Source organism: Uloborus diversus, chromosome 9, assembly GCF_026930045.1.
Source record: "Uloborus diversus isolate 005 chromosome 9, Udiv.v.3.1, whole genome shotgun sequence".
Lineage (NCBI taxonomy): Eukaryota > Metazoa > Arthropoda > Arachnida > Araneae > Uloboridae > Uloborus > Uloborus diversus.
In genome coordinates this window covers 92,862,504-93,006,682 of record NC_072739.1, presented here as the reverse complement: position 1 = coordinate 93,006,682, position 144,179 = coordinate 92,862,504, and the positions used below count along the sequence as shown (strand labels likewise).

General features: G+C 33.8%; 2 protein-coding genes across 2 annotated transcripts; both read left to right on the top strand.

Annotated features, from left to right (window-relative positions):
- Positions 1–34,358: 34,358 nt before the first annotated feature.
- Positions 34,359–92,316, top strand: LOC129230376 (uncharacterized). The gene is made up of 3 exons (XM_054864774.1): positions 34,359–35,375; positions 91,526–91,749; positions 92,272–92,316. The coding sequence occupies exons 1-3, from the start codon at positions 35,057–35,059 to the stop codon at positions 92,314–92,316; spliced, it is 588 nt and encodes a 195-aa protein (XP_054720749.1). The 5' UTR covers positions 34,359–35,056.
- Positions 92,317–103,216: 10,900 nt separating this feature from the next.
- On the top strand, positions 103,217–142,872 carry LOC129229247 (nose resistant to fluoxetine protein 6-like). Its single transcript, XM_054863513.1, has 13 exons — positions 103,217–103,326; positions 104,614–104,707; positions 108,286–108,380; positions 111,222–111,392; positions 114,678–114,771; positions 120,421–120,504; positions 122,198–122,363; positions 125,091–125,170; positions 128,674–128,796; positions 131,111–131,231; positions 133,599–133,785; positions 138,045–138,187; positions 139,874–142,872. The coding sequence occupies exons 3-13, from the start codon at positions 108,293–108,295 to the stop codon at positions 140,111–140,113; spliced, it is 1,497 nt and encodes a 498-aa protein (XP_054719488.1). The 5' UTR covers positions 103,217–103,326; positions 104,614–104,707; positions 108,286–108,292; the 3' UTR covers positions 140,114–142,872.
- Positions 142,873–144,179: the final 1,307 nt, after the last annotated feature.

Sequence of the window (144,179 nt, the reverse complement as noted above, 5' to 3'; positions counted from 1 at the left end):
TTGAGATCAGACCCCCCCCCCCTCCCATAAGTTCAATAAAAGTAGCACAATCAAAATATGGGAATTCGAAACTGAAACTAGCTCGGTTTGTGAATGTATAGGCAAGTTACACAAACTTTACTGTTTGTTTTTCTAATTTGTTAATCTACATATAACTTTATCTATTAAAACATATTATTAGAACACACATAATCAGAGGACTAAATACAAATTGAGTCGAGGTAATCTAGGATTTAGGTGAAGTTAGCATGTAATACTAGTCACTTTCACAGCAATGGTAGGGCTGCTACTGCTTTTCATTGATAATTTTTACTTCCTTTTACAAAGAAGGAAGTATTGTATTCGCGAAAAAAATTTCACCCAAAAATCGGCCTTAATTTCCATTTTGCTCATCCCCAAATGAATGTTGGGGTTTTTTTTTTCAACCCGACCACACGTGGATATGTGCCTAGGAACGTACAGACACCCGAAATATCCATTTTGACGATCCCCGAGTTTTCTCGGATCGTCAAAATGGACAGACGTGACGTCTGTATGTACGTATGTATGTGCGTATGTGCGTATGTGTGTATGTATGTCGCATAACTCAAGAACGGAATGTCCTAGAAAGTTGAAATTTGATACGTAGACTTCTAGTGGGGTCTAGTTGTGCATCTTCTTTTTTTGGTTGCATTCGGATGCTATAAAGATGGTCTTTTGCCCCTTTTTGAGGGGAAATCATTGTCAATTTCGATGCAAACTCAAGTGTTGTTATAATTTGGCGGACACTTGGCAATATATCACCAGTCTTTTGGCCAGTATTTTTTTAAAAATCTAGTTTCAATTTGGCCACTGTTGGTGATATTTAGAGAGTAAACAATTGAATCATTTTAAAACTGCCAATAATGAGAAAATGACATTAAATTAGAGTAAAAGGAAGTCATGTGTCACACATCAGCTCGTTTTAATAACTGGTTGTAACTCTGGCAGAGCGACCACTGGTTACTTTCAGTGTCTTGCTTGATGTTTTAACCTTCTTTATGACAATGAGGTCGTTTCCGAAATTTAAGTATTTTTTTCTGAAAGGGCATGCTTAAAAATGTAGGATTTTACCATTTTTTGATGAATTTGACAAAGTTTACTCTTAAAAAAAAATATATTTAAATCGGTGCGCAGACTCAATTTCATTTTTTATGCTTCTGCGCATGACATCACAAATAATGAACTGCCATTCATTGTTGCCATTAGTGCAAATCGCAATAGTTAATTCACTTCTTTACTCATATGTAGTGGCAACGATATGGTTGATAGCAAACGTAGAGCGCAATATTTAATTCGCTTCCGAATTATCATAACCTGGAAATGCGGTAGACAGTAAGCGTAAACATTCAGCGCACCAGTGGAATGTCCAAAGTGCATTACCTGTGACATTAAAAAGACCACGCCTTATTTGAAAGACCGGATATTTAAAAAAATTCATGAAAAATAATTATGAAAATGAAAGTATTTTCAGGGTCAATGTTTGTTTTTTGCTCATTCTATCAACTTCAATGGCTAAAAGTTGTACTTTTGACTGAAGGAAGCAGCCCCATTCTGAGAATCCAGCTTTTCCGAGATGTGTGGAGGAAAACTGCACTAAACATCTCAAAATAAATAAATAAATAAAATAAATAAGTAAAAAGAGAAAGAGAGGGAAAAAAGGTTAAAAAGAGAGAGAGGGAGAGAAAAAAAAAGTAAAAATAAAATAAGTAAAGAGAGAAAAGTTTTTTCAAAAAAGTTAAAAAAAAAGTTAAAAAAAAAGAGAGAATGGGGGGTGGGGGGATAAAAAGACAAATCGATATCATAGAAAATAGTTACCCGTGATCACGAAACAGGAATTTTCAGTTCACTTTTTCGTTTTGCTTTTTAAAAACATTCACGCCTCCTCTGAAATTTTCCTACGTCCCTCAAATTGAGAACTACTGACTAGAGCTTCAATGAGTACTTTCAGAACTTTTAAAGCTTACGTTTTTCCTGAATCTTTTTTTTTTTACACTGTATGTTGTCCTTTGTGTTTTGTTCCAATATTTTAAATATCAATGCGAAATTCAGAAGGTTTTAGTCTAATTACACTAATTCAAATACGTCTTGTCGTTTAAATTTTGCACAAAATACTTCATGTTAAATCGCTGTAAAACTGTATTTTTTAAGAGCAATGAAAAGTTGCTGTGGTGGTAAAAGTAGCAGAAAGCACAAATTGAAAAAAATAAGAGGGTATTCGCTAAAACTATAGAAGGAAGATGATGAGTAACTTAGTTTAAGAGGAAGAACATAGCTGCTACAAGAATTTTTATACAGCTGAAAATCTTTCCCCATAGTTGCACAAGATGCATATTCGTCCATAAACTATGATAGGGATAGGCTAATAATTCGAAACGAAAAATATATTATTAGAATTTAATTAGAACAATTGAGGAATATGTCAATCAGCTATTGCTACGTCGTATTTTTCCCGCTATTTTTTAAAAATCACTTGAATATAATATAAGCAACAATGTTATTTATTTTGCAGTTTAATCGACTATGTTATTTTATCGACTAAATAAATTTAACGAACTCCGTCATCGTCAATTTAACCGTCTCAGTCATTGTCTGATAGAAGTATGTGAAATAGAGTGGAACCTTTCAAACACACAATACTAAAAAGCAGAAAATAATTAATTAAATAAAAAAGTTTTAAAGTACAATGTTTTTTTAATGAACTAAAAAGTATTAAAATAATTTCTTTAACCTTTAATGTAAATTTAAAGCCCTATACACTTTCAGAATTTCTTACAGCTTGTTTGGAAAATATTTGTGATTATGAGTTTTTATTAGCTATCAAAATACTTGTGAGCTTTAAAATAAAAAACATGGGGCGCATGCAAGTGTAAAGAAAGGTTATTAACGAAATAACTCACTGAAAAACAATGAAACCTCAGTTTATTCTATTTGTAGAGCCAAAAAATTATAATTAAATTATAAATGCATCAATTTTCTGTTGCCTGCGCCCCATATTTTTCCTTTCAAAACTCATAAGTATTTTGATAGATGTTAAAAACTCATATTCACAAATTTTCCAGATAATCTGTAAGAAATTCTGAAACTTTATATAGGGCTTTAAATCTACATGAAGCTTTGAGAAATTATTTTATACTTTTCAGTTCATTTTGAAAATACATGGTACTTTAAAACGTAGATCCGAGCCTGAATATAAAATACCAAATTCAATAAAAATGTGAGAGTACACTATTACTCAAAGGTAAGCTTGCCAGATTTCTGAAATGTTCAACCGGGACCACCAGAATGTCCCCCCCCCCCCCCTTCTTCTCAGCGTTTCGAGTATTTAAAAGGGTACACAGAGTACACATCCTTAGTTGAGTTTTAATAGTTTCTGAGGATAGTTCATTCTCAATGCTGTAAATAAAAGGGTACTAGTTATGAATCAATACGAGGGGTAGTAATAAATGACACAAGTAGATAAATTTTAACATTTTATTTCCTACCCGTAAATATTTATAATTTACTTTACTAACTTATTATCATTTGTGATAATAAGTTACTAAAGTAAAGTTTAGTAAGAAGAAATGCTTTGAATGAGGAATAAAAATTTTAATTAAATCTACATGAACTTTTTATTGGCTAGAACTTCCTTTGGCCTTTTTTTTTTTTTTAAATCTTATTGTAAATACCATCAAAAGCTAATCTGATATTAATTTTACAAGTCAATGTTTACAAATGATAAATTTATTATTTTAAATAATTCTTCACAGCTAATTTTTTTTAGACTGTTTCTTCATCTGTAATCAAATTTATATTTTACCGGGACGTGAAGTGAACCGGCCGGGACACCGGGATTTTGTCTGAAAACCGAGACTGTCTCGGTCAAACTGGGACGTTTGCCAAGCCTACGTCATAGGAAATTAGAAGGTACACGTTTAATACCACCATAGAATACCCTCCAATACGACACTGACAATGAACTAATAAAAATAATTTCGTTCGCATAATCATTTTTATAAATGTAAAAAATGACTTTTTACAGTTCAAAATAACGAAAATACTTGATTTCACGAAATGTGTTAATCATGTCATAACCGAAAATCATTGGATGGAAAATGATTGAAAGACAAGTAAAAATCTACATTTAAGTTGCGACACCAAACCTTTTTCTCTTTGGAAATTTTATATTATACATATTTCGTTTTCGATATTTTCAATTGTCTTAAACAACTTCCAATGTGGATCAGAGAAATTACCTTGCAGCTCTTCGCATGAAACTGGCAGTTTCTTTCTTTTTAATCAAGAAAAAACTTTGAACCTGATATGTGCACGGTAAACAACGCTGCACTTCAACGTTGCAATGTGTTATGCGTTTTAAGAAATTTCTTACATGAAACGCGCGCTTCCCAACATTTTCGTGTGCTTGAAGTTTTGGCATTTAAAAATAATTATGATATTCCGGCAACGTTTTTTAAAAACGTTCGCATTAAAATATTACGTAAAAAATCAAGAGCATTCGATATAAGGTCTTGAAGCAATTGCTACTCTATTGAAATATTAACAGTGGATTGAAAATCGCTGTTCAGTTATAGTACAAGAACAAACGAAGGTTGAAAAAAATATTAAGGACACAGCCGTACTATATTTTTAAGCAACTAATTTATTTATATGTAAGGAAGGCAAATATGTTACATCGATTTCATACAAAAATCGGAATGAATAATTGCTGAAGGTAAAAAACCGCCCGTCAAATAAGCCTTGCAAAAGAATTAGTCTTTTGTAATTTCAAACAACACCACCGCATTAGCAATTATAGTAAAGGCTGTTTCGTTCAATGTCAACAAGAGGGACTCTGTTTTCTCGTGTCGCTGCAATTTAAAGAACACCTAATTATAAAAAAAAATTAAAAAAACCCGCCAATCTAATTGCATATTTACTGATGTTTGTCTGATGATGTTTTGACTAATGATTTGAAAAACATGGGGAAAACTTGTATGTACCAAGAAACCGAATAATAAACCAGCTGCACAACTTTGCAATTACACTTCTTAAAATGAAAAAGAAAGAAAAATCATATGCTTAGTATTCATTTAATAATTGAGCTATGCTATATTTGGGATAAATATTATCCAAAGCTAAAAGAGGGGCCTTTAAAATACTAAAAGAGACAATTGCCTTAAGCCCGTGGGGATTTTCGCCATTACATTAGGAGAAAGTAGGGGAATGACGCTCACTTGATAGAAAATATGAATAGCTAGTCAAATTCACACACACACACACACACACACACACACACAAATGAAGTATAACTCCAAAGCTGAACAGTTTGCAATCAGCTAATTTGCACAAAAGTGTTAGGATTTTTTAAAATCATTTATTTAATTAAGCCATCGGAGTAAGGTTATGTAACTCATGGTAGGGTAATTTAGGGTGGTTCAAAAAAACTTTTTTTTTTCAGCTACAGTCCAGGACACCCCCTAATTTTTTTAGACTTACTAATAGTAGTGTGCTGTAAAAGTTTTAGCTTCTTACTGAAATTTTAAGACGGTGCTCAATGACCCTTCAATTTAACATTAGCTGTAGCATAGAAAATGTCACCAATTTAGAAACACTTGATTTCCCCAGCTTTTTTTTTTTTTTTTTGTAAATGATTATTTTATTGCAATGCATATACATATTACTCGTGTATATTATAATATGTAGCATTGTTTTTTTCAGTTCAATGTATTTTTAACCCCCCTCCCCATACTGAAGAAGTTTGGGGGAGAGGGGTTGAGTACCCTCTTTCAGTTGAAATAGTAAGCTAAAATTCCTCCAATATATTGCTATCCACAAGTCTAAAAATATTGAGGGGTGTCCTGGTATCTAGGAGAAACTTTTTTTACATGTATTTTTGAACCACCCTAGGGTAATTGTGCTGAAACTTTGAATACAGTATTCAAATACCACAAAAGTCCCATACGTAGTAATGTGGGTTGTTCACACTAAAGCCCTGAATCCTTCTTTCAGAGAAGGATTTAGGGCTTTAGTTCACACCACCTCATACGTGTGCAACCACTACTTGAGGCTTTATGCAACTACTGTCCAGTGTCCAGGTCCACATATTGTGGTAACAAAACCACGTTTCGTTATCTATCCCGAAAAACAGATTCCGGTCTCCATATTCTGCCTGATTCAATGGAAATTATCTGGATGATCATCTTCATCTTTCTTATCAACAACACACAGTTACTTCTCGTCTATGTCTACCTTTGGCTGGTGTCATATACTCATCAGCACGCTTGAACTCCATTTGCCTTCAGCGCCTTGTTCGATTTCAATACGTTATAGTTGGCGCAACAAAGCACTTCAAAAAGCAATATAAGCGTGATGAACGAACAATTAAATGTGCTTCATTGTGACCCAATGGGAAAATTTATATTTGAAAATAATAATAATTCACACTTGTATTCAAGTAAAATGTTGTAGAATTTTACAAAAAAAAAAAAAAAAAACTTTCAAATTTAAAAATTAATTTGAATTTTGAAATTTGGAATTCAGATTCTGTTTTTCGCAATCACGAGTTGCGATAGGACCCTACTCATTGTTTACTAGTCCACTCGCTTGTTTCTAGAAACGGTTCCTGTCGCTCCTCTTGGGCGGTTACGTGTATATAGTTGTATGTGTGTAGGCTTGTGTGTGTGCGTAGACATGTGTGTATGCACGCTGGCGTGTGTGTATGTATGTGTGTGTGTGTGTGTGTGTGTGTATGAGCGTGCGTGTCTGAGGACATGAACACCACCGACCAGGAGCAGTGGCTACCGGGGTACAGTGCTCAGGACCAGAGGAGTCGCGCCGGAGTCGCACCTGCAGAGGGCGATGGGGTTGAAAAAGGAACCGGACATCAAGGTCGGTCACGTGAAAACAATTAGCAATCGTGATTGCTAAAAATAATAATAATAATAATAAAAATAAATAAATAAATAAATAATAAATAAATAAATATATAAAACAAATAAATAAAATAAAAATAGATAAATAAATAAATGAAAGAAAATAATAATTGGAAAATTGTTTGAAAGAAGAAGGTCACCATCAGGGTCAGATTCACCTATAATGTAAGCAAGTCATAGCTTAGCGCCCTCCTTTGTTGGGGGCCCCAAACTCCTGAAAAATTGAAGAAAAAAATTTCATTTTCAAGTGCTGCTTGAAAACTTTGAAAATTTGGAAAAGTAGGCTTACAAGTCTTGAACTGTAAAATTTCTAACCAATGGGAGGGCTTATCGGAATAAGATGCAAACTATTCCTAGTTACTATCGAAAGCGGCTGCTTAAACCTCTTTTTCTCAGAAGTCTGTTTTTCGTTTTGCGCGTATATCTCAGAAGTTTTTTATATTTTAAAAGAAAGTAAAAAAAAAAAAAGTGTGTATAAACACAGCCTATCTTTAGCCTTATCACAGCCTTATCTAAAACCAACCTATCTTTATAACTTAAACCCAAATCTTACTTAAAAACCAAACTTAATTTTAAAAAAAATCTTCCAAAATTTTGGTAAATTTCGATATTTATTTTTAAAATTTCCAAAACAAAGCACTTCAAAAAGCAATATAAGCGTGATGAATGAACAATTAAATGTGCTTCATTGTGATCCAATGGGAAAATTTATATTTGAAAATAATAATAATTCACACTTGTATTCAAGTAAAATGTTGTAGAATTTTACAAAAAAAAAAAAAAAAAAAACTTTCAAATTTAAAAATTAATTTGAATTTAAAAATTAATTTGAATTTATATTAAACAAAAAATTATGTTTAGGTCTTGACGGAAGTGCATGGCAATGCTTTAAAATTAATATTAGACTGATACATGCATTTTACAGTAAGAAAGAGAGCACGCTGCTACATGTTATTTTTCGAACTTGAGAAAAAAGTAAATCTTATTACAATTTTTTCCTACGTTAAAATTGTAGTGTTTAAATTTGTTTCATATCTTGTATTTTTCTCAGATTTTTAACTTTCATTCAAAACTAAAATTTCAATCAAAGCTTGAATAGAAATTCAATTGCAAGCTCTTATATAATGGGTATTTGTTGTATGGCGTTAACATTTCAAGAGGCCCCTTAAAGATTTCAAAGAGTCACTATTGATTGTACCGTTTATACACCACCAAGCACCATGGCCATTTTACAGTATATTTTGTCTAAATGTAGAGTCCGCAACATGACATTTTTTTGCCATAACTATTTATATTACTGTTTCATTAGCACATTGTTTTATGTTGAGTTTATATGTTAACTTAGAATAAAATGTTGTGCTAATCTAACGGCAAATTAAATAGTTATGTTAAAAAAAGTGTCATGTTGTGGACTCTACACTTGGATAAAATATTGCGAAATGGTCCATCAGCAATAAAACTTACTCGTATAAACCAGCTTTTTGCCCGAGTTGAGGCAAGAAAGAGCATTAAATTCAGATTTTAAATCAATAACTTTTTAAGTTAAAAAAGTATGATGTGTATCACTATTGTTGCTAGTGAGTGATATGAGTCCTTGATGTTTCTTTTTGTTTATTTATTTTTTTTTCCAGTATCACTCAACAAAGTTAGCCGTATGACAAAAATAACATGTTTGATTGATACTAAACTTTTGGACGCTTGATACAAGTCGAAATCTAGTTCAAGGTGAAGATTTTATAGACCATTACCCTTCAGAGTTTTGAAAGAGTGTTAAAAGATTATTTCTTTAAACCAAGGGGTTGACGTCAAGAGAATACAAAAGGAATTTCATTGTTACACGCGGTAGAAGATTCTAGTTTTTCAGACAATAAACCTTTGTTCGCTTGTCAGAAAGCTAACTTTTTATCGCAATACGTAACTGCTTAATTCGACAAAACCTCAATGATTACCTTTCCCCAAGTCCAAGTAAATAAAAGCTTGTTCTTGTTGGTTATATTGGTCGTTTATTGTTTGAAGCTCGTTTTTGTGGCTGATTGTGGCGTTTTCGCAAGATCATAGAGAACAGGATATTCTTAAAGAAATTCCTTTTTTTAAAGTGCAGCAATGAAATTGTTTTCCAATGTGGCTACAACTTGAAATTTGTTTCACGGTAATGAATGTAGGAAACATGGTTATGAAATTATGGTACAAAATTAATGTCCCTAGGAGGGAAAAACAAACAAACTAACTAACAACGCAAAAATCTTTTATACGAATGAAAACAATCATAAAAAAAAAAAAAAAATAGCAAAACAGGAAAAAAGAAAAACACGAATGGTGTGGTTTCCTTCAGTCAAAAGCACTACTTTTAGTCACTAAAATGGATAGAATGAGCAGAGAAAATAACATGGACCCAGAAAATACTTTCATTTTCCAAACAGTTTTTTTTTTAATTAATTTTTTAAAATGTCCGATTTTTCAAACAAGGCGTGGTCTTGATGACGTCAAAAATGATGCACTTTGCCGCATCTTTCTACTACGTTTCCACGTTATGATAAAGCAGCGAATTAAAATTACGCTCTACGCTTGCTATCAACCATATCGTTGCCAATGCACGTGAGTAAAGATGCAAATTAAATATTTTGCTCTGTGGATGGCAACATTGAATGACATTTCATCATTTGTGATGTTACACGACAGAAGTGTAAACAATGAAAGCGCACCGATTTAAGTAATTTTTTAAAAATATTAAACTTAAATAAATTATTTAAAAAATGTTCAGATCCTATGTTTTTAAACATGCTCTTTTAGAAAAATATACTTTTAAAAGTTTGGAAACAACCCCATTAAAATCATAAAATCTCTTAAAATTGCACAAATACATGAACCAGAATTACGTAATTTGTATTACAATTCAAAAGAACTGCTGGCTGTGAAATTTAAACATTATTTTGACGTTTAAATTTAATGTTTGTCACAAAAGTAAACATTTTATTTATGGACGATAAAGATTAAGTTGGAATGGAGCAAACAAGCAGTCATATTTTGTACAAATAAAAAGCAATCTTCACAAAAAAATGAATAAACAAAATAAAATTAGAGTTGAAGAAGAAGGAAGGGTAAAAAGAAAAGAAAGGAAATTGAACTCACGAATTAAAATCATGAAAAATTAAATCGATGTTAAAATTGTACAAATAGCAGTAAGAACTTGTCTTACGCGTTATATTTTGTAATTATTATTACTATTTGTGCAGTTTTATTATTTTAACTAAACGGCTACAGAGAAATATTTTATTTGTACACGTAAACTGGCTCTTGCAATATCCCTTTAAACGACAATTTAAGCAATTCGCTGTTCTAGAGCTGGAACACACCACCTTGCGGTGATTTAAGAAATTATCCAAAGATATAAAACATTTCAATTTTGCTTGGGGAAGACAGATGCCTCATTGGACAGGCTATGTCCTACGTCAATGAGTCGGTCCTGGTCTTACCTCTTTCAACCGCCAATTGCCAGACTGTAGCGCCGCTTATAGTCTATTTGAATATCGAATTCTGTGATGGCTGTGTGTTAACAGTTTTTCCTTATTTTATTGATTTGATTTAATAATGAATTCCTACGTGTTTTTTGAGGCTGAATCCGAAATTGCCTTACCCACTTATTTTACTCACTATGTCATATTTTTGGAATGAAAAAATGTTCAATATTTGCAAAAATAAATAAATAAGTAAATAACATAAAATAAAATAATAAATAAATAAAAAAAAAACTTATCTTTTCCCCCTAAAGTTTATTTATTTTTTGGCATATACCATCCTAAATTTATTCTTCAATGAAATATTAAAGTGACATATTGAACTAATTTTTATGAAGTAAGTCACGCCTTCAAAAAATTGCCTGTCTTGATGACCAGGAATTAACATGTAAGTTATCACTGATTGTGTTTTATCTATGCAAAGCTAGTGCAGATCTCCTTATAGGAATTATCACTAGACATTTTCCCAACATATTTAGTGCATGACAGAAATTTCTTCAGGTCAGCATTAACAAAATTCTCAGGGGACGCTCTTGCCCCGTGGACGTTTTTACCAGAACTCACATTGCATAAACAGCAGAATAAAATGGTTAAAGAAGTGTGGTGAATGGTTTGTGATTCTGCTACCTCAACATACAAGTAACCTTATGTTATGTGCAAGAAGATTCTTGGATACCAGGTGCTAGAAAGCTTTTACAAATAACAGGGGTGCCCACCTCCCTTATGAACAAAGGCGTCCCTTTTCCCAAGTCCTACGAAGACCCTTCAGAACATAAACGCCCCCCAAAAGAGTAAAATTTGTCTGGAAACACCCTTAAAATTTTCAATGTCACTCAGTGTAAGAACTGAAATAAGAGAATAGGCATAGAACATCTACATTCTGCAATATCCATAGAAAAAAAGAATTATATCCTACCATTCAGCTGAAAAAACAATTGCAAGAAAAATGCTTTGACTTGTCAGTTCTGGGAGTGGGTCCGGTCAATACCACCCTGTCGGTGGTATTGATCCGGCCCCCTCTTAATAGTTGAGAACATACTGCTAAAATACAAAAATTTTAAATGAACTATGACTTTGAAGGTTCACTTTCTGAATGAATATTTGGACTTTTCTCAATGAAAGTTTTCGTCCGGACATCAAAGAAATGGAGATCAGGTAACAAAGGAAAAGAACAATAGCGATGCTGATTTACTCTTGCTGGATGGTACCCGGAGATGAGCTTCATTGAGATACGATAAAACGTTAAGTCAGAAGCAGATAATAAGCGATCAAAAAGAGCTTAGACGCATGGAATAAAATTGTGAACATTTTACGCAAATGTAGTCATTTAACCCAACTTCCTCAGATTTTTGACTCAACACAAACTTTTAGTTGACTTCGAAATGTTAATGGAACTTTTCAATATAAGCAAAAAGTCAAGAAAATTTTATGAATCAAAAATTATTGCTCTTTTAAGTGGAGTTAATTCTATAAAAGCGAATGGGGTTGTTTCCGAAGTTTAAAATGGATTTTTTCCAAAAGAGCATGCTTAAAAACATAGGGTTTAACCATTCTTTAAATAATTTGACAAAGTTTAATGTTTTTTAACGATCATTTTAATCGGTGCGCAGACTGAAGTCCATTTTTTACGCTACCGCATATGATATTACAAATGATAAATGACTTTCAATGATTCCATTAGCGCAAAGCGCAAATTATCATAACCTGGCAACGCGCTTGATAGCAAAGCGTAAACATTTAGCGCGGCTATAGAGTAGAACGCCAAAGTTTATCACTTGTGACGTCATAAAGACCACGCCTTATTTCCAAGGCCAGACATTAAAAAAAAAAAAAAAAAAGAAAGAAATAAAAAAAAAACTGTTGGGAAAATAAAAGTTTTTTCTGGCTCCATGCTATTTGTTTTTTCGCTTATTCTATCAATTTCAGTGACTAAAAGTAGTACTTTTGACTGAAGGAAACAACCCCATTATGATCTCTTAGACTTAACATTGCGCCATCCAAGAACGAGAATTTCTGTTTTCCTCCTTAAATCCGGGTTCTCGTTATATCAGTCCTCGTTATAATCAAATCCAACAGTACTTTCTATTTCACTGCACAAGTTTCCGCATTTGCTTCGCAGCATTTTCCCTTTGTAGATCTTACATTCCTGTGTCGCAATATCCTTGCTTTTAATTCTGTTGCAAATTCGTGAGCAAACAGATAAGTTACCTTCCTCCAGATTTTAAAACTTTCACTATGTGTATTTGCTATTTTTTCCCTTGCAGGCGTTAAAAATACTGCTGACCAGTGTAATTACAATGCCGCCATTTACTCAGACAGCGTGTAGCAATAAAACACGAACAATTAGCTTCGCAAACGGGAAAATCCTTTTCGAAAGTAAGTTGCACAATAACGGGTGTTAAACAATTCACAAAAAAAAAAAAAAAAAAGAATGAAAATATATCTTCATTCCAAATTCTCCAAAAAGTGTTTTACATTTTGGTGTAAAAGTCATTGTTGAACAATCAGTGATTGCTTATTGTTTTTGATTGATCGAGATTGATGTAAACAGGACTTAAATTCTAACAAAAGAAGTGATGGAAGTTAATAGTCTACAGAATTTATTTTCATACTTAACTTGCCTGAATTTCATTTATATTGTAAAAAAACACATAAGATATTAAAAAGAAGTACATGAGCTGAGTTCCGATGTTAAATATCACGTAAGATATTGAAAAGAAGTGCAGGAGCTAAACTCCGATGTTAAATATCGCGTAAGATATTGAAAAAAAGTACATGAGCTGAGCTCCGATATGAAATATCACGTAAGGTATTGAAAAGAAGTACATGAGCTGAGCTTTGATGTAAAATATCACGTGAGTTATTGAAAAGAAGTACAGGAGCTGAGCTCCGAGGAGCTCCCATGCAGATCAACTCTTGGTTGTATAAGTATCGGGGGGCACGGCAGTGCCCCCGCCAAGTCGAGCGCGAAGCAAACACTGCCGTACCATCCTTTACTGGAACCATTTCGCCGCATTTTCAGGCCCCTATTTGAGAACCTTCTGATGAGTTCAGAACGCAGAAATTTTTGTCATCCATTAAGCTATAATCACATACTTAAAATCCGAAATTTCAAGTCTGTAGGTCATTTAGTTCCGAAGTTAAGCGAAAGCAAAGTTTCGCATTTATGACACTCACTCACTCACTCACGATCATCAAAATAGAACTAGTACTTCCCATAAACTCAGAGAGGTGAAATTTGGTACAGAGTTAGGGTTTAATGGCCACATAAAGGGATAACTATAAAAACTAGGCTAATCGAAGATCTGGAGTGACCCTGATTAGAAAACACAAGAGCCCAATCAAACTATTAGAGACATACCGCCTTTACAAAAAATATTCAACTTGGTGGGCCGCTTCATTTGATGTTAATAATCGAAAGTCTGAAGTATCTAATGAAGAACCCTCAGCTGATCTCAGCTGTATTAGAGCATGGCCCCACTGAATACTTAACGGCCGTGGCAATCGCTGAAACTCATGGCAACAAAGAGGGCGCCACTGGCTACCCCTGTTTTTGTTTCCACTTGGCGTGATTGTGAGCGTTGGCGCTTTGGCATCTGCGAATACGTGATTTCTCGACTTATTATCGGGCGTACGTCATTTGACGAAAATTTTAATTTCAAAAGAAGGAATGAAGAGAAAAAGTGCTGAATAAACATTGTATTACAAAGGTGAAGAGCATTTCTTATTGCTATTTTAATATCATATCAAAAATTACGTGTAATAAAAAATTTTAACTAAACACAGAAAACATATGATTTTTTTTTTAAATATTAATGCGTAATTCTTAATATATTTTTTCAAACTTTTTTTTTTTTTTGAAAGCTTTGCAAATAATTTTCAAATTTTTTATTGAAAATCCCCTGGGGTTTCCTTTTTGGATACAACAGTTCTAAGATTGATGATATATGGCAGGCAGCCCTCATTTCTAATTTTACATGCTCATTTACATGCGATTTTTTTCTGCTCAATAAATTACATCGAAAAAAAAAAAAGAAAAAAACACGCTCCGCAATCTAAATACATTCATTTTTCAAAACTTGAGAGGGTCATTCATTGCCCCTTTTGACCCTGATGGGGATTAGAGAGGGGGGGGGGGGGGTATAGGAATTTACTTTAACAATTGCCATTCTTTTCGCTCGTAATGTAGTGTATATTTTACAACGAATAGAATCTAATTAAAAACGTACGAGCGGGTCCGACATTTAAAAATTCGCGGGGAGGGTGGGGGCAAAGGTTTTGTGTAGGGGAAAAAACAACAAAATACGAGCAAAATGAATAATTTTAGTATGTTTGTAAAATTTAGGGGTGTCATAATTGCCTCCTCCCCACCGTGATATCCCCACTTGACAGGCCTGGTTAGGAATATTCTTTTTCAAATGAAGAAGAACAATAGAAAAGTAAAAAATATAATGGCAATTTTAGAAAATGAACCATTAATATAATTTTAAAAACATTTAAAATCAGAGTGTGACTAATACATGGTCCTACGACGGGTCCGTGGTTCTCGCACCAATATTGTACGGACACCACAATAATGTCATTTATCTATTTCCCCTTCCATTTTTAGCACATCTTATGTTGTAATAACTTTAATGTAGATTTTAGTAGTATATTAGTACACAATACGCATAGAGATGCACAAACGCTTAGTGCACAAGAGCTATTTCGAAAAAGTGCAGATTTTTTTCTTACAAAAGGAAATTCATAGCATAATCAAAAAATAAATAAAAATAACATGGAGCTAGAAAAAACTTTCATTTTCCCGAAGCTTAGTTTTTAATTAATTTTTTTAAATGTCCGATTTTGAAAATAAGGCGTGGTCTTTATGACGTCACAAATGATGTACTTTGGCGCATCTGTCTACCGCGTTTCTACGTTATGATGATCAAGAAGCGAATTACATATTGCACTCTACGCTTACTATCAATCATATAGTTGCCAACACTTGTGAGTAAAGAAACTAATTGATTCATCATTTGTGATGTCATCGGCAGAAGCGTAAACATTGAAAGCGCACCGATTAATGCATTTTTTTTTAAATATTAAACTTAGTCAAGTTACTTTAAAAAATGATCAGATCCTATGATTTTAAAAATGTTCTTTCAAAAAAAAAAAAAAAAAAACCTTAAAACTTCGGAAACGACCCTGTTGCTTCACACGCTTTGAGCATTAAAAAAATGTATATATATACACCCAATCCTCTTTTTATGCGGTGAATAGGGACCGCATAAAAAATCGTGTAAAAAAAATGCTTGAAACTTCACCAGTAGCTTTAAAAAGTTTTCGCGACTGAGTTACAAAATATTTTTTTATGCGGTGGATAGGGATTGCATAAAAAAAGTCTCACGTAGAAAATACCCAAAATATTATATTTAAACGAAATCAAAATAAACCAAGCGATGATAATTTTGCCGACTCCCGAAAAATTTCCCGAATTAAGAAATTTTTGGAAAGTCACAGTGACTTCCCATCGGATGCCCCTGTCGACCCTTGATGATACTACCAAGCACTCGTTTGATAAATAATTTTCGCTCGTTTTATAAACAATTTTTATAAACTACACAAAAAAAAGTCCGCACAAAAACAGGTTTGGGTGTACACACACACATCGGAAGGCGCACAGACCGGAGAGCGTTCACTTTAGCTCAGGTTCTATCCCCACCCCCAGGCTCCCACCTTACCTATAGCATCCCAGGTGCTATTACTTCAATATATTTTTCAATTGTTATAAAGTGTTCACGCAGTAAATAATTTTTATGATAAAGGTCAGATTCGGCTATAAAATATTTACCTTTCTTACGGCGTCGTATTACCTATTCTAAAAAATCAACAGTCATATTATGACGGGTGCAAATTTCTTGGTCATTTCCATTTCATTCCATTTGTAGAAACAAGAAACCCAACGAGTAGGATCCTATCGCAATTCATGATCGTGAATAATTTAATTCGAACTCATCAAGCAGCCAAAATTCAAATTATTATTATTTTTTAAAATTTATTTTTAACATTTAACAAATACATGCAATAGGGAAAGAAACTCCTCAAATATCTACACATGAATTTGTGAAACTAATTTTTTTAAAAAAATGGGGAACAGATTATTTTACAAAATATCAACACTGTTGATATTTTGTAAAATCCTAGCAGGGGAGAGTTCCGTACAAAATTTATTTTGTCTTTGCAAAAGCAAAACAATATGATTTTTTTTACTTGCCATTTCTATGATATTTTTAAACATACATTCGATTTGCGATAGCTCGAATGTAAAAAGAACGACGGAAAACTTCGACTTATCGAAAGTTCGACTTAACGATAGTTTTGGTTTTTGATATTTTAATATTAAAAACTATCGAATACTTTAATTAATATGTACATATAACAGACAAAATTACAGAACTTAAGTTTTTTAGCACAATACGCACAGTTTAATCAAATGTATTGATAGAAAAAAATCAAAAGCATGCTGGAACCGCTTGAATAGAGCTGATTCTACTTCAGGAAATGTGCACATCTTCATTCGTTTCTAATTCGGATTGCAAGTGAAGGTGAAATAATTATTCTCCCATAGTCTTTTTTTTTTCTTTTTCTTTTTCTTTTTTTCGTTCTTTCGAAATAATTTCGAGTAATTTTGGAAAAAACTTCGAGTTGAAAGAAGTTAACTTCGAGTTATTCAGACTAATTAGAATGGAATTAAAGACTAAGTTGTCAAGACTTAGTAATATATAGAGTTATAGTAATATTCGATTTATCGGACTTCGAAGTATCGCAAATTTACTGTATACTTTTAAGAAAATTAAAATATTTAGCGATGTAAAATCCTGTAAACATTGAATTCGTCATAAAAAACTATTTTCTACACTTTAAGCATGAATGAGAAAGGAGCTTTGAACTAGAAACTTTGCAGGAAATTTGATCGCCAAGTTTGGCGAAAATTAGGATATGAATTTTCTGTTGGAAAAATAAAATACACACACACAGTAGACCGTCAAGTATCCGCAGGAATCTAAGATCTGCTTACAAATTTTTGTAATCTTGTTCTAATAGTATAGCATTAGGAGCAGCTCTAAATATCTAGCATTTCTTAAAATAAAAAAAAGTGTGGGGGGGGGGGGGGGTAATTTTCCGTGATAGGTACGTAGCGGAGCATTTTTTAATCTGGCGATTAGTTTCAATTTTATTTATTGTCGGGGACTATTTCAAGTTACATATGAAGTATTTATTTGGCGATACCATAAACTATTTTGTCTTTTTCAAAGACTTGTAAGCGAAGCGATAAGCCCTAGAAACAAGATCTAAAAGTCCATTAAAATAAAAAATAATCCTCTGAATAATTATGTTTCTCCATTAAGCGTAAAATAATCCATCAAATGATACACAAGCTATAAATGAACATGTAAAATTAAATTGAAAGAAATTGCCTAACCAACTTTAGATCCACCATTTACGCATTAAATAATCAGCTAAATAACTTTACTAATTCGATTCGAATTGGTTTTTACGGTATATTTCTGAGCATCTTGCAAAATATTGATGTTTGTTACATGTTCCATTTATTAATTAAAATAAACAAGCTTTGAAACTTGTCGTTGATTGGTGGATGCAACCGTGGCTTGTGGCGCCTCCTTGCGGTCAGAATGGGCAAATATGAAGTTTTGAAGTTTTTCCATCTAGTGTGGCCATGTTCAAGTGCAGAAATAGTTGCCCCGGTTTAACACAAGAAAGTCAAAAATTGTCAAGGCCTGGTAAGCGGCAGCGCATTCAGTGGGGCCATGATTAGAGATATGGTAATGCCCCCTTCTACTATTGGTACATAAAAAAATCGACTGTCATTGCAAAAGTCCAGCGTAGTGGGACACATCTTCTAATTTAATCTAACCTAACTTTAGTCTACTCGAATATTACACAAATTAATTGTTTCTACAAAAAGAAGTGAAATCCCACCAAAAACATTCTGTAAAAAAACTAGCCAAGTCTCGCTGGAGCTGCTTGTTTATCTCTAAAAAGTAATGAAATCTAGACAAAGTCATGACAAGTCGAAGGTTTCTTACTGCGATTTCTTTATTGTTGTAGTTAATGTTGTGTGACTTGGCCGTTAAAGGGTACACAAGTGTACAAAACCAGGTGCTCCATGACACGATTGCACCAATCTGTCGCCAGAACCGCTCTCATTGACGATGGAAAATTGCCACTTGGAAAACGTGTAAACAAAATTGACTTGTACCCCCTAACGTATAAAGAATGTTTAACGGCCAAGTCACACAATATTAACTAGAACAATAAAGAAATCGCAGTAAGGAACCTTCGATTTGTCATGACTTTGTCTAGATTTCATTACTTTTTAGAGATAAACAAACAGCTCCATCGAGACTTGGCTAGTTTTTTTACAGAATGTTTTTGGTGGGATAACTTTTACAGTGTTTATTTTAGCCTTTCTGTTTGAAAAAAAGAGGAAATTTTTGAACTTCAAGTGCAATTCGATTATATTCAGAAATGCAGTTCTTTAATTGAAAAAAAAAAAAAAAAAAAAGAACGGTGGACTTAGTATATAAGTTAATTATTGAAGTCTTTAAAGAGGACACTGAATACTTATTCAAATACATTAATCCATAAATTGGTTGGTCCCAAGATGTGTAAATTTGAGAAAGTGGACTGTGTAATATACATATGGTGGGGCACCGGAAAAATTTGGTGCTCATAAAGGGGCCACGAGCCTACAGAGGTTAAGAACAACTTATCTAGGCAATGTTTGGAAGTTCCAGTTCTATAATCATGAAACTGTGTTCAATGATGTATTGCTACTGGTGGAGAACTGGGTAAATTTAGCTTCTATTCCCTCATCATACAACTGTTTTGCATGTATTAATGCTATTGGTGATGAACTGGACATTGGACAATGTTTGAAATTTCAATTCTACGTAACTAGGAATTTGTTCCATGGAGAGCCGATGATTCAAACGTATATTCAAATTATCGAGCTACTCACACATATGCAATTTGAGCAGCAAAAAAAATAAATAAATAAATAAAAATAAATAAATAAATAAATAAATAAATAAATAAATAAATAAAAAATAAATAAATAAATAAACAAATAAATAAATAAAACAATTAAGGAACAAATTTGAGTTCTAAATTTTTTTTCTTCTTTTTTGTCTCTTTACATTTTGCCATAGTGAAATTTGCCACCTAGGCGGTGGCACAGGTCGCCTACATTAGTCTCATAGTACACATCAGAGTTTCTTCTTACGATTCATTCCGTGCTCAAGGAATTCAACCTGTAGCGGACCTCGTACGTCGAAAAGGACGGTCAATTGGACGGCGCTCTTTGTAAGAACCTCTGATCTCTCTTGCGCATGCGAGCGTCCGCGCATGCTCCGATCCACGCTGAATGCTCCAAATTGCATCTCTAGATGTCTTGCTACGTTCTCTTTATTGCGGCGTATGCAAATATGTTGACAAATTATGTTGTGACGTTTGGTACCTTTTTCATCTGAACACCCCAAATAGTTTTACGTTCCTTAAATCAGCGTTTCTCAACCTTCCTTGACCCATGAACCGACATGAGCTTTTGGAAAAACGGTGATGTTTTTTTTTTCCTCCTTTTCTTTTGTTTATTTATTTATTTATTTTTTGTTCTCTAAAAAATCTCCTTCGCATTTGCGAACCGTATTTTTTTTTTAAACGAAGTAGCGAAATATTTTGTTTTTTCTTTTTCCCTTTTTTTTTCTTTAAAAAAAAAAAAAAAATCGACCCGAAGACCGTTAAAAATGTGTGAAATTTTTCTTCGAACGACAGAGGTTTTTTCTTCTCTTTTTAGCCTACTTTCCCAGTAAAAGTCGAAGAAGGAAGGAAAAAGCACGAAAGAAGGATTAATGCATCTCAAAAAATCACTAAAAAAAAAAAAAAAGTCAAAAGTAAAAAAAATAGTTAAATAAATATCGAAAAATTAAAAATTGAAAAGTAGGGTTGAAAGTGCGGGAAAATATCTGTCGGTCTGTCTGTCCCCCCCCCCCACCCCCCAAATAACGTATGAGTGAGTAGTCCGATTTGAACAGACTTTTTTTTTTGTCCAAAAGATGTCTGGGAGGACACATCATTCCCATATTTCAGTTTTTGATTTGAACAATTTTTTCGTTCAATTTTGCACGGATAAAAAAAACTTCATATTAGTGCCTACAGGGAAATTCAAGGCAAACATAAATCCGAACTTAGAGGCGAATTTGCTTCAAACAAATGTTGTTGAAAAAAGTTCTTAATGAAAAACATGTGCCGAAAATATTTTTTTGATTTTGAACAATTTTTCGTTTAATTTTGAACAGCTGAAACCCTTCAACATTTAGCGCCTAAGGAGAAACTAAAAACATATTTATTCATTTTTAAATTATTTTTTAGCAGCAGGGAAAAATAAATGATTTCTTATTTTTTATTTTTTATATAATGTATTTATTTTAGTGAGCTTATTATTTTCAATTTTTTTTTGAAAGCGATTAAAGATTTTTTTTTTTTTTTTTTTTGATGCGAAAAATATGCTAACTGCTTTGTTTAAAAGGTGCTACACTTTTATGTGTTCGTTTTTTTCATTTTTTTATGTATCTCTTTCTTTAGGTGAGTGAGACATTTTGTTTCTGGAAATCAGCTCAAAATGTTAAAAAGGTATGTTTGACAAAATATGCAGTGTCAGCTAATTTAGGGAATATTGATTAGATACTAGAAAGTCGATGTTGGTTTACGGGAAAGAAGACTCGTTTAGTTCTAGCAGCTTTTTGTTACAAAATATAATTTAAACGGCAAATTAATAAACAAATATCTAAATATAACATAAATTGGTTTTAAAAAACTGCTACAAAAAATATTTAAATGTTAAGAATAACAAAAGTAACTAATTTAATAATTATACAGAAGTAATAAAAATTGCTGTAAAATCATAGAAAATTACGAAAATTACAAAAAAAAAAAAAAAAAAATCAATTAAACGATGAATAGGATATTATGTATATTAGTATGGCGTTTTCTCTTTTGGGAGTAAAAACATTTTTCAACGTGAAATAGCAAAACTCTCTGCGGCCCGGCCAAATTTTTCTGCGAACCGGTGCCGATCCGCTGGACCACCGGTTGGGCATCGCCGCCTGAAATCATTTTCACAAAGCAAAGTTTCATTCTTCTAATTTTGTTTTCTGCTTAAAACTTTTTTCTACAAAAGTTAAATGCTGAGCACGTTTGTTATGACGTCAAACCTGTGTCAGCACCGAAGAATTTCTAGAATAGTGAGATAACATAAAAACCTTCCTAATGTCATTTCTCTAAAGGATGGTTTAAATGATTATAACGTAACATTGTTGTGACAGGTCACTTTTCTCTTCAATAGTTGTTTTTCTTTAACTTCTCTCCATTCCTTTGTATTCTTGAAAAATGGAGTAAACAAACTTTGATGTCATTTTATTAAGTGAGCGGAAATATTTAATCTTAACTTTTAACAACTTCGAGGAGATTTAGATGGAAGAATGTCGAGTAGGTCAATTTTTTTGACCTGCCTTAACGATTGTAAAAATATTTTCTGGAAAAGGTTAAAACTTGTTGCGGTGGAAAATTTCGCATTTCTAATGTTTGAACAGATGCCAGATTCCAAAATCTTGATTTTCCCTTAAAATGTCACGAAATTAAGAGATATTCTTTATGACTCGTCAGGTTTACCGATCGTATATTCCATAAATATTTATGCATATATCTATATTTGGGAAGAACAAAATTAAATTCATATTGAGATTACATATGGAGAAAAATGCTATAATAAATCCAGTTTAACAGATTCAGATTCTAGAGTCGATTACAAAGTGAGCATTTCGGAAGTTTTTTACTGTCATCTATTTAAATGATTAGTTATTCTGGTGCCATAACAATCCTTATATGTCTAGTTATCCTTACGCTATCAATACACAGGGGAGAAACATGGCTCAAGTTTTGTGAAAGTTTTAACTGCTATTGTAGTGACTTGGACAATGATATGTCTTACATTAATTTTAAAACTAGATGTTTACTTTTCTGAGTTTGATCTGCTTTTTACTTTGATTTGTATTCTTATTTTAGTCTTGCCATTGATTGCAACAGGTTTTTCTTTATTTTGCAGTGTTTGAAAAATCAACCAAATAAAAATGGTATAAAGTAATAATAATATGGTTACCAAAATCAGCATCAGAGGGTGAAGAGTTTTTTTTTTTGGATAAAGGTAACAACAAATAGTTATAAGATTGAATTAAATACTTGCGAAAAGGAATGTGATAAATACTTTGGAAGGAACATTTTTGAGAAATCAATATCATGAACAAATGTTTTCTCAGAGAAAAAGTTGAAACTTACATGATTATGCTTGTTGAAGAAATATTTACGCAGAGAAAAAGTTTAAACTTACATGATCATGCTCGCTGGGGTCAGGTTATACACGCTGTGGATCCAGTACGAGGCAAATTACTCATGCCAAGACAATGAAGCTGAAAAAATATAAAAAGTGAATATGATTCTGAAGTTGTTTCTATACCTTCGGAGTAGACAAAGTAAACTTATAAGTTATCCACTCGTTCCTTCTACAACAAGAAGATGCTTCCGGCAATTCTTACGAAAAAAAGTTCTTAGAAATACACAATAAACTCTCCATAACTTGCCGGGCCTGATTATCACACAGGCCAACTAGGCCTGGGACTGGAGTCCCACCTTCCCAGCAGGATGTCCCAAAGGGGGGGGGGGGGAGGGGAGCGGGCAATCGCCACGAAATGAGGGGGCGCCGCAAGGCTCCCCTCCTTTCATGCAACATAGTAGTTTCCTGCGTATGTTCCGCGGATTACGTGTTAAAAAAGTGAAGTTAATAAGGTGCGGATTATCTGTAACTTTTTTTTCAACACTAACGCACTGAAAATCAATATTTACAGTAGGATTCACCGATAGAGACCGTAATTCTTTGACCGTACGCTGGCTGAATGTTGTTTTTTTTACATTACTTGAATGTCCTTTCGCTGCCTGTATGTTGCTTATTTTGCATTGCTTGAATCTTCCTCTTACAAGATTCAGGCCATGTAAAACAAAAAACAATACAGTGAAGGAGGAATTCTTCATTTGCACAAGATTAGACCGTTTGCTCCTTTGTCTTGACTCTATCTTGTTTTTCTAGTAATTAGCGTACTATAATCATGATTTCAAGAAAAAAATAATTTTTTAGACTATAATTCAGATTAACTTTGATTATACGTTAAATCTAAACTTTTTTTTTACATCGTATCATCCGCGGATTACACACCACCGCGGATTATACGAAGTTTGTTTTCTTCAGGCCGATTTTAGGATCTGCGGCCGCCCTCGGATAATACGCAGGAAAATAAGTAAATGCACAGTCATACAGATACACAATATAGAAGATCACTGCCACGATTCTCAACTTTTTCCTAGTGTACGAAGATATTCCTATCTCCCAGTCTTCAAAACATCGTTTCTTTTGTATCATTGAATCAGATTCAAATTCTGAGAATATAGCTGTTTAGAATCAAACAACAGACCCTTCTCCTTTGTTTAGTTCCCACCAAATTTCATGGAATTCTTCCCCTGCTTGCAGTGACGTAGACAGAAAAAAGTTTTAGAGGGGCACATTAAACAAAAAAAAAGAAAAGAAAATATTTTATTTGATAGGAAAGGGATCCGGTCAAAATTTTAAAACTTTTAGTTTTAAAAACGCAATTTTAGACTTTCTTTGCAGATTTGCAGATGCTACGGCAAAAAAAAAAAAAAAAAAAAAAGGTAAGGGGTCTACCAATGATCGCTTAAAAAAAAGATTGAAATCAATTCCTCCTCTCCCCCCTGCAAGTTTTCGAAATTGAGGTTTCAAAAACGCAATTTTAGACAAACTACTTAAGAAAATTTAAGGGGAAAGAAGATTTAAGGAAAGGAGGATCTGAAGCCCTTCCCTGGAAAATCTTACAAAATTATGGTCCAAAAAACTAAAATGTTTCATATTCAGAGGCTATTCCACTTAGAATTTTTTAAGTGCTGTTTAATAAACCCATTGCTTGTGGTATTAAATAGAGGCGGTATTTAGGTAATAGTTTGCCCGAGTATTTTCTGTCTTACTAAAGTCTTAAAAATACAATTTTAAGGCCATATTTTGTTATATTAGGGACAGTAATTTCTCGAAATTAAAGCTTCAAAAACGCAAATTTAAGCGATTTTCGATGTTGTTTAGCATTTGTGTGGTTTTCCTATGAAACGTAACAAAAATTTGATGCAAAAAATGAAATCTTTATTTTTAACATGTATGAAAGATGGTACTAGTAAAACTAAAAACCTCTTTAAAAGAATCATTGGATAAGTCCTGATCGAAATTTAATTTTAGAGTAATGTATTTCGATAAAAACATTTGCGATTTATAATCACAAAATTATTTATTCGTGTTCTTATTTTGATTAATATGAGTAACTAATTCAGTTTTAATTGTTTTTTATGATGTAGGGTAACATTTTATAAGTTAAATATTTGGATTTTTAACATTTTCATTTTTCGAAAAGTTTTTGGAGTATTAATGTTCCTAAATATTAAGAACATTGTTTTTTTTTTTTAATTTGTACTATTCTTAGTCTTTTGAATGTTTTGTTCATTAAGATTTAAAAAATGCAAGTATGACGCGTTCACACGTATGATTCACTAATGTTATTATTAACTTAATTTTTCTGTGTGTAGGGGGGGGAGGAAACTTTTGCCCCGGGCTCCGCGACGTCATCTCTTCGAACGGTCCTGCTTCCCAGGGGGTCCCAAATTACCAAAAGAAATATGTGTAACATGACAACTATAGAAAAATACATATACTTTTAAAAAAATGCCTTGTTGATTGAAAAAAAAACTTCCTTAAAGAGAATTTTTATTCATTCTGCCTGTAAAAAGTTTACCCTGTCACAATTATGAGGTGCACCGAATGGGATTGATAAATGCACGCACATGATAAATGATTGACGTAGTTCTGTGATAGAAAAGAAGCCCACGAAATGCATTTCCGACGGGCCCCAAACCTCTAAATCAACCGCTGCATTCTGCTAGAGTCTTCAGGGGGCCTCCAAGTTATTGCTGGTCTAGGGCAGTGGCGGATCCAGACCATCCTATTGTAGGGGGGATTGAGTGATACATTATAGGGGGGGATTAGGAGGGGTTACTGAAAAAAAAAGGAGTTGAAGCATGTTTTTTTTTTCTTTCGAATAATGTGTATTGTTCAAAGAGTTTGAATGAAAAGTGTTTCAAGTACCAAGAATAAAAAATTGAAAAAAAAAAAAAAAAAGAAAAGAAAAAAAAAAGAATTTCTACTAATATTCTGGATCCATTATCTTAATAAACTCTTCAACTTTTGATTCGTTTGAGGACTCGTGAAGTATTTTCAATAGCCATTCAGGTCCTCAATTGAAGTTTTTTCCTTATAAAAGGAAGGTTGCAGAAAGAAAGGTACCGAACAATATAATGAAGAGAAAGGTACCGAACATTATGAAATTCTAAAATTGCATTTTAACATAAATTTGAAGATAGTTATGGATTTCTTTGTTGACTGAGTTGTTTAATAGCGCATAAGTAAGAGTGTTTGCAGGCTCTCAACCGATTCTTTTTTTTTCAGAAACGCATTTTTAGACTACTTGGTGGTTAATAAGAGGAAGGGAGGTTTGGAAGTCCCTCTTCGGAAATGTTTTGAAATTTAAGGGTATATTTTCGAAAACAATTGTTTGCAATCTCTTTTCTTTCTTGAAGGGAAAGAATGAGATTCAGGATTTCTCCCTAGTCGCTTTTTGATATTAGGGCTTCAAAAATAACATTTTAGATTAGAACCAGGGGGTTCTGGGGTTTTCCCCCCGGGAAAATTTAATGAAATTGAAGTCCTGAAAACGCAATTGTAGGCCATCTTTGATGACGGAGCAAAAGACATGAGGTTCAGAACTTTTCTCCAGAAACTTTTCGATGTAGGAGTTCTAGAAACGTTGTTTTAGACGATCTTTGAATGATGTTGTTGAAAGATGAGGAAAGAAGGACATGGGGGCTCCGCTCCGGAACATTTTCGAAATTGTAGTCCTGAAAACGCAGTTGTAAGCTATCTTTTAGGACTTAGGGGGGAAGGAACGGGGTGTGAAACTTTCCATCGGAAAATGTTCGAATGGAGCTTTGAAATGCGACGGCTGGTCATCTTCGGCAGCGTGAAGGGAAGTGATGGGTTCAGGAGCTATCCCTCAACTTTTCAATATTGAAGTTTCAAAAACTTAATGTTAGTGAGTCTTTATTGATGTTAGGAGAAGGACTTGAAATCGGGTGCACTCCCCCGGATTTTTTTCGGAATTGACGGCATTTTCGTAAAAGTTTTCGATTACGCGATTTTTTCAAAATTGAAGCTCCAAAAATTCAAAATTTTGACGATCTTCGATGACATTGGAGAAAGGGGGTTGAGGGACTCTCCCCTGGAAAATTTTTAGAATTAAAGTCGTAAAACTACGGTTGTAGCGATTTTTTGTGATGTGTTTTGGGGGGGGGGGGGGAGAGTTTTGGTTACCTTTTCCCTAAAATTCTTCGAATTTAAACTTTGGGGGGGGGGCGATCATCACTGGTCTAGTTCCTCACTTTCAGTTAGCGGGCCCTGATAATTTGAAGTCCCAATTGATCGGCTAAAATCTTCAAACTATTGTTTAGTTTGAGTTATAGGGCGAGAACACACTAGGCTTGACCTACCCCCATCGAGTTTTCAAAAATTGTTACCATAGATGAAGAGTCAAAGTTGTGAATAAAACGTGAAAGAAAGAATTTCTACCTCTTTCACGTCAACTAATCAGGGTTGCTAGGGGTTGAAAGGAGCCTAAAAATAAGTAATTTACCCTCATCGAGTTTCCTAAAATCGCTATCATAAATGAAGAGCAAAAGATGGAAATAAAATGCTTAAGTAAGGTTGTCTACCTTTTTCGGGTTGCTAATCAGGGTTGTCAGGGGATAAAAGGTCTTCAATTAGGGAAATAATTTACCCCTCATCGAGTTTCCGGAAATTGTTGTCATAAATGAAGAGCAAAAGCTGTGAAGAAAACGTTAAAGCCAGGTTGCCTACCTGCTGCATGTGAACTAATCAGGTTTGCCAGGGGCTAAAAGGTGCCCAAAAATGAGTAATTTACCCTCATCGAGTTTCCAAAAATTGCTGTCACAAATGAAGAGTAAAAGCTTTAAAGAAAACGTTAAAATAAGAGTGCTTACCTTTTCTCAGTCCCTAACCAGGGTTGCTACTATGATTAGAAGTTTCCACAGCTTTATAAAGAGTTTAGGATCCAATGAAAACTTCGAGGTAAAGGAATATTCGAGTGATAAGGTTTCGTCATTCAAGTCATTGTGAGTTGTCTGTAATAAGAACTTTCAAATGGAAAATTCAACACAATCATCATAAAACCATTAATTAATTACTCTCAACATTTAAACAATTGTTATCGATTTTAACCAATCAATCATTTATAAAATTTTGTATAGTTTTAAATTATTTTTTTATCCAATAATTAGATTAATTTTTTTTTTAATTTGAATCCTTTACTTCTTTCCAATTCTACTGCTACTTTAATCTAGAAAAGACTTGGAAGATACAGGTAGTTATCAAAATAATGGAAACACCTGTGAATAAAAGGGGCATTTTTGAATGCGCTTCGAAAGTAATAAAGAATAAAACTAGATATCTGGTTTTGTTATAAATAGTAATTTTTATATTCTGGTAGTATATGGTGGTTTAACGGAAGTTTTGAATGTCTCGAAATTTTTTCAAGCGCGTGAAATGTCGGACCTCTCAAATTTTTAAAGAGACCAAATTGTTGGGGCGCGTCAAGCTGGAGTAAGTGTAACTGAAACATCTCAACTTTTTGGCGTTTCTAGAGGTACAGTATCTAAAGTCATGACAGCATACGAACAGCGCGGTAAGACAAGCTCTGCAAAGCAGAATAGTGGGCGGAAAGAGAAGCTCAGTGAAAGAGGTCGACGGGTATTGAAGCAGACTGTTAAGTCCAAAAAGCGATCAATAGCAGTAAAAGTGACCACAGAACTCAATCACCATCTGAATTCACCAGTGTGAGTGATTAGAGTAAGAAGGGCATCTTTATAAACAGAACATTTACGGCAGAATAGTGATTCCCAAAAAATTTTCCAAGTGTTTCCATTATTTTCATAATTACCTGTATATCATTGACATTCAAACAAATGTCGTTTAAATTGTTTAATCATTTGAAATCATGAAATACCTACTTTATTGTAAATTTTTATCGTTATAGTCCACCACTGTTTTAAAACTGATGATATGAAAAAGGTTTGCGCGTAGTTGGAACTCAAAGGTTGGACGATATTTGAAACTTTGATTGCAAATAAAAAATAGTTGTTCCACATGAACTCTATCAAAGTCTGATAACTAAACGTACAATTGCATGTCTTTTTTTTATACGCTAAAAAATAGTTTTGGCAACACGATTTTGATAGAGGTATTTGACAAAATCCTTCATTGAAACACGCAAAGTTTCTTAAATTGGTTAAAATATGAAGTAATATCTGGAACACAAATAGCAATGTTTAAAACTGAATCACAACGTTAGTAGTGTATTAACATCATTAACACGCATTCAATTACATTATGTTTCGGTTAGAGTTGGTCAATTATTGGAATGGAAAATTAATTCGACAAGACATTTCAATACTAATTGATGTTCGAATGATGTTCTTTGAAAAGAAAGCACTTAGAAAGGAAATCTTTCTCCGTGAAAAGATTTAAATTTCAATAGGAAAGCTAATTAACCGACCTTGAAGTGTCATTGATATCACTCTGCTCTTATTTATATATTTCATCCTTTTTCTTTAAAAAGACTGAACTTATCTTTTAAAACTCGACTCGCGCCTGGAGAAATGATTTAGTTTCTTCTTAAAAAAATAGTGCAACAAATAATAATAATAGTAATAACAACTTAAGATGTGGGCTGTTTGAATTCAGCTTATATTGTATCTGTTTATTTACATAAAAACAAAGAGAGAGAGAGAGAAACAATAATAATAATATAAAACCAATAAAATAAAAAAACAACAACAAGAAATTTTAAAAATATTAAAAATTAAAACTAGAAATAAATAAAATTAAATCGAATAAATAAAAATAAACCCCATTTTTTGAACTACATTTTCATAATTTTGTCTAAAATTGCAAACGAAAAAAGCTTTATTATTCTTATCAAATATTACTTTTAGAATTTAAAAAAAAGAAATCATGATAAAATTTCTGGCATAAGCACGTTTGATTTTAAAAATTAATTCAGAAACATTTCACGTTACCTAATTATAGATATTACTGATAAAATATATGACAGATGTTACTGCTTTATTGAATATGAAAAAAACAAACTTATGGCTAAACTTGGTTAAATTTTGTATTTTCGTAAACTAGATGTTAAATGAGACTAATTTTTATAAATAGTCGTTTGGATTTCCAACAGGAACTTTTTTTCTAGTATCTAGTGCTTTTTACCATTTTAGATATATTTAAAGAAACGCGTTTTGGATTCCATATTAACAATAGGGAAACATTGGAATTTTTGGGACGCTTTTTTCGTGTTTTATTTACTGCAGAAAGCAAACAGGCAAGTTTTTACAATAAAGCTAAAGTACAACAGATGACGAAAATAAATAAAATGAAAAATTTGCAGTAACTGAGCTTTTCTTTCCCAAGGCAAAGATTTTCTTGCAATACTCCGAGGCAAAATTGTAAAAAAAAAAACGTAGTTAATGCTTTAAAAAAATATAGATAGTTTTATTGGAGTGGCCGCCGCTCATTTGAATCATGTTTGTTTCAAGCAATTTTGATTCAATAAAGTGACTGAGTCAATAAAACAAAAATGTGTAACTTTTTTTCAATGTGCAATTCTACATAAAATTTAAGAAAACTTTATTTTAGTCAAACAAGATAAAGTGTTATTAAAGGATTGTCGTATAAAAATATTGATTTCTTGAATATTTAAAGAATTTTATCCTAAAGCAGTATCAAAAAGCAATTAAAAATTCAAATTTAACTTTATCATCTTCTAAAACAGTATCTGCTTTTGATTGCTAAAAATAGATAGCAATTAATTTGGGAATTCTTTGTTCATCGTCACAAAACTACGTGTAGGTCACAGAATGGGGTCGTTTCCTGAAAGAGCATGCTTAAAAACATAGGATCTGACCATTTTTAAAATAATTTGTTTAAGTTTAATATTTTTAAAAAAATACTTAAATCGGTGCGCTTTCATAGTTTATGTCTTCTGCCGATGACATCACAAAAGATGAAATGCCATTCAGTGTTGCCATTTACAGAACAAAATATTTAATTCGCATCTTTACTTACTTGTATTGGCAACGATATGGTTGATAGCAAGCGTAGAGCGCAATTTTAATTCGATTCTTGATTATCATAACGTGAAAACGTGATAGAAAGATGCGCCAAAGAGTATCATTTGTGACGTCATAAAGACCACTCCTTGTTTGAAAATTCGGACATTTAAAAAAATTAATTAAAAAATAACTGTTGGGAAAACGAAAGTATTTTCTGGGTCCATGTTACTTTTTTTGCTTATTCTAGCATTTTCAGTGACAAAAAGTACTACTTTTAACTGAAGGAAACAACCCCATTGCCACCTCGTTGTTCTCATGTTCACGCTAACGGTGATAAAGCCTGGAACGCAGAGGTCACGTCGACACCATGTCTCTTTTTATCTGAGTAATTTTGTTTAATTTTCCCGAGAAAACCGTTAGAAGTGTGAAACACTCTGCCTTCCCCTATTTTCACTATTTGCAAAGAGAAAAACTTATTTTACTAAAAAAAGGCAAAGAAAAAGACAACGCTGATGCATCACATGTTTTTGGGAAATGTTTATTCGCATATTTCCCAAAAACATGAACAATGAATTCATTAAAACGGTGTGCTTGATTCAAATATCCGGCAGTTTTTTGATGTTGAAGTTGGATTTCGTTCTGTTTTTGACGATTTGATTCAATAAAGCTACTGATTCAATTAACCTCTGATTCAAATATCGGGCTCTCACTGTATTTTTTTAATTAGAACAACTTTCACAGTTTGTCTCAGAAAATGTGGCGCACTCCATTCTAAAACGGATAAATTGCGAAGTATTTTTCCCCCCTTCTTTCGCTGAATTGTTTTGTAGACACTTAAAACAGCTTCCTTGTGCTAATAAACTCCAGCTTCTTAATTAAAGAGCGAGTTTCGAAATTTAAATAAAATTTATGACAATAATAAAAGATTGGTGTGCGAAAAAAATACCTATCGGATGCAAACATGAGACAGTTTGAAATGTACTCCGGGCTATCAATTACCAGACAAAGACCGATGACAAAAAAACCGATTGAAAATGTGAGAAGTTTCCGCTTGTTTTTGGGTCTTCTGCTTAATTTCTTTCATTGTAAAAAGAAAAGAAAAAGTTCTGAAAATATCAAGATATTCAATGCGTTCTAAAAGGAAGAGTGCTTTTGCTGTTTTGATGTATAATGAACTTCTGAAATGTCACCCAGCGTAATTATAGAAGACATGTATGTACTTTTCAAACTTGTCTTTTGACCTTTCATTCAGTTGATTCTTTAATTTCATGGCAAACAATTATCTATATTATTTATTTATTTATTTGTATCGAGTAAAATGAGTGAATGAAAAAAAACATGTTTTATGTAATGCTGATTAAAATTCCCGAGTGTTAAGACTGATGATCATAATTATTAAAATGCAGTAGTTTTGTGATGTAATTGGCGGAGGATTATTTATTGTTTCACTAGCTGCGTCGCCTGGCTTCGCACGGTCTACCTTGCAAATGAAAGTTACGTCTAGTGAACGCGTGCAACAATCATTCTTATTCGTTCGAATTATTATACGTGAAATTGTTCAGCTTTTTTATTGGCAGATAAAGGTCGGGAAATGTCCCTGGTTGCCTTGTGGCGATTAGAGGCAACTTTATTAGTATCCACTCTTTTTTTTTTTTTTTTGTAGATGATGCTTTTTTTTTTTTTTTTTTTTGTAGATGATTTTTTTTTTTTTTTGAAAATCAGAAAGAAAGTAACTAAACAAAAAATTAACTTTTAGATTGCTACTAAAACACACAAAAAATACCAGTTTAAACAAAGGTTAATATAAAACTAATTAATCGCACTTAAATAAATTGATAACACTGGCAGGGAACATGAACTGGTGCAATATGGCAGTTTTACATTAAGATTGAGGATGCTGACACACGTTTACAGCTCAGTCACATAGTCACAAGCCTGTTTTGAAAACATAAAAAATTTAAAAACAAAAATCCACCTTACATTATTTAACACACACATTTTGCTCATGTAAATATTTTTTTTCTACAGGAAATAATAATTGTGACAGTAGAGGGTTAAGTATCCTTTTTTTTTTCGCTCCAAGTATGATAAGCTTTATCATTACACGTTTATCTTTGTTAGAAAACTAAGCGTGTGAGAGTACATGTTGTAACGCATAAAATAATAAAATAAATTGTTTAAGCTATATTTTTATGCAAAATAAAGCTTTGTCTCTAATAAAGTTACTTTTAAACAAATGAAACAATATGTTTCCTGAAAAACTCTTTATATAATTAATGTCTTATGAAAAATGTGCAGTAGAAATTTTCCAAAGGATTTTTTCAATTGAATAATATTTTGTGTACGACTTCATTTTGTTTGCATTTTTAAACCAGGAGCTGTCAATTAAATATATAATGTCACTTTTCTTTTCAACATTTTTGACCACCTTATTTTGTCACAAAATGTCACACTAAACCATAACTTGATTTAAACATGAATTCAGAGTTTTAGCAATCTCTTAAACTGAAGATTTAAAAATTTTTTATTGGCTATTAAAACAATAGTTACAATAGTAATTATTTAAAGAGCGATTACAATAGTAATTATTCAAAGAGTGATTAAAATAGTAATTATTTAAAAACAATTACAATAGTAATTATTTAAAAACAGTTACAATAGTAATTATTTAAAAAAGAATTACAATAGTAATTATTTAAAAGATAATTACAATAGTAATTATTTTTAAAAAATACTATTGAAAAATACTTGGCTTTGCATGCGTACAGTATTCAAAAAAAAAAAAAAAAAGAGGTTTAAAAAAAACATCTTTTCTACTGCAACATTTCTATTCAAAAATGCCGTTTTAGTCGAATTAAAATACTTTTTCATCTGGAAGCACCATGCTTCTATTTTGGTCTGGAGGAAGCAGTAATAACATAGTCAAAAGAGTATCAAATTATGAATGAAAAACGGTTTTGAAAATTCATGAATTGAACTTTTTTTCATACTAACCATCTCAAGTATGCCTCTCATACAAAGCGAAACTGATTTTCTCTAAGGGATAGCTTGCATATTATCGTGCAACATGTAATTTCACCAAAGAAACGATAAATCATTAGAAGTGGTGGGGATTTCTTTCTCCAACTAAAAAAAAAGTTAGCAATTTAAAATTCTTTTATGTAAGAATCGACGACCCTTCAGAAAATCCTGTTTTAAGCATGATTGATAAGATTACTTTAAAACGCAGTTTCACTTTCCATTTTCCTATGCAAAACGATGGACTGGAGATGAAGAAGATGCTCGAGAAGAAGGAAAAGTAGAAAAAATTCTCTAGATGCAGCCCCGACGCAAGGTTAAAATATTTATCCCTCTTTTTTTTTTCTTGTTCTTGCCGAATGACCTTGAGTACGATCATCGCCAGAAGCTATAAGAGTGGCTGGATAAGCGAGCGCAGTAAAATGCAACAGGTAGAAAAGATCCTCAACTGGTCCATCGTTCTCACACCGGTGGACCTGGCTTAACCCTTTGCTCTGTTCCTTTCAGGAGCTGATTACTTCTCTTTCGTCCTGTCCCCATTCCATCCCTTTCACTATTTCAAGTTCGGACTGTTGCTTTTCAAGAGCGAAGATTGACGGCTGACATCTGCCGCGCGTATTTATTTGGGTTGTTCAAGAGAAAGTGAATTGATTGGAGAGTACATCGAACTTTTATGCTCTTTCCATTGGCAAAAGGAACGAGATATTATTGAAGAATCTCGTTATCGATTGGAAGTCGTGTTTATTTTTTTACCGAAGTGATTGGTGATTGCATATTAGTGGAATCTTCGAAAAATTTGCGGGTGCCATCTTTGCCAACGATTTGCTTGAATCCCTTCTTTTGCCATCCATAAAGAAACCCAAATTCTGTAAGTTCATCAAATTATTTGTTTTGATATACTGGAACAATTCTTGAACGAAATATTAATAGTTTTCTTTAGGAAAACGAAGTTTACTAGTTGGATATTAAAAAAGTTTTTGACTGTTGGGTAAATTGAAGAAAGTGATCTTCGAAGTTTTATATCAAAACTTGATGGTACAGGAAGAAAAATTACCATTTTCTGAGTTTATCTTCCCATCTAGGTAAGAATAAATTGCCATAAACTAATAATTTGAGTGCTCAGACATTTTTTCCCCATCAACAATATCATAACCAAAATCGTGCCATCATAATCCATTCATAATGGCCAACTGGAGCATACAGTTCATTTTTATTTTATCTTGTCTTTGTACTTTTCATTGCCAAACCCCTGGTGCTAAACCTCATCTGCCTTCGGACCAAACAGCAACAACAGAAAGCAATGAAGTCAAGAAAGTTCATGTGCGACAGGCTTGGATACAAATGGATAAAGACTTGAAATCTGGCGTGGGGAAGATAATACGCAGAGCCATGCCATACTTAATGAAAGAAATTTACAAAAAGGATGTAACTGCCAGTTGCCTTGGAGCCCTGATGCAGCTATCTACAGCGTTGAGGCAGTCAAAACTATGGGCTTATAAAAGTAAGCAATTTCCTTGCAATTTGCTCAAAATATTAGATTGATGAATAGAATTTTTCTGTGTTTACGTCATTTTCATTTTATTTCTTTCACCATTTAAATGCGATGTTTGTTTTGCGAAATTAGAATTTTTGCGAAAATTACACATTGATGAATTGAAAACTATTAAGCATAACTATTCTGCCAGGAAAGCGCAGTATCAGCAATTTTTTAAAGCTTTTCTTTCTTTCTTTCTTTCTTTCTTTTTTTTTTTTTTTTGATATTTTTGTTATCTGTTGTTCTTTAGCTTTATTGTACAAGCTTGCTTACTGCTTTCCAATGAAAATAAAGAACGAAAAAAAAAAAAAAACTTCAAATTCTGACTCAAAATATGTTTTTTCAAATATCGAAGGAACTCATTTCTGCAGATACTGCTCTTTACCTTCCCACGGCAGTATTAACCTTATGGTTGAAAAAAAAAGCAATGCAATAAAGTATTTTAGACATTTGAAGATATTGCTTTTTGAGCCACGTTACGTGAGAGGTCATTTTTTGTGATTACTAATTTTTGTTGATGATCTGACTTTTGTGCATGTAAGTTTCGTGGAGAGTCCGTCTTTCAGACAAATATTTTTGCAATATCAAATTTTGAAAAGGGTTAGTTTTGGCAATTTGTTTTTATATGCTCATTGCTCTTCAATTGAATCAAAAAACTGCCATGTAAATATCTAATATTTTTCTGGTTTCGCTGAAAGTTAAGGCGAAAAAAAAATTACATTATGATTATTTATATATTATTATTAATATTATTTATATATTATTATTAATATTATTTATATATTATTATTATCATTATTTATGTATTATTCCTTATATATCATTATTTATATATTAGTATTATTATTTATATATTATTACTATTATTTACTTATTATTACTATTATATCCTTCTAATTTAAATTTATAAATGTAGAAATAGTTGAACGAAATTGAATAATTCATGATTTTTTTTAATCAATTGTTTTCAAGCAAATAGTTTACTAAGACTAGTTATTCTCTAAGTTTTTTTTTTTTTTTGAGAACATCACAATGTTTTTTTCTTTCGTATTATTTCCCACTAAAATTCTTTTTTTTTCTTTCATCTGTTTAAACCAATCAAAACAAGAGTAATTATGGATTTATATATTATTATTATTCATATGTTATTATTATTTATATATTATTACTATTATATCCTTCTACTTTAAATTTATAAATGTAGAAGTAGTGGAACGAAATTGAATAATTCATAAAAAAAATTTTTGTCAATTGTTTTTGATTAAATAGTTTACTAAAATTAATTATTCTCCAAGTTTTTTTTTTTTTTTTTTGAGAAAATCACAATATTTTTTCTGTCCCACTAAATTTTTTTTTTCCATCTGTTTAAACCAATCAAAACAAGAGTTATTATGGATGCTAATAAATAGCGTTATTGTTATAAATAGAAAACTTTCGAAATATTTTAAACGAGAATATCAGTAAAATAAATTTAAAGCATTTCTGGCTAAGAAATATTTATTTTATTTCAATGAGCAGTTTAAAAGTTTGTATGAAAAGCTGTAACACGAAAGAACGCGTGTCCGAAACATTGATGTAAAACAATATCCACAAGTTTGACCCAAAAAGAAAAATAAATTCTATTCAAATAAATGACGAAAGTGTAGAAAAGTGGTGTAGGACAAAGGTATTGTTTTCGCTGAGTCGTGAACGCTATTAGGAAGACGACGGTGACAATACAATGATAAAAAAAAAAAAAAAAAAAAAAACAGAAGCATGTAAGAAAACTTTGAAGTTTAGTGTATTTACTGCTGTTCCACACTTTCACGCATTTTTGCTTTTTCTTTACACTTATTATTCAAGAAAAAAAACAAAAAAAAAAAACTAACATTTATGCTGATTCAGGCTATGCCAACAAGTGGCCGTCTTAGGTAATCTGTTCTGCTCTTAACCAATAGAATTAGTTCAAGGCAGTATGACGAAGTGCATATATAGATATTAGAAAGTAATATTTTGGTGCAGTAATTAAGATTCCAATTGTATATATTTCGTTATGTCGGTATTTTATTTGTTTATTTTTTATGGCGTAAAGTTTTTGTAGCTAAATTAGTATTTTGTTGCGGAATATGCTTTGAGAAAGAATTGTGAATGAATGCGATAAAAATTATGTTTTATCACACAGAGTTTATATGATTTGTCTTTTTACATAAAAAAGTAAATTTGAATGCGTTTAGATTTTAGTGAGGAAAACTGAATGTAACAGATGAACAGACAATCATAACTACTTAAGTAACTGCTTAATTTAGTTGAAGTGACAGGTTTTGCTTTGATTTGATGTAAATAAAACTAACGCTTCCCTTTTGCTTTTGATTTGACAGAAATGAAATTAATGCTTCTCTTTGCTTTTGATTTGACTGGAATGAAATTAATGCTTCTCTTTGCTTTTGATTTGACTGGAATGAAATTAATGCTTCTCTTTGCTTTTGATTTGACAGAAATGAAACTAGTGCTTCCCTTTTGCTTTCGATTTGATACGAATGGAATTCTTTTCTGTCAAATCAAAAGCAAAGGAAGCAACTGCTTCCCTTTGCTTTGACAGAAATGTACATAAAGCTTCCCTTTTGCTTTTGATTTGACTGAAATAAAACTAATGCTTCCCTTTTGCTTTTAACTTGTCTAAAATGAAACTAACGATTCTCTTTGCTTTTGATTTTACAGAAATGAAACTAATGGCTTCCCTTTTGCTTCTAATTTGGCAGGAATGAAACTAATGCTTCCATTTTCTTTTTGATTAACATGAAACTTAAGTAAACTGACATTGATGTTTTTTTATTTCAACACAACGAACTCTTTACTTCTCTTGAAACATATGTCTTTTAACTGATACTAATATATTTCCATTTTCTGATTGATTTGGAAAAAAAAAAAGAAAATAAAAAGAAAAAAGATGAATGCTTTTTTAAACGTAAAATCCGTGCCTATTTTTTTAAAAACAATAGTGTGGCTGACTCCCTACCTCGCTACTGATATAATTTATGGAACTGAAACTTCGAAGAATAATACCGCTTTTCCTAATAAATTAACTAAACTGTAGCTTTGTAAAAATAATGAATAGTAATTGCAGTAGACATTGCTTTAAAAATAATTTTTCTACACTTAGGCACTTACATATTGTTGAATTCAGTTCTGAAATACTAAGCTTTCAAAACTTATAGTCCTTAAAAAACTGTGATGAAACTTTTAAATCCAAATACTGATATAACCACTAGCAACAAATAAACAAATAAATAAAGAGATGATTAAAATTTAATCACAACTGTTCATGTAATCTGCGTATTGAGAACAGGCCCGTCGTAAGAACCATTTTGCTACATCTTGTTAAAAATACTCAACTCTCGATAACTCGAAGTCCCAAGGGACCGGCTAAAACGGTCGAATTATTAGTAGTTCGAGTTAAGGGAAGATTCCACAAGTCTCAAGAGTTTGGGACCCGATGAAAACTTCAAGATAAAGGAATGTTCGAGTTATAAGATTCAAGTTATCGAGATTCGACTGCACGCTCATTTTTAAATTATTTAGTAAGTTTCCTGACTTAAATCATTCGTTTAAGAAACTTTCAGTTTTGAATGACGCTTTCAACTAATAATGCAATTATAAGTTGAAAACGTAATATTTTTAACCTACTGTTTTGGAATTACAAGCTAAAATTGAAAGAAAAGTTACTGAAATCTTGGTTAAGAAATAAAAATGATTCGGAGCTAAAATATATCATGAGACTGAACCAAAGGAAATAAAGTGAAATAAAATTTAAAATTGTTAAAACAGACTAATAATTTAAAAATTTTGGTCTTCAAAACGCAAATGAAAAGTATCAATGTTTTTGCTTATTTAAAAAATCATATTCGAAACATTCATTGCATAAACAAATAGCCACAGATGATTCTTTAACATATTCCATTAAAACACGTCGCATGTAGAGCCTGATTTAACGTAGGCTTATGAAGCCTGCCTCAGGCTTAGGGATGCATGTAAGCAACCTTTACTTTGCTAGAGCCCATTTAAAAATTTAGAAACTGCTGATTTGCTTTCACTTCAAAACGTTGTCCATCTCCTTAACAGCTTCTTTGCATGTATTTATTGTTTCATTTCGGAACAAGATCTTCTAGTTTTATTCGAAGGGGGAAGGGGGTTGAAAACATTCAAACGAACACTGAGAACGTCTGAGGGATGCATTTTTTTACATGTGTTGGGTGAAGGGGAAAAGAAAAAAAAAATGACCGTCGCATTTACTTCGGCTTGCCAATCATTCGTATATTCTAATGATTCTTGTTACAATAGTTTATTTTTATGAGGAGAGGCTGCTTTAAGAGCATCAGCAAATCTAAAAGCTTCAATTTAATGCATAAGACGTATCTATTAACTGAGAAAAAAATGTGATGCACTGCATTACCCTTGCAAAGTATTTGATGTATTTTTTTAACTCAAAATAATAGATGCGTGTACTCATGCATGCACATTCGAATATATGCACCTGTTAAATGAATATTTTTTGACACCTTAAAAATACATTATATAAGAGTTTGGTACTTCCAAATTCAAAGAATTTGGATGTTTCTGTTATCGGAATTAAAAATCGTAAGATACTGTATTGTTGTACTGTATTGTTTTGTAAGAAATGGTGTTCGCTACTACTACAATAAATATAAATGCTGCAGATAAAGCACTGAGGTTGTACAATTCTTCAACAATAATAATTTCATTTTTCAGCAAAAAGAAAATGTGTAAGGAGAAGCAATTTAAAAATTTCGTAGAGGGTTTGAACGCTAAAATCCCACCCCTTAAATACGGCTCTGATCCCTCGTACTGCAGTTGATAGCCATGCATATGCAATGAGAAAAAATGTGTGATTGTACCTCTACAGCCCCTTATTCGATTGTACAATTCAAGGGAAGCCCCAGCAAAAGTGTCGGGCCTACAGTCGCAAAATTTCTAAATCGGACTCTGGTCACGTAACTTAAAATTTTAAATTAAGAAACTCCAAAGCAAATTCAATACCTTCATGCAAATGAAAAGAAACAAAGCGTGTATTTAAGTGAAATTGTCTTCACGGAATGGCAGCGATAATTTTATTTTAAAACGCAATTCACTTGACCTGTTCGATAAAGAGTGAAGGGGCAAGAATAACGAGGTAAGAAGGAATAAATTGTCTTCTAATTTCAGGTCAAGATCGGTATAGGTAAATGTGAGTCAAGATCACGCGGAAATTGAATCTCGAGTCCTACAACTTCGTTTCGACCAGACGGAATCTTCATTGTTTGTTTTCTCAGATTAACTACGGAAATTTCGAGGAAGGGAATGTTTTTTGGACTTCATCACGCGATACTGGACGACTTAATTCAGCAGGAGACATACAACTCGGCCCTGAATTCAGAAGAGTTGGAGATTTATTGCAATTTAGGATTGTCTTGAGACGACGGGGAAATGGATGAAAAAATATGCGAATTCAAGGGAAATGTAAAATGTGAAGGAAGTTGGGTTCAGTCTTCGTGAACGGAGATTCTGTTGGGACTCTTTCAGAGGAAGAATAACTTCTTCAAATTAAAATTGCAAATAGTTCTGAATTTGCCTCGATAACATTTTTTCAAAACAGAAATCGGAAAAAGAAGTTTTTGGTGATTTATTATTATTATTTTTTTTAAATTTGCAATGTTAAAAATCAAAGTACAAGTAAATGCTCCGATAGAACTCAAAAATGAACAAAATGTGATCTAGGCCGTTGCCAAAGACATTTTCTGGCACGCCAGTACCGGGGCGGTTGGTGATTTAAATCAGTTTATTGTTTTTATTGTTCCATATTTCATAATACATGCAGTCATAACTGCTGTATAATGTGGGTTAACAAAATTATTACGATTCGCAACTCAAAAAAACTGTAACTGGCGCTGCAGTCTCTGGTTAATGGCTGCCGAAAGAGGTAAAACTAAGACCGATCCGCTTACGTCAGATATTATCTGTCCAATGAGACATCTGCCTTGTTCGCTCAAAGCTGAAATGTTTTATCGCTTACGCTAGTTTCTTAAATCACCACAAGGTAGCGTATTCAAGCTCTAGGACTGCGAATTACATGCTCCTATCGAAAACTTAGGTAGTCGCAGAGGCTCACGTGACACACTAGTGCAATCAAAATGTATTGTATGTTGGTTCAGCTTGTACGAAAAATACGCATAACGTTATAGTAAAAAACTTGATATCAGTGCACGTGAAAACGAAAATATAAGGGCAATGCATAAAATGTAATAACATAAAGTAAAATACTATAACAACAAATGAAACTTAATAACAATGCATTAATATTAATAACAAAGCATAACACTTAATAACAATGAACAAACTAATATAACGACAAATAAAATCCAATAGCAAAGGATAAAAATTATGATTCAAAAAAAAAAAAAAAAAAAATTAAAAAAAAAAACCCCTATATTGCAGAAAAAATACGTATATTTTTTTAGAAACATAACATCTTAATATATAAAAATCAATGTCCTGAGATAACATATATATATATATATATATATCAACGCACAGCCAATACCACTGAAGCCTCAGACTTGAAATTTGGCAGGCATGTCCACATGATTACGAAAGTATCCACTAAGAAAGGATTTTTCGAAATATCAATTAGTTCAAGAGAAATTAATTAAAACCCCTTAATTTCTTTGAAATAAAAACCTATCATTGAAATTAAAATCCCTTATTTTCTCAGAGGCTTTCCTCCATTCAAATCATTATTCAGTACTTCATCTCAACTTTTGGTCGATAGCGAATTTTAAATTTGTTATTGTATTTGTTTCTCACGTGATTCTTCGAGGCTTTTCTCAAGTCAAATAATAATCTTTCTGTCTTTTGCTTTCATTTTTTCAAAACTAGAAACGAAGTTTTTAAGAACATCATCACAGGTGGACTATCCTTTTGAATTTAAAAGAGTGCAGTTTCCTGTAAAAGTTTGCTTTGCAATAACCGTTAATAAGTCACAAGGACAGACATTAAAAGTAGCAGAGATCAATTTAAGAGAAGACTTTTTTTCACACGGCCAATTTTATGTAGCTTGCTCCAAAGTCAGTTCATCAAGCAGCTTAATAATTTTAGCACCAGAAAAAAATATAGAATAAAAATGTTGTATACAAAGAAGTTCTTGCTTAAACATAGGTATAACAATAAAATGTGGATGGCCTGTGTTTGCAAAGATAATCAATACTTTAAAAGGATCGTTAATAACAGTTAAAGATCGGTTAAGGACAAGGGCATATATGTAAGGAGTCCAGGGGCCCCGGGATCCTCACAAAATTAGAAAAAAATATATAGGTAATAAGTAATTATTATAGGGGATTTTCGAAACTAGGTGTACCAAGCACAGTTAACCCCTGCTAATTCCATTACCCGAGCAATACCGGGTACGGTAATGCTAGTAATCTATATTAACGTGAGCGAAGCCGCGGGTAAAAGCTAGTTAATTATAAGAATAATGCTGAATAAAGTATTTTAAATCTTATTTACTTGCTTCAGCAATTTTTAAAAAATGATGGTTAACTTTTTTCTTTTTTTGGCGGAGTTTTTCGAGCAGATTTCAGCTTCTTACATTGTACAAGTCATTCTTCAAAAAGTGTAACCTTTCTGTCACACGCCTTTTACAGAAAAAACTTTAAGAAACAATTCAATTAACAATGCTTTTTAATTTTATAAAAAAATATATCTATTTAAACCTGCCAACACTTTTTTAATAATAATTTTTATTTTAGTACATTTTTGATTCACAACATGGGATGTCACACCTCCGTGGCATGTCACACACCTTGTGTGACTGTTTATGTTGCTTAATAACTAGTTTAATTAAAAGTATATACTTATTTATTTATTATTCCACTCACAAGTGTCTTAAATACTAATTGTCTAAGTATATTTAATTTTTTAGTATTGTGTTTTAGTTCGTTTCAGAAGGACAAGGAGCCATGTCACACAATAAATTCTCACCTCCGTTACCTAAACAGGAAATGCCATTCCTCATTACCACGTGGCAGTAATGACATCAAATTTTATTTTCCATGATGCAAGGAGAACCCCCCTTGTTTATTTTCAGCCATAGTTGAAGTTGTGATATTTTTGTCGAAAAACAAGAAGAGAGATTTTGCTTTAAAAACTTAGTGTGGTTACTCTGACTTCTCACCTCCGTGAACTTAGAATTTCAGGGATGTAAATTAATGTAAAAAAAGAAGCGAGCATGTTTTCATATGCTTAACATGTGCAGATTGTAGCAACGAAGAAAAACAAATTTCCATGAAAAATGTATCTATTAGGCCTATATTAATGGAAAGATCCTCACCTCCGTGACAAACCTTATTAATGTCTATATTTCTGAGGTGAAAATAACTGATGAAGGGGAAATACATCAACAATAGGCATTCTACCAAAATTAAAAATTGCCAGTATATCCTCAAATTTACTAAATACTATTTTTTAACCTACATTTGAAACTACTAATCAAGCCGTACTTTAATTAAGGGAGCTTAATATTAGATTCCCACTAATCATTAAAATATCTCATTATTTGCACAATTAACAAAATTACTACTTTGATATTAAATTGGCCTCGATTTTTAAACATTAAAACTGTTTTTCTACGTTTTATTTCCGTGCACAAGGCATTATTTTTTTTATTTATAAGTAAAATGGGCCTATATTAATGGAAAACTGGACCTATATTAATGGAACTTAGCTGGGCCATTGTGAATAATTTCTTCTAGTAGGTAGCACTTTCATTTAAGAATGAAAAAAAAAGAAGAAAACAAAAGGATTCGAAATTGAAAAATATTTGCGTTCAAAAGTTACGTTTTCTGGAGAATGACCCGTATTCATTCTAATGATCTTTCGAAAAACAATTTGAGAATCCTTGCACTTCTTACGAAGAGAAAAAGCAGGATAAATAATACAATGAAGATCGTCTTTTAATTACAAAAATTTCCAAGTAATTGCGTTACCTAAATATAGATCCTTGATATTATTTGACATTGAACTTGTCATTTTGAACATAATCGAGAAAATCAGAAAGAACAATTTAGAAAGCGGGAAAAAAATTGGCAGATTAAAATCTGACATTAAAAGGAAACACGAATCTTTTGAATAGCGGAAACAAAAAAATCGTCCCGAATCATTCAATTCATTTGATCTCAAATATTTGTCTCCTCAAGAGAATAAGACCAATTTGATGCATCTTTATATATTAATAGGCAAGCCGTTTTCTTTCGGTACCGATTCCTCCTCTGTTTGTGAACCGATTTCCTTCATTCTTTTTTTGTTTAGTAGCTATTGCCGAGTTTTAGTGTCATCAATAAAAATTTTTGAAATCGAACGCTAATTAACGGAGATATTAATAAAAAAGGCATTTTTGTCTTAAATGTCTCTTTCTACGCGAACGGATGGTCCAATTTTTTCGAATTTGATATGGCTGGAAAGGTTTTTAAAAAATGCTCCTAACGAAGAAAGGGTCAGGGCGCCCAAGGTTCAATAACCTAAATCCACTAGAAAAAAAGTTATAAGCGTTTTTTAGTTAGCGAAACTCAAAAATTTTAATTTTATCTCTTTTCCATTGTTGAAATTCATTGTTGGAAGCGTGAAACATTAAGTTTTAATTAATTTTTTAACCGCTTTTTCTACACGAAAAATGTATTTTAATGCTTCGAGCTTGGTATGGTTGGAAAGCTCGTGAAAAATACTTCAAAAAACGTTTACCCCCCGTTACGGAAAAAAAAAAATCCCGCTACGATGACTAGAAAATAAGCTAGAAGCAATTATAAGTTAGGGAAAATTCATTTTTATTCAATTTTTCACGCGACTTAGTTAGCGTGAAGAAATTTCTCGATAATATTGTCTCGCCATTTTTAGCTTGAGCGTGACGAACTGAAATTCGTGCATTTATTTTTATTCTTGAGGCTTTGCAACATTTTCAAAATTGCTATTTTTGGACTGTTGATACTGTTAAGGATTTTGCAGCTAATGTATTTCGGCGTTGCTCATAGTTTCAGAACTAAACGACTGTTGTCTAAAATTTGGCAATCAAACCAAAATACCAGTTTAAATTAAACGTTCTCTAAACTTTTCTTCAAAAATTTCACTATATTGTTTTTCTTACTTTTACACAGCGAGGTTTTCTCACTTATTTCCACTAACCCTCAAAATAGAGTATTTACGTAGCAAACTTTTATCAATACCTACTCTATGTTAGGTATGTAATTGCTCAAAAATCTTATATCTTTTATTTTAAAAAATGCCTTAATTTATATTTCTATTCTATGAACATTGACTGTCATTACTTCCATTATGCTTCGATGTAGAACATTAACAGGTCGAAGTACGAGACAAAGAAGCAGGAATAATTACTCACGTAATAGTATAAATGATACAGAAAATAATGAAATTAGTTTGCGAGCTACATTTGAATGCGCACTGAACGCCATTCCAAGAACTTTCAATAGTTATGACTGCGGAATGATGGATTTACAATGCAGGTTTTGCAATGCAAAACATTTCGAGTCTGAAGTGACTTTAGGTAATAGGAACGCATTTGCTTCCTGTTGCCATAAGGGTAAAGTGCTATTACCGCCTCTAAGTCAAAACGATTATTTCAAATCATTGTACCACAGATTAACTTCAAGTTAAACTTCAATAAAAACAAAGTCAAAAAATTATTTTAAAAATATTCGTAAATTTAATTCGTTAATTTAGTATGACATCAGTTATGCAGCGCCCTTAACAATAAACGAATCTCAAAGACGACCTCTTTTTAAAAATTGTACTACTATTGCCGGTCCAGTGTTTTCGAATGGACAATTATATGTTGCCACTAGTCGAGTTCGTTTATTTGGTACTTGGAAATTTATATTTCTAATGACGAAGAAGCAACTTACTCAGTAATAGTAGACGTTTTATAAGTAATATTGTTCACACAGAAGTTTTACGTATAAACTGAGTTTTGATACTTCATTTTATACAGGAAGATTTCGAAAATGAGATAATTGGCGGTTTTTATCCATTGGCGTCACATTTTTTGTTTCGAATGCCAGCGCGAAGAATTTATTTCTTTTGCATACGTAAACAAAGAGTAGGGAAATATCTATTTGCATAGTGTTAGCACAAAGCAACATGATATCCAAAATAAAATTATTCAAGCCAAGAATTTGACGACCACACCAATTTCTCAATGGTGTTGTTTTCTTCAGTCAAAAATACTACTTTTAGTCACTGAAATGATAGAATAAGCAAATGAAATAACGTTATTTTATATTATTTTTTTAAATGTTTGATTTTGGAAATAAAGTGTGATCGTCGTTACAAGTACTGTACTTTGGCGCGCTACTCTATATTCGCGCTATATGTTTATGATTTGCTGTCAATTGCGTTTCCAGGTTATGATATTTTTCGCTGTGCGCTAACGGCATCAGTGAATGGCATTTCATCGCTTTTAACATGTGCAAAAGCGTAAAAAATGAATTTCAATCTGTGCACCAATTAAAATAATTTTTAAAAAATATAACATTTTTTCAAATTATTTAAAATATAGTTAAAACCTATGTTTTTAAGCATGTTCTTTCAGAAAAAAAATACTTTTAAAATTTCAAAAATTACCCCATTACCGAAATATCCCTTTTCATCCATTTATTTTGAGATTAACAGACAAAAATCAAAACTGAAATAAATTATTACTGTCTGTTATTGCGTGCACATATAAAAATTGCATGTTTCCAGACGTACAGTGAACATGAGTAAGAGTAGAAATAAAAACGTTGGAAATAGTTAAAATCATACAAGTTTTATCAAATATTCATTTATGAATATGGTCGAGTTTCGACCACTGGACGAACACTAGTCATTATAAATGGTGCTTTTTGGATGAAATACGATTAGCTTTTGTGGAAGGTTTTGAAGAATGGGGTCGTTTCCAAAATTTCAAAAGTATTTTTTTCTGAAAGAGCATGCTTAAAAAAAAAAGATCATTATATATAAAATATATAATGATCTGACCATTTTTTAAATAATTTGTTTAAGTTTAATATTTTTAAAAAATTACTTAAATCGGTGCGCTTTCATTGTTTAGGCTTCTGTCGTGTGACGCCGCAAATGATGAAATGCCATTTAGTGTTGCCACTCACGGAGCAAAATATTTAATTCGCATCTTTACTGACGTGTATTGGCAACGATATGGTTGATAGCAAGCGTAGAGCGTAATTTTAATTCACTTCTTGATTATCATAACGTGGAAACGCGGTACAAAGATGCGCCAAAAAACATCATTTGTGACGTCAACAAGACCACGCCTTGCTTGAAAAATTGGACAGTTTAAAAAATTTATTAAAAAATAACTGTTGGGAAAATGAAAGTATTTTCTAAGTCCATGTTATTTTTTTTTACTCATTCTATCAATTTCAGTGACTAAAAGTAGTACTTTTGCCTGAAGGAAACAACCTCATAATGAAGTATCAAATAATTAATGATAGCACATTCCCAATAATATATTTTTCTTCAAGAGGTAACACAATTTGTATTAGTTATTGCTTTAACTGTATTTTTAACGCATCATTCTAAATGGTGCTTTTTGAATGAAACACGATTAGTTTTTGCAGTAGATTAAGAATAATGGAGTGTCAAATAATGGGGTCGTTTCCAAAATTTTAAAAGTATTTTTTTCTGAGAGCATGCTTAAAAACATAGGATCTGACCATTTTTTAAATAATTTATTTAAGTTTAATATTAAAAAAAAAATACTTAAAGTGGTGCGCTTTCATTGTTTACCCTTCTGTCGTGTGACGTCACGAATGATGAAATGCCATTCAATGTTGCCATTCACAGAGCAAAATATTTAATTCGCATCTTTACTCATGTATATTGGTAACGATATGGTTGATAGCAAGCGTAGAGCGCAATTTTTCATTCGCTTCTTGATTATCATAACGTGGAAACGCTATAGAAAGATGCGCCAAATTGCATCATTTCTGACGGCATAAAGACCACTTCTTGTTTTCGAAATCGGACATTAAAAAAAATTTAATTAAAAAAAATCAGTTGGGAAAATGAAAGTATTTTCTGGGTCCATGTTATTTTTTTACTCATTCTATCAATTTCAGCGACTTAAAGTAGTACTTTTGACTGAAGGAAACAACCCCATTAGTAAAAGCTTCTTCTCAATAATAAATATATTTTTAAGAGGCAGAACAATTTGCATTAGCTATTGTTTTACCTATGTTTTTACTGCATCACTCTAAATGGTGCTTTTTGAATGAAATACGATTAGTTTTTGTAGCAGATCAGAAAGAATAATGGAGCATCACTCAATTAATGATTTTTGATTCCCAATAATATACTTTTCTTTAAGAGGTAAAAAAAAATTGTATTAGTAATTGCTTTAACTATGTTTTTAATGTATCATTCTAAATGGTGCTTTTTGAATGAATTACGATTAGTTTTACAATGGATTAAGAATCATGGAGTGTCAAACAACTAATGATAGCTCCTTCTCAATAATGTATATTTTCTAAGAGGCAGCACACAATTTGCCTTAGGAAATATTTTAACTATGTTTTTAATGCATCATTCTAAACGGCCTTTTTTTGAATGAAATACGATTAATTTTTACAGTAGATTAAGAACGATGGAGTATCAAACAGTTAATGGTAGCTCCGTCTAAATAATATATATATTTTAAGGAGGCAGCATAATTTGCATTAGTTATTGTGAAATATATGTTTTTAATCATCATTCTAAATGGTGCTTTTGAATGAGATACGATTAGCTTTTGCAGCAGATTAAAAAGAATAATGGAATATTAAACAATTAATGATAGCTGCTTCCCAATAATGAGGTAACACAATCTGTATTAGTTATTGCTTCAACTGTGTTCTAAAATGTAATGATTGAAACAGCTGACAGGAAAAAAAAATCTTGTAAAATTGTGATTCATTATTCAGTGGCTTAACCCCTACAATTTGGCAACTGTGCTTCCTGCAGGATTTTCTTGTTGACGCAAGAATTGATAACTCCAGTTTAGTTCAGGTTCAATATCTTCTCATAACTTTACAAAACACCCAGCTCAAAAAAATTAAAACGAAATAAAAATTTAAACATTTACCTCCAAAAAACATTAATTTGAATTTTGACGTCTGGAATTCTAATTATGTTTTTCGAAATCACGGATTGTAATAAGACCCTACTCCTTGGATTTCTTGTTTTTACAAATGGACTGAAATGGAAATGGAGAAGAAATTTCCACCCGTCATGTTATGATCGGCGGTTTTCTAGATTAGGTTATACGAGGCATCTCCATAAAAGAAAGAAATGTTTATACGAATGCGGCAATAAAGATCTGATTGTAATGGCGAACTGGCTTCCGTATGCTTGTCATAAAAATTTAATTTACAATGTATATCTTAATGGTATTTTTATTTCTTATCAATCTTAAATGATAGGGATTAACAATCTGGAAATTTTGCATTTAGATGCAGTTTTGCTTTTCAAGTTCATCTAACATATGCCTTCTTTATAAATATTAAAACAATGAGTTAAACAACGATTATCTTTGGATATGATTTTGTAAATAACTATTTTCACGACAAAAAAAAAAAAAAAAAAAAAAATCCTCTGATTTTTTATTTTTTGACTTTTATTTAAAAGTATAAGAATATGTTGACCAAGCTTATACTACATTAGTGATTTTTTAACTTTTTAGTAAAAATTTCTAAACGTTTCCTTTAACCTTTACTTGAAAGACATTTACATTCCCAGCTTGATATTTATTTTTATGAGTTTTCAACTTCTGTGGCAACAGCGGTTGAAGATTCACGTGGAATTCCTTCCAGAATTTTCAACAACCTGTCTGTTTGTTTCCCGCTGACACCACGAGTTTGTTTACCTTCCGAAAACTTTTCTTTCTTTTTCTCCTTTTTATTTCTAAGATTGACTGACTTTTATCACATGCGCCAAGCCGGCTGATTTCGCCTTCGGTATTTTTAAAGCTTTGGGCTGTCAGCATGCTTTCCGGACGCTTCTAGAATTTTGTTTATCGCAATAAAACGTGGCAATTTACATTTATTGTAAAATGCATGACGACAGAGGGAGGTGTTTTGAAGAGTGAAGAGGTTAATTTCCTCTTTAACTGACAATCAGGAATAAATATAATTCATCGTACATTCTGGAACATCAATTCAGAATGTAGATGATTACTTAACAAAATTAAACTTTCTATGGTATCCTTGATGTAAGAACAAGTTTTAAAACTGCATGCATTAGTATGAGGTCAATTCTCCTGTAATGGAAACTTCCAAGTCCTTTGATGTTTCTCCAAAAGTAGTGTTTTCATAATTCTTTTAACAGTTTGTTATTTCGGCCTGTTTATCAAAATTCAATACTTCGTTCTTGTTTCTTTCAAAACATTTCTTCTAAATTCCAGAAGTTTTGTGTCCTTTATAGTTGAAGTAATTTTTCACCTTTGTTTCTTTTCCCCCCACTCTCTTGTATCTTCAAAACTATTGTTTGGCGCAGTATAGCCTATTTAGGCTCTTGCGCCATTAAAATCAATAGAACCAACCAAACAACGAAAAGTATTGTTGAGAAAACTCCCTGTTTCAATTTACATTATTTGATATTTAAAACCAAATTATTACAAATGTGAAAAATGTTGGTGTTGAGAATATCTTATTTTTCTTACCGTCTCCTCTCTGTAAGACAATTTTTCAACTGTAGAAAAATCGCAAAATTAAACGGATAATAAAAAACTTTTTGTTGAACTAATTTATTGAATTGATAATTATTCAGACTTTTATACATCATAAAAATATTTTCAAATGTTGTATTTCACTGAAGAAATGAAGTTTGAGTTTTATCCCTCAGATTTCAGTCATTACCAACCCTTTAGGATTTTAGTGATGAAATGCATCCCTATAAGGTACTTCCCAGCTGCATAATTTTCTTCTGCGCAAGTATAGTTGCTATTGTTTACTCGAGCTTGCATTTTTAAAATTGATAAAATATTTTTTAAATACTCCTTATCGTCCCTTCTTCAAGTACTCATGAAGTTAGAAAGTACTTTGAGGGAGTGAAGGGCAATCAAAGAGTACTGTAGGCAGCTGTGAGCCACTTTGGCCGCGGAATGAGGCCCGGATTCTTGTCTTGATAGTCTGGAGGGCAGTCCTATCGATATAACTGTACAAATATCAAGCAGATACTTCTTATCGGTGCTTAAAATTTCAGCAATTTCACATCCTGTTGTAACGATTCCATTAACGTGATAGGAGTTGATCACAAGGACGGATTCAGAGAGCATTCAAGGAGGGGGCGATTGATTTCAGATTTTTATATTCCCAAACCTTCGCCCAATAACACCATGGAAGAGAGTCTCAAATTAAGAAGTTTTATTTATTTATTTATTTATTTTTTTTTGGAATTTTCATTTCTAAAAAATTCCTGAGAAGTGTACTGAACCCTATCCTTTACCTTAACGTCATCAAAAGTGTCCTAAAATTGGCTTTTTCAGACTTCAATTTAAGAAACATTCCGGGAGAGAGCTATGTCGTCTAAGATTGGTTAAAATTGTTTTAGAACTTCGAAAAACTTCCAGTGGAAAGTTCCGAACCGATCCTTATTTCTAAAGCTAAATTGCGCTTTCAAGACTGCAATTTAAAAAAAATTCCGAGAGCTCCCCGGAAAATCCCTCTGTTTCGTAATACTGTTGAAGACCGTCTAAAACTCGAAGCTTTTGGAACTCCGGTATCAGAAATATGCCGAAGGAGAGTTCCTTCATCTCGGCTCAAGGAGGAGGTATCCGCAAAGATATTCTTTGGCATCCGTCCTTTGGTCGGCCCTTGTATCCGTCCTTGGTTGATTAGAATGACAGCTCAAGTAGGTTTTTATACGCCATCCGCTTGACTTAGATTGGTTCGGAAAGTCCAATAGCTTCTCCGTCTATATAGTTTAGTCAATATTCGTCATATGTTAGATTGAGAGCTCGTTCGTATGAAATGCGTGCACCAGCGCACCAAAGTGTAGCAGTTCCTTTTTAAATTAGTTTTTGTGACCGGCATTGTCACCGTTTTCTTCTGTTTTAACATGCGTTCTGTCGCATCCGCGGCAACTGTTAAGTAAGAATTGTAGTAGCTTTGTTCTGCACCAAAAGATCTATCAGAGAGTTACAGGTTGTTATTTGTTAGCTTTGAACCAAAACAATCTCAGAACTCAGATATTCCAGATAGCTTGTCTAAAATCTTAAATTTAATAACAAAAAATGTCGAATTTATATCACACTAAGCACCTAAAAACTTCATGTTACTCGACAAACTCTACCATTATGTCCGGCAAACCTGGCGAAAACAAGTACTAGGATTAACAATGTGGCAAAAAAAAAAAAAAAAAAAGGTTCTGGATTTTTAGCATCTTTTCACGCTGTTCCCTTTTAAATGATCTTGTTCCAAAAGCAATTTAATATTTTCTTTGTTACCAACATCCGTGTGTTAACCATTAAAATTAAATACATTTGCGTTTGTCAATTACATATATTCAAACAGCTTTCAGTCATTTCATTTTCCGTAGTCTCATGAACAACAAGAAGTTCCGTCTAGAACTAAACGAGCCTGCTTTCCCGTATATCCATAGCTACTTTCTAGTATCTGATCAATATTCTCAAAAATAGCTAAAATTGCAAATTGTTTCAAACATTATTTTTTAATATTTTAAAACTTTCAAAAATAAATAAAAACAATAAAATGTCACCTTAAAAAAATAATTTTCATTGTCAAAAAAAAAAAAAGTTTGCGCATATCTTTATGTAGAAACATAAAGGACTCAGAGTTTATCCGCCGAAAACTGTGTACAGTGAAACCTGTGTAAGTTGACCACTTGCGGTGCACTACTTTAGTTGTCAACTTAAACAGGTTGAAATATATAATTAGATCTAATTCTGTGTCTGAAAATAGCGGTCAACTTAGACAGGTGGTCAACTTACAAGGGTGGTCAACTTTACAGGTTTTACTGTACCATAAAATGGAGCTACTTGGACCCGAAATTTCATATATTTTGCTAGTTTTACTCTGAATTTTTGGTTAAACCCATAACGTGAACTGGTAACCCTGTTTTTACCACTTTTCAGACGTTCTGCTACCACCTTAAGCTTGTTTTAAACAACAATTTTGACTCTTTATATTTTTTTTCTATTTTTAAAAATTGGGTTCAAGTAGCCCCGCGCAGAGGCCACTTGGTCCCACTCAACAACTCCATTAGAAAAAGTTATAAAACATGTGGGTGTATCAAGAAGGAAAAATGATTTTGAAAAAAACTCAAAATGTTCATTCTATTGAGCAAACTATTTATATAAATTGCAAAGTATTTATATAAATTAATATAAAATCAATGTATACATAAAAACATATTTTTAGGCAAACATAATTTCTCAAATAGAAATACAATCTAAATACAGCTAAAAACCAATTGAAATGCTCATTATTTAAACATTAGAAAGAATGAAAATTCATCAATTTAATAGCTTGGGTGGATTTATTTTCTCTGATATTATTTAATACCTGTTCTTCCTCGCTACTAAATACTACAGGGTTCCCAGGCTTGTTTTGTGATCGATATCGTTTCCTTTTTAGAGTTGATATACTACTTAAGTCAAAATGGGCTGATGCCACACTCTAAGGCATTTCACCGTAATTAGTTGAATCTGGACACAATTGTAATTTTTCCTCTTAATATTCCGCATGATTTCCTACTTCAAGGGGTTCTCTTTTACTTTCGGACCCTTCTTATCCCCAGATCTGCAAATAAACGGGTATAAATAGTAACTAACCTCTTTGTTTTAAAAGATTACAAACCTTACTTAATATAATTTAGTGATGAAATGTGGTCTGGAGTTTCTTGAACGCTATGTTCAAGTAGCCCCATTTTAAGGCAACAGTGCACTTTTACTAACTTATATTAATAACTGTTTTAATTATTTAGCTATAACCTTAAAACACTGTTATTTTATTAAGAAATAGAATTCAAACATAAAAATATCTTTACCTTGATGATATCAGATGTTTCCATGAACTTACATGCGAAATTTTGCAGACACTAAAAACAACTGTTTAGACAACTTGCATTCATAACCTCAATAAGAAAGGGCGGGAATAGCAGAAACTTTGTTTCATACTCCAGCCATTACCTAGTACTGCTACCTGTCGTGGAGAAAGTTTTTTAAGTCTATACATTGAGTTTTATAGCACCAGGACGGATATTAAACATTTTTTTCTCGTGGTTTCAAGTACCCCCTGGAGGCTCAAGTAGCCCCACTTTAAGGTACATAAATTAAAACTTTAGTGTGAAAATAAAAACAAGTCATATTTAAAATAATTTTTTCCGTTAAAACCATGCCTGCGCATTCGGAGTCGGATTCAATCTCATTTTGGGATAAAAGAGTCAGATTCTGGATTCAAAGGTATTTAAATCAAATACTCGGAGTTGGAATCGGTCATTTCCCTTAGAGTCCGCAACTCTGCCAATGTTTGCGGAGTCAGAGTCGGACTTTTTTTAGATAAAGGAGTCGGAGTCGAATATCAAAAAGTCGGAGTCAGTCATTTTTCCTCCGTGTATAAATTTTTGCCAAAGCTACGAAGTCAGAGTCGAAGTCGGAGAGTCGGAGTAAGGTGCCCCAAATTTCTTGGAGTCGGAGTCGGAAGTTTGTCGTCAAGAGCTATTTCTAACAAAATTTGTCTGAAGTAAATCCGCCTTCAAGTGCGGAATCTACATTGACTTTCAGTTTCCCCGTAGTTAATGTTAAGGGATTCGAACTGTTCAAAATTGAACGGAAAATTTTTCAAATCAAAAAAATATTTTATATACATGTTTTTCACCAAAAGCTTTTTCCTATAAAGTTTGTTTGAAGCAAATTCGCCTCTAAGTTCGGAATTGCTTTAAATTTCCCCGTAGGCACTAATGTTAAGATTTTTTTGAACTGTTCAAAATTGAACGAAAAATAGTTCAAATCAAAAAGTGAAATATAGGAATGAGGTGTCCTCGCCGATATCTTTCGAACAAAAAAAAAAAAAAAAAAATTTGTTCGAATCGTACTATTCACTCAAAAGTTATTGGGGGGCGGGGGGGGGACAGACAGACAGACCGACAGACATTTTCCCCATCTCAATACCCTAATTTCCAATTTTAAATTTTTCGAAATTTATTCAATTGTTTTTTTTTTTATTTTTTAATTTTGTTTTTTGCGATATTTCCAAGATGCTTTAAGACTTTTTTCAATGTTTTCTTCTTCTTTCTCTGACTTTTACTGGGAAAGTAGGCTAAACAAATACATAAATCTTTACTAGTAATAAAGCTGAAAGTCTCTCTGTCTGTCAGGATCTCTGTGAAGCGCAAATATAAATAAATAAAACAAAGTCGCTATGGGGTCGTTTCTGAAAGAGCACGGTTAAAAACATAGGATTCGACCATTTTCTAAATATTTTGACAAAGTTTAATACTTAAAAAATATATAGTTTAATTGGTGCGCAGATTCAATTTCATTTTTTACGCTTCTGCATATGACATCACAAGTGATGAAATGCCATTCAGATGCCATTAGCGCAGAGTGCAATATTTAATTCGCTTCTGAATTATCCCAACCTGAAAACGCGGCAGACAGCACGCGTCAGCATTTAGCACGCTAGTGGATAACACGCCAAAGTAGATCAACTGTGACGTCGTAAAGATCACGCCTTGTTTAAAAACTCGGATGTTTTAAAAAATTAATTAAAAATTAAACGTTTTGAAATTAAAAGATTTTCCTCGCTCCATGTCATTTTATTCATTCATTTATTTATTTTTTGCTCATTCTGACAACTTTAGTGACTAAAAGTAGTACTTATGACTGATGGAAACAACCCCATTGTCATTCATAGATTTGACAAATTCACTGTTGATAAATCATTTGAGTTTTCATAAGACACGACAGCAAGAAATTGTTGTTGCTGTTTCATTCCAGTGCAGGTTGTGGATAACTATATCCAACCCTTTTTGTTGTTCTGTCTGGAAAACTTCTACACCAATGGAAGCAATGGAAGTCTTTCATTTATCATGAATACACGGAGGTAATTGAACCAGCTTATCTGTCAGAAATGCTTTGCTTACAAACTGCACCTCAGTTTTCAGTGACTTCTGGCGCTTCTGGCAGGGGCCAAGGTTATTGCCATGGTAACGTTTACCCTGCAGGGAATATTTTAACTATACTCATTCGTTTTGTCTTGAAAATGTACTTTCGTTTTCGAAGGAGCAGTTACATTATATGGGAAAAAACTACCTAAACATCCTGCACCTCTTAGGCTCTTCAATTATTGATGATCTCAATTTGTATGCTCCACCAATAGCTATTTTTACGTGTTTATTACTTAGTTACGTTTTTTGCCGTAACGTTTGTCATTACGTGACCCGAGGCTGATAAATTGAAAACAACTACGTAAATAGAGGCTGTGAGTTTTTTTCTTTTTTTTGGGGGGGGGGGAAAGAAAATTATTACCTTCCAGTTGGCTTCTTTTGAACGTATGCCGTAGAACCCGGTTCTATTTCGATCTTTTTTTAACGCATTTCTTCTAAACTGAAAAAACAGAACATAAAAAAAATCGTCAATTATAGTTATATCATTTGTATTCATTATTTTAGACGATAAATTAATTTTTTTGAAGCTTTAAAAAACGCCAATAAAAACTAAAATTTATTTCCTTAATTTTTTGTTGAAGTAACATTTTGTTGAAGTTTGTAAATTTCTTTTCTGCTATAAACTTTGATCCAACCACACATATATATTTCACAAAGATCCCATTTTTACCTATATTGGATTAAACGTAACCCCTATTACAGATTTACAATATTTCAATGGAATGAAACTAAAACAAGTTTTACTGTCATGATTAATGAATGTACCACCCTACCAATCATATTCCAAAAAATAAAACTTTAAGTGTTTCACTTGTTGATAAAAATAAGCAAAATAAATTAAACAAAGCCCCATTAAGAATAATTTCTAAAGTAAAAAACTGAGATAACTTGTATCTATAAATGAAGAACAATGTTAAAGAGCCAGTATAACAAGGACGGATACAAGGGAGGGACCGTGGGGTCGATCGCCCCCTCCTTGAGCCAAGGTACAGGAACTTTCTTACGGTATATATTTACGATATTAAATTCTAAAAACGCAATTTTTACACAACCTTCGATGGCGTAAGGAGAAAGGAAGCTCTTTTTCGAAATTCAAGTCTTGAAAATGAAATCGTTGTCCATCTCTTATTACTCTAGTCTAGGGATAGGAACTTTCTAAAGGATTATTTTCGAAATTGAAGTTCCAGAATCTCAATTTTAGACGATCTTAGATGATATTAGAGATAGGTTCGAGGGCTCTCAGTTAATATTTTTTGAAAGAAAAACATCTGTAAGACACACCTTTGAAAACGTAAGGGTAAGCAATAGGGTTTAGTACACTCCTCCGAAAATTTTTAGAAATTGAAGTTCCAAAGAGCAAAAAGTAAAAAATAATCACCCCTTCCTTGAAAATTTTCTGGATCCGTCCTTGCAGTATAATTAGCCCAGTATAGAATTTGACCTTAGAAACCCTCAAAAAGTGGCAACATTAAATCTAATTCTACACACATATTCTTTTACTAACAATTAAAAATATTATTAAAAAAAATTAAATGTTACATTTTATTATAAATCGAATAAAAAGTATATATTTTTCTACATTTACTTGTAAATTCACTTTTTGGACTAGCTCTGGAATAATATTTTAAGTTTCAAAGTTTGCAAGATTATTTATTTATTTATTTTTTTTTTCACATTTGCACTTCTCCCCCATAACAAATACATTTTTTTAATATTCCTTATTTCCCGAAAAAGATTAATTTTCTGCTACATTCTTGAAATGACGTGGCTAGATCTGAAACATCGTTATGCAAATATAAATTGTTCTTCTGAATTAACAACTGATTTTTAGTAAAATTATGGAATTTTATTACATTATCTGTGACAAGTCGGGGATTATATAAATAAACCGGGTTTTTTTATTATAAATATTTAATAAATATTACATTTACCAATTTTGGTTAATTTATCATATTTACCGATTTTAGTGGTGATTATGCAAAATCACTGGATTTATCACATTTACCGTAACATACAGTGGCTCCCAAAAGTGTTCGTACACCTACTACTTTCAATGAAATAGGACACTGTCCATTGGTTAGAACTAATATTTCGGAATAGGTATTTAATTATAAGATCTATGATCAGTTTTCAACAAAACTTCGTGAAAATTGTTTTAACAATGTTAAAACTTCATTTTTAAAAATAAAAACCAATAAGTGTCGGAAACTTTATCTCACAAAAATCTTCGTACACTTTGGAAAATGTCTATATATTATTGAATTAATCGAACTTTTTACTAAGGTATTATTTAGTAGAATGTCATGCAGTATCAACAACACCTTTTGAAGTCTGGGAATAGATTTCATTCCCTTTTTTTTTTCTTTTTTTTGCGTAATTTCTGAGTAAGTGTTCAACCACACTTTGAGTCTTGCTGTTTCTAGCTCTATTCTCGTTCAAAGCCGTATTTTCGTAATCTAGCCTCCAGATATATATCTAAATATGTTACATTAAGTTCAAATCTAGAGATTCAAGGGGTATTTTCTAAACTTCAGGACAATTTTTGAGGCACTAGACGCAAACGTTGAAAACCGTGTGCTTCTTATCGTTATCTTGATAAAAAATAAAGTTGTTTCCGATTACCAAATTTCTGGCTAAGAGTTTAGAATTGGTTTTTAAAATATTTAAATGAACAGCATGATTCATTATTTCATCAAGAATTTCCAAAGTGCCTAGTCCTCATACTCACACAAAAACACCTTCACCGTCCTGATCAACTGGTTCAACTAAGTTCCTAAGATTAAGTTCCTATTTTTTTCTTCTATTCACAATTATACAAAAATTTAACCAAAAATGTTGGATTCATTTTTATCTGGAAGTAAGATGTAATTTCAAAACGTTTTGAGCTTATTTATCATTGATTTTGCGACGAAAAACGTAAGCTTTCTGTTTTTCGCACGGCTAAGAAAATTTCTGCGTGAAGAGGTCCCATTTAATCCAGCTAATCAGAGAACTTGGCGAACAATTTTAGGTGAAAGTTAAAAGTAAAAATTTTTATTTAACTATGCAGAAACTTTTAAAGTAGTCAAATGTGTATTTTTCATAATTTTTGTAACTGTAAATCTCCGATCACGCTTTGTCAACTTTGCCGCTTGACCTTTTCTTACCTTGTTTTCGGCCCGATTCTTTTCTTTAGAGCATTTTATCAAGCACTTTACTATGGAATGGAATAAATTAACTAATTTAGAGATATTTCAAACGAATTTACCGTTACTGTGAGGAAAAAAAATTCAAATTTCGAATGGTGTTTGTGTTTTTTACGAATACCAGCCATTTTAAAGTAATAAGCACAATATTAAGGAATAAATAAACAAAAAATTAAAGCTAAATGACTTTTAAGAGCCAACAAAATGCAAAAATAATAAAGAAGAAACGACATATGATAATTGTACTCATGAATTTATTCGAAAATATTTGAGTGTAGTATGACTTTTATGACGTATTATTTCTCTGTCTCTCCGTTTTTTGACCCATTTCAAAAAGAAGATTTGTCAATATTTTGAAGAAACTATTGGGTTTAATTTAGAATGACATAGGAATGATGTGAAAAAATACTGGACTTCATATTCGAATTCAGTTTTGCGTTATTTTGGTTTTACGAAAAAATTTCAAAGTGTATGAACACTTTTGAGAGGCACTGTATACATTTTTATAAAATTTTAAATAATGCGTCTCCTCTCCAACTATGCTTTAGTTTATAATTTAATGGTCAATCATTTTGTGTCTCATAATGGATGCATCTCAAGAGATTTTTCCCATACTTCTTATCATGTCAGATATATCCTTCAAGACAAAAACAGAATAACATTTAATGTCATTACAAAATTGAACATATATTTCTATTACATACTTCCATTTATTAATTTCTCAATTTATGACAATAAAATACCACGAGCTGTTGCAAAACTTCCTTGAAAATCTTTATTAAGGCTATTAGGTCACCAATACCTGAATTAGATAGAACTTAATGTCGCATTTAATCATGCATGCAAAAACAGTTTTATTGGCTCAGATGTCGGGTCTAGCAACAAGGACGCAAATGTTCAAGGTTGAATTCACGATTTGCTTAATTTGAATACACTTAGTTGAATCTCTATTTAATAGTACTGAAACGTCCCCACGCAAAACTACGTAAAACTAGAAATAAATAAACACCTTTGTGCGGAGAAGTAAATGGCGAATAACAACGTTTTGACGCACAAAATTAGCAGACACGTGTTTGGAGGTTACAGGGAATAGGGCTCGACCGATGGCATTTTTTGGCCGATGGGCCGATGCCGATTGTTGGCCGATTGTTCAAAGATAGCCGATGGCCGATTGTTTTCCTCCAAATGGCCGATGCCTTTGGCCGATGGCAAAAAAAAAAAAAAAAAAAAAAAAAAATCTAACGGACATAAATTAATAAAATTGTTAGGGATTTAAAGGATCATTTATTCATTTCACTTTACTTCCTTTCTACGAATAAGGACTTGTAATCAAAAAAAAAAAAAAAAAATCAAACTTCGACTAATTTTTATTTTACGATCACCCAATTTAAACTTCACAAGTATTTTCGGCACATCTGTACACGCATATGTACCAAAGAACATATAGATGACCAAAATATCCATTTTGAACACCTCCTCAGTTAATTATCGCCAGTTCTCTTGTGATGTCTTCATACGCGTAAACTTGCGTCCCTCAGAAGTAAGTTGAAAACTCATACATACGTAGTATGATCTAAAAGTTCGAGGACAAGCAATATAAAACCTTACCCTGAATAGTTCACATTACCGAAGCACATCTATCTACAAAATAATCACCTTGAACGACTATGCACTTCTGCCATCGTTCGTATAGCTTTTAGAAGCACTCATGGAAGACATTTTTCGCAACCTCCTGTAAGGCCTCTTGCGCTGCTGCTTTAAATTCATCGTGGGGAAGAAGGCGACTTTCATGTTGAGGATGCACGGTTCGATTGGTCAATACTCTGATATGACAAACAAGTATCATAACGTTTCGTCGGACTTAGCTCCGTATGACTTTTACCTGTTCCCAGCAAAAAAAAAAAAAAAAAAAAAACATTTGCATGGACGCCGCTTCCTTCCGTCAAGAGAAGATAAAGCTGTATCATAGTAGGTTGCGAAAAAGGCTTCCAGGAGTGCTTCCAAAAGTTATATGAACACTGGCAGAAGTACATAGTCCCTCAAGGTGACCCTTTGAAGGTGGATGTGCTTCGGTAATGTGAACTATTCTGGGTAAAGTTTTATACAGCTTGTCCCCGAAATTTTGGATCGTACTACGTACAATCTATATAGGATGTAGTTATGCTTCCCTTTTCTGACTGTTGTATGATGATAGATAAAGAACAACAGCCAAAAAAAAAGGGAAAAAAACAAAGACACTGTTTAATAACCAACTGATTTGTTTTTTTTAGTTTTTTAATTGAACATATAACTAAGATTTCAGCAATATTTTAATAATGTATGGATTATGTACAATACATAGTTAAAAAAACTTTAAATTATGTTGCTTAATCATTCAAAAAAAAAAAAAAATAAGAATAAAAATATGAAACCGTCAACAAATTACGCAATTAAAGCGGAAAGATTGCACGTAGACATTTTTTAGTCATGAAATTAAATAAAAAAGGCAACAGATAAATTACAATATTAAATCATAATAGGAATATATTTTGATACTTATTTAAAATTTATGAATAGAAAAATTTGCATTTTTCGTAAAAGCTATAACAGTGACATAAAGTTTTCTGAAAAAAGAAATAGCCATGAAAATGAGGTTCTTAAAACGCAGCTACAATAAACGAACTCGATATTTACTTCAAGTTAATAATAACTGAATACATATACTACTTGATCTGATGTTTGCACACATAATATTGAACAATTTGATTGTTTAAAATCTTTTATGATGCACTACAAACAAATTCAAATTAAATTTTTCAATTTAACAATAATTTGCTGAAATTTAAAAAAATTGCTTAATAGAAAATCCTTGAAACTTTTCTATAACATATTATTAAAAATATGATGAAACAAAAATAACTCGTTCATTGATTTTATAAAAATACATGAAAATAATTACTTACAATAGAAAAAAATCGATCGCTATAAATGATGCAAAAAAGATGGCGCATTACGATATAAAGATGAGAATGAGGAAACAAGAATGAGAAATACCCAAAATGACATTTCTTGAGCAAAATAAATAACCGCTAAATATGTAAGAAATGCTTGAAACGACGAGGGAGGGGCGAGGGGGGGGGGGGCACCCACTGAGTTTGAACTAACTCACAACATTAAACTTCGTTATCAACTTCGGCCTCATTTGTTTAGTACAGAACCGCTACCACCAACGATTCGGAAGAGTTTCTGAGTCGACTTCAGCACTTCCGAAGAAAAAAATCAGAAGTCCCTTTGATTTCCGAGTTATGTCACCATTCAAAGCGTCTTTAATCAATTTCTTACAGTAATGCTGTAAATTCTTCCTAAACAATAGATTAAGTTTGAAAAAAAATAAAAATATCTAATTTTATGAATGGTGTTGGTTTTAAACAACTCGGAAGTGCAACTAGAGTTTAATTTCATAAATACAGGAAGGGGGGCACGCAAGTATTCTAAAAATTACCGGCGGTTCAAAGGGAATCTAACAAAATGACACAAGAGCCGGTTTTGCCATCTCATATTTGTTTCCATGGTCTCCAATTCGGCAATATACACTCTATAACAAAAAAAAAAAAAAAAAAAAATCAACGCATCAAGAAGCAATCATCCGATTGCTTTGAAATTTTGTATGCGTGATTGTTTTGACCAGATGTGCAAATGATTAAAATTTCGTGTCCAATGAATGAATAGTTTGATCTCCAGCGCAGCGAAACTGCGCATCCAGCAGATGTTTATAAAGAGCAGTTCTTCAACAGTTGTTAAAACTTTCGGTTTGATTGCGTTTCAGATTACCTTTCAACAACTTAAAAATGCCTCGCCGCATGGTTCGTGCTCATTACCAGAAACTGTCAGGGTTTAAACGAGGTCATATCATTGTATTGAAAGAGGCCGGTTGGTCAAATCGGAGAAGCACTCGTCATTTGAGTCGAAACGATGCGGCGATTCGAAGATGCTGGCAAGAACGGAAGGAAAATGGCAGAGTTCAGCGTCAGGATGTTAGCGGTCGACCTATGGTCAAAACAGATCGTGATGACAGAGTGATTGTCCGATCACCTGTCACAGCGCTTTCTTCATCTCTATGAACAGACATTCAATCCAAACACCAGTGTCCATCATGACCATTAACAGACGGTTGGGACAACGAAATCTGCGCTCGCACCGACCGTTACGCCACCTGCCACTGACGCCTACACACTGCCGAGCCAGATTACGGTGGTGCATGGCTCGATCAGGTTGGAATGGTGCCGAATGGGGATGTATAGTCTTTAGCGACGAATCCCGCTTCCAACTGTGTCATGAAGATCATCGAAGACGTGTTTGGAGACACCCAGGGCAGAGGAGGGATCCTGGTTTCACTTTTGCACGCTACACTGGCCCTCAACAAGGCATTATGATCTGGGGTGCCATTTCCTTTGTTAACTGGACCCCTTTGGTCGTAATTAGAGGTACACTTACTGCACAGTGGTACGTTGACGACATCCTACGTCCTGTTTTGTTGCCGTTCCTTTTGTAGTACCCTCGGCTGGTTTTCAGCAGGACAATGACAGATAACATACGGCATGTGTTGCTATGAACTGTCTGCAAGCTTGTCAAACTCTTCCGTGGCCTGCCAGATCGTCACATCTCTCTCCCATCGAGCATGTCTGGGATATGATGGGATGGCGATTGCATCTGGCAAGGAATGTTGATAACCTCGTCTGACAATTGGAGCGAATTTGGCCGGAAATACCGCAGGACAACCTCCGGGAGCTTTATTGGTGTTTCCCACGCCGTACTTCAGCTTGTATGTAGGCTAGAGGCGGGTGAATACCTTATTGAATTTGTTACTGTAACTCTGACATAAATTATTCAATTGTTCTGAGAACTTAATCATTTACTATTCAGTGCATTGTCTTCCTATCCACCAATTTTCGTCTCAATCGGATGACTCCTTCTTGGTGCGTCAATTTTTTTGTTATAGAGTATATCACCAAATGATCGTCAGTCTGAGACGCTATATTAGTTTTGTGTTCAAATAAGTAATTAATAGTCACAAAAAAATGAGTAAATAGGCTTTTTAGAGCACCCGATCGAAAACTAAAAGGGAAGTGCACAGCTGGAACGTACGCACACCCCCACATGCGAAATTTTAACCTTTCTACAGCTTACCATTTTTGAGTTTTGACTTATAAGAGATACATATGTACATCCAGCCGCAAGAAACAACGCAATAATTAACTTGTTTGGTACCTAAATGCAGTATTAAAAACTCTTTCAGGGGTGACTAAAATAGAAATTCATACTGATGTTTAAGTAAACAATTTTATATGAAAACAATAACTCCCTTTACTTTGCATTAAAAAGTAAAACAGTAAAGGTCTTTTTTTTTTTCGAAAACATCGGCCAATTCCATCGGCTTTTCGATCTTTTTAAGGCCGATGGGCCGATGTTTCCTGCAAGTTAGCATCGGCTGCCGATGCCAATGCCGATGGCTAAATTGTTGAACCATCGGCGCCGATGCAGGCCGATGCATCGGTCGAGTCCTAACAGGGAACCCCTTTTTGATGCAAGGAAATATTTTGTTACTAGTGGTACCCGCACGGCTTTGCCCGTAATAGAAAAATTAAAAGATCTTTTGGTTCGCCTGTATATTTACAAATAATGTATGGTGAATTTTCTCGCCAGTTGGCTTGTACCCATGTTACGGTTCCACGTTATGATAATTTCGTATCTCGACAATTGGCTTGTGCCCATGGTACGGTTCCACGTTATGATAATTTCGTAATTTACTCGTCCATATTATGATATTTTTGTTCTTAAAATACAAAAGATACAAAAGATTCTTAAGATACAAAAAGAACTACATCTAATTTTTGAAAAATCGCTTCGAGGTGCACACCTTCATGCTACAAACTAACTTTGCCAAATTTCATGAAAATCGGCCGAACGGTCTAATCGCTATGCGCGTCACAGAGATCCAGACATCCAGACATCCTCCGGTCAGAGAGACTTTCAGCTTTATTATTAGTTAAGATAAAGATTATCAAATGATAAAATTCTTGTTAATAACAATTTAAGCATTAATTCAGACCATCTAATATTCGGTGAAGTATTTATTTAATTGATATTAAGCATATTTGTACTTTAAATATTTTGCTCAATTTTTCAAGTCTAGGCGGGGCAAAGTGGATGGGGGCAAAGTGAAAAAGTTCTTTTCCTTTACTCATTATATCATTTACTAAATCACTTACGTATTTCTCCATTAAATTGTTTGTAACATTCCTTCATTTCATAATTCACCTATTTATTCATTTATTCATTTTTTTCTTATTCATTGCTACTTTATTCACTGAAATTTTCTTCCTATATATCAATTAATTAATTAATTTATTTATTAGTTTATGGTTTCCTTATTTTTTATTTATTCACTTATCCTTTTATTTATTCATTCATTTGATCAAAAATATTTTTTGCAATCAAATAGAAAATATTTTCCTTTTCCCTTTGCCCATTGAAAAAAAAAAGTGAAAAAGTTCCACTTTTTTTTTAAGCCACAAATTTACGGCCAAAAATAAAAAATATTGTTTTAATCTAAGTTTTATACAAAAAAAATTGCATTGTTCTTTTTTTATGTACTGTGATTTTAAAAACAAATTCCCGATTCGTTCATTTAGAAAAAGCTCAGTCATCTTAACTATTTCACTTTGCCCCCACATTCCCCCACAGTTGTTAGAAATTTCGAAACAGCGTGCACAAAACAGATTCGAAGTTTCTCTGCCCAGTTTTTCACCATGTTTAGTTTGAAAATTTATTAGAAAAATGCCTTCAGAAGAAAATTTCTATCACGTAAAATAGCAAATACAGTGAAACCTGTGTAAGTTGACCACTTGCGGTGCAGTACTTTGGTGGTCAACTTAGACAGGTGGTCAACTTATAAAGGGGGTAATGATTTTTTTTTTTTTTTTGGAATTCTTGCACCATGACACCTTTTGTAATTCTTGCAATTGACACCTACTCTTTCTGTTTAACTCACTTTCATTGTTTAGCATTACTTTGAAACAATAATTTAAGATGTTATTCAAATATTTTTAGAGATTATTTTCCCAGAATGACGTATAATGTGTCGTGCAAATTTAAAATTTCAGTAAATTGATCAAAAAAAAAAAAAAGCCTTATTGTTTATGAAAAGTTACTTATTTTATATAAATAATTCCTAAAAATTTGTAGCTAATCAAAAATTACGAATTTTTTCGCTTAACAACAGAAGAAAAACAAGTTTGGAGAATAAAAGGGTTCTTAGTAGTTTTCCCATGTGGTTAAACTAAAAAGGAGGTTTAGTTATGCTGCTGTTTCATTTAGTTGGTAAAATGCTGGTCTGGCATCAGAAATATTTTTGGAAAGCTTAAAAAAAAAAAAAATAATAAAAAAATAATTTGCTAAATAAAATTTTTAAAAATAAACCAATTGGTCAACTTACAAAGGGTTTTTTACAATACTCCAATCCAAACTTGGTGTTCATTAGTGGTCAAGATAGACAGGTGGTCAAGATAGAGAGGTGATCAAGTTACAGAGGTTTTCCTTCATTATATAAGATAGGACTAATTCCGTTCCTGACAAAAGCGGTCAACATAGACAGGTGGTCAACTTACAAAGGTGGTCAACTTTACAGGTTTTACTGTACTGGAAAAGAACGCAAATGTAGTTTTTTTTCAGTAGATCAATTTAAAAAAAAAGAATGCATTCCGATTTCCCCAGTTCATGGAGTCACTCCAAAGGCATTCGGTTTAAGTAGTCGCACATTGATGAATATCTAGATTAGCGGTTGCTAATCGCCATACCAACAGGCGACCAGTTCATTAAAAATTTCCACCAAAAAATCATGTCTTCGTCGCCAAAAGTGCAACTACGTGTTTCTTTATTTGTTAAAAGTCATGTCGTATAAAGTACTATGATAATACGCTTAATATCCTGAGATGTTCCGTGCTTCACTCGAATCCACCTCGCCAACATAATTCAGAGAAAACAAGGTTATTTATTTTTTTGCGCCGAATATATTTTTACTTCCTTTTACAAAAAAGGAAGTAAACTCGCGACAAAAATTTTCATTCAAAAATCGACCTTAATTTTCATTTTGCTCATCCCCGAATGAATGTTGAGTTTTTTTTTCGACTCCACTACACGTGGATAAGTGCCTAAGAACGCATAGACACGCGAAATATCCATTTTGACGATTTCCGAGTTAGTTACAACGAGTTTTATCGTGACGTCTGTACATCACGAGAAAACTCGTTGTAACTATGTCTGTAACTATGTATGTACGTGTGTAGGTATGTATGTGCGTATGTATGTCGCATAACTCAAGAACGGTATGTCCTAGAAAGTTGAAATTTGGAACGTAGACTCATAGTGGGGTTTACTTGTGCACCTCCCCTTTTGGTTGCATTTGGTTGTTTTTAAGGGGGTCTTTTGCCCCTTTTTGGGGGAACATCATTGTTAATTTCGAGGTAAACTCAAGTGGTATTACAATTTGGCGGACACTTGGCAATATATTGCCAGTCTTTTGGTCGCCTAGTTTTGTCGCCAACTTGGCGACAAACTTGGCGATTTTTTTAAAAAAAAATCTGGTTTCAATTTGGCTACTGTTGGTGATATTTAGAGAGTAAACTATTGAATCACATTAAAATTACCAATAATGGGAAAATGACATTAAATTGGAGTAAAAGGAAGTCATGTGAGGCACACATCAGCTCATGGCCACCAAAAATCAATATTGGCAACTTTTTTTCAAATATCACTAAAATATAAAAGAAACATACTAAAATCAATAGAAACTACTATCCAGAATTCCAAGTCTAGAACTTTATATATTGCTTACCACCTTCCGTTGCTTGTTGAAATAACTCACATAACGCCTAAAAAAGTGTGACTTCATAAATTATCTAGCGTGAGACCTTCTCGTCAGAAACTGGCTTTTTAAAACCATATTTTCCTGTATGTTTTGATCGAAAACAGGACATCCATTGTATTAAAAGTCCCTACTACATCATAACGGGATGTAATTCACAACTTCAGAATTTTTCTCTTCACCTTTCCATCAACTATGAATGAGTTACTCGTATTGTTCTCGTGCCAAAAGCCGTAGTTATGCTCATAACTTTATCTAGACGCTTCGCCCATGTTTACATTAGTTCCATAATGTTCTGCTGCTAGTAACACATCATTGTTTGCGATTTTCTACCGTGCTGTGCAAGAAATAAAGAACGAAAAATTGCAAATATTGTTTCTGACAACCAGTTGTAAGCACAAAAGAATGGATTTTTTTTTTTTTTTTTTTTTGAAGCTTATCATAATGTTTTGCAATCTTTCATAAATACATATTTATGCAGAATGATGTTTTTCTAACACTTAAATGTAGAGTTGGAAATATTAGAGCCATTCCATCGTCACGTGCGGGACAAAAAAACGCTTAAATTTAATTAACATTTTGGCATATTTCTTAATATTTTAATTAAACAAGGGTAAGCAGGTTTTTTAATCTTTACATTTGATACAAAGATACTCCTGACAGTTATATTGTTTGAACAATTTTGTTCTTTAAAATTAAATTAATTTGCGTGCGTCACGTGCGGGACATCCTATGTCAAGTGTCAACCTCTTGCATCTTGCTTATGAATTAGTTAATATTTTTGCTCTAATATGTACTATATTAATGTTAAAATAAATTGTAAATTGTGAGAGCAATGGTTCCAATGAAAATAAACGCATCTCATTTGTTGAAAAACAGTAGTTTAAACCACTGTTTCTTGATTTCTTTTGTTCGTGGAACCCTTTTTAATGCTCACTTTTTTCGTAGAACCCCTGGTTCTTCGTCACTAGTTTGAAGAGGCGTAGCCAGGATTTTGTTTCGGAGGGAAACCAGGTTCTTACCTAAAATAAACTATTAACTATTTGTCATTAAATCGCTACTTAAATAGACTTCATCAGCGATCTTACTATTCATTGATAACGGCTAGTTATTATTTGCTATTGTAAAATATCAATATACACTCCCATTGGTAACCGAGTATTTTTAAAAGATACAAATAACCTCAGAATTTATGAACGAGTTATATATGATAAAAATATTTTTGTTTACTTAGGAAAAGAAATACTAATGTGATTTACCTACAATAGTATTAATAATTCACTTAAACTTACACAGAAAAAGTTTTAACCTTAAAAAATAAAATGTCTTCAAGTTTTCAACATTTTTTTAGTTATTTATCAATAGATGTTACTATGATACTTAGATGTTAATATGACGTTAGACAGAGTAAGAACATTCAGACTCCCTTAGCCAGTACTCCTCCTTAATTGGCCTCACTCGTTAAATGTTGAAATTGTCCTTTAAACTGCTGCCACAGATACTGGGAGGGTGGCTAGTATCACGGGCAGAATATATGAAAATGACGTCAAAAATCGAAATTTTAAGAAATACTTGGCAATGTTGTAAGAAAAGGGGTTTGTTGCGACTCCCAAAACGTTTTCAATATTGAAACCACTTTCAAAATATCTTTGGTGATATTAGGGGGGGGGGGGGGGGGTTAAAGGCTTCTTCCGGAAATTTTTCGAAGGAGAAGTTTTTAAAACACAATTTTAGGCTATCTTTGAAGACAATAGGTGAGAAGGAGGTGTTTTGGGATTGATCTAGGAAAAATTATGAAGTTTAAATCTTAAAGGTACAATTTCAGGCTATTTTTGATGGTCTAAAATTTGCATTATTTAAGGCAACAAATAAAATTATTCTCATTGTGACTAACCCTGACGGGTAATAACGCTCAGATTACTTTTCGAAATTAAATTTATTTTAAATTTTGGAAAAGCGTTAGTTTTAGCGATTTTTTAAAGAACAAATTTGAAAGGTGTGAAAAGCAAGCATGCAAGCCTCATGGAACCCCTGAGAGAGCTCCATGGAACCTTTGTGTTCCGCGGAACACAACTTATGAAACGAAGGTTTAAACTATTGAAAACAATATGTATTGGTCCATTCTACGAAAAGTAGTCACTTTGCCCCGCTCGTTACGGTTCATATTTTTCATTAAAAAGTAATTATTTAAAACGGCAATGACGAAATCTTTTGCTGAAAGAATCACACATTCGTTTGTAATTTGTTAATCAGCAAAATTTTTACCATTACCCTTTCAAATTATTATTTTTAATGAAATATACAGTTGGCTCTCTGTTTAACGACTTTCAAGGGACCACAAAAAATCGTCCTTAAATAGAAAGCGTCCTTAAATAGAATGCTTTTAACACTGTAGTGGACCATCTGGGACCGTGAAAAGCCGTCGTTAAATAGAGCGTCGTTAAACAGAGAGCCAACTGTATGAGGCACCACACGTGTGGGACAGAACTACCTTTTTCCGTGGAATGGCCCTTCACCAAAAGATTTTATTTCAAGTACTGATTCCTGTAGATTGTAAATGTAACATTTAATTACATTACAGATTCATAAAGCAGCTATGGCCCACTAAACATAATTTTTCTGGAGGTATACAGCAACGACTTCTGCGTAAACGAATCACGTCTGTGTGGCAGTGACGATTTTCGATTTTTCTGAGTCGGGGTAAAAACTTGAAACTGCCGCCCTTACCCACCTTCCTTCATGTTTTATATCAAAATTCAACGAAAGTAACCCACTGAAATAGGGAGAATTTGCCCCTTCCGTCTCCCCTCAAGTCACCTGCAATATCTGTGTGATAAATCGTCAGCAGCCACTTTGATTTGTTAAGAATAATACTTTAAGAAATGGTTGCATGTATTAACGTCAAAGTGCACAAATCAGTTCGTCTACAGTTTATCGTCCAGTTAATATACAGATTTACAAGGGCCATCCGTTTGTCAAAAATAGTTTTGTTTCTCAAACTACTAAACAATCTGCAAATTAACTACCGACAATCCGCACATTACCTACTAGGCTCTCGTTAAAGTGAAAATAAGATATTTGCTGGAACAATATCAACGTTTCTGTAAGTTTAAAAAACCAATGTATTGTTAGATGTTTCGACAAAAAAGAAACAAGTCAATACAATCAAATAATCAAAAAATTAGTTGGTAGAAACAAACATAAGCCAACTTAAAAAACTATAACACATAGAATAAAACGGTTTAAAACACTTTTGAACTTGTGTGACGTAAAACCCGCAAATTTGCACATTATCTAAGTGCAGTTAAAAAAACTTTTGACTCCTTACATTATCGGAGCAAATCAGTTACTTCTGAGGGTAGCTAGGCAGTGTGCACATCAATAATGCGCAAACACAATGCAGTTCTATTCTTGGAATCAAGCAAATCCTGAATGATAACAAAACATTTCAACTAACTACAATACCAAAGAAAAATTGTGGGGAGCTAGAAAGTAAAAAAATCTTATGCCTGAGAAAGATACCCTTATGTTTCAGCAAATCACGAAACCAGAAGAGAAAGCTTAAAAGTTCGGAAAACATATTTTAAAACCAAAAACATCATCCTAGTAGGGTAAGGAACAATCTTTTGGTGGAAGGCTCAGGGCTTCACCCCCCTCCAATATTTCGACATTGAAGTTCAAAAAACTCAATTTTAGACCACCTTCGACGGTATTAGGGAAAGAGGTAAAACTTTTTGTAGTGGACACTCAGAAAAGTGTTAATATCCTTGTCCTTACTCATCTGTAGTACACTTTTCATCACGAAAGAAATCCTACAGGCAACACTAATTGGCAGTGTCCTCCTTGCTGTCATTTTATCGTAAGAAAGTTTCAAAAGTTATTTTTAAACTACCAATCTCGAAAAGTTCATGAAATTTAAGAAAGTGTATTTGTATTTGGCGCTGCTCATCTAATGGTTACCAATTCCACATTATAGATTCACGAACACTACTTGGCTCTGAACTCTGATATTTGCATAGAGGCTGAGAAGGATGCCATTTTTCGTGAAAAAATTCCATCCATTTATCCGGTTGGAACTGGTACCGGGTAGTTTTCCACGCATGTCTGTGATGGCAAATTGAGAAGATGACCTTGCCAATCTTTAATGGACAACGAAAAGTCATTGGATATCCACAACGAATATAGTTGTCGAAAAAAGCAGTTTCCTTTTCTTCACACTTTTTTTATTCGGTCTTAGCAGATTACCATCTTATTGCTCACTACAGTGAACACATTAGAAGGAAGTATTTCCAGACTGTACAAAATCCCATTGCTCAATGGTAAAAAAAGAGTTTCTATTTGAGACTTTCACTTTATTGCAACCAGATTGAGTGCCAAGGAAGAAAAAGTTTCCGTAGCAGTCAACCACACCTATTGATAATTTTATGTTTTATTGATTGATCGGTGCTATCAATTTCTGCGATTGCCAGTATTTTCACATCACTAATCCATCTTAAGTTACAATTTTTGCAGGTTCGATTTCTATTTTGTCTAGAGCTTCACTTCACAACTTAAACAATTTATTTGTTTCATAATTGACCTCAAGTGTTGAGATTACAGTTAAATTGGTTAAGGAAATTTCATCACATAATGCGTAAGATTGCGACACGTCTCAAAATACTTAAGTTAAATTTATCAGGCGCCATAAATCAAGAGATATATTTTCCAATCTATTCTAAGTGCAAATTATGCATAAAAAGCCGATGGAAGACCAAGCACACAATGGTAAATCATTGTTTCAAAAGTCAGTTATTTCATGCTATTTAGATAAATCTAAATAGTTTCCTGCATAGTTTAGAATCATAATTTTCCAATCCTATCTTTTATGGATTTTGTTACAGAAAATGGCAACGATTTAGGCTTAAAGTAGTCACATCATGCATCACATTCATGCGTGAAGCCAATTAAGAAAATAGTTTTGAATAAAATAAAAAAGTGAGGGAAGTTGTAATTTCATTTTTTGACTTTTTTCTTATCATCGACATCTGATATTGTTTTAATACTCTTAAGGGAAAATTGAAGAACAATCGCATCGTGTTAAGGACAAAACTATCAGTGCTTGTGGTACAGCTTATTTTCATTTTCTAAAGCAATAATACTTTAACTTAACTAAACGCATAAATAGCTTTTCTGAACAATTTTTTGAGGAATTTCAAAACACATATTCAATCTCCCCTCATTTTCTGAGTTCTCCTGAAATTCTAAAAAACCTTCCCTTATGGCTATCGGAACACATGGTAATTTTTTTTGTTAATCGGGCTACAGCTTAAATGCTTCAGTAGGTTTGTGTTGATCCTCATATCATTTAAAAATGGCATTGCAGTTAGCAGTTCAATGGAAACTTTTATGTCTGCAGGGACTTCAGTCATAAACTCAGTCACACTGTTTTCAGTCCTGCCACTAGCAGTTAGCGAGCAGTAAATCAGTTATGATTGTTAGGACACAAAGTTCGGCTGCATTTTTTTTTTCTTTTGCTCATTCTGTTCGGATCAATTTTTAAGTGCTAACCTATTTTCAAGTCGTCCTTCAGTTGTAGTATATCTTTTACCATTTCTAACAAAAGTGTTTTTTGCATGCAGATGATTTTGGACAAAAATTGCACTTGCATGAAATAAAAGGCCCCCAATAACTCCGATAGCAACCTGATTGGAGCTCATCTATAATATAATTAAAAATTATTTTCACCTACTTATCGAAGCTTAGTAAAGGAACCACAAGTTGAGAACCTCCCAATGTAGTTCCCTCTTCCGTACTATCGAAATGTAATGTATTTTTCTTACCTTTGCCCTACCATTTAGTGTCAACTGTAATGTACTGCCACTGTTTCCCACCTGGAATAACGATGGATTATTGAGAAGTTCCTACTTGGTGAGCCCCAAGCATGTAAAAATAATGACAGGTGAAAATCTGCAATTTTTGAAAATTTCGAAGCATTTGTGTCCTTCTCATAAAAACAGTTAATCTGAGCTTATGAAGCTAAGAAAAATTAAAGTGTGCGGAATCAGATGAAACCTTTTACAATGATGTATAGATATATGCTAAAGCTTTTTAAAAAATATTGGTCCTGAAAAATAAAAATGTTTTTTGAATAGTTAGCACTATACCCTCCACTTAAGCGTCGTTCCTTCACTGAATTCATTAAAATTCGATTCTAATAGTTACGCCCAACTGATATTTGAGTTTATTCGCATACGAATATTCTCGGACGAGGAGGATTCAATTTCATTCATTATTTTATTTTATTTAACTGTAAAAACAGATGTGAGGGAATGACAGATGCAAAAATCTATACCTGATTTTATGCTTTCATACAGATTCCAAAAACAAATTTCCATAGATTTAAAGACGCAAATATGCTGCCATATTTTTTCTGGGTTGCCAGCTGTAAATTACTTTACTTTTTGTTAAAAAAAAAGAAAAAAAATGAGTTCGCTGTGACTCTGGGAAGGAAATTGACTGTTGTGAGGGCATAACATTACCCGCTGGGGACAAATTTAAAAACAATTGCGTGAGCAAATTTTAAATGAAAATTGAATTTTAAATGATTTTTTAAATAAAATCTTAGTCAACATTTTGAAATCAAAAATGTGAACATATTGTTTGTTTGCTAAGAAATAATTTTTTCTTTCTTTCTTTTTTTTTCTTTACTAGCAGTCGGGACAATGAGGAAATGCCATTTGAGAATTTAAACTTACATTAAAGATATTTAAAATACAATATAGCAATTTTACTTTAATTATTTTGCAAAACTCTGTTCTGAAAAGATTGAAACCTCAGAGCATTAATTTGTTACTGGAGAGAGCAAGTACAATCATTGGCTCAGGAAATGCTGAGGCAAAGACTCAAGTCACATGGTTCAACTTCGACGAATGGGAGGCATGTTTTATGTGAAACGAGAGCAAGAAACCCAGTTTCTGCCAAAACTTTACTTTCAAATACATCACGTGACTTGGGATCCTTGGATTGAAGGCTTCTCCCACGCCATCCTTTAATCCTTCTCAATGATTGAAACCCCTAAAAATGTAAATGAGTCATAAGGCAATCGTGAATTACAACAAGGAGGTGAAAATGCGGTTTTTGTGAGAAGGACCCATTTGAAAAATGTCAGAGATCTCAGATACCCACCAAAGAAGCGACTGAGGGTGATCTGATTCTAGCTGCCATGATTTTACAACACTACAGGTTAATGGCAGAAGTGACAGACAAGGGTCCAGTAACAGACAGCCATAAGTTTGGATTTAAATAATAAGGATTTTAAACGGGTAAAACGGATGTTGCTGTTGCCCATGAATACGGTGTGCAAACCCTCTAGTGCAGCGGTTCCCAAGCCATGGCCCGCGGCCCGCAAGTTTGCCACGAACTGAGTGTTACTGTGCCGTGGAAACTGGTCAAGAATCTGAAACATCAAGATAAATTTTGGGGTCCCCCAAGATTAGTGGATTTCCGTTTTTTTGCGAAAATTCACTTATTAGATGTATCGTCACTCAAAAGTTTTCCCTTGATTTTAGCCTATGAAGAACTTTAAAGTTAAGATTTTAAAATATTTCTTAAGAATTTTTTCCTATTATTGAGGATGAAATCTAATGAATCAGAAACTCTTTAAAGATAATTGGTTAAAAAAAGAAAAAAAAAACTAGCATTAGCTTCAAGCTTCAAGTTAAAAATGTTCCTCCTTTGTTGAATATGATGACTAACCAGTGAATTAAGACACTTTAGGGGCTTTTCGACAACCTACCTATTAGAATGAGGCTTTTACTCACATTAAAAAAAAAAAATAAATAAATAAAAAGATTGTGCAGAAATGCATCGAGTGTTGCGAGTTATTTGAGACTAAACCCAACCATTTTTAATCCAGATATCAAATCCCTAGTAGAGGAAGAACAGAAAATCCCATGCAGCTTTTAAGTAGCAGGGGTAGCAGCAGCCCCCCAGAAAGTAAATTTTGGCTGTGCAAGTAATATATAGTAGTTAGTGGGGCTCAATGGTGTTTTCTGCAAAACTGGTGGGCCGCACAAGTAAAAAGGTTGGGAACCGCTGCTCTAGTGTTATCGGAGTGAATTTTATGAGTCAGTTGATATTTACAAAGCAGTGGTGGAAGGTTATATGAACAGACACCACGAGGTCAGCTGGTGTTTCACGTTCATTTAAATTTAATTAGGCTTTAGTTCTAAAAATAAAGGACTTTTGCACATTTTGAAAAGAAAAAGCGGAATTCTGTCCATTACCCGTCCTTTCCTCATCCTATCTGTTACTGAGTGTCATCAGAATTGTCGGTGTCTGTTTTTGGGGGGTCGGAATTTCTTTCGAAATTGAGCAAATAAAAATAAATTTAACTAATTCAGAGGATCCAGAAGCAGCCAAACGTTAGATCAGATGTAGTTGCATGAGAGAAAATTAGTTTTGAAAGTCTAAAATACATCAAAAGGTTCAGAAAATTGAGTTAACCTGAAAGCGATGTCTTAAGCATGTCTGTTACTGGTGCCGTTATCATATGTGTAATTCAGTCTTAAAATATATTGTAAAATAAGCATTTGTTATTCATAATCATCTGTATCAGGAATATTTTCCCTTCCCGGAATGCTTATTATTTATTCTAATCATGAAAGAATGAAAAATAAAAGCGGAAATTTTCGCTAACTTTTTCCGAGGACATCTTGATTCTAAAATCCTTGAAGGAATACGTAATTGCTCGCACATAAAATAATAATAACTTTCTTTTTTATTCATATTTTCTTACAACTTTGCTTCAACGTTTAAATATATAAAATGCGGCTGTATTTAGTTTTCTGAGAAATATATTTGCAGAGATTCCTCTATTTTAATCATCGAATGGTTATAGACAAATTTGTTTAGGCACGCAAAGGCTATTTTCTGTTGACTGATTATTTTTTTCAGATTGATGAATTTTATTCAATAACATTTACTTCCCTTCATCAATGGAAAAAAATAAGTAAATAAACAAAGAACTAAATAAAATTATAATAATTATTACAAAAAAGAACATCCAGCATTCACTTGACTTTTGACGTCTTGTTTTCAAATTATGTTTTTTGCAATCATCAATTTCGATAGGACTCGATTCGTTGAGTTTCTTGTTTCTATGAATGGAATGGAAACGGCGAAAAAATTAGCACCCGTCATAGTATGACTGGTGATTTTCTAGAATAAGTAATATGAGGCATATCCATAAAAAAAGAAATGATCATTAGGATGTGGTAATCAAGAGACCATAAAATAATAACTAAAATGAATAGATAAAATGAAGTTTTAATGGAAATGGGAAGGGAAATTTAGTTTTGTTTATTTATTTGTAAATGACTTTTCATCCAGATGCTCACACTTCTTTGCATTGAAAAAGGTGTTCCTTGTTACACCAAAACACGTGTCTGCAATAATTTGCATTTTTTTGTGCTTCAAAAAGTTGGATAACAGATTATTTTAATTTTCAGCACAAAGTATTTATTCGCTATTCTGGCTTGTTTAGGCTGAAATGATTTTCAATATACTCTTCTTATTAAAACAATAATATTAAATAATGATTATCAAAATTCTTTTGGGAAATTTTGTGATTTTTTAAGGTGAATGCGTGCCCACTGCGTGGCTTCTGATGGGCATTTTTCTTTCCCGATCTTCCCTATCGAAAATCTACACCAATTTAAGAGCAAACGCTTGTTTAGAGCAAAAGCTTAAAACAAATAAACAGATTACTTAATCTACCATTCATTAATTGGTAACTAATTAATTCATAAATTCGCAAAGAAGAATTGAACAGGTCTTGAATATTTTTAGGAAATTTTGCATCTATCCATGGCAAACACCCGGACGGCAAACCATTCACTTTGTAATTCTTTTTTGCCCGAAAATGATTTAGACTTTCAGCATTTTACAATAAAAGTGTTGTGTACATAAAATACACCACCAGCTCAGTCAATTGCAGCCGAGAATTGCAGTTTCGTGCTTATTAGCACTCATCATCCCGGCATAGGAGTGACTGAGCTGGAGGTGGAAAACCTCTTAAGGAAGCCTAGAAGGCCAAACAAACTGGTAGCTAATACAGAATTAGCACTGACCAGACGTGTGACCGAAACAATGGTTCGGTTCAGCTCGAATATTGAAGGCAAGGCAGGTATATTCAGTAAGTTACCGCCCTATAGCCAGGGCTATGGCAGAAATACATGAAATAGGGCTGTAACTTACTTGCCTTCAATATTCGAGTTGAACCGAACCATTGTTTCGGTCACACGTCTGGTCAGTGCTAATTCTGTATTAGCTACCAGTTTGTTTGGTACTCTTGGCTTCCTTAAGAGGTTTTTCCACCTCCAGCTCAGTCACTGCTATGCCGGGATGATGAGTGCTAATAAGCACGAAACTGCAATCCTCGACTGCAGTTGACTGAGCTGGCGGTGAATTTCATGTATTTCTGCCTTAGCCCTGGCTATAGGGCGGTAACTTACTGAATAAAAGTGTGTATTATAAAATATATAGTATTTCCGTTTTTATTAATTTCAGTTGTATTATGATCACTGTTAGATGTAGGGAGGAGCAAGCTGCCACCCTTGCCCCGCGCAGAAATTTCTGGGGACGGTAAATTAACTTAGTGTGTGTGTGTGTTCTTTCCGTTGGAGGTCGATATAAAAGCTTCAATGATTGGTAAGGACCTCGGAAATTCCTTGAAATTAAAGCCTTCTCTCCCTCTAACAAAACATTTTATGTTATTTTTGGTCTGATGAGGGCAGAAAAAGCGGTTATGCAGCTTTTCTTCGAAAATTTCGGAAATGTGGGTATTGGCTGCAGTTTCAAGTTTTTGCCTCGGCTCAGAAAAATCATAAATCTGGCTCTGATCAGGATATGATCTCCAATTATATTTTATGCACATTGAGTTTTCTTACCACTTCTGTCGACATTACAACAAGGTTGGTACCCTAAAGCCTTTAAAAAATCAGTTTTTAAACATTAAAAATATTCAAAGCAAGAGTTTTCAAACGACACTGAATTCATGTTTCAATGCAAATTAAAAGCAACTAAGTTAATTTTTTTTAAAAAAATGTATCAGATATGCGATCAACTGATTCACAACAACATTTCAAACGTGATTTTCTCAAAACGTCAATGTATAAAATTCATGTTCATTTTCTAAAAAACTGCGTTACACATTGCTCTGATATTTTCACCGCATTTCATTTGTAAGCTCATAATTATACTGAAGTGAAATTTTTGTTTTAGGGCTTTTCTTTTCCTGAAACAACTGTTTTTAAGGTCGAAAAGTTTTTTTTTCATTAAGAATTTAATATTGGTTGAAAATGAATAAATTGTGAAATAAACAAAATTGCCTAAAAATTTCACTTTAGTAGGCTGTCTTGAAGACTTTTAAGACTAAGTTTCTATCATAAGACTTTTTCTGAAAAGAGTACATAAAGTTAAGCAGTTTAACATTACGCATTTTCAGGGTACCAACTTGGGCTACGGATTCGGAGTGAAAATGACCGACTCCGGGAATTTTAGAACCTTTAACTCCGACTGTTTTATCTCAAAATCAGTCCGACTCCGGCTTTGACTCCGATTTCGCAAGCACTGGCAGAGTTGCGGACTTGGGGGGAAAATGGCCGACTCTCTGGGAATTTTAGGGCCTTCGACTCTTTTATCCCAAAATGAGTCAGACTCTCGTTCTGCGACTCCGACTCTGCAGCCCTGGTTCCGACGCCCGTTTAAGAGATATAATTTTTTTTTTCGTTAGTCAAGGCCTACTTCCGGGAAGATGACCTCTTTCAAATGATGCAACTTCTGCGTTTGCGCGTGCTCAGATTAATAAGAAAAGTCCAATTTTTAAGGATTTTCAGGTGTGTTAACTCGGCCGGATCTATGGACTTGAAATAGCCGGACCACAGTCGATGGCGGATCAATTTAAAATGTGTTCAACATTGCTTGGCCGGGCAGGGAGTTTCAAAATTTTATATTTGGCAGGAAAGTATTTCTCAACTTACCGAATTTCAGCGAATGTTACAATAAGCGCATGCACTCACACCAGGTCTAATAAGAAGAGATATTGGGCATTAATGCAAAGGAAGAAAACAATTGCAATAATGTCACCAAATTAGCCAAATCGACAGACAATTATTCCGGAATAAGAAATTTTTTAGGAAGCCACAGTGATCTCCCGTGACTTTCCATATGGGCGTCCCTCATCATAGCGTCCTTGTGTGTGTGTCAAAACAACGGTGATCTTGTAATTGAGTGTAGATAATTATTATTAATATAATAATAATTATTATTATTATTGCAATAATAATAAAAAAGAATATGTATTAATAATAATAAATAATATTAATAATAATAAAAAACCTTAATGAAAACAAATAAGATAATAATAATAATAGTAACGTTATATATACATGTTTAAAGTTATGCCACAACTTTAGGCTTTTGCCATCGCCCTCAACACAGCCCAGTACAGATCAAAGTCAGTTCAGCCTCTTCTGCACAATAATAATAACAATGATAAAAATAATACTAACAATAATAATATTATTAATAAAATGATGAAACTATTCAAGATATCTTTAAAAGAGTTGTTTTGAAAGCTATTTTTACTCTTGTAAATGTTTTGAAATTTTTCTGAGATTATGTGTTTTAATATCAAGTTGTGTCTCGGAACTTTTCCGTATATGGCCAACTTCAAGACAAAGCTCAGTAAAAGACTTCTCTTTCTTCACAGTTGCTTTTAAGAAAAGAAAAAACCCTGTTCACGATATTACTACGTTAATATACCTCTGCACTAATTGCACGATGAATGATGTAGTAATGAACATATACTTATCAGCATAAAAAATGCTCTAAATATTTGCTGCCACTAGAAATTATGATTGATCTCTGAAGTAATTTCCGAAATGATGTGGAAAAACTGAGAAGTATTCCGAAACAAAACGATCTCCTCAACGAAAAAGGTTGGTGACCCCTGCACTAGATGATACTCTTTTTAACATGGGAATTTCAGACACGGAAGTGATATTTAGCAGTACGAATATTCGAAGTATTAGAATTCTCTAAAGTTCAAGAATTATGTAACAAAATAATTGATGTTATACAAGCCTGAGCTATTTCAAGAAAGTTATAATTCGTGGAACATTCCATTCATGATACCATTCTTCGGTAATTCCCAGATCTGCGTCACATAAGTTTATTGACCTTGGGTGAACTGAACTGGACACCCCAAACGGAGCCTCGTCAAAAATTGGTCCGTAATTTTGCTTCCTATTTTCCTCCAGTGATTGATGTAATAAATTCAGATTTGTTTTATGTGAACGGAAGAATCAGAAACCTTTCCAAAAGGTCTCTCTTGAAGTATGTCCTGTAAAATAAAAAAGGAACTATAAAGTAAAAATTTCCAGAGATAAGATCAATATTTTGTGAACATTTGTGTTGCTAGAAGCGTGTGGATAAGCATAACCTGTAAAAAAATGTTCAGCTGAAAAGTTTTTAAGGATTTTTTTCTGATCACGATGTCATTTGTCATAATTCACGCATCAAATTTCATCGTCTGCACATTTTAACATTTTTGGGGGTAGCAAGGGGGGGGGGGGGGGGGGGGAGAGGACGCGCAGAGTTTCTTTTGCCCTTTAGTTTGTATTATTTAATGAAATTAAAAACAATCAAATTTTGTTTCTTGAAAAAATCAAGTTGAAAAAACTAAAATCAGACTACGGCAGGAAAAAAAAAACACTTGCAGGTAGGTGCTGCTTGATATCCTCATCTTATTCAGTAAAGTAAATCATTTGATATGTTAGATAGTGGCATGCATAGCAATACCGCAACCCTCGTGGCGCGGGGCGCATGCTCTGTAAACATACTATGTTAAAAAAAATTCTGTTAAGGGGGTTAGGTGCACCGAAGTCTATGTATGCTACTGATGTTAGATTATTTAGTTCTATTGAAATCCTGTGTCTCTTCCACAATAATATCATTATAATTCAATTCAAATGCCGATATTATACGTTGTCAACAAGTATTTTAATATCAAGCAAGTATTTTAGTTTGACACAAAGAATTTCTTTTCTGCAGTTGAAAACGCATTATGCGGCATTTGACTTGAATTATAATGTTATTAATGTGAAAGAGACACAGGATTTCAATAGAACTAAATAAATAGGAACATCTAACCTATCAAATCACTTGTTTTACTCAATTAGACGATGATATCAAACAACGTCTGCCTTGTTTCTTACCTTTTAGTGTTTTTTTTTTTTTTTTTTTTTTTTTTTTGCCGTAGTCGTTTTAAAGTTTTTCAAACTTCATTTTTATTTTAATATTTCCCATTTTAACCTGTGATGCGACAAGAAAAGAGAAACTAGTGACAAGTGTGAGTAATACTCGTACATTCAACAAGCGAGCATTTTAATTTGATGTACACGAATGGTAAATTAAATTATAATCGTATTGTATCAACCTGAGAGAAAATTTTGATCATAAATATTGATCTTATTTTATAAGACCGTTATAGTAATCAGCACCTAGCTTGTTTCTTACCTTTCTGTGTTTTTCCCGTAAATTGGTAATTTAATCAGGACTATTAATTCATTTTGCTGAAACGGATATTTAGTTCCATTGGTATTCGTTGTAACGAGATTTCAGTTTTATTTTCCTTCCCTTTCTTTCTTTCTTTCTTTCTTTTTTTTTTTTTTTTTTTTTTGTAAGAAAGTTTATTTTGGGGGAGAGCAGCTGAAAAATCTCTGAGGATCAGTCAACCTTTTCCATGGATTGGTGCCTGTCCAGCGGTTGAAAATCTTTGCGCTAGTAGCTATTAATAAAGAGTAATTTTTTTTCCGTTTAAATAACGAAAAAAAATGAATCATCGAAAAATATTAAAGAAAGATAAAATAAAACATTCTACTCAAGTTAAACAATACTTGCCATTTCGAAAATTAAGCTAAGATAACATTCAACGATTGAGACTGATCGAGTCTAATTTCTAAAAGCATTGTCTAGCTTGAGATAAGTTCGTCTTTATGTTCCTAAATTTGCGGTTTGAGACATGTCATTTGATGACATTTCCTTTTTCATCGGACATTGAAATCATTTTTCGTGTTTAATGATACGAAATCTCTCCTTCTTTAGAGGAAAAATTCTCACAAAAAGACTTCTGATGATCTGATGGAATTAATAATCAAATAACCTTGGGATTGTACTGTAACATGGACATCATTGAATTAATGTCCCTCCCTGCATAAATATCCTTTAAAGTCCTTAATGTTCATTTGTTTTTATAAAATTTTGCCGCTTTTAAGAAGCATGGTTAAATTTCTTTCTCCTTGGTCTCATACACACGGTTAGTTAAATCATCGTTTCGAAAAAGTTGCCTGTTAACTAGTTGATTGGCGTTTTCGTTGACTTCACACGAGTTGAATCAACTTTTCTTCTAATCAGCGGATTTTTTTTTTGAGCAATTACGATTTCTTATTGTTCTCACTTGACAGTTTTGAATTCCTATGGTTTTATTTTCCCCCCGCCTCCCTCTGCAGCACCACCGTCGGCCGGCTGCCTCACGATGCTGCTCCTCAAGCGAAACCCGTCTCCAGGTTGCGTCACTTACTTTCCTGCACTTACACATACACCTACACACACACCTACATACACACACACACCTACATACACACACACACCTACATGCACACACACCTACATACACACACACCTACATACACACACACCTACATACACACATACACCTACACACACAAACACATATACACACGCATACATACAGACACCTACACATACACACAATTACCTACACATACCCTCCACACAAACACACATACACTTAACTACCCACACACACACATACCCCACATACACCTACATACACAAACACATACACACACGCATACATAAAGACACCTACACACACACACAAACACATACACACAACTACCTACACATACCCCCCCCCACACATACACACAACTACCCACCCACACATAGCCCCTCCCCCCACACAAACACAGACGCCTACATACACACACGCATTCGTGACTGCGAAAAACATAATTTGAATTCAAGATGTCCAAGTTCAAATTAATTATTTTTTCTTTAACTTCAAACACACTTCACTCAGTATTTGACATGTTTGCCAATAGTTATGGCAATCCTTAGCGGGCAGCATTTGTATGGTGCGATTAGAATCTGCGAAGCCTTCACAATGCTGCCTGGTTAGGTTTGTCAACTATAGGTCGGTAGTAAGTGACTAACTACCAAAAAATACGAAAAATTGTATCGATAATGCTAGAAGTTTAAAAAAAGTTTGAGTAACAGCTAGAGTTTAATTGTAAAAAAAGTTTGGTCAATAGCTAGAATTTAATTGTAAAAAAAGTTTGAGTAAAAAAATTTAAGAATACTAAAGAGTAGAACTACTGCAATAGAAACTATCAATTGTCTGCCAAACATGTGTTAACAATTCTGTAAGGAAACAACGGGATTGAAAATGACTGTTCATTAGCTTCAAAATTTATGAACTGGATTGCACCAGAGCCCACCATTCATGAGGTTTACTGCTTATCAAACTGGTTGGTAAAAATTCATTTCAAAAAAAAGTGTAGGAGCTGCGTTCCCTTGAACTCTCATGCAAATTTAAGCTCTATGAATCATACATACTGCGCATTCGGGAGACTGGGGTACAAATGAAAACAACTGATCTTGTTATTCTTCTTATCTCTTCAGAAGAGCGTTTCTTAATTTCTTTTATAAGTAGAAACCTTTTTAATATTCACTTTTTCACGAAACCCCTAGTTTATCTTGAATGGTATGGTTTGAATGTGGGTGAATTTTATAAATTTATCGTAAGACTTAATTTTGTGTGATATTTTCAATTAAAATGACTTCAACTTTCATTTGGAGAATAAACCAGGTTGCATGAGATCAGCTTACGTATTTTACATGAAATACACCATCAGCTCAGTCATTCCAGCCGAGGACTGCAGTTTCGTGCTTATTAGCACTCATCAGCCCGGCATAGGAAGTGAACAAGCTGGAGGTGGAAACCTCTTAAGGAAGCCAAGAGTGTCAAACAAACTGGTAGCTAACATAGAATTAGCACTCAGACCAGCAATAGTTATTTTGCATTGAAAAAAAGGTTCCTTGTAACCCTTGCATCCCTTTTGTGCAATTATGCGTAGTCCTTGCTTATTTTTACAACCCTAACCACCCAATTGCTTTTGTCAATCTTTTACCAGCAGACAAGTTAAACTTAAACTTCAGGAACTGAATTTCCTCATTGAAAACATAGTAAATTAGAACTTCTACTAAAACGCATTGTTTTGACAGTTTACAGATCCCTTAAAACTTCCATTAGTCTTTTTTTCCCACAAAAAGACGCTTTGTTTGTCTCTGACGTCACCATCAGGACGTACGCAAGGATATCACGTCGATGACGTCGTAAAACAGTAAGGGACTGGTTTTCCAGATTATGGTCGCCCGTCTTCCCTTGTAACTCATGAAATTTACGACGACCTTGAAAATAGTGACAGAATTAATCGAAATTTTATGCATGAAGGAAAACAATTTCAAAGACGTTTTACGTTTCGAGTATAATTAACGTACACGACCATTCCGTTGTATAACTGACTTTCGACAACTCATTTTTCTCCCACAGCAGCTCCTTCGCCTGCAGCTCGAAAATGTTGATCTCGAACCTTCCTACCTTGAAAACCTCCCTATGTCGAAGCTTTTCAATTTGACTGTAGAGTAGAATCTCGTTTATCCGGCCCCTGTTTTTTCGAATCTTTGGTTTATCCAAATCAAATTTGTAGTCGACAAAAAAAAAAAAAAAAAAAAAAAAAAAAAAAAAAATGAATAAGAAGACATTTCGGCAAGTTGATCTTTTTATGACTACAAATATATATATGAATGTATAATGAAGAACCTTCAAATTGATTTTTCATTCAAAATAATTAAGACTATGACGCAATCTATCTATTACATATAATAAAATAAGATGTTTGTGTGTGTGTGTGTGTGTGTGGCGCGCATCCCGGGAAAACGGTAAGGCCTAGAAAGATGAAAATTGGTATACAGGTGCAGTTTTTGCTGAAGTTGTGCACCTCGGGCTTCGATTTTTGATATTTTTAATAGAAAAAAAGTTATTTAATGTTTTATGCGTTTTTTTGCACTTTTTAGTACTTTTTACCTCACAGACCCCGAACCAATCGCACCACACAAATATTTTTGTACTATAGTGTAGGAAATTTAATTTTAAATATGATGAATGAAAAAATTTTGAAGATAGAGCAATTTTTGTATTTTTTATAAATTTTTGAAAAAACCTTTATTTTGCATTTTTTTCTGGGTTTAGTTTTTTACGAAACCCATCCTCCAAAAATTATTCAGCCCTCAATTCTAAAATTTTAGTTGGTGATAGTAAAAACATTTCGCCCCCTTCAGAAGAAAAAAGTTTTTAAAAATACCCAAAAGTTTTTTCTTTACAATTTTTTAAATGCAGAACACGACACGACCTGTAAGCATTGCCGGCTGAGTTCCGCACTTCCTCATCATGTGATCTAACTGAAATCGTTTGCTTTCTCTTCACTTTTTTTCTTTTTAACGTTCAGAGAATTTCATATCTTTATTTTTCCAACTTTTTTTTTTCTGGACTGTTTGCTATATTTATTATTGGTCAAATATTTTTGCGCATTTTAATTCAATAAAAGCGGTGATTTTTTTTTTTATCTTTTTCAAGCGCTGCTTTTTGCACACTACAGGGAACATAGAGCCTTTTTTTTTGCGTGTAATGTTAAGTAAATAAATAAAGCCCGCGGTTTTTTGCATGATTTTTGTAGGGATTGGTGGTTATGTTTGATAGATAGAGAGATGATATTAAGTGGGCAAAATTTTTTTTTTTTTTTTACATAGAAAGGATTAATTACTATCAGAGGTAGATATGCATGGATCGTATAGATAGATAGTTAGAGAGAACGAAAGGTGGACAAATATAGAGGTGGATACAGTAGATGGACAGTAAGAAATAGAGGAACTTCAACGGGGGATCAATAGCCCCCCCTCCACACCCACCTCCCCCAACCCACGCACAAACACACACCATGACTTTGAAAAAACAATGTTTCACATAAAAGTGGAAATGCTTTTTGTTATTTTCCGACAAAATTTGCATGAAGAGTATGATGCCTTTGGGCCTCCCCTCCCCCCCCCCCACTTAAAAATATGCCAAAGGACATAACGGGAGGTAGATCTAGAAAATACTTTATTCAACACAAAATTTATTTAAGCAGCCGCCGATCAACCTTGGCGTAAAAAGGCGAATGATAATATTGATGTATAGAGAAAAAGAATGATTAATACCATCGACAATTTTTTTTTAAGCAACCGTCGAAAAAGTCAACATTGGCGTAAAAAGGCGAATGATAATATTGATATATAGAGAAAAACATTGATTAATACCGTCGCTAAATTGTGTAAGCAGCCGCCGAAGGCGGCAACCCTGGCGCAAAAGGCGAATTGCGTAAAAAGGCGGACCAGCTGGTCGCCGAAGGCGGCTAGTACGTAATATGATTTTCCTCCAAATCATGAAAAGTTAATATTTTGTTTCGTGCAGGATTCTAAATTAAATAATGGGCTTATATTTTGCAAAATTGACTTAATCTACAGCCAAGTGCCCCAGTAAGATGCTATATTTCTTTTTATTTAGCTCATAAAGTAGTAAATATTTTTATAGCAATAAATAATTATAGCAACAACATTTTGTGTAAGGGTCATTCTTTAAAAGAGGTAACTTTTCTGTCACACGCATTTTACTGTAAAAACTTTAAGGAACAATTCATTTAACAATGCTTTTTAATTTAATCAAAAATATACCTATTTAAACCTGCCAACAATTTTACAATAATAATTTTTATTTCAATATGTTTTTGGTTCACAACATGTGAATTCTCACCTCCGTGGCATCTTACACACCTGGTGTAACTGTTTATGTTGCTTTATAACTTGTTTGGTTAAAAGTATATACTTATTTATTTAATATTTCTTTCACAAGTGTCTCAAATACTAATCGTTTAAGTACATTTAGTTTTTTAATATTGTCCTTTAGTTTGTTTTAGTAGGATAAGGAATCATGACACACAATAAATTCTCACCTCCGTTACCTAAACACAAAATGCTATTTCTCATTAACACGTGGCAGTAATGAGATCACATTTTATTTCTCATGAACAGGCTAGCCCTCTTGTTTATTTTCAGTCATAAAGAAGTTGTGAGGTTTTTGTCGAGAAGCAAGAAGATTTTGTTGGAAAAACTAAGTGTGGTTACTGTGAACTTTCACCTCCGTGAACTTGAATTTCAGGGATGTAAATTAATATAAAAAAAGAAGTGAACATGTTTTCATATGTTTAACATGTGCAGATTATTGCAACGAAGGAAAAAAAATATTTCCCTGAAAAATGTATCCATTACGCCTACATTAATGGAAAATTTCTCACCTCCGTGACAGACCTTATTAATGTCATTATTTCTGAGGTGAAAATAAATGATGGTGGGGAAATACATCGATATTAGACATTCTACCAAAATTGTCAGCATATTGTCAAATTTACTAAGTACTATTTTTAACACACATTTGAACTGAAAGGATAACTAAAAATTAAGCCGCAGTTTAATTAAGAGAGCTTAATATTAGATTCCCTTTAATCAGTAAAATAGCTCGTTGTTTGTTTGCACAAATTATAAAATTACTACTTTGATATTAAATTGGCCTCGATTTTTAAACATTAAAAGTTTTTTTTTATTTTATTTTTGTGAACAAGGCATGTTTTATTTATTTTTTTTAAATTTATTAGTAAAATAATTGGAACTCAGCTCGGAAATTGTTCATGGTTACTTCTAGTAGGTAGCACATGTAAGAATATAAAAAAAGAATAAAAAAGGTTTCGAAATTGAATCATATTTGCGTTCAAAAGTTACGTTTTTTGGATGATCCATAAAAACTATATTTGTGATGTAAAACCTGCCCTTAATTTTTTTTTCTCTACTAGTTTTACTTAAATTGAAGTCATGAAAAAGGTCCCACAAAATATGTATACAAAATTTCAGAACAATAGAATAATTATCAGAAGTTTTACGTCTTGAGAAAAACGCGTTTAAAGTTAAATCTCACAACGGTCTCAAATGTAAACAGCCCCAACTATTTTATTAATGACTTCGGAAGTATTTTGATGATCATTAAAAGTTTAGTACCAAACTGTTCAGAAACTTAGGGGCAATAACATATATTGTTTTTCAAAACATCGGATTTTTTGTGGTTAAAAAGTCCTGAGACCCCCTTAATTACAATTGTCCAACAGACATCACATCTTACTTTGGAGAGTCAGTCCGACATCACAGCAGTTGAACTGTTTTTGATTAAGTGCTAGCGCGAAACGATCCTCGGTAATTTTGTTAAAACGAAACTGTTTTTCCTGTAATAAAAGATATGTTAGCTTTTCTAGGATTTGTTTTGCACATCCTCCATATTACCCAGATTTTCGTTTATCCGAATTGCCTTTTGTCCCAATTAGTTTGAATAAACAAGGTGTATTGTATTTGTAACTTAAATTCAACGGTTTTTTTTTTTTTCCAGACTTGAAAGATTTCTCCCAAACATATCTTGAATTTTGGGCACATTGACCCTTTTGGATTTGAGACTTAACGACCTTTATCAACAGCAGAATTAGGGACAAAGAGCGTTCTATCTAAATATCAAGTTATAGTTAGGGCCGTTTTATTGTGCTCTGCTGTTCCCATTCCAATAGCATTCAAATATCATTGAACAGTTCTAATTACAATTTTATCGTGTGCATGACGTTAAAATTAATATTTCGTTTAAATTTCTCCGAAAACGGAAAATCTTTAATGGCAATAAAATTGAATTAGGCTTTAATATATAATGTAAAATGATTTTTTTTATTTGCAAAACTACAGCACGGATAAACAACATGATACGTCAAAGGACAACAAGAATAGATCTCCATAATAAAATTTTAAATTACTTTTGCCATAACAAGCACTTAAGAACCATAGAACAATGGAAGCTTGAAAAATCGAATAAAATTAAATTTTATTTGCATTATTATACTTTTTGAGCAAGTATATGTACAAGAACTTGCGGCACGAAAAAATGAATTTTTTCGGCGCAAGTCCGACGCATCGGTTTTTCGCCAAATTTGGGACTGAGGTCCGAACGTAAACTGTCGTCCTGACCTAAACTGTGGATTTGTATGACGAACATTCACACACACACACACACACACACACAAACAAACAAATACACTTCCCTTTATATTCTCATATATATATAATAAAGAATTCATTCATGGACTAACGCTCTAACGTGATCAACAATGAAACTCGCGCCATAGCATGATAATTTGATAATACTTTCTGGCAATGTTTAACATGCAGAGGAAAGCTTTATTGTGACAAGGCTGATTTGTATCCGGTAATTAACTCTTTTAATGGTAAGATTGTCATTTCAAGGGAATGAAGAAACGAAAAAGTGGTCAACAATGAGCGCTATCTACTGGAGTTTCGAGTTAATCCACTGGAGTTAGGGTTTACAATTTCAACTATCAAAATATCACCAAACAGGCAATTGCTTCGTTCGAATATAGAAGCGATTTTAACCCGTCATACTTGATGGGCGATTTTCTAGAATTTATAAAATTGTGATATACCTTTTCGCTTTTAAGGTTGTTCAGTTTTGACTGCATAAAAAGTATGTTCCACTCTGAGAAATACAAAAGTAATCTTTCTTTTTGCAGTGCTGGACTCTTCGGGCAGGTTCCCAGAAGGTTTTCTGTCCGGCACGCTGACGTCATTGGGCAACTACGAGGAATGCGTCAATATCCACGTGAATGAAACCAAACTCAAACTGCAAGGCCAGTACTGCACCATCAGCCTCAACCCACCTATTCCATCATGGAAGCCGTTCACCACCGTCCACTTCCCCATGCCAGAACTAGTCAATGTCTCTGGTCCAGACACGGTAAGCTAAAAGTTTTTTATTTTCAGACCCAATCTGTTTTTCCGACTAAAGTGAAACCCCGTTGCAACGAACTTCAAGGGACCGCAATTTTTTATTCGTTGTATCGAGTATTGCGTTCTGATGGAATTCGAGCAATGAAAGGGAAATGAAATCGGAGCTAGAAATTTATTTTGCTGAAACCGATATTTCGTCACATTGGTGTTCGCTTTAACGGGATTTCACTGAATGTACATGAGGAAACTCGGGTCTTGCTTGTAAATGTATTTTTGATTTTTAATAAATAAAAAATAAATAAATAAATACATGATTTAATGTGTGCTTTAAAATAAATGGCCAATCCATTCGTCTTTATAATATGCTGACCTATTCTGTGTGTGTAAAATTATATTTTTTAAAAAAAGATGTACAGTCAGCAGAATTAAAAATTAATTTAAAATACATCTACATTTTCAATATTAAATAACTATTACATGCTCACCAATAACTCTAAAAAATATTTTATTTACTTGTTTCTTCATTTAGGCAGCAGTTGAAAATTTAGAAACGCAAACTGTTCAGCAACAATGATTGGGGGGTGGGGGGAGGGCAATAAACATGTTGCAGAGTTTTTTTTGCTTTGTTTGTTTGTCTTTAAAAAATTGAATTTAATGTTTCTTCTACTTCTGAAAAAAAAAAAATCGCATTAATCAGTACTCAAGTATTTTCTTGAAATGGTATTTAGAAAAACGTTTTCCTTTTGAATAGTAAAAAAAAGTAAATGCTGGAGTGATTTTTTTTTAAATGTCAGTGTTCTTTGCCTTGTGTACTTTCTCCTATTAAATTTAGTTCAATAGTCTCGCTATATATATTAAAAAAAAATTGTCAAGAAGAAATTGTGAAAGGATGTCTGAGGCGGGTCTGCCTGCGTCAAGGAGACCCCACAGCACCTACAGTCTTGAAATTTTGTACAAAATTACTTCGAACCCCGGAGGTTTTGCACCTAAGTTTTTTTTTTTTTTAATTTTTTTTATAATTAATTCTTTAATCTAAAATTTCACTCAAATTGCCAATTAAAGGGATGAATGATTTCCCACATCCGTTAATATTATATGTCGTTCGAAAGAGATTTTTCTTTCTGTATCAAAAAAAGCTTGTTTCAATTTTCTCAATTGATTAGCATAGCAGATATAAGGGTTTCTCTTCTAAGCGAAAAGAACTAGGCTCAACTCAATGAAAGTCCAGAGCTAAAAAGCAAAATACTTGAGCAAAATTACTAGAGAACACGAATTTGAAAGCGACTTTTCAAACGTACAAAGCTGTCGTTTTGCAATGCTCAGGAGCCCCTTAGCACCTATAGCTGTTCAAAATGCTTTTTTTTTTTTTTAATATTTCGGTTATGCATATTTTTATCAAATTCTTTTTTTCTTCGGTTAGGAGCGGGATTGAGTTCTTATTATGAGCTCATTACTTAAATTCTATTTTCTACGGGAGAGAGAGGGGGGGGGGGGGATTTTTACTTGGGGTTCCAAACATAACTTGAAATGCGTTTTTAATCTGATTCTTTCTAATAGTTTCTAATAGACGATTTAAATCTTTGTGAATCAATTAAGATTGCGAGGCAATCTTCGAGGGTTGGAGAGCGGCAGGGCACGGAGTCCCCTAGTTATTAAAACATATCTAGTAATCAATTTAAGCTTCTTTACTAAGAAATTTTTAGGGGTTGAAATCCAAAATTGAGTATGAAAAACATTTGTAATTCAAACTACTTTTCTCTATATCATGAAACTCTGACCATGGGATGTAGAGGGAGTTGGGTCATATTCGACCTAAGGGCAAGCTTGACCAGGCCCCATAATTACAATATTATTAAGCAATTACGAATTGCAGATTGCTCCCACTTGGCCGTAGTTGATGTCTTACTCTCCCCCTGGCCCTTTTGATAACACAGCAAAATCCCTTTAATGCGGACACTAACGGGACGATTTTTTTCCGCAATAGAGAGGTGTCCGCAGGATAGAGGTTTAATAATGTTACTTGCATTGGAACTGGGGAACTCAAAATTGTCCACATAAGAGGAGTGTCCGCCTTTGAGGGGTGTCCCTTAGGAGGGGTTTAACTGTACTTCTCGCGCTTTGATCGAAAGAAACTTTGGGACAAATGAAAACCAAAATTTCAATCGCACTAAAAAATTTTGAATGAAAGTTGGATGGAAAAATCTATCGGCAATGGGATTGTTTCCTTCAGTCAAAAGTACAACTTTTAGTCCCTGAAGTTGAAGTAAAGTAAAGTAAAGTAAAGTAAAGTAAAAAATAAAATAAATAAAAATAAAAATAAAAATAAAAAAAATTAAAAATAAAATAAATAAATAATAATAATAAGAACCTAGAAAATACTTAAATTTTCCCAACATTTATTTTTTAATTAATTTTTGTAAAGTCTGATTTTTCAAACAAGCCGTAGTCTTTAGAACGTCAAAAGAGATGTACTTCGGTGCGCACTCCACTGGCGAGCTGAATGTTAACGCTCGCTGTCTACCGCATTTCCAGGTTATGATAATTCAGAAGCGAATTAAATATTGCGCTCTGCGCTAATGGCATCAGTGAGTGGCATTTCATCATTTGTGATGTCATGTGCAGAAGCGTAAAAAAGGAAATTAAATCTGCACATTAATTAAAATAATTGCTAAAAACAGCAAACTTTGTCAAATTATTTTAAAAATGATCAAATCCTATGTTTTTAAGCATGCTCTTTCAGAAAAAATACTTTTAAACTTTCAGAAACGACCCCATTTGGCATGCTCCAAGTAATGATAATTCTCCCCAAAGTTGCTTTAAAATGTAAAAAATCCGTCAAAAAATAAATAGGTCGAGAAGAAAACTCCATTTTATTTAACTTTTAAGGAGAATATATTTGTTTTCAATCATCTTTGCGGACGTTAATCTTTCTTTTAACAACAAACGATAATAAACAAGACTCGCCAGAGCACGAAAGGTTTAGAACTCCTGTTTTAAAACATGACCCCTCTTATTTTAAAACGTGTCTCTCGAGGGGGGGGGGACTATGAAAAAAATCGTATCAGCTTTACAATATACTGAAAAACTATACCCATTTCTAAGCATTATAATTAGAAAAACAGGGATGCCCGCCACCCTAAGGGCAAGGGCGCACCCCCCTCAATATCGCAGACTTCCCCAAAAGCAAGAGATCCCCCACCCCCCAAAAACGAGAAAAGTACCCCTCAAAATAATCCCTCCTAAAAATTTCAATGGCGCAGTCTGCGCCATGATCACTCCTAGGTGGGCACCCCTGAGAAAGATGTAAGGACGCAAAAAGCTTAATTTTTCCGAGTCGTATCAAATTCTTATGAACTTAAATGTGATGGGTCCGGGACAGAAGTGTGACAAGCTACAAGGAGTGACTTTTCAATCAAAATTTTTGTTTCTCATAAAACTAAAATTGAAAAAAAAAATAATTTGAATTTTGTCATCTTGATTTCAAATTATGTTTTTCGCAATCACGAGTGTGTGTGTGTATGTAGGCGTGTGTGTTTGTGTGTGGGGGGGTATGTGTGTTTGTGTGTGGGGGGGTATGTGTGTTTGTGTGTAGGGGGTATGTGTATGTGTGTGCAGGCATGTGTGTGTGTCTGTGTGCAGGCATGAGTGTTGGTAGTTGTGTGTATGAGTGTTTGTGTGCGTGGGGGCGGGGTATGTGTATGTGTGTGTAGGCATATGTGTTTGTGTCTGTGTGCAGGCATGAATGTGTGGGTAGTTGTGTGTATGTGTTTGTGTGTGTGTATGTGTCTGTATGTATGCGTGTGTGTTTGTGTATGTGTGTGTAGTTGTGTATGTATGCGCGTGTGTGTAGGATATGGAAGCAACCTGGAGACGGTTTTCGCTATAGGAGCAGCATCGTGAGGAGCCGGTCGACGGTGATGCTGCAGAGGGTGCTGGCGGGAAAATAAAATCATAGGAATTCAAAACAGTCAAATGAAAGCAATAAGCAATCGTGATAGCTCAATAAACATGACAATGGATTACTTCATTTGGAGAAAAACATATCTGGTTTTAGTATCCCAGAAAAAAGAATGCATAATACCTTTGAAAAATGCTACAAATATTTTTATAAGTTGGAAATTGGTTTACCGAAAATTCACATCACGTGGCATACCGCATTCTTGCCCCGAGCCATTTATATGTCCATTACTTTTATCTCAAACCTTTTATTTTGCAATGCTGTACAGGAAGACATTAAAAACAAGAAATATTGACCACGATGTTTGCATAAATATCAATTAGTGACGTAACAGAACGCTTCATCATCCAAGCGCAAAAAATATATAGCCAGCGAGGACAGATTCTTGTCTTGCACGTGTTGTTTACAACATAAAAAAAATTCAGTCTGATTGAAAGCACCAGATTAGAAAGAACCTCCAATTACAGAGGGAAAACGCCGTATTTTAAAAATACGTATGTCTGTTTTATTGTTTTGAAAAAAAAAACATTGTCCACACTTTTTTTAGTGTGACGTAAAACATTATATATGACATTTTCTCCCAAACAACTATTTTGAGGAACCTAATATTTCTCGAATCGTCTTCATGCTGGTGTTAGCAGGAAGTTAAGATTTTTTATCTTCTGAAGTTAGTACTTTCAACAGCTCGTACCCAGACCCGTCATTTAGGGGGGGGGGGGAGGGGCAATTAACACCCGTGGATTTTAGAATTGAATATACTAACATAAGAGTGGGAGTGGTTTTAGTTGTTTTTCGGTAAAATTTGCACCGAGTGGCCTTTTGATCCCCCTGGAAAACTTAAAAATGGCGGACCTGAGCAAGAATCCATCCTCTAGAGATTTTTTTTATCTTCTGCTGGTAGAGAATTTTTATTTTTGGAAGACTTTTTTTATCCCCTTCAAAGCTATTATATTTGAGGCAGTGAGAAGCAAAGGGATGTAAGTGGAGATTTTCAAGTTTTGAGTAAAACTCGTTTAAAGATAACGTCCTAGGTAGGCTTTCATTGAATTTGTTTTCTGAATCATGCTGTATAGCAGCAACTACCAGGGCTACTAGTACCATCTCTTGCCCCAAGACAGAGAAAGGGTTCACCTGCCATTTGTAATGGTTATCACCAAATTTTAAATTTTGCCACTTACATCCCTTTGCTTCTCGCTGCCTCATTTGGTATTGCCTGTTATAACACGAGACGATTGACAAAACGATCTTATACTCCTTGAAAAGACATCAACAACATACATATCTTTAATTAGAGGAGAGAAAGATTCTGGGACTGAAGGGAAAGGAAAATATTTCCTGAAGCAGGAGCGTCCTCCTAAGGAGGGCAATGTTTAGAAGGGTATTTTTCTGTTTCTTGCTCTTGGAGGGTCTCCGCAATGTTTAGGAGGGCGCGTCCTTGCTTTTAGGGGGTGTGGGAACCCCTGCACTTCTCTGGTAATGTAGTTTACTAGGGCGTTTTTTACCCCTGGTCCAAACCTCATATTAAGATGAATCTCGCGGGTCAGGAAAAACATAAAATTTAATTATATGATTTAAAAAAATTCTAGATAGCATGGAAGAACAAGAAGAGAAATGAAAGAGAGCTACAAATATATATATATATATATATATATATATATATATATATATATATATATATATATATATATATATTGTCATCATTACAACATATTTATTTTATTGTAACGAACTTAGTAACTGTTTTTTAGTTACAAATTTATGACTACATGGCTGCTTCAAATTTGCAACAATCATTCACAACACAGAATGAACGTAATCATCTGATTTGAATGGCTTAAGAATATATTTTTGTTTCGTATAACAATGAAAGCAGCTTCGGGCCACGTGCAGACCCCTTCTTTCAAAATTATCCGGGGGGAGGGGAGCAAAGGGCTTCCGTTCAATACGTTTTATAGGGAGAAACAACAAAATGCGTGCAAAATGCATGCCTCATTTCCCCATGTTTCTAAATTCCTGGAGGGGTCGATTGATTCCCCTGATCGCCCGAATAATGGGCCTGGCCAAGTGGATAAGCTTTATTGCGGCTCACATGTGACCCGCGGGCCGTTGGCTGGGCGCCACTGGACTGTGACATTGTTGCATTCTGGGTGTCGTAATGTTGAATACTTAAAGCTTTCACAACATTTCCAAACGCGGTTATCTATTGATAACGTATATAATCAATTTAAAAAAGTGGTTATTCCAATTGATAATATGTGTAACTTTGGTTTTTAGTATCATTCCATTACCTTCCACTGAATGAACCGATTTGGTTGATTCTTTTAAATTGACTGAGGATATTCCTATAAGATTTCCTGTCGATTGTTTTGCATATTGAGACAATGAAAGGAAAATTGGCGGAAAACCTAAACAAAAAGTCACATTACAATCTTGTATTCAGTTGACAATAGATGAAATAAAAGTCTGGCACTTTCATTGTTTAACTAACCATACCCTTTTCTCTGGATGAACCGATTTAGTCATTTTTCTTCTTTTTCTAATGGATCAAATGTGTTTTCTTAACAACTCTGTATTATTTGTTAATTTATTAAAATATACCTTGTATATTTTCTGCAATCAGAGAAGTAGTTATGAGCGAAAAACTTCGAAATTCAGTCGCATTACATTCTGTGACATAGCGCCAGGGAACGTTTGTACGCTGAGCTTCTCCACTTCGAAATGGAGAAAGGGAATGTGAAAAGAAGAGAGAGGAGAGAGAAACCCCAAAATTTTTTCTGTCCCATTACATTCCAGTAGAGTAGCATCAGGAAGTTTATTCAACAGATAGTTCAAACTAGTTTTGCGATAGAAATATGAAGTTAGTCAGGGGCGGATGCAGGGGGAGGGTCATGGGGGACATGACCCCCCCCCCCAAACCGTCGACACTATTATACATCCAGATTGTATTCAAATTTATGAATAAAATGTAAACGATTGCAGTCATCTTTTTTATTTATTTAATACTTCCTTTTACAAAAAAGGAAGTATTGTATTCGCGAAAAAAATTTCACTCAAAATTCGGCCTTAATTTCCACTTAGCTCACCACCGAATTAATGTTGAGTTTTTTTTTTCAACTCAACCACACGTGGATAAGTGCCTAAGAACGTATAGACAATCAAAATATCCATTTTGACATTCCCCGAGTTAATTACAACGACTTTTCTCGTGATGTACGTATGTATGTATTTGCGTATATATGTCGCATAACTCAAGAATGGTATGTCCTAGAAAGTTGAAATTTTGTACGTAGACTCCAAGTGGGGTCTAGTTGTGCACCTCCTTTTTTGGTTGCATTCGGATGCTCCAAAGGGGGTCTTTTACACCTTTTTGGGGGGAAATCATTGTTAATTTCGATGTAAACTCAAGTGGTGTTATAATTTGTCGGATACTTGGCCATAAATCGGCAGTCTTTTGGTCGCCAAGTTTTGTCTCCAACTTGGAGACAAATTTGGTGATTTTTTAAAATTTGGTTTCAATTTGGCCATAGTTGGTGATATTTGGAGAGTTAACTATTGAATCACATTAAAATTGCCAATAATGAGGAAATAACTTTAAATTGGTGTAAAAGGAAGTCATGTGATTCACACATCAGCTCGTTAATTTTAGAAGTAAACATTTGGAATAGTACTTCTTTTCATTACTTATGAAATTAATTAGTAACGTTCCTGCTCGTTTAGGGGCATTAATCTTGGCCGATTTGTTTGCATTTTATTAACACCCCAGCAGTTTCAGAAATTTTTTGCATCCAAAACCGGAGGTTCGTTCATAGGAAAGGAGGGGGGGGGTTAAGGACCCCTCTTAAAATGGTAGTCTGTATACGCCCCTGAAATTAGTTCACTTTGATTGTAATCGTATAAAACTACTCAAATGACGAGTGAAGAGTTGTAATTAACTTTTATCCACAGATGGCAGCACCAAAACTTTAAATGATTTCGGCCACTCTTTCCACGTTTTTATCATAGATGTACAGTTTCCATACAATTTTATACTTCCTTTTACAAAAAAGGAAGTATTGCATTCGCGAAAAAATTTTCGCTCAAAAATCGACCTTAATTTTCATTTTGCTCACCTCCGAATGAATGTTGAGTTTTTTTTTTTTTTTTTCGACTCGACCACATGTGGATTAGTTGCGTTTATTGCAACTGATGCGAGCGAAGGGTTTTTTCATGAAATGACGAGAATGGTTGAGAATGGCCATTAAGATGTTAAGGCCAAGGATATGGTGTGGACGTTTTTATGAAAGCGCCTAAGAACGTATAGTCACGCGAAATATCCATTTTAACGATTTCCGAGTTAATTACAACAAGTTTTCTCGTGACGTCTGTATGTATGTGCGTATATGCGTACGTGCGTATGTATGACGCATAACTCAAGAACGGCATGTCCTAGAAAGTTGAAATTTGGTACTTAGACTCCTAGTGAGGTCTAGTTATGCACCTCCCCTTTTGGTTGCTTCCGGGTGTTTCAGAAGGGGTCTTTTGCACCTTTGGGGGGGGGGGGGGGTCAGTGTTAATTTTGATGTAAACTCAAGTGGTGTTATAATTTGGCGGACATTTGGCGATGTATCGCCAGTCTTAAATTTGGCGATTTTTGGCGATTTTTTAAATTTTTTAATCTGGTTTCAATTTGGCCACTGTTGGTGATATTTAGAGAGTAAACTGCTGAATCGCATTAAAATTGCCAATATTGGGAAAATGACATTAAATTGCAGTAAAAGGAAGCAGTGTGATGCACACATCAGCTCGTTTAATCTCCACACAGTGGCGGTGTTACGGGGTGGATATTTGGGCAGTTACCTCTCTCAGGAATGCGAAGCGCCTTTTTTTTTTCTTTTTTTGAAATTTTTTTTTGAAAGCATGAATGTACGTTTAATATCTTTAAAATATAAATCTAAAAATAGGCTAAATGACTAGTTATGGACAACCAACTATAGTTGGGCCAACTTAGCAGCGTCGTAATGCTGTTATTAGGATCTGCATCGCCTTCACAATAATGCCGGGTTAAGTTTGCTCCAACTATACTTAGTAATGCGCAGCTTTGTCTTGTATTGTCAATATAAAGTTTGTTATAGGTATTCCAGGAACACCATTAGTGGATTATCAAAAAAGTATCTTTCAAGAAAAAACCCCCCACCACATTTTTTCCAAACACAAGTTTTTATCTGCAGTGGGATTACTTTATGTTGATGCGTCTTGGTCATCGATAGTGAATTTTCTTTAGCATTTAAATTTTCAAAGAGTTCCTTTCTTAAAGACCTGACATTGTTGGTTTTTTTTATTTATAAATCCGATCGCATTACTATTGCTAGTTTTATTGCTATGTTTATAAAAAAAAAAAAAAGAAAAAAAGAAAAAAGAGCTGTTTAAGATAGTCTTTGGGCAGTCAGTAATTATTTTCCTCTGTAGTTTTTTGTAGGGAATTAACGCATCCGTGATAACGCACGTCACTTTTTCAACTAGTATCTGCTTCTCGAACAAATCAGAAAGATCCTTTGCCCTTGTCAAGGAATATGGTCTAAAACTTTCAATGTGTAAGTTCTTGATTGTGTGTCATCGATGTCGGTATCTTCGTTGGCTTCATTTGTTGCTTCTAAAAGCTCTCTTTCTAGTGTGCTCTGAGATCGTGCGTTTAACAACTTTGCTTCTGATAGTCTAAGATCCCACTGGGCTTGACCGACTTTCATCGAGTTCCCAAAAACTGTTACCATAGATAAACGTAAATAAAACGTGAAAGTAAAAATTTTTACCACTTTCTCGTGAACTAATCAGGGTTGCCAGGGGTTGAAAAGTGCCTAAAAAACGAGTAATTTAGCTTCATCGAGTTTCCGAAAATTGTTATCATAAATGAAGAGTGAAAGTTGTAAACGAAACGTTTAAGTAAGGTTGCCTACCTTTTGCGTGTGAACTAATCAGGATTGCTAGGCTGAAAGGTGCCCAAAAATGCGCAATTTATCTTAAATGAATAAAAAAGTGAATTAGAAATGAAGTTATGTAAATGAATTACTTAATAAGTGAATACATACGTGATTTAGTTAGTAATTGCGTGAGTAAACGAAATACTTAATCTATTTCGCTTTGCCCCGCATGTAATTGATTAATTGTACAAAATATTTAAAATACAAACTATCTTAATATTAACTAAATATATACAGCATCGAATATTAGAAGGTCTCAATAACGTTTAAAACGTTAATAACAAAAACTTTATAATAACAATCATAATTTTTGACCAACAACAAATGCTACAATATGAGCATCAATTTTCGAAAATAGCGTTATTGTCATGTGCTTTAATTTTTGGTGACTTTTTTCCCCCCGGCTGGAATAGAATGCATGTGCTAGTTAATTAATGCATAGTTAAAATATTACTAGATTAGTGGAACTATAAGCAGAGCAGTGACGTTTCCATCAATTTTTCTGAGGGTATACTCCCAGTAATCCATTACGCACTGTATGTGTATGCGATCATGTACATAACATGTCAAAATATGAAAATATTTGAAGTTTGAGGGTATACGCTATATTTCTAAAAAATGTTTGAGAATATACGGCGAGATACCCTTTGGGAACACCACTGAAGCAGATAATATTTCACTTTGCCCCACTTTCCCCTACTTCTCAAGGCATGTCTTTTTTTCCCTGTATAGAAGGGTTTCTTATGGATGATGCAGTTTTATTGTTAACGGCTGCATTGGTTTGACATAAGTTGGTAATTGGAATTCTACATGCCCGATCAAACGTTAGCGTTCTGACGAAAAATTAATGAAAGCGAAAAATACAAAAATCATTCTTTTAAAAATCTGAAACACTTAGGGAAAGGTCACCAGTAACAGACAAGGGCCCAGTAACAGACATTTATGAGTTTAGATTAAAATAATAAGCCTTTTGGGCAAATGAAAAAGTGACGTTGCTGTGGCCCATGAAAACGGTGCAACCATCTACTGTTATCAGAGTGAATTTTATGAGCCAGTTGGTATTTACTAGGCAGTGGTGGAAGGTTATGAACAGCTACCACGAGGTCTGCCGGCGTTTCATGTTCATTTGAATTTAATAAGGGTTTAGATTTAAAAATAGAGAACTTTTGCACATTTTGAAGAGAAAAAAGGGAAGTTTGTCCATTACTCTCATCCTTTTCTTATCCAATCTGTTGTCATCAGAATTATCGGTGTCTGTTACTGGGGGTCGGACCATTTTCCGAAATTGCGCATATAAAAATAGAATGAACTAATTCACAGGATTCAAAAGCGGTCAAACATTAGATGAGGTGTAGTTGCACGAGAGAAAAATAGTTTAAAAAGTCTAAATATATTAAAAAGCTCAGAAAATTGAGTTAACCTGAGAGCGATGTCTTAAGCATGTCTGTGACTGGTGCCGTTACCCTAATTGTTGTCATTTTATTCTATAGTACTTTATTTTGGTATTTATTTCGACCAGATAGTTTATTAGCTTCCTGTCTTTCTTTTCTTTCACAGGTCATCACATATCTGACCAAGTTCATCCATAATCTTCACGTGACCTCGATCAAAGTAGGAGTGTGTTCACCCTCTCTCTGTACACCAGGAGACCTCGACAAATTGGTGAAAATAAGTAAGTCGTATGTGTGCAATTCACGAAAAAATTGACATTGGTTTTTATTCTCAATCGATCATTTTTAATTACAGAGGGTGGCAAAATTGCTATACTCAAACAAACTTTTCTGTGTTATTACTGTTTTTTATTTTTGTTACGTAGTTTTGTTATATGAACACATTTTGAAGCTTATTTAACTACAATGAATTAAACATATTAAATGTAAAGTACCCTTCTTATCAATACTATAAATAGGTAAAAAATAAATATTTAATATTTAATAACTCCGCCTTGTGCTGCTATCACGGTTCGGATGCGGCGTGCCATACTTTCAATGCATGATATAGCCACTTGAGTTACCTAGTATTAAAATCGTTATTTTTTCCCCCCCAAAAATCACTTACAAGAAAAAGCTTGTAACTTGAAATTTTAACGGACACTGACATCTGTTACATTAAAAATAATAATAATAGTAATAATAACCAAAATAAAGTGCTGCCAGGTTTAAACTTTTAAATAAACTTCAAAATGTGCTCAAATAATAAAACTATGTTGTAATAAAAAACAATAAAAATACAGAAAAGATTTTGCAGTAAGTTATCGCCCTAAACCAGGACTAAGGCTCTTCTGGTTCATTTAAGAGGTTTTCCACCTTCAGCTCAGTTGTTTCCTATTCCGGGCTGATGAGTGCCAAAAAGCACGAAGCTGCAGTCATCGGATGGAATAACTGAGTTGGTGGTGTATTTTATGCACAGAAAAGTTTTGTGCGATGTTTGAGTATGATAACTTGGCCACCCTCTGTAATATCCCGATCAGGCTCGACTAGTAGAGTAAATAAGCATTAATTCATTTTCGTGTATTACTATTGTAAGTTTTTCGTTTCTGTTGTTTCAAAGAAGGAATTATAAATATAGTCCACCTTGCCATGTAGCAATCAAAAGAGTTGTTTTTGAACGCATAAAATATTTGCCTACGTGTCCCCGTAATTGAAATATGAGGTCTTGAAATGCGCCGAAATTCTGTGAAAAGTTGCCAAATTTGGCAAGTTTTGGTGAGTAATGGAAGACATCCTTCACACGCTCCACAAATGGAATGTCCTGCCACATACAGACGGTAAAGTTGCCCTTCAATTTCTAGCCAAATCTTTAAATTCGGTGCTTTTCTCAAAAAATTGGCAGATATCATAACCTTATGTCTCCATAGAGGGAGACGAGGGCAAATAGTTTTTGCGTTACATTACAATAATTGTTTCTATTTTTTCTTAGTTTCTTGCTGCAACAATTTTTTTTTCTTTCCTTATTTTAGTTCCTGAGAAGCTTGGACTCAGCTGGGACTTCGACGTGGTTCGATGCGAAACTCGACGAAGTGTCATTTTTACGGATGCCCAAGTTACAGCCTTGTAAGACTTTGCTTTACTCATTGCTAGTGACTAGCTTTACATTTAAAAGTAAAGAAGACCGATTTAAGGTCGTATTCACCAGCCAGTTTGAATCTCCGATCTGAACCTCTGATTCTGATTGGTTGAAGAAAGCTTTGAAAGCTGGTTCAGATGTCTGACGGAGACGAAAAAAATAATATTGTCTCTTTTGGAGGCACAATTTATTTATTTATTTGTTTTAAAATTTTACACCAGAAATGAAAAGTTGTTTTCTTGAAAAAGAAATGAAAAGTTGTTTCTGGTATTCTTGAAGCTCTTAAATATTTCCTGTTTTTTCTTCTGTAATAACAAGCAAAATCGAATGTGCCCTTTTGAATCATAATGCGAAAGAAGATATTTATGCTTCTGTGTAATAATGGCCAATAGAATGTGGTTTTTTCAAAGCATCCATTACGCGAAAGAATGTGACTTGTACCCTTTCTAAAATAAAAGATTCACATACATAGTATCAGAAAAGAAATGGTCTCACAAGATGCAATAAAATATTTCACCCTTTGAAAGCCCATTCGTCTCAATTGATTACATTTTGGCGTGTGAATATCTGTCCATCCCTCGGTTCCTACATAAGAAAGTGACCTAACACTTTCTCTTAACCTTTAGAGATCTTGTTTTTGAACATTTTATAACTCTATCCCAAAATAAATAACTACATCTATTAACCTTGGCCCGAAGCTCTTCTTCAAGGAAACCTCCGCTGCACATTTCTGGTGTCATTGGAACTAATAAATGACGTAACTGCTTTGCGTAATCCATTACAAAAGAGTACAAGAGAGACCAGGAGACGTGTTTTGGTCACGTAAAGACTAAGAATAGTTTTTCTTTCTTTCATAAAAGAATAGACTTTGAAAAAGTAGGTATTACTTACGTAGTACGAGGTATGTGTTACCTTTCTGCACAACAAAGATTCGCGAGAGTAATCGATTCAATAAAATGTCAAACAAATTGCAGTTACATTCAAAGCTCATCAACAAAAAAAGTCAGAAATCAGAAACTAAACTGTGCTGAGGGACCGTCTACAAATAATGTCACGCTTCGAGAGACGTAAGTGGGATTCATGAAACTGCGATTGTATGTGACAAAGGGGAGGGAGGGGAAAACAAGAAAAATGGCATCACACATTTTTTAAATAACAATACGCTGTGTTATGCCGCTTAACATGTGACAAGGGCACAAGAGGTAAGGTGAGGTGTGATACTTTGTGACAGACGGGGGGGGGGGGGGTCAGTTTTTTTTTAAAAGTGTGGCGTCATGAATGGAGAGCTTCTAAGAGGTGTGTTGAAAGCGCTACAAGGAAAGACTTAATGAATGTAAAGAAGTTATTTTTCTGAAGAATCGACTTTGAAAAAATAGCAATTAGTTACGCAATACGAAATTTGTGGTAATTTTCTGAACAAATAAATATTCGTTAGAAAAGATGCAATAAAATATCAAACAAATTGCGGTTCCAGTCAAAGTTCATCGGTAAAGAAGTTTTATGCATTAAGAACTAAACTGTGCGCAGAAGATACGAAAGATCGTTTGGAAGTCACGTGTGAGAGAAGGAAGTGGAGATTGGTGAGGTGGTAAAGAAGTAGGATGTGATGTCGCTGGTCAGTTTCTGCCTTCGTTTCGAAGCTACAAGCTTTAAAAACAACAATATAATATTCAAGGAATGAGAAATGTCCTAAGATTTTTTTAAATAATGCGTTTATTATACGCTTTCTGTCTTGGGCCGGTGGGCTGCTTGCCAAGTGGGGCAAGCTGTTTAATCGATGCCAAAAACAAAAATGAACATTAGCAACTTAAAGTTAATTGGGTTGTTTCCGAAGTTTTAAAAGTATTTTTTCTGAAAGAGCACGCTTATAAACATAGGATTTAACCATTTTTGAATAATTTGACAAAGGTTAATATTTTTCAACAATTATTTTAATCGATGCGCAGACTGAAATTCATTTTTTACACTTCTGCACATGACATCACAAGTGATGGAATGCCATTCACGGATGCCATTAGCGCACAGCGGAAATTATATAATGTCCTAGCAACGCGGTTGACAGCAAAACCTAAACATGAAGCGCGCCAAAGTACATCACTTGCGACGTCATAAAGACGCGCCTTATTTCCAAAAACGAACATATTAATAATAATAATAATAATAATATTAAATAAATAAATAAATAAAAAATATCAGTTGGGAATTTTTGTTTTGGCTCCATGTCACTTTATTTGCTTATTCTATCGATTTCAGTGACTAAATGTAGTACTTTTGACTGATGGAAACAACCTCATTGTTCATGAAATCAACAAATAAATTTCAGGGCTGGGCTTAGGCTAGCAAATAATTGGGGACAATAGACTTTTGAAGCTTCATAAACTTAAAAAAAAAAAAAAAAATACAGGTTTTTGAAACTATCTACGATTTAAGGCATCAGTTTAAAGGCATTTTTAAAAGTATTTTTTTCACCACGTACTGTTACTTCCTTTTACAAAAAAGGAAGTATTGTATTCGCGAAAAAAATTTCACTCAAAAATCGGCCTTAATTTCCATTTCGCTCGCTCCCGAATGAATATTGAGTTTTTTTTCCAACCCGACCACACGTGGATATATTCTTAAGAACGTATAGACACCGAAAATATCCATTTTGACGATCCCTGAGTTAATTATAATGCGTTTTCTCGTGACGTCCGTATGTATGTGCGTATGTATCTCGCATAACTCAAAAACTTTATGTCCTAGAAAGTTAAAATTTGGTACGTAGACTCCTAGTGGGGTCTAGTTGTGCACCTTCTGTTTTGGTTGCATTCGGATAGTTCAAAGGGGGTCTTTTGCACCTTTTTGGGGTAAAATAATTGTTAATTTCAATGCAAACTCAAGTGGTGTTATAATTTGGCAATACATCGCCAAGTTTTGTTGCCAAGATTTATTTATTTTTTTAATCTGGTTTCAATTTGGCTATAGTTAAAGAGTTAACCATTGTATCACATTAAAACTGCCAATATTGGAAAAAATTATCTGTATAAAACGTTTTCTCCACTTTGGTTCGCAACAAACTTGAGGTGAAAATATTTAAAGTGTTTCTTTGCTTACTCCGAGGCTCAATTATTATTAAATTTGAGTAAAAGGAAGTCATGTGATGCACATATCAGCTCGTTTTTTTTCTTAATTTCTCTTCGAATTTCGTCACATTCATTAATTTTTTGTTCAACAATTTACTCTTTCTTTCACTTATTTCCTTACTCATTTATTATTTTATTCACCCATCTATTTTCTGATTCATTAGTTAAATCATTCATTCTTTTATGGTTTCATTATTCATTCATTCCTTTGTTTGAATCAAGAAAAAGTACTCATTATCACAAAACAGAAGATATTTTGTTTATCACTTTTTATTATTTTTGTAAAATTCATCCTTAGTATTTTCACAAATTTAGTACAATGCTTAAGATGATTGATTAATCAAGTAAATTAAAAGTATCAATTGAATTAAATCTTTGCCTTCCTCTAGAAAAAAACTTCCATGTATGTAAGCTAAAAACACGAATGTGATCTTTTCTTTCAGGTATGCGATGGGAGTTGTTGTTTTCCTCGCTCTTGTGGGCACTGTGGTGGACATGATCTGGTCATCGGAGGAAATGGAAAGCAGAGGGACCAAGTGTAAGAAACCACTTCGTTTCATTGTCTCTAAAACTACTAAACTCAGTGATGTAATAATAGGCTTGCCAGATTTCTGAAATGTTCCACCGGGACACCGGAATGTCCCCCCCCCCCCTCACCGTCGCTTGTATTCAAAAGGGTACACACCTGTGGCTGATTTTAAGAATGTTTTATAGGGCAGTTTATTCTTAATACCATGAATAAATGGTAACTTATTATGAACCTAAAACAGGGGTAGTAAAAAATGACATACGTAGATAAAATTTGAACATTCCACTTCTTTAATGAAAAAAAAAATATTTGGTGTAACCTAAAAAACACTTTGAATGATGAATAAAAAAGTGAACAATATTTAAATATACTTTTTATTTTATAGGACTTTTTTGAGGGGGGGGGGGGGAGGTATTAATCTTGTTGTAAAAATCTAACAAGTTAATCCGGTATTAATTTTACAATTTAATGATACAAATGATAAAGTTATTATCTTGAATAATCCTTCACAGTTTATTATTTTTAGACCTTTTTGGTCATCTATAATTAAATTTATTTTTTTTCCGGGACATGAAGTAAACCGGTCGGGGACACCCGGTTTTCTTCTAAAAACCGGCACTGTCTCGGTCACTCCGGGACGTCTGGCAAGCCTACGTAACAGCCCACTGGGCAAAAAGCCTGCTGTGCCCATCTCAGTTTACGAGGCCGGAGGTTCTGGGATGCAAGGCCCATGTTCCGGTTGGGTGGTCAGCCGAACGCGGAACTTCCAGAGTTTAGTTTCCAAGCACTGGAGGGATGAAAGTCTGAGTTGACCTTGCCCAACTCGGGAGACGAGCCCGGATCTGCGGCGTGGAAGCGCAAAGCGCTACCACTGAGCCACTGGGCTTCACTGGCTCTAATCATTTAAAATGTGACAGAGAGAACTAGTAACAACTGTTGCAATAAAATTCTTTGTTTCAATAAGGGTTCTCAATAAGCGAAAGTAAACATAAAATTCACCACTGTAACAATAGTAAACTACGTATTATCGCGCACAAATTAGCCAAATGCTTGCAGACACGTGTTTCGGAATTTCAAGGAAACCCTTTTTCCATTCAACGAAGCGTAAAATGAGAAAAAGCCAAAGATGAATACTTATTATGTTATAATCAATTTTCTATTTAAAAAGTTACGTTTCATTTATGACGCTCTTGCACTGAATTTCAAAAATACTGTTTGAAGTAGCTCAAAATATGTCAGAATTATTACTGATTGTTCTCCTAACAAAACCGACAGCACCGACATAAATGAAAATAGTGCGTTCTTGATTAAAAAATAAGAATGAAAGATGATGCTCTTTTTTTTGTATGTGCAATACAGTAGACCCTCGGTTTACGCGGGTTTATTTTACGCGGTATCGATTATACGCGGTTTACGATTTGACATCTTTATTCTATTTTACGCGGATGAGTTTCGGTTTTACGCAGAAGTGGTAATGCAAAAATATACAATTCTTCCCTCTTTCAAAATCTAAACTCATAAAGATTTAAGATTACACGCAGTAAACTGCATTTTGGCGTGCTAATAATCGAGCTTGAGCCATTGGAGGCATTTTAAACTCACACACAGTTCAGACCTCACTGGAAGAAGAGCTTTTAAGAATGACAAAGGAGCCGAAAAGCAACAAGGATACCGACATCGATGACACAGAACCAAAAACGTTATCATTGAAAATTTTGAGTCATTCCTTGACAATGGAAATGATCTTTCTGATTTATTAGTGAAGGAAGATTCTATCATAGAAAGAAGATTCTATCATAGAAAGAAGATTCTATCATAGAAAGAAGATTCTATCATGGAAGATTCTATTATGGAAATAATCATGAATGCCTTAATGCCTTGCAAGGAACTATAGAGAAAAATTCTTGACTGCCAAAAGACTATCATATCCAGCTGCTTTTCGAAACACTAAATTAATTTGTGTTTTCTTTGTGCAAGTTGTGCAAAGAAATCGATATAAGTACACATTAAACTTATTATACAATTAGTCATCACTAGAATAAAGTATTTTTTTCTACGGAAACCAACCCCTATTTTAACACTAACATTAAGTCTTAATTTACGCAGTTTTGATTTACGCGGTATTTCCGAGGAACGTAACCCCCGCGTAAAACGAGGTTCTACTGTACAGTTTTCGGAATAAATACATAATATCATCTTTCACAAATCGACACAGATATTTCAAGCCTAAAGGATCATGCACAACCAAAGATGTGACATTCTTGTCAAGAACATTCCGAAACTACTTGAAAATGCAAATGTAATTCTTTTGATCTCTCTAACGGCGAAATATCAAGTTATACAAATGCAAGTCTTGAAGAGATTTGCTAATCATTCATGACAGTTTTTTTTTTTAAAAAAGGCATAACTAAAAATCGCTAATTTTTGAGATATGACGATTTTTTAAAAAGAGTGAGCGATACATGCGTAAAGATGTCATAACCGTGAAAATTGAGCATTCTATAAATATTTTTGTGTGTGTGTATGCATTTGTTTATTTACATGAATACATATCGTTGTATATTTCCTTAAAAATTTGAAATCTATCTCTACCCCAGTCTCCAATTCAGCTTTCAATTTATTAACTTATACATTTTTCAATTTACAATTTTTAGAGATAAATTTATCTATTCTTTTAAATGTTCACCTAGCATTCATTTTCAAATTTTTTCACTCTTCATACTCATAAGTTTAATTATCGATATCTTTCTCTCTGTTAAATTAGGCAGAGATTTTTTTCCCTCCTGACTAAAAAAGCTTCTACCAAGCTCAGTCACTGTAGGAAAATGTATTTTTTTCTTTCTCATTTAGCTATGGTGTTCAACACAGTGAAATCTTTCTCCGTTTTCTCCAATGCCCGGAAGCTCTCTGACTTCACCTGCCCCCAGGATAATTTAGGCTTCGTGTACGGCATGGTGTTCATTGTTTTCTGCTGGGTAGTGGTCTCCAATACCTTCATGTATGTCAACTATGACGTCACGTGTAAGTATACATCTCTTCGTATACGATCAGTGCATTATTTTTTTTTTTTTACCCACCTATGTTTTCATGTTATTTAGTAGAGCAGTACTGTCTAACCCTTTTCTGCTCGAGGGCCGCAAGTCACATTAAAATCGTTATCGCGGGCCAGAACACACATAAAATTTCAAAACAGTTATTTTCTGATGACATGGAAACATATAGAATATATGGAATTTATATGAAATAACATTTCATATAAATTCCATATTTTCAAATGGATAAGGAAAAAAAATAATTGTTTTAATCAATTAGTTGATGCTTATTTTATTAATGCACGTTTTTCAGAAACCAATTTCTAAATATTTGGCTCAAAATTTCTGGCATCGTCACTAATCGTGCTTTTCAATTTGTAACTCTGAACAAAACATCGGGCCGCACGGATCAGCTTCGTGGACCGGATGTGACCCACGGGTTGTAGGTTAGACGTCACTGGAGCAGAGCGTCAATGATTAACAGATTTTTTTAAGTTTTAACAGACTAATTGATATGTAATTTCAAACGAATTAACTTTTAATTTTTCTTGCAGCTATTTATAGCCATGTCAAGAGAAACACATTCGTTAACCATGTGTTTTATCTATTAGTGCTACATTGAAATAATTTTTTGGGTTGAGATTGCTAACCGAAAAAAAAAAAAAAAAAATCATTAATTTCCATTTTTTACCGCAAAGCTCAAAATGTAAGCGTCGGATGCAGATCCATAAGGACGAACATACCCGGTTGCTTATAAACAACTTTTACTCAGCTAGAGACCTTGCAATAGTTTGGGACTGTTGATTGGCCAGGAGACGCAAATACGTCGGTCACGTTTTTATTTTCTCCTAATTCGTTGAAAGGGAACAAACTTCTTTGCTCAGATGTTTTGAATCAACGTTTGAATGCTTTTAATCCCCTCTCTCCTCGAATAATGTCTGGAAGATTTTGATTTTGAAGGAAGCAATAATTAGAGCAAGCGAAACAAGCAATAAAGGAGACGGATAACGTAATAATGGGGTAACAAACAGCAGTCTCCAACGTTTTACATTATCTCTAGCAATGTAAAGGTTTTTTATATGCTACCTGGTTCTAACGTTTGAAAGGTTGATTTTCGTCAACGTGGAATTTGCATTCTAAAGCAAAGGCTGCTATATCTTTCTCATTGCGCATCTTTCCAAATGCGTGAATAGTTACCATCCTTGTCCACTGAAAGTTGCTGCGTTTCAAAATTACTTTTCCAGTCACTTTAAACAATAAAAAAATTAACAATTAAAGTATCTTTCCCACCAAGTATGAATAGTAATGATCATTAATTTTCCGCTCATTGCATACTTAAATTGAAACCAAACTCGTTTCCGTACCACGATTTGTATTGCAGGAATAGCATCGCATTATGCAATCAGCCAGCTGATCATCAAGCTCTTAAGAAACACTTTTTTTTCGGCACGTTTTTCAAGGATAACAACCTAATTTGACGGGATGCGCAGCACATGTCTGAGAATTTTCCTCTTCCTTTGAAAAATATGAATCGTTAACGTTGACACAACGATTGCAATTTTGCATAAATTCAAGCACACACATAATTGTGCATAAAAGAGCAATTTCTTGGAAAAGCACAATTAGCTACATTGTGACTGCAGATTAACGTCCGGAAAATTAAACCTGTTCCCAAAGTAAAAAGGTGTCTCTTATGAGCAAAGAAATATGAGTGTGCAAATACACTTAGAATTGGTGGTATTCAACGGCAATTTTCTCTTAAACTGTTCCCAATCTTCACAAAGCTAAATGATTACTTTGAATGAGTGGATTTACTCTGCGCACTGACCGTGTGTAGTTTTGACAGTAGCAAGAGGAAGTGAATTTTTTTTTAAAGGGCAAACTTCTCCAAAAATATATATCTATACTTAAAATAAGTGGTATATTTTTTGAATGTTTTTAATTGCTCCAGTTCAACTTTTTGATTTGATGATAGTGAGGAACTGAGCACCTTAACTGAAAAAAGGGCTACGCTGTATAATATATTTAGAAAATTGGGCGTAATGACGTCAAAAAGTAGTTTTGCATATGTCAATGGATTTTGTACCTACTGAAGAAAAGCTATTGGGCAATGGTTTTAAAATTAAGTTATAGATTGCACGGTGACTAGAACGACAAGTGTTTGTAAAAACAAATTTCATGTTTTTTTAAGCGTTAGAAATGGAATGCGGGTGGATCAAAAAAGAAGTTGCAGGGAGTACCGAAAGGGCAGTATCCCAAAAGGGAAACAAGTTGCATCAAAGTGAGGGAGGGTACTACACCCTGCCAACAAAAAGAAAAAATCATAGTTACAAATCAAAATACTATTAACATATCAACAAGTATCCAAGTAACAAAAGTAAACCAATGGAATATCAAGCACAACTTATCAAATAGCGTGTTCGAAACACGTTATGTCTTTCTGAACTAACGCAACCAGATTTTTCTCCTAGGAATTGTTTTTGCTCATGGCGATCCTTATGTGTTATTTACATATCTCCTTTTGGCAACATGATTAAAATCAAATGTTGTGGAATATTTAGCCTCCAAATTCTTCTCCGTTACCTCTTTGCGTCCCTGCTATCCAGAAATATTGTTGAAATGCTATTCGCAACTCAATAAACTATAGGGGGCGCTGCAGCCACTCTCTAATGGCGGTTGAAAAAGGTAAAACAAACAAATGCCGTAATTTATAACTTGCATTGACGTTTAATGAATGACAATAATTTCTTATCGTGTTTGTGGGAAGCTTTCTTTTCTATTCTTCTGAAATTACATTACATCACAAACTGTCTGAAGCCTGCAATTTACCCCAAAGAAAACACGTGGAATGGAATGTTTTACCTTTTTCTTTAGTATTGTTAATCACCGCAAGGTAGCGTATTCGAGCTCTGGAGTTGCGAATAAAGAAACGTGAAGTGCTGTAAAGTGTTCCAACACTTCAACATCATAATACTTGAATTCTTGAAAACTGAATCGTAATTTTTAACCTTCCTTGCTTTCGTGACGAAAGAATGTTTTACTTAAACAGCGATCCAAATTGAGAAATAACTATTTTGAGTTAGTAGATCTTTCACAGCAAACAACATTTTATGAAGTGTTTATCGTGTACTATGCGGTATTCTCTACCCAGGTAAACTACAATACAGTTACTATATAATAATTTGTAAAAATATAAGCATGATATTTTATGAGTGCAAAATAATAAATGTATTCTCATTCATCATTTTTACAATTCGCATATTTTTATTTTCAGCCAATTTCGTGGAAGCTCTTCGAATATTGCAAAACATATTTTACGAAATCGTTCTGAACAGAGTTCTACCTCTTCAAGTTTTGTTCTTTATCAGGTAATTTAAAACATTTTCAGTCACTTAATAAATAAATAAAATGATTCCGAGGTTTTTTTTGTTTGAAATTAATTCAAAACTAAATTTCAATGATGCGATAATGCACAGTCTTATCAATAACTAATTAACAACTCGAGAGGTTATATTAATGGCCCAAATGACGTGGGAGAAAGTATGTAAAAAAGATGTGGTGCTTTCAAACCCGTATTAATTTAAACTGAAGTCCAAGACGTGCGATTCAAATTTTGACCGCTGGATGCTGTGGAACACAAAAAGTAGCCCTTTAATAAAATATTTAACTACTAGAACGATTCATAGAATACACGAACCAGTGAAAAACATCCAGCCTCTAAAAAGTCTTGATGAATGGGGGAGGGGTGTAGTAACTTTCTTTCTCTATTACCAAAAAAAAGTCGACTAGAAAATACTGAGCTTGTACACTGACTGGGGGTGTTTGAGCAGATATACCTAAGAACATATGGACAGCCAAAATATCTATTTTGACTATCCTCGAGTAATTACCACGAATTTTCTAGTGGCGTCTGTATGTGCTTATATACGTATGTCTCTCGCACAACTCAAAAATGGTGTACCGTAGAAAGTTGAAATTTGGTGTGTAGACTCTGAGTGGAGTCTAGTTGTGCACCTTAACTTTTTATATGCATTCGAGTGTTCCAAAAATGGTCTTTGACAAGATTCTTGGAGCAAATTGGTATAATACTAATGCATACTTTAATGATGTTCTAATTTGACGACCACTTGGCAATATATTGGCAAGCTTTTAGTCGCCAAATTTTTGTTTCCAACTTGTCAATGTATCACCAACGGCGACTAAAATGAGTTGTCGAATTTGGTTTAAATTTGGCTCTATTGGCGATATTTAGCGAGATATACATAGTATATTGTTAAAATTGTCCAGATTTGAAAAATTTATTTCTGTTTTCTGCAACTAGAAATTGTAATGATTTGAAGTAGTTTTTTTTCCCTCACTCTAAGGTTTTTTACATTGTATTTTTGTTCTTCGTGTAATACAGTTTTGTAAAATTTAGATCACAGACTCTAATTAAAACATCTCATTGCTTCACATTTGAAAATACAATTCTCTATGTTTACTTTACTTTTATTCATGTAACAAAATGTCTAAAACGTTATTCATCTAACGCGGTACAGGCCTTCATTCGAGTTATTAAAAAAATATCGATTATTCAATAGAAGTAAAAAAAGTATTGTGGAATCAAGGGCCGGATCCAGCTTCTGGTTTTAGACGGAGTCATTTCCGTTAGAGAGGGATCATAAGTAAATCCAGTAGAGAGGAACCATAGGGGTCTAGGGCAAATTTTTAAAATTATGAGTCCCCAAGCGCAGCTTAAAGCCATCTTTCGTCATTTGTGGACGGTTGGGTAGTCATAACTCCCTCCCCCCTCCTCTGAATATGCGCTTACGTGGAATCAACCTTGGAACAGGAACAAGTAAATGGAGGGAACTAGTCCAATCATTGGCTTAGCAAAAGCGGGGGCAAAAACCTCAAGCCACGTGACTTGGCGACGACGAACGGTTGGCACATTTTGAGTGAAACTAGCGAAAGAAACCTGACCGATTTCTTCCAATGCTTTACTTTAAAATCTGTCTCGTGACTTGGGGCCTCTGTTTCACGAACAAAAGTTTTCACTCCCTCCATTTTGTGTCTTCTCAACGGAATCAACATCAGATTTTTTGCAGATGTTTTTAAAAGACGTTCAATTTTCCAAATCTATTTTGAGATAACTCTCATTTTAAATACGACGGATATAATTTTCATAAATTATTGTTTTGTAACCTCAATGGTGGGTACCTGTTTCCTTACAGTTTTAACTTAAGAAAGTCTCTACGTGCATACCAAATCAACAATAAATTGTATGCGTTAATCTTAATTATACATATTTGTGATAAGATACTGAATGTGGTTGGTTAAGAAAATTAAATCACGGAAAACCTAAGCTGTGACTGGTTATTTCTTGTTAACTCGAAGCAATAGAACCGGTCGCAACTGGTCATTCAGTTGGGTAAAACTATTTAGAGGTCGTTTGAATTACATCATTGATTTGTAAATGAAAATTCATGAATTTTTACTGTGCTAAGAATTGATATTTCTTTATTATTTTGTACATCTAATGTAGCTTTTTACACACAAACACAACACATGACAGTTTCAGCATCAATGTTTAATTTTCATTGAGTGATAAATGGTATTCATAAAAGCATTATTGAAAGACATGACGTTCGAAAGGAATTTAAGCACTTGTTTAATAATGTTCATATCAGCAAAAAAAAAAAAAAAAAAAAAAACTGCAGGAATAAGCAGCAAATCGTTTTTTTTTAAAATTTCTAAATCCTTTTAGTTAAATTAATAAGAACTTTCTAAAAATTTTCTTAAGTATTTATAATTTGTCTGTTTAGCTTAAAATGTTGGAGTACCTTGCTTTGGAATCAACCCTTTAGTTTAGGCTCTAATTAGCATTAAATTCAATTTGACGGGACTTAGAACAGATTAAACTCTTTTCGTACAGTAAAACTATCACTATTTCTAACTATTAACAACTGTAATGAACTGAAAAAGGAAAAACAAAACAACTATTTGTTGCAGTAACCAAGTTGTAAATTAAACACTAATCTCAAAAGTTCAAAAAATGACTACAGGCATGATGAAAAGCAAAGGATCATGGAGGATGGAAAACAGCTCTATTAACGGCCCTTTGAGGAATACAGTCAACGTTCGTTATAACAACTACCCCTTTCGTCCCAATAAAAACAATCGCTATAAAGATAGGTCGCTATAACGCCTACAAGATATTGTTTTTTATTTATTTATTTATTTTTTTTTTAAAAATTTTTTTAGGCGTTTTCTATAGTTCGTTGACCTTACATAATATACAGGGTGTTCCGTTTTAACCGCAAGACCTTTATTTTCGCTACCTGTAGTCCTAGGTGTAAACTTCCAATTGCAAAAATGTTCAAAATCAGATGCAGAGTTAAGGTATTGAAAGCTTGAAAATAAAATAAAAATAAGTCAAAACATTCAAAATTTACCTTTTCGTACGGTCCCTAAGTCCCCTAACTTATATTTAAGGAAATAATCTCCATTGAAAAAGTATTTCCAACACAAAAAGTTTGAATTTAGTGTGACCATTATTCATTGAGGTATGAAACGCAGCGTTTTGTGACTTACAGCCTGTTTTTACTCGCCATCGGCACCTTTTTTGGGGAAATATAGCGGTTAACAAGTGTTTAAAATTATATGCGTGCAAAGAGTGATTTTTCAAATTGTTCAAGTTTTTGTAGTATGCTTATGCGTATCATGGCATAACATTTGTTTTTAGTTTTGAATAGCAATGAAAAATACAAATACCTTGTTTTTCTTACTTTGACGACCTGTCATTCTTCTGAAAGGGCGATAAGTTCCAATCTCATCTTCAGTATGGTCTCTGAAAACTTTGAACTGGAATATCTTCGTGAGTTTTGGTTCACAAATATAAAGTTTTTTTTGTCAGTAATAGTTTTCAACGGAGATTCGTTCTCTAAATATAATTTAGGGTACCTAAGGCCTGTATAACAGTTAAATTTTGTATTTTTTGACTCATTTTTATTTTCACTTCAAACTTTCAATATCTTAACTCTGCATCTGATTTTGAACATTTTTACAATCGGAAGTACACATCTAGGAGTAATGGTAACAAGGTCTTGCAGGTTAAAACGGAACACCCTGTATATGAGGATAAGGGATCATTACGTAAGGTATTAAGCATAAGTTTAGCATTAACATTCTAAAAATTTTATTTGTATATTAAAAATAATGATTTGTACGTGTTCCGTATGCGACCTTACGATCACGCTTACAACACGTACAAATCAATATTTTTTCAGTTCAAAAAATATTTTTAGAAACTTGGTAATGTCTAACGTAATGGTCCCTTATATTCAAATGTATGACAATTGAAAGCCAACATTAAAACACCGAGACTATAGTATAAATATATAGTCAAGTCTCAACTTACGTTCCGAGACCCCTTGCCTAAGTCGAAATTTTACGTTGTGGAAAAGGAAATACATGCATACGATTTTTTTTAAGCATACCCAAATACTTTGGACACTTGTGGACACCCATCAAATTGTTTAAACCCATTTCTTAACTTTATATTACCGTTTTTTACATTAAGATATGAATTTTTACTGTATCTCAAAAAAAAAAAAAGTATTATTCAATATAAAAATACTGTTGCAATACACGAAACCAATGGGAGAGAGGCGTAAAATTAAACAGAACGGCATTTTGTGGCATGTAGTAATAATTAAATGCACTTTTAGTCGTTCAAGCATATCGAAAATCTTTATCCTTTTCTTTAATTGTCAGACTTTCCCTTTTTCTTTTCATTTTCAGAAATTCGAGAATAATCAGCTTGCTTCGGTGAAAATATATTTCATCAACTTCATATTTAAAATGAAAAAATAAATAAATAAATAAATGAAAGATGCGGAGTGGTTATTTGTTTATACCGGTGAGAAGAACTTCCGTTTTCAGTGATGTCAAAGAAAAGTGCATTCACCATATTCACGAAACCAATATTTAGCAGCCAATGAACAAAGGCGATGCTTTCACCCCGAGATTGATTCCCTTCCGAAAATTTTCGTGTTGCGGGTGATCAATTCGCATTAGCTCTAAGACTCTTAAGTCGCAAAAAACTTGCATTATAGCAATTTCGCGTTAAGTTGAATCACTTGAGCGAGTCCACTGAACATATCACCTCCGTGCGAATGGATTCTGTGGGAAAGGATAACTAGCTGAGGCTATAGCGCTGTTCGTTTGCCGTGTTACTAGTCAAATTTAGTAGTACAGTCGAACTCGCTTATAACGACCCCTTATTTAACAAGAACTCGGTTTTAACGAGGAAATGAGAAATATTTGGTTGGTACAATGTTAAGTCTATGGGAGCAAAATTCGCTTTTAACGAGCAAACCCCGCTTAAAGCGAGCAATATTTTTGGGATTCATAAAGTTTCTATTGACTTCGAGCAAAATTATGAGTCTTAAATCCTTAAAATAAGTGATGACGGCATTTTTAGTTTGTAATTAGAGAAGCATTGAAAAATTTCGTTGACGCCAATGTTATCACTTCCGAGATACGTATTTCCGATTACTATACTGCAGCTCAAATTCAAGCTAATTTGAATGAAAAAAATCAATGAAAAAGACAGCGCTAACAAAAATTGTGAAGAATTTGAAACTGAACTACCATGAACATACTGAATGTATTTTGATATGCAGAAGAGCTTCAACTGTTTTTTTAAGCCAGGGATGAAAATGACGATGTTTTGATAAATGAATATTCCTCGAAAGACATCAATAACGCAAGAAAGAGACAATAAAACAGTTTGAAGGAATTAACCAAATTTTTGGCATTGTAGAAAAATTGAAAACAAAAAAAGCGAGTATGTAAGAATTTTGAATTTTTTTTTTTACAAACCCGTTTTTACAAGCACTCGGTTAGAACGAGCAAATATCGTGGTCCTTTCTCTCTCGTTATAAGCAAGTTGACTGTACAGTAACAATAACAGTACGTTAAATTATAATTTTCTTGTGTGAAAACGAAGCATTAAAACTTGTATTATTCTGCAGTGGATTCCTCATGACATACAGGTGGATCAAAGGATCTGAGAAAAATTTCCACGTATGCAAATTCTTGTTCAAGAAATACATCAGGTAAGACTCTTTTTAAGCACATTACCAACGTTTCATACATTACTCTAGAACTAGACTTACTCTAGATTAAAATATTTTATTTTGAATTTGACAATTTTTATGACATTTTGTACAGTAGCGCACATAGACTTCGGTGCGCCCTTCCGCGCAAGATTTATCATTGTGCCCCTCTCCCATAAAATGCTTTTTAAAATAATTTTAACATAGTGTTATTTTTTCAGAGGGTGCGCCCTCACATCTCTTGCAGCCCCCCCCCCCCCCCGCTCAGTAGAAATTGCGTTGACGCTATGCATTTTGATGTGTCGTTGGTACTCGAAAAAAACCTTATAAGCTTCAGTAAGACTGAAAACATTTTACTACTTTATAATGGATTTCATTCTAAAAAAAGTCAAGGTATATTTCACGCCTTGAAATAAAACCTAGCTATACATCTGTTTTATCGTACATGGACAAATTCTGAAGATACAGAATTTTAACACTTCCGAAAACTTCCTGCGTTCATATTTTAAAAATAAACTCCCGAATATCCAAGGAATAGGGTAGCACGGTAACCGCTGATAAGCCAAAACCGCAGACAATCCAAATAATAGGGGGGGGGAGGAAACAATATTACTGTATACAGTAGCTAAAAAATATGAATAACACTCACACATTCATTTAAATCATAGCTAAAAACATTACTACATTGCACCTACTACCATTGAATGTAAAAAATGTTTGTAAAATGTAAAAACGAACAATAACACAATCATAAGTTTAAAAAACATTTAATGACAGTTTTAAAAAAAATGTGAAAAGACACGCGGATAATCCAACCGCAGATAATCGGGAGTTGAATCGATTATAATTTTCCTTAAGAAGACAACATTTACAATCAATCTTTAAGGATAGAATTTCACTTCTGGCTAATAACTTAATGTTGTAAATGAATTAAAAAACAAATAGTGAGTTCCGCCCCTGCTCATTAACACTCGCCAACCCCCGAAACTGCTGACGAAGCTCCATAAAGATCATTGCGCTCGCTCAATGGTCACTGAAGTTTTTAGTCTAGCACCAATGACCCTTCTTAACTCTTTTGTAACTTAAATCAATCGCGATGTTAAATTTGTTCGAAAGGGAAAAAATGTGATGTTTTTAAGAAAACTTACATTAAAACGTTTCTATCAGCCTATTTCTACTCTGCCCTGATCAAATGTCGTTCAATCGGTTATTTTTAAAACACTTTTGTGAAATTAAAAGAAATACATAAATTATGAAAGACATTTACTTTTTGAAAGTAAAATACGTCAGCCATTTAAAATAACGTTGATGGCTACATCTGTCAATTAAACAAAGGGTCAGTTTTTTCAAGAGATTGTTTCCAATAGCTCTTTAGTTTAACAACACATTAGTACAAGAAAAATTATTTATGAAGATAGAACTAAACTGCCAAACGACATTTTTCCAGGATACAACTTGAGGTATATTTGGACAGTTGGGGTATACAACTTGGGGTTGTTTCCAATATAGCCACTTGGAAATCTTGAACCATAAAACTACTGCTAGTAGACTGGAAATTTTTTAACCATAAAAACTTGAATACGTTAAATGCTTGCAATTTCCCGCTATTTAAAATTTTAGATTCAGTTCATAAAAACTATGTGTGTACAACGCAGATTTTTTAAAAATATGTATCTTTATTTATTTGATTCAGATATACAGTCGCATATGGCTTAATTATTGCACTGGTGATAATATCTCCAAGCTTTGGATCTGGTCCTTCCTGGTCAAACTACCTTACGCCAATGTACAAAAAATGCGCAAATAATTGGTGGTACAACTTGCTCTACATTAATAACTTTTTGGAGACCGAAAACTCGGTAAGTATTTCTTTGCAACGCAAATATATGAAACACATTTTCTAAACATTTCAATTTCTTTATCAACTTTTCCTTTTTTCAATTTGGGACCTTACTTTTAAGGATAAGAAGATTTGAGTTTTTAAGAATCCACATTGGAAAGTTTACTTTTTAGAAATAATGCCGACAAAATATATACTTCTTTACGTATCTGAAACTTCAAAGAAAATCTTTCTCAATAGAAACGTGGCGTAAAAACAATATAACCAGTAGTGACACATCATTCAAATTTCATAATTTAGAAGGAAATTTGTGAAACTTCAAGAATGCATTATTAAATAAAACAAAGAGTAATCAGAAAACAGCACATCATAACTGTTTGTGAATATTTTAACATTTGAGACTAAATATTTTAAAACTACTATTGCTTAAAATCATAATTTTCTCCAGCGTTGTTTTTTTTTAAATTGTATCACTTTCCTTGCCGGGGTGCGATATGTTCAGGGGCTGTCTATAAATGATGTCACAGCTATTTTTCAATATTTTTGACTCCCTCCCAACTTTGTCTTATACCACGCTACTCTTCATAAACATATTAATGTTAATGTTACAGTCCTTGTCAGCCCCTTCCTCCACCTTGTCACCTGCTTACAATTTCACCCCCCCCCCCTTCAAAGCGCGTAAAATTTTTGGACCGTCCTTCATCAAAAACTTTTAATGGTTTTTGTTCAAGTACACTTTTACCTCAAAGAGTTGGGACACTTTCAAAAATTCGCGTTTTCACAGATTTCACGAAAAATAAGAAAACAATTGTACTGTAATTTTTGTCACATAAAAAATATGCTGCAGCTGTCATTATCCAATACAAATTAAATCCCTCATGCCATTAAGAAACCAGCAACAAATTGAGAAAACAAAAAAAAGTTCTTCATCTTTCATCATAAACAGCTGGGAATAAGCTAAGACTTTCAGAAATAAATTTACTTATTGTGTAGAATTTATTTTTATATCTTCGTGACAGTATCACTTATATTCAAGAAGATATAAGCATTTCTTTTTAAAATAAAAATTTTATTTGAAGGTTTTCGGCTCAAAATACACAGAGTTTTCTGTCGCGCTTACCAAACTTTCAGAATATTCGACAGCATACAAGAGAATTATAATAGTATTAAAATATGAAATTAAAATATTGAAATTTGATGAAATATAAACTTTTATTGCAATGAAATTTTTACTGTGTAAGCACGAAAGATAGCAATTTATAACCTTCATAATTCAAAACCCAAGTATATCCCCTAACTCAAAATAAAATTCCATATCAATATCTTAGAAACTAAGAAAGGTACCAGCGATCTTATGAGCCGACTTTCAGTAATTTTTGCATAGCCGATGAATCGTAAGGAGTCATTCGCAAATTTTCAACATTTCCCTGCGATCGTTCAGTGTAATTCATGATAAAAACAGATTACTTGCGAACGATCCCTCAAGATTCGTCGCCTATGCAAGAATTATTGAAATTCGACTCATTAGCCCTCCGATACCTTTCTAAATTTTTAAAATATTGAACAGGAGTTTTATTATAAGTTGGGGGATCTACTTGGGTTTTAATTTATGAAGCTTATAAATTGATATCTTTCGCGCATGAGCAGTGAAAAATAAACTGCTTTAAACGTTCCATTAAATTTTCATTTCAAATTTTAGTATTATGCTATTGTCTTGCATGCTGTTAAGTTTTCTTAAAGTTAGTTAATGTTTGATGGAAAACTCCTCGTACAAGAAGCCATAAACTTTCAAATAAGATTTGTGTTTTTGAAAGAAATGCTAATCTTAGTGAATGTAAGTGTTACTCACAAGAATATAAATTAATAAATTCTCTCTACACAGTAAGTTACCTTATTTGTGAAATTTACAGCCTATTTCCAGTTATTTACGATGATAGATGATCAAAAACCTTCTTTTGTTTTTCTTAATTTTTTGCTAATCCCCTAAATACATGGGCGATTTCGTTTTTTCATTGGAAAATGGCAACTGGTGAACTCTAACTGGTCTTTATGTGACAAAAATTATAGATCAATAACTGGTGTCTTATTTCTCGAGAAATCCGTCAAAATGTGAATTTTTGAAAGTGACCCAATATTTTTGGCGATATAGTGTAGTGTAGTTAAATAAAAGAAAGAAAGAGAAAAAAAAAAAAAAACGGTTGTCCTTCAATACCTTTGCACCACGTGCGTGGCTTGATCGAAATATCCTCATAAATGCGCGTAAAAGCTAACGTGATGAATCAGATTAATCTTAGATAATTTACCTTTCACATATTGCGTCAATCACGAAATCATCCTTGGAAAACGCACTCAGATCTTGGTTGATAAATCGTAAAAGGATGGTTAAGGAGCATTGATCTTGATTTGATAAGTATGATCGATCAAGCAACTTTTGAGTTACCACTGTTTAGTATCTTCACTGCAATCAGTGCATTATTTTTGTTTTGAAAGGTATTAAAAACGAAAAAAGTACTTTAATCATCAACAACATCTTTACCTACATAAAATGATTCCAAAATGACGTAAAAAGAGTCTGTAACAATCCCATTTGTGATAAAACTTTCGATCTTCGAGGAAAATAAGGTAGCGTTCGATGATCTCTCCCGCCATTTTGCAAAATTGCTTCCTCATGCAGTTATTTATTTTATGAATGAAAACCATAAATTGTATTTCAAAAAAACTTATGCGCCATTTTATTCTTTTTCAGTGTCTGGAACATACCTGGGTGTTTGCCATCACTGCTCAACTTTATATCGTTGGAGTCTTTGTCATTTTAGTTTTAAAATTGTAAGTTCCCTTTCAAAGTTGATGGAATTTCTCTGGTCTGCTGCTTTTTCTGATTAATAAGAAACTTTACTGATGTTTTTTTTTTTTTTTCATTACGAGAAGTGTAAAACTAGTGGCATTTGTCTTTAAAAAAATAAATAAATAAAAGAATGAGCAATGGATGCTCATTGCTTAGAATAATTTCATAGGATAAATACACTTACTAATCAAATGTAAAATAATTGAAACTACTTAGTGCGATAAAATATGAATAAAATGAAAAAAAGGCAACGTTAGTAAAGCACTAGTCGTCGAAGAAAAAAAATATGCTAATAGCTATTTCAAGGTCTGGAGCCCCTTCATCAGTTCTAAAAGTGGTCAGCTCACAACAAAAAAGTCGTTAAGGTACAGCTCACACACGACTTCTGCAGGAGTGCCCACCAGGGGAGTGGGGTAAGGGCGCAGACTGTGGCGTTGACAGTTTTGGGAGGGAGGGTGTTAAGCTGTATTTCTTTTTTTTTGGGGGGGGGGGGGCGCCCGATTTGGAGGTGAGTATTTGTGGTGCGTCCTTGCTCTTAGGGGGGGGGGGGAGTCACTCCTGACTTTTTTGTTTTTGTTGACCACTTTTTGTACTGATGAAGAGGCTCCATTGCAGCCTTGAACTAGCTATTAGCAGCATTTTTTTGACTGTTAGTGCTTTATTTTATGTTTTCAATCGCCCTTTTCTTTTTATTTTGCTCACATTAACCATTTGTCTGGTGTCGAATATCATTGTGAGTTAAACATATAACAGTTTCGAATTTCATTTATTTATACCACAAAGTTATGTTACTATCAAGAGTGATATCTCTCATATAATTTATATCAGAGTATCTCCAAGATACTATCTCCGACAGTGCTGGATTTTTAAGCGCCGTCGTCGGTGCGAATCTTGCGGGGCAAGAGCCCCGGCTTGCCGCTTCCGATCTGACACTATCCCTTCATATGTCCAGGGGTGTTCCCATACGTATACTCCATATACGCCGTATACTCTCAAATTTTTTTTAGAGATATGAGGCAGTGAGAAGCAAAGGGATGTAAGTGCCAAAACTAAAAGTTTGGACATACTAACCAGTACGAATCGCAGGTGAACCTATCCTCTATCTGGAGGGAAAATGTAGTGCTAGTAGTCCTGGTTGGTTCTGATATACAGCTTGGTTTCTACCCAGGATCGGAACTTGAAACGTGTTTTACTCAAAACTTAATCAAGTCCACTTACATCCCTTTGGTTCTCACTGTCTCATATAGCGTGTACCCTTAAGCTTCAAAAATTTTCATTAATAATTCAGTTTCTATTATCACATTTTAAAATTTTCCTAAAGCAATTAAATGATTTAGCTACCGGTTACAATTTTTACCAAGGGACCCTTATAGCTGCGCATAAAAAGAAGTTATTAATCGTACCATTGTTTGTTAATTAAAGTTAATTTTTGAAACATAAAGAAAATATAAAACGTTAATTTCACCAGTTTTTTTTTTCTCTCCAGAAAACCCGGAACTCTCATCTTTGGGTTATACCCTCAAGAATTTCTGGGCATATTATGTATATGATCGCATACACATATTGTACCCTCAGAAAAATTGATGGGAACATCACTACATATGGCACTCGGCCTTATACGAGCCATCATTAAGGCGCGAATGTCAATGGCACAGGAATTTTTTTCGCCCAATTTCACACCAGTTGGTAAAGATCTGGGCTCTCGTAATGCAACATTGCACCCGAGAGTTCTGGAGGGGCATTAATAACAGCAAAATTTCCAAGCCAGTATATGGTTCGCACAAATAACGATAGTACTACAATTAGTTATGCAGTGAAATTCCGTTGCAACGAATACCAATACAACGAAATATCCGTGATTCAACGGAATAAATATTCTTTCCCGATTTAATTGCCATTGCAATGTTCATTACTAGGAATAAAATTTGCTATACCTTGAAGTTCGTTGTAACGTGATTTCACTGAATATCTCTCAGTATTATTCAGACTATTTAACATTTTGAAGATAAAAAATAAATTCTGCGCAGTGATTAATTAAAAATAAAGAACCGCAAATGCTAAAGTTTGTAAATGTCGAAGCATTTATAGGCAAAACTAGACTTGTGCTGTAGCATAACACTAAACATTGAAGCAAAAAATATAGATATTCATATATATATATATATATATATACAGGGTCCATTAAGAAAGTAATGAGCATTTACTGGCAAAATATATTTATTGATCGTAATTTGTACAAATGTTCAATATTCTTCAAAATACATTCCTCCTGCATCAATACACTTGCGGAGACGTGTTTGCTACTCCTGAAAGGCACCCTGAAACTCTTCCAAGGGAATGCCTCTCAGGAACGTTGTAACATGGTGTTGGATGTTTCCCAAGGTTCCCCAATGTTTTCCTTTCTTCTCTCTCTCTCTCTCTTGAGTCGCGGAAACAAAAAGAAGTCACATGAAGCTAAGTAGGGACTGTAAGGTGGTGAGGGATCACCGGGGGGGGGGGGGCCATAACGGGGTTCGTCGGCGACCTCCTCCTGGCTCTCTTTGAATGCCTTGTGCCACTTCCCAGACTGTGATCTTGAAATGCAATCGTCCTTGAGGGCTTCTTGCAGCATCTGGAATGTTTCGGTTGCATTTTTTCCAAACATCACGCAAAACTTTATGGCGTATTATTGTTCGAGCGAACGCTCCATTGCGTTATGTTATAAAAGTTGAAAACATACTTCAAGCGGAGGCACTTATCTCCGCTCACACTGCTCAAAAGCAACTGACGACTGGATGCATTGAAAGGGCATATCCCGCACCACATTTCCCAGCCGGTTTTACCGTGCTGCCATCTATCGTCGCGTCACAATAACATTATGCTCATTACTTTCATAATGGACTCTGTATATATATATATATATATATATATATATATATATATATATATATATATATATATATACATATAATATATATATATATACATATAATATATATATATATCGCTTATTTGGAAGAAAAGTGCCACAATACGAAGAAATGAAATTACAGGAGAAGTGTTTGAAGTTGAACTCTTCAGGCAATTTGCATTAAGAAAAGTAAGTTTGCTGTGCTCTACAGTGGTTAATATTAGAACAAAAAATCTCTTATTATTTTCCAAAGAAGATAACGTCCTTTGAAGGCCTTTAAAAGGGAAAAAAATTAAATTAAACAATTCGTATTGTTGCACTCTTCTAAACGAGTGACATATTCTTTTCAGTCCATTGTTGAAGACACTATAATTCGGTTGATAAAAGTAAAGGGTGACACAGTGACCTCAAACGAGAACAGCTTTCCTCAAAGTGAAAAGTCAGGGAAATAAAAATTTCCGAGTCTGAAAAAGTTGAGAAGTTTGAAAACTAGGAAAACAGTTATGAAAATCAATGCTATCTCTGTTATACTTTGTTATTTTCGATTGCATTAAAGAGTACGAGTGTGTTTATTTTAACTCGTTGTATTTACAGAAATCCTAAAGTTGGTTTGATGTTTATGTTCTTCCTCACTGTTGCAAGTTTGGCATCGGTAGCATTGACAAACGTGTATTACGACCTTCCTCCGAATGAAATGTCAGCATTTTTAGATAACAGGTTGGTGAAACTCATTTCTATTTTTTAACCTTTAGTCAAGAGTTTTTCTTAAGGATATGCCGTTAAATTTCTTAAAGATTTTGTAAAATCAATCATGTGTTTTAAACCATTAGATTCTCCTTAAAAGCTTCGTGTTCCACATTATATTTATGAATTTTTGTTGCAAAATGGTAATAATCATGATCGGAAAAGATCAGAGTATTTTTGAACTGAAATAAATCTTTATAAAAATGAAACTCAAACTCCAAATTTTTTTGTCCGGGGTAAACATGGAAACTACAGGACCGATTTCGCTAAAATTTTCAGTTTGTCTAGGTTAGTGCTGGAAAGTTTAAAAAAAAATAAATCGAATGTATACTTATTTGTATAATAAGCGCTATTGCAGCGTTTTTTTCATAGATGTTAAGTTTCGGAAAAAATATTATTTTGCTTTTTAAGGAAAGAAAACTTCTTTCCTCTTTTATAAACTTTTGTAAGGCTTCTGTTCGTTTTGTGTAAACAAAAAAAAAAAAAAAAAAATTGAATTTTGACATCTTGAATTCAAATTATGTTTTTCGCAATCACGAGTGTGTGTATGTAGGCGTGTATGTTTGTGTGTGGGGGTATGTGTGTATGTGTGTGTAGGCATATGTGTTTGTGTCTGTGTGCAGGCATGAATGTGTGGGTAGTTGTATGTGTGTGTATGTTTTTGTGTGTGTATGTGCAGGTGTCTGTATGTGTTTGTATGTGTATGTGTGCGTGTGTGTGTGTGTGCAGCTGTGTATGTGTGCGCGTGTGTGTAGGACATGGACGCAACTTTGAGACGGCTTTCGCTATAGGAGAAGCATCGTGAGGAGCCGGTCGACGTTGGTGGTGCGGAGGGTGGCGGTGGGAAAATAAAATGATAGCACGCCAAAAACAGTCAAGTGAAAGCAAAAGGCAATCGTGATTGCTCAAAAAAAAATTTTTTTTGTCTTACTTTTATCTTTTAATGAATTATAGTTGAATCGTAACTAAAATTGGAAATTCTTTAATTGTGTGATTTCGATTTATTGCGACTATTTCTAATTTACAATGTTAACATTTCCTTTTGAGTAATGAAAACATTGTAGTTCCATCTAATTAGAGGAAGAAATTTTTATTTTGTGTTTCGTTCAGAGTTTATAAAATTTACAGTTTAAGGCTAGATTCATTTTTAATTTAATACATTTATATCAAATATTACATTTCTTTTTTACTAAACAGTTCTAACGAAGTTAAATCAATTTAAAAAAAAGCGATTATGAACTTTACAAATCTTAAAGTTAAAAAAGCTTGCAGTGGTAGTGAGATCACTGAAATAAAGGAACAGAAGTGACGTCAAAAATTAGCTAGCATTTGCAAAAATCAAGGCAAAGTCCTACTTCAAATTCTTTAAATCAAATCTGAGTTTCTTTGCAATTGTTTTTCCAGTTTTAGTACTATTGAAGCAGCAAACAACACACCGTTTGCAAGACTTTTTTTTTATTGAATTAGGAGGTATGTGATTTCAAAATGACGAGCTGTCAATCTAAATTTTTCAACCACAAAAGAAAGAAAATATTTTTAAAATGTAGTTATGGCATTCAAAGGTTAAAATGGCAGTTTTAAGTTGTTGGATAAAAAACTCGTACAACAAGTGGAAATCACCAAATCAAGAAATTCTGCTGCATTTATGTTGTCCGCGGAAATCGCGGGATAAGCTATCACTGTGGGTTAAGCCGGAAATGCTTCAACATTATTACAGCAATTGTTAACTAAATTCAAAAGATAAACTTGTTAAGTCTTAAGTAAACCAATTTGCTCTTAATTTTTTTTTTTACAAAAAGGTTAATTCTTTATTTCTTAAAATGGAATAAGAATCCAAAAAAGGTATGTAATAGTGCACTGTTAAAAATTCAGCAAACTTTCATGGTAAATATTACTGTAAAGTAGAGTATTTACAATATAGAAAAAATACAGTAAATTGTACAAAAAAAAAAAAAGGAAGAAAGAACGATTGCAGTGTAATTGATACACCACGTGACATCAGTGCGAAGCAGATAACATCGCATTTCCCCTCATTCGATGTGACCCAACTGGTGCGGTGGTCAGCAAAGTTGCCTGCTAATACGAAGGTTGTAAGGTTAAGAGATCAAACGTGCTGCTCTTATTTTGTGTTTTTTAACTCTCGTTTATTCTACCGTAAGATTTTGCAGTAAAATAGGATTTTACGGTAAAAGTTACTGGCAACATGTTATGCCAGTAACTTTTACCGTAAAATTTCAGAACTTTTTTAACATAGTGGTGTTTTTACTTTCTCACTTTCGCTTTTCAGGGATCGATTCTTCTACGCCGAGCATTCTCATTACAGACTGTACACACACATCAGCATCTACTGTGCAGGAATCTTCGTTGGCTACTTCACTGCAAAAAATCCGGACATCAAGATCTCGCGAGTAAGTCTTTCAAAATTAATGGCTAAGATTACAGTTATAAACTGGTTTTTTTCGGAAGGTATTGAAAATGACATCTTGTAAATTTGTAATTTTGGACTGAAACACGTTCATGGACCTTAGGAACGATTTATTTATGGGTGAAGATACGGTGAAATCCCGTTATAGAGAACTTCAAGATACCACAAATGTTATTCGTTGAAACGGATATTTCGTTGTAATAGAATCCAAGCAATATAATGGCAATAAAATAGGGACTGAAACTTTATTTCGCTGAAACGGATGTTTCGGTCTATTGGAATTCGTTGGAACGGGACTTCACTGTATAGTATATAAGACTAATAATGCATAAAGTGATGATCGTTGTTTTCAACGCCCAGAAAAGTGTTTTCCTTCTCTTGAATTTGAAGATAGGATTGGCTTTAAAGCGATACATTACAGGGTGCATCAGAAAGGACTTCGATACTTTGATATGACATATTAACGATACAGTAAGACATAAACGTAAAACAAGGGGTATGTTTGGACAGACAGGTCTAGATTTTGTTGCACAGAGATTTTTAGAATTAGTTTCATGGTTAGATATCAGGAGGCGCTGCAGCCCACAAGTGTCTTTTAAATAGTGCATGAAAGGCAGTGAACGGATGTCAAACCGAATTATGGGTTTGCCATACGGAGAGATGGCGGATGAACGAAAAGCGGAAACTGACCACACCATTTTGCAATGGGTACGATCAGCGAGAACGCACGAGCTGTAAAGTTTTTATTGCTTTCTGATTCGATTTGATCACTTTTCACAACAGTAACATAATGCAACCAAAGGATCAAGCTCGAAATCCCGTTGCAATGATTTTGTAGCAGGTGCTTCCGTTTCTGTAGAACGTGTGACTTCGAAATTAACTCTTTGATAGCGTCATGATACTGCTGTGGAAAGTGGTCATATGAAAACAAGTGTAATGTGATTTGTGTTATTTTCACTTAACCCACTTTCCTACACTGTTTAAAGAGACACCGATCTGTGACTAGCGCACTCTGACCAGACGCGGATCTACAAGGCACGCAGGGGGAAAGGGCGTTTGGGTCATGACCCCTCTTAAGCCACCAAATGTTGTCTAAGGCTGTATTTTAAGGACTTATATTTCGAAAGATTTTGACAAATATTCTTTTTGTGCTCGAAAGTTATCTTTTGACCATCTTTATGCTAATGACCCCATCCAAATCCAGAAGCTAAATCCGTGTTTGACTCTGATTTCCCCCCCAATTTTGAAATATTTTTCAAAAACAGTGTATAACAAATTCCAGACGTGTCTTTCCAACAGGAATCTTGTTTCACTTTCTGTCTCTCACTGTTTTACTGCCTTTAACTGTGTTTTTCGTGTGACACCATTTCAAAGTTGAGGAGATCTTTCTGAAACACCCTGAATGCTCTCCGAATGATCGTTTAATAACATATTTCATTTACTGGACTAAGTGGCTCTGCATCTGATCGCTAACGCTCACCAACCCCCGAAGATTGCCTCGCAATCGCAATCTTATTCGGTTCACAAAGAAGATTTAAATCGTCTGTTAAAAAGAATCGGATTAAAAACGCGTTACGGATTCCGTTCGGAACAAAAAACACTCCTTTCACGGGTTTTAAACTAATTTGTACTAACTTGCAGAGCTATAGGTGCTAAGGGGCTCCTGAGCATTGCAAAACGGCCGTTTTGTACGTTTGAAAAGTCGCTTTCAAATTCGCGGTCTCTAGTATATATTTTGCTCTTTATTTAAGGATTTGAATTCAGATGAGCCTCAGATTTTCTATGAAGATAGAAACCCTTATATATGCTGTTCTAATTAGTTGAGAAAGTTGGAACAAGATCTATTTGATGCAGAAAAAAAAAAAACTCTTTTGAACGACATAGAACGTTAATGGTGTGGGAAATAATTTATCCCTTTAATAGGCAATTTACGTGAAATTTTAGCTTAAAAATAAATTGTAAAAAAACTAATTCGAAATAAAAAATAAAAAATCCCAGGTGCAGACCCTCTTGGCTTGAAGTAATTTTGTACCAAATGTCAAGGCTGTAGGTACTATGGGGTCCCTTGGACTCTGAATCGCCACAGACTTCCTTTCATAATTTCTTCGACGTTACTTATTTTAAATAGAAAAGCACATATTTTCGTGAAAATGAAAATATCGCTTATTTCGCAAGTTGAAAATTTTGTGATTTTCATATGAGCGTTATCGAAGGTTGAGAAATCAGCCGCGAAAAAATATTTCAGGAGGCTAGTATTTTCGCAATTATGACGGGTTCGCGAAAATTAAACCCTCGGGAAAATAAGTGCTGCTGTCACTGTATTAAACTCACCGAAGATCTTTCGTTTCAGAAAATGTCTTGGATACTGTGGGTGACCACCACCTCGGGATTCATAGCTGCCCTGTGCACCGTCCACGAGTGGCGCAGCGGGTACCTGCCCAGCCCGATGGTGGCTGCGGTGTACTCCGCCTTCTCCAAAGTTGCAGAGATGGCCTTCCTCTCCTGGCTCACGACCGCCTGCATGACGGGTCACGCAGGTAATATTTATTACTCATTCAATCTAATGCTCAAACCATAGACAACCTGCCTCCCAGGTGGTAGAGCAAAAGACTCGATTTTTATGGGTCCGAACAACAACCGTTGTTCAGGCATAAATGCCATAGATTGGTAGAGTACATCTTTTGATCATGTCCTGGCGCTTCGGTTCCCACTTGAAAAACTCAGTCTCTTAATCAGGGATTCCCTACCTCCCTCCAAAAAGTAATAGCGTCCCTCCTCAAATGCTACGGAATACCACCTCCCAGAATGTGAACCCCAAAACAGAAAATACGACTTAAAACACTCTCTCCCGTTTCCTAAAAACTTCAATGGCACATTCCGCGCCATTAGGCATCCATATTTTCACGATCCAAAACGGCTTAGCCTGTTAAGCCAATTATAAGTACACAAGATAGCTGATCATCTGGGGACCGAAGTACTCAAAATATCAAAAACGATCAAACTACACATGTAATTGAGTAAAATTAATAATCAAACGAAGTGAAGTTCTTAATGTTCAAATATTAGAACAAATTGCCATTTCAATGCTTTAATGCTATTTAAAAGCTTAACACACAATGGAAATTTCAAACGTTCATTCTCGACTTTGTTGTGAGTTGTGGGCCATTCCATGTGACGGAACGGATCATTTAAAGTAGTTTTGCCACTAAATTTGGTTCATAAATGCAAACAAAACAAGCTAGAAATTGTATTTTTGATAGCAACAGTAAAGATTTGTCATAAGAACTATGTAGAACATCAAAAGTTTGTCAGTTTGAAAAAAAATAATTGAACATTATGCAATATAATGCCTGTGACAGAGCGGGACAAAAGGAGTCCCGTTCCTTCACGGGCATTTTATTGCATACTCTTCAATTATTTTATTTGAAAACAATAAATTTTAATGCTCTCGTGATACTTACGGCAATTCCTTACTGCTGCTATCAAAAATAAAATTTCTAGCTTGTTTTGTTTGTATTATACAACAAAATATGCTGACAAAACTACTCCAAATGTCCCGTTCCGTCACATAGAATGGTCCTTGTGCGTTTCGCCGATCACGAATGGGTTGCACGGTGCCTCTTTTGGTGTACTGTTAATTCCTGGTTCCGATTTTATTCAATGTTATACATTTTCGGCTATTTTAGTTGCTTTTCTTTTTTCATCGCTGCAGAAATATTTTCGCCAGCCTCTTAGCTACAGTATTTGCTTAAAGAATAATTATGCATATTTATCCATTTTCGTTTGGCAATAGTATCTGTGGAATATTCTCAATAGGTAATTGCAAATGTATGATTATTTTAAAAGTAAAAAGCTAGTCTTTTCCTGAAAGTGAACAGAAAATATATTTATGTAATGCCTCTAAGGGATAACGGTAACGTATGAGGTTGAAAGGCACTAAACGTCGCTAGTATTACTTATTGCACATAAATTTTTATTATATACTAGTTTTACTTTCGAATGTCCATGGACATTAAAAGCCAATCTTCTTAACCGTTTTGGCGGTAGTCCAGAATGTTATTTGGGTTGTTCTCTGAAGTGTAACATGGAGTGGGTGTGGTGCTGCCACCATAAGGAATAAAAGGGCCGTAACAGTTAAAATTTTCAGCTTCTAGGTTTTAACCTTCAAGAAAAATCTACAATTAATAATGACATCAAAATATAAAGAAAAGTATTTGAAACAAATTTTTAAGAGACTTAGGATAAGGGGGGGGGGATTACAAATATGTCCTCCCTGAGGGGATTACAACTTTATCACCCTAGGTTGGGGTGATATAAAGGTAAAAAAGTACTCAGAGTAAACATTCAAGAAAATAAAACATGCATGTACTTCAAACAAGGGAAGAGTATTCTGGATAATGCAAAATAAAACTGCCAAAGCAAATGTTTAAAAGTTTTAACACGATCAAAAAATATTTTTGCATCAGTTTTAGAAAAACTAATTTAACTGCATAATATGAATAAAAAATGATGAAAAAAGTTGGACTATTTAGCAAATAGTATCTGCAAAAGTATCAATGTTTTCCATGGAATAGTGAGATTTTTTTTATTACAAAACATGCTTTTAACAAATTTTTTTTTGTTAAAACACTTTTTTTTATTTAAATAAATATTTATTTCACATATCACTTCATATTTGATTACTTCGCAAACGATAGGACCATTTGATGACATAGTACCCTTTGCAAATGTGAAAGAGCAGAGTTTAGGGTGGCTCAAGTTCGCCAAGCACTTTGACATCAACTCTGGGAGATTTCGATGATTAAGTAATATATCGATTAAAGTCTTTTGTGTCTTCTTAAGGGGGTACTCTAGTCTAGAGGCTTGAATTTAAGGTAATTTTACGGGCGTAATAGAAAAAAAAGTAGCTATTTTCACTACCCGTTTTTATCAGTTTTTTTTTGTTGGTATTTTAAAAGTATAAAAATGCATAATAGTTAAAAGAAAATAAAAATTTAAGTTGGTGGAGGCTGGCAAAGTGGAGACTCTTAAAAAAAAAAGGAGGTCTCCTGGTTGACGCGATTCCAATATTCCCGGTGATCTGAAACATGAAGTCAAGGTTAATTCTCAATAAACAAGGATGTAGAATTATCTGGATGTAACCGGTTAGAAAATAACAATTGTTGCACAAAATGGCGTCTTTTTGAAACAAAAGTTTAGTTTTTGGATCCTTTTTAGAACTTTTTTTAATAATGAAATACAGAATTACAAAAATCCCTACGCGGAGACAATTTTGATAGTATTAAAAAAGTCTGTACCAAATTTCAAGTAAATCGGTGCATTAGAACTTGAGATATCTTGTCAACCGTACCGCAAAACTAGTTTCGAGAAAAACAAGTTGAAAGTTTGCAGTCTCATTTCGGGTAGTCTGAGTGGTTTGATGGTATGTTATACGTACATTTTTTCAATCAGTCATCCTTGCCTTACACAATGTTCCTTCTTCTACCTGAAAATCTACATTTTTGGCGGATCTTTCAGCCATAAAAGCAGTTCTGTTTTCTTTTGAAGCTTCGGAAGCTCGTACCTCGGAGCGTTTGATACGTTCTTGATCTCGTTTGTTGGCACTTTCTTTGTTCATCTGGATGCAAATTACTTCCTTTTTGACTTCATTTATCCATTTTATATTAAAAATTTGAATTTAACACCGAAAAAATACAACAATAGGTAGTAGTACAACAACAAGTACACAATAGGCTTACAGAACCTTCGAGATGCTCGTTTGTCAGGTATATATGTAGAGCAAAAGAGTTTATTTTAGCTAAGTTAACACCAAAAATAATTTTTATTTCCATAAATCCTCTTAGAAACTTATTCTCAAAAGTCTAAACTTTGTGAATATTAAGGGCGAAAATATTTTTTTGTTTTTTGAATTTACGTTGAAGTGCCATGTTGTGCAAAGTTATTGGGCTGTCAAGGTTTATTTTTATTTTGGAAAAAAAAAAATTGTTCAGTTTATTTTGTTTTTGTATTATGTCTACACTTAGCCTTCTCGGTGGAAAAATTCGAGTATACTCGGAATGGTCTGTGGTTCGTGATAGCACAACATGCTCCGGCAAAGTTACAGGAACGTCACTGCGAGTCATAATGGCGTACTGTCAATGTGGAAAAAAGTGATACAATTGTGACTTTTCAAAGGATCACGCGTGAAACTTTTTGTGACACATGTTTCATGTGACTTCACTGTACACGTCGCTGCAACAATTTGTGACTATTCACTTCGTGACGTTATAGAGAAGTCACTTTGCGACGTCACCATGGACTGATATTCGTAAATTTCTGCAATCTATTGTCTGTCTTAACAGTGACATTCACATAAAGATCCCAGTTTAGTCCCTGTGAAACCAGGAGAGTTTACCTTTAAATGGGAGTGGTCCACCTAACATGAAGTTTAGCTGATATAGAGTACAAAACTGCGATTTTCCGTTTATTAGTGCATTGTATGTAGAAACCTATTCCATATCGAGCCATGTAAACGTAATTCTTTTTTAAAAAAAACCGTTTCAATTTTTTTAACAGGGTTAAAAGAGCGCGCGTCTCATCCTTTGCATACGCCAGAAAAAAGTTTTTCCTCTCTCCTGTAAAATTTTCAGCGTGACTTTCGTCCTTCTGGCTCTGAAGTACAGAAAATTAACCATAAAAGCAATCTTTTTTTTTAAATGTACTTTTATGTTATATATTTCACAAATCAGTGGTTAGAAAGCGAAAGTGAAATTTCTGTAATGTGGATTTGGGATAAAGTTAATTCTCTCTCTTCCAGGCGGCCTGACGGCCCTCCTCAGCTGGCGGCCTTTCTGCTTCTTGGCCAGACTGACGTTCATAGCGTACGCCATGCACGTGCCAATAATCACCATGCTCAACGGGTTCAGAAAGTCGCACATGTTCATCTCGCAACTCGAAATTGTAAGTTATATATATATATATATTTTTTTTTTCAATACAAACAGTTACTGTCCGTTCTCGAAAGCGAAAAATAGCACTCGGGATAGATTCCATTTTAAAAAGCGGCGACTGGTTGAGGATGGGCACTTTCCACTCGCACCTGTGTTTTTTCGACACTATTTGGAAGAACTGCTGAACACGTCATTTTGCACCTTTTACTTCCGGGTTTCCCTTCCTATTTTGGTGAAATCAGAACAGACCTGACGCATGCGCAAATTGGCGGAGGGTCTCAGCTAAGGAAAACAGACAGTAAAGTATGTTCAAAATCATACAAGCCATTACCGTGGAGAACTAACGTACAGTAACGTACAAGCTCAAGTTCATTCCTTAACATACCAACAAAATCACTTCTGGTTACGATAACTTAACAATATATTTCCATATCCTTCACATACAGTGATGTCTGAGAAGCGTCATTCATGTCATATTCTATTGTAAACTTTGCTGTCTCCGAGGAATCCTTCATTTTATGTTATTTGTTTTCAACATAGAGACACTTTGCCTTTTTTGAATTAGCAAACTTTCGACGCCACGCAAGTGACCGCAATTTGACAATGGACACCTTGTAGACGGGCATCATGGAATGTTGATTGCTCAATCGACTATTGGGAGATGGCGCTACCACCCTGATAACAGTTTAACAGTACACGTCCTGGGAAGTCACTACGAGTCACAAAGTGACAGAAACGTGACGTCTCGCGAGAGACACGCTGTGACACATTTATAGCATGCTTCATTTAGCTTCACTGTGACGTTGTCAGCAGTTAACTTGAGACTGGTCACTTTGTCACACTATGAAGACTTCGCCAATTAGTGAGATTCGTAAATTTCTGCAACATGTTGAAATCTTTAGAGTGACGTTTCGTGACCATCACGCAGTGGAGATCCTTTTGGAACCATAAGGCCTCCTACGCACAAGGTGATTGGTTGAATCAACTTTTCGAAAAAAGTTGCCTGTCACTAATTGACTGGCGTTTTCCGTTGTGTTCACACGAGGCAATTTAGTTGAGTCAACATTTCTTCCAATAAGCCAAATTTGTTCGATGAGCTGCTCCACAATGCTGTTAAAACTGAACAGAGTTGACTCAACTAAAAAGTTGATTCATCTTATCGGAATGAGAATGGTAGCAGCATATGTGCCTGATAAATTGACTGCCGTGTGAAGGATGCCAGACGAGTCCTTCACTTTTCTACCTAGTTACACATCCTGCTAACCATCGGTTCGGAAGTTGATTCAACTGAGTTGCCTCGTGTGAAGGAGCCGTAAGGTATCATTTTAGTCATTGTGCTATTAGGGCAGTCATCTCCAGAACGTTAGGGTTATCCAGAAAGAACGTTAGACATTGTCAACATGATTCAAATCCATATTGTAATGGAGAAAAGTTAGGAAACGCAAACTCTCTACAATAAAAAATCACTACAGCGTCTCTCCGTTTTGAACAGCTTTTGACATTACGTTCGTAAAATTATGCAGCAGCTACTAACTACACTACACTGAAAATGAAATGTTATCTTATGCTTTCTGAAATGAAATGATGAAATGCTTCTCCTTTTCACTACAAGCATTTCATCTAAATGCGGATGTCAACTGTGTTTTTAAGATGCTAGAATTTTTAATTCTTAAAAATTCGTTCTTTTTCTTTTCAGTTCTACGTGGTGCTGTCGTACGCTGCTGCTACTTACGTCGTCTCATACATACTTCACCTCTTCTTCGAGGCACCGTGGATATCTTTGTCTGACGTCATCCGCCGTCGGTCCAACGTGAAAACGTTCACTTGCTACGAGAACTCGGCAATGACGGAAAAGCCCGTCAAGAACGGAGAAAAACCCATCAGCATAACGGTCAACAACAAAAACTGGATGAATTCATTGGAGAAAGGCTGCTAAACATTCCCTGGGTTTCTGCAATTCTTCCGTCTTGGTGAAGGAATTATGGTGAAGGTGACGAGGATGGAATGTTCATCGTGTCACCCATTTGGAACTCGTTTCATTCTCACAGAACAGTTCATTGAGGGAAATCCAATGAGTGTCTAGTTATGTTACTAGAACAATTTTGCTCAAAACTACCATTCTGTGACAAGGTTCAACGGATTGTATCCGACGACAAGAATCGGTACGGTACCTCAAATGAAAAATTTGAAGAGAGCCAATGATAAGCCTGGAACTTCCAAAGAAACTTGTCGCCTCGTTGGGGATAAAGTTTTCGAAAAAGTAAATAAACTCTTTCTAGTTTGAGGTTCAAGGTTAGAAATAAAAAGCCAAAGCTGATAACGTTTTGTCAGCAGTTGCGCCGCACAATCATCAAGTTTAATTGATTGAAATCATTCCATTAATGCGCAGGAAATATGAACAAAGTATACAGCAACTATTCAAGTTGTTTGATGTACAAAGCAAACATTTTCGATATTGTGTGTTAAAACTCATTTGACTGTTACAATAATGTTATATGTCACATAACTGAAATTCAGAGCAAGATAACTAGAGTAAACACTTAGGCTGAAAGTGTTTCTGACCACAGCCACGTGACCATCCACAGAAAGTGAACGGGAAATGATACGGTTTTCAACGCTGGTTAGAAATTAGTTAAACAAGCAATTTAATTTCACCGCATAAACGGGATACACGCCAAATTCCCTTCATTGTTAACCGCTGTCTTCATTTTCACCCTGACTGTTGTTTTCTACCTTTCAAGCAATGAAAGACGCGTTTTTTATTACACAGGGGAACAATGATTTAGCTGTCTGTGTCTTGGTTTTAACCATAAAATATACCGTAAAAAATCAGGAGACCCTAATTTAAAATTTAGAAATTAAATTATAAATTAGGGATTATTGAAATCAAATTTTAAAACACTAAATTTTTGATACCCTATATAAAATGCTTAGGGTGTAAAGTTTTGAGTTAACTAATATGATAACCAAACACAATTTAAATAACATTTAATTTTGAAGATATCTTACAGTTAGTAATGAAAACCAATAGCCTGCGTATGATACGAAGTTCAAGATTTTTGAAGAGAAGTCGAGTTAAAAGAACTTCCCTTTTCGACTTTATATTTCTTCTTAAGTCTTCACTAATGCCGCCATTTAATGACAAGCTAAGATGTTCAGATCCGAAGTATTTTTAAGTGTTTAGCAGCAACAGTATTAGGCATAATATAAAACTCAATAAGTTTGAAACTTCCCATCACTTGCTTCACATCTACAGAGTCTGGTAGAAGAGAAATTTTGATCACATATTTCAAGTGTAATGTATGCAAAAATTAGTGAGAACTACACAGAACATTTACGAATATGCGGTAATTTTAAGGCTACGAAAAAACCTTTACACTCATGTGATAAAATAAGGTTGAGTTAACAATCAGCACTCAGATGTGATTAGGCTTTCGGTCTTAAACAGCTCTATATCACATATCACACCCCAGTGTGCCGGTACTACCACTATTTGTGGTTTTACCAGTTGGTTGGGGCCCTGAAGACAGCTTTTTTTTTTTTTTTAATGCCGACCAGAAGCCGAGCAACTCCTGGTCCGGCACCCCCGAAGGTATTGATTCACTTGCAAGGACTTTATGATCATGACATATTTAACGTGCCCAATCGCCATTAACGAACACGGATAATCTTCGATCGGCCGGCACCGAACCCCGGACAACTTTGATTACAAGTCCGACGCATCATCGACCTGGCCACCCCGGACAAACAACTGCATAGGGTGGCTCTGGTAACTTGATGCTTATTCTTAGACACGCTCATGTATATTTGGCTTGAAAGGGGAAACATTCTCAAATTGGCGCAATGGAAATAATCGTTATCACAATTATTATTCGACCCTATTTTAACAAATGGAATCGATCAAGTCAGCTGATCGGAAGTCAGCTTATCAGAGCCAGACTATAACAATCATACGTTATTTATGTCTAAATGTTTTGATTTCTCTCAGTAAAAATGCAACTATTTTGAAAACCAATAAAGCAACAAAATTTATTTTGAAAATTTTTTATAAAGAAATTATTGGGGTATTTTCGTAATTGTTAAAGAATATAATTTTTCCAACTATAATAAATAAAATCGTACATTCAATGCAACCATAAATTTCATGCATTATTAAAGTCTTGAGTTCAATCGGTACTGTTTTCGAATTTTGTATCACATTTTTGTCTTTATTGCATTTATGTCACCTTTCATACGCTGAGCGTAAGCATCACGTTTTGTTAGATCATTTCGTTATCCGTGGCATTTTGTTATTATAATCCATTGGGATCTTGTCTAATGTTTTCAGCGTTATTCAATTCTTGTTAGTGTTATTTTGTTACTATCTTTGTAGAAATTAAAAATTCTTCAAAAAAACATCCTCTTTTTTTCATTTTTTAAAAATTACCAAATGATTTTTTCTTCTTCATTTTTATCTTTTGTTCATTATTTCGCAATTTTAATACAATATTTTTGAAGCAGGAGGCAATGGGGCTCGTTGGACCGCTGGGCACATTGAACCAGTTTCAATAATTTTAATACTATTATTATTATTATTTATTTTTTAAATTTATTTATTTATTAATATCTTCGGATTTTTTAAATTTTTTTAAATTAATACTTATTTATTTTTTAATTTATGACCAACCAATAGCACCTGTAGTAATACAAATACTAAAGCAAAATCACATGGTACAGTTATGTTGAACAAATTCTATTTCAGAAACAAAATTTGCTGTTTTTTCAATGACGAGTAATTTTCACAAGTCTGCAACACTATTTTTTTAATGGTTTTGATTAAGAACAAAGTAATAAATTGAACTCATCTCATAAAATAAGTTCTTTTAGTGCATAATAATTTGTAGTAGTTTCTTTATTTTTTATCATACAGAAAAAAATTATCAGAGCATTTCTTCAGACCAAGAACAAAGTATACGTTAGTAATCTTTCAGAACACCCACAAAAAACCAAAACTTGGGTGTTGGTAACATAATTAAAAATTTTGGAGATAACCTGTACAAATGGTAACCTCTCCTCTGTTTTGGGGCAAGAGATAGTATTAGTAGCTCTAGTAGATGCTGCGGTATTGCATGATTTAGAAACATTTTTAAATAAAAGCCTACCTACACTGTTAAAAGCAGGGGTTCCAGACGAGTGAAAATATTCCCTCCAAGGTGAAAGCATAGTGCCTGAAGGTGCATCACAGGCTAGAAAATAGAGCAGAGGAGCCAGAACATCATGCAATCACAGAAAGACTCATTGCGCATGCGCTTTTTGCCTTAGACATACATTCAACCACCTCAATATGGCGGACAAATGATGATTGCGTTTGTGTGTCTTTCACATTGAATGAAGTACACTATTGGATTAAAACCCAACTTTTCTAGGATTAATTATCCGAAATTACAAGTAAGTACAGCTTTTGATCACTTTGTAGCTTTTAGGGCTTTCAAACATAGTTAAGTGTTTAAAAATGCATTTATTGCTTTTCACAGTAACCGTTAGTCTTCTAGTTCTCGTTTACCGTTACTATCGTGAAATTTCCATCATTCAAAACGCTACTAAAAATATCTGTCATTATTTTCTTGAATACTCGATAAGCAGCTTTTATTAGTCACCAAAAGAACCTTAATAAAAATGTTTCTTGTGCTTCGTAGATTATAACATAAAGATAGCGAAAAAAAAAAATCTCTCTCAGTCTAGCTCTTTTTTTCTTTTTTTTGCTTTTTCATTCAAGTGTTAGAATCATTTCCTGTTAGCAGTCCTCGAAAGCGTTAGAACTTTCTTTTGGTTTTTTATTTAACTGTTGAAAAACTTTATGTGCAGTTTCTTTTGTTACTCTTGATTAACGTTTATGAAACGATTTTGTTTTTCCGTAATTGTAATATCCCTGAATATTTTTGGCTCATCATTTAAATAATCCATAAGTACAGCTATGCTTCATTTTCGGAATACGTCAAGTTTTAGTAAATGTATAATTTCTC

Excerpts from the sequence above, each read along its gene's own strand:
- LOC129229247 (XM_054863513.1), top strand. The coding sequence starts at position 108,293 with ATGGGAGTTGTTGTTTTCCTCGCTCTTGTGGGCACTGTGGTGGACATG. Across the intron at positions 128,797-131,110 it reads TCAGCATTTTTAGATAACAG|GGATCGATTCTTCTACGCCG; the intron begins GTTGGTGAAACT and ends TTCGCTTTTCAG. Across the intron at positions 138,188-139,873 it reads TCATCTCGCAACTCGAAATT|TTCTACGTGGTGCTGTCGTA; the intron begins GTAAGTTATATA and ends TTTTCTTTTCAG.
- LOC129230376 (XM_054864774.1), top strand. The coding sequence starts at position 35,057 with ATGGCCAACTGGAGCATACAGTTCATTTTTATTTTATCTTGTCTTTGT. Across the intron at positions 35,376-91,525 it reads AAAACTATGGGCTTATAAAA|TGCTGGACTCTTCGGGCAGG; the intron begins GTAAGCAATTTC and ends TTCTTTTTGCAG. Across the intron at positions 91,750-92,271 it reads ATGTCTCTGGTCCAGACACG|GCAGCAGTTGAAAATTTAGA; the intron begins GTAAGCTAAAAG and ends TTCTTCATTTAG.